This window comes from Mustela putorius, unplaced genomic scaffold (genome assembly GCF_011764305.1).
Source record: "Mustela putorius furo isolate JIRA1106 unplaced genomic scaffold, ASM1176430v1.1 tig00000196_pilon_pilon_pilon, whole genome shotgun sequence".
NCBI classification, from domain to species: Eukaryota; Metazoa; Chordata; class Mammalia; order Carnivora; family Mustelidae; genus Mustela; species Mustela putorius.
This window is the reverse complement of record NW_025421310.1, coordinates 12,748,363-12,886,922: the sequence shown is the minus strand read 5'-3', so window position 1 is coordinate 12,886,922 and position 138,560 is coordinate 12,748,363. Positions and strand designations below refer to the sequence as shown.

Here is a 138,560-nt window from a genome sequence, read left to right as displayed (position 1 = left end):
CCTGCCAAACCCTCTTCCTACTGCAGTCCCAACCATCTGATAGTAACTCTTAACTTCCCTCCCTCTCTCACACCACTGATCTTGTGACAAATGCCATTAATGCCAGCTTCCGTCTGTCCCCAATGCACAGTCACTTCTCACCTCCTCTGCTCTCCACACTCTGGTCCAGCCACCATTCCTCACTGGCTTCTCTCATCCTGGTCCCCACAGACCAGCCAGAGGGATCCTGTGGAGATGAAGTCCCCAGATAATAGCAAATGTTCGCAAGGAGGTGGCAAAATTGGAAGCGTCACACACTGGTGGTGGGAAGTAAAATGCTGCGGCCACTGTAGCAGTTGTTCTGCATTCATTCAGCAGAACAGTCTGACAGTTCTTCAAAAGGTTAAGGTCCCCATATGACCCAGCAATTCCACTCCTAGGAACCAACCTTTAAAAAACCCCGAAAACATACATCCACACAAAGATTTGTACATGAACGTTCATGGCACCATGATTCATAATAGCCCCCAAGTGGAAATGACCCAAATATCAACGGATGAGTGGAAAAACGAAATGTGGTCTGTCCAGACTGTGGGATAGCATTTGGCAGTAAAAAGAAACACAGTACTGACACATGCTGCCATGGGCTGAACTTTGAGAACATTGTGCTAAATCAAAGAAGTTGGTCCCAAAAGGCCATGTATTGCCTAATTCCATTGATATGAAATGTCCAGAATAGGCCAATATAAAGGGACAGAGAGAGAATCCGATGAGTGGTTTCCAGAAGCGGGGGGATAGTGGACGATGACAGCTACGGGAGCAAAATTTCTTAATCGGATGGAAATATTCACAACTGTGTGAAAATATGAAACACCGCTGAACGCTACACTTATATGGGTGAATTTTATGGTAGGTGAATTATATCTCAGTAGAGCTGTTAATCCTTTCACCTCCCTCCCTCCCCCCTCCCACTGGGAAAAACCCAAGTCCCTCTTGTGCTAAGAATTCTCCCATGTGGCCCACCTCCCTCAGAGTGAAAATCAAAATTGTCACCAAGGCCCATGACACCCCATGCAATGTGGTGAGCCCTACCATTTTCTGCCCACCACCCTGGCTCCTCTCACCACTGCTGTCCGTCCCCCCAAGACATTCACAAGCCTCCCTCCCCCACTCGTTCAGATCTCTGTTCAAATGCCATCTTCTCAATTAGACCATCCCCATCACTCCGCTCCCCCATCCCACCCAAGTCCCTCATATCTCAGCTCAGTTTTTTCCCCATAGTCCCTATCACCTTTAACAAATTATACAATTTATTTACTTATTAAGTCAATGGCCTTGCCCCTTCCCTAGCTCCCAACCTGGTAAGCAGTTCCTTTTGCACCCTTCTAGAAATAAAACATATAGCAAACAGGCTATATAGGCCAGTGCTTAAGAACATAGACTCGTAGGCAGCCTGAACTTAAATCTGGCTTTGCTACTTATTAACTTACTTGAGGCAAGTTATTTAACATCTCTGTGCCTCAGTTTCTCCACCTGTAAAATGGGCATAATAGTATCTATATATCTAATAAACTCTCAAGGTTCTGAGGATTAAGTGAGTCACCAAGAAGAGTCTGGCATGCAGTAAATGCTCAATTTATTGTTAACTGTTATTTTCTTTTGTTTTGTTTTTAAAAATGGGCTCCAGGGGCGCCTGGGTGGCTCAGTGGGTTAGGCCACTGCCTTCAGCTCAGGTCATGATCTCGGGGTCCTGGAATTGAGCCCCGCATCGGGCTCTCTGCTCAGTGGGGAGCCTGCTTCCCCCTCTCTCTCTGTCTGCCTCTCTGCCTGCTTGTGATCTCTCTGTCAAATAAATAAAATCCTTAAAAAAAAAAAATAGGCTCCATGTCTGATGTAGGACTTGAACTCACCACCCCGAGATTGAGTCATGTGTTTACCAACTGAGCCAGACAGGTATCCCGCTGTTACTGTTTTATTATTTTTAATGAGCAAGCACTAAAATCTTAAAAAAGAAGGATGGCCACCCATATATACTTCAACCATTTTGGCCACCAAGTAGCCTGTGTAGCCTTTGACAAGTCCCATCCCCTGAGTGTAGCTGCCTCTTTGATGGAATGGAGATGGGGCAAATATTCCCAAAGGCCTGACAAGCAATGGCTTTTCCTGGCAGACTTTCAAAACTGACTTTTATCTGTTGGTATTCCAAAAGAAATACGTGCTTATCCATACACACACACTACCCACCCACCTTCTAGAATGGAAATTCCACAGGAAGGACCTTTTTTTTTTTTTTTTTGGTTTTGTTCCTTTCTTCTTGTTCCTCACCACCTCCGTGGGCACAGGACATGCAGGTGAGCAGAGTAGGTCTGGTCTCTGCTCTTTCAGGGTTCAAAGCTACAGAGAGATGGACCCACCCATGTAAACACAAAGGTCAAGACAGAGTAAGTACCGTTCTTCAGACTGCGGAGTTGGGTGGAGGTTGGATCCCAACCTTAGCTCCCTCTTTCTTGCTGTGCGGCAGTTAGTAAAGGCCCCTCTCCAAACTTCTCCTTATGCACCCATGAAATCTGTGTGATTACTGAACTTATCCAATAGAAATATGGGCAAAGGGTGTGAACAGGCAACTCATAGAATTAAAAGTGGCCTAAAAGAGATACAAATGTGTTGCCTCATGGCAACGGGGAGAGAGACGTGGTAGTTAAAAGAGAACACAGTTTTCCCCCATAAGACTGGCAAAAATGTCTGGTGAACTGATGGAAAAATGGGCATCTCAGAAATTGCCTTTGGAAATGTCAGCTGAGGGCATGCTTAGTGGAAGGAAGTGTGGCAGTGTTGATTAAAAGATTTTAAATGGGGACGCCTGGGTGGCTCAGTTGGTTAAGCAGCTGCCTTCGGCTCAGGTCATGATCCCAGCCCCACATCGGGCTCCTTGCTCCGCGGGGAGCCTGCTTCTCCCTCTGACTCTGCCTTCCACTCTTGTCTGCCTGTGCTCGCTCTCCCTCTGAAAAGTAAATAAATAAAATCTTTAAAAAAAATAAAAATAAAAATAAAAAAGTTTTTAAATGAATATATTATAATGACCAAGCAATTCTATTTCTTAGAGTGGAGCCTCTGGAAATACACACATATAGGCACAGAGATAGGTACAAGGACATTACTGCTGCGAAGTCCCCAACAGCAAAAGAACTGGGAGAGCGGACAATCCCACAGTGGATGCTAAAGCAGCCATTGATAATACAGTGATGGGGGACCTGGCATCATTGATAGAGCACTCGACTCTTGATTCAGGGCTGTGAGTTCAGGCACCACACTAGGGGTAGAGATTACTTAAAAATGAAATCTTTAGGGACAGCTGGGTGTCTCAGTCAGTTAAGTGTCTGTCTTCACCTCCAGTCATGATCCCGGGGTTCTGGGATGGAGCCCCATGTCTGGCTCCTACTCAGCAGGAAGCCTGCTTCTCCCTCTCCTCTCAGCTCTTGCTCTCTCTTGCTATCTCTGTCTCTCTCTCTAATAAATAAATAAAATATTTTTAAAAAATAATAACACAGTAACAGAAAATATGTCATCTAAAATTAGATGAATGGACAAATTCCTAGAAGAATACAACTTAGTAAAACTGACACAGGAAGAAATAGAAAAGCTAAATAGTCCTGTAACCATCAAAGAAATCCAATTTTTTTTTTTAAGATTTTATTTATTTATTTGACAAACAGAGATCATAAGTAGGCAACAGGCAGGCGGAGAGGAGGAAGCAGGCTCCCTGCCAAGAAGAGAGCCCGATGTGGGGCTCAATCCCAGGACCCTGAGATCATGACCTGAGCCGAAGGCAGAGGCTTTAACCCACTGAGCCACCCAAGCGCCCCAATTTTTTTTTTTTTAAAAGAGGGAGAGATGGAACAGGAGCAGGGAGTGGGGGGAGGGGAAGAGGGGGAGGGGGAATCTTAAGCAGACTCCATGCCCAGTGTGGAGCCCAACAAGGGGCTCAATCTCACAACACTGAGATTATGACCCGAACTGAAATCAAGAGTCGGACACTTAATCAACTAAGCCACCAAGACATGCCTACAAAAATCCAACTCTTAACTGAAATCCTTCCCATAAAGAAATCTCTGGACACATGGGGTGCCTGGGTGGCTCAGTGGGTTAAAGCCTCTGCCTTCAGCTCAGGTCATGATCCCAGGGTTCTGGGATCGAGCCCCACATCGGATCTCTGCTCCGTGGGGAGCCTGCTTCCTCCTCTCTCTCTCTGCCTGCCTCTCTGCCTGCTTGTGACCTCTGACTGTCAAATAAATAAATAAAATCTTAAAAAAAAAAAATCTCCGGACACAGATGACTCAACACCACCAAAATAACAGTGATACACAAGGCAAATATATAGCTCAATTTATATGTGTGTGTATATACATATATATATATATATATATGTATATACACACACATATATATATAAATATGTATATGTATATAATAGTTATACATTTGTATAGTTACTTAGATTCATATATATTTGCAAATGTATAAAGGAAAACATGCAAGAATATGCAACAAACTAATTATGATAACTTCTGAAAGAAGGGATTTGGGGTTGTCCCTTTACCCGTATTTTTATGAAACCATGTTTATGCCCAAACACAACTCAATCAAAGATCAGATTCTTTATAGCCCATGACAGGAAAATTAGGTTGAGACCCACCCTGAGATCTGCCATCTGGTTCTGGACACTACTATATTCAAAGCAAACAGTAGTTGCACACTAAATGTTAGTCCAAAGGAAAACCATTTCTCTTATTTAACCACAGAAGAAGAGTCTACCACATATGTAACACTGTGCATTTATTTACAAAGAGGTTAGAGAAACACACAGAGTCTGGCCCCCCTGTGCACTGGGGAGTCACCATCGTCATAATAAATACAGTGATTTTTAAAAAAGAAAAAAAAATACTGGATTGGAACAGTTGAGGGTCTTCCTGGGCTCCCCACACTCCCTCTCAGCAGGGGAGAAAGGGGGCATGAGATAGAAGTCATCTTCCTTTCCTCTTCTACCTCTTAATCCTCCATAATTGTCCAGGGATAGAGGTGAAAAGTCTTTCTTTCCAGGTGTTACCACCTCCTACTTGACCCTCAAAACCCCAAAGTCAGTGCTCCTTCCTTTCCCAGGGCACTCTGCAGGCACCACCTGAGTTAGACACAGAGTCTCTGACCATGGTGCCAAGGGGATATCCTAAGAATCCAGGGACATGGACAGGGGGCACTTTGTGAATGGGGAGTGGGGGGAGGACACTGTATCTGGGCATGGAAAGGAGGAATAAGAGGGTTCAGTGACGGAAGCGAACGGGAACAAACGGACTAAGTGTCTAAACTAAAATGGGGAAATTCAAACTGAATTACCCCTTCTGCATACCATAGTACACCCATAGTACAGATGAGGAAAGTGAGGCCCAGACAAAGGGAACTTTCTTGCCCAAAGGCTGCAGAGCCAGCAGCTGAACTGGGTCAAACAGGGCTCCTCCCCCATTCCTCCCTATGGTGGAGGGGGAGCCTTTTCAACCAAGACTTGCAGTGAATGGGGGCAGTGAGGAAGGGTCTTTGGAAGCAGAGAAAATGGTGGTCTTTGGAAGGGAGGTATGGAAGGGTCAGTGATTGGGAGTGTGGTGGTGCAGAGGCCATGAAGGGGGAGCCCAAGCAAACTCCCAAACTCACACTGTAGTCATGACCTTGAGAGAACCCGAACGGAAACGCAGTATCTTTTTCTTGAGTGCGTGGGAAGCCTTGATCTTCACAAAGACTTTGGCGGGGCCCGCAGGCGCCCCTCCACCCGCACCACCCCCTGCCCCAGAGGCCGCGGTGGCTGCCACCAGCTGCTGCGGCCACACCAGACCACCGCTGCCGTCTGAGTCGCTGGATGCGGAGCTGAAGGCCGGCGACTCCCCCTCGCTGGCGCTCGATTCACTCTCCCCATAGCCGCCGCCCACAACACCTGCGGGACCCCGGCGTCCAAGCGGCCCCAGGCGCCCGGCCGAGCACTCCGAGTCGCTGCCCGCGCAGCCATAGAGAAGACGGCGCTGAGGAGCGGACGGGGATGGGCCGGGCACCGGGCCGCGGGCCGCGGGGGCTCGGGGACGGCCGCGGCGCCCGTCCGCAACGTCGATCTCGGCCGTGGAGCGCCAACGGCGGCAGGACCCCGCAGCCTGGGCCGCGAGCGTGGGCGCGGGGCCGCGGCGGGGCCGCGGCGGCCGAGGCTCTTCCCGTTCGGCCGTGGGGTACTTGGGGGGCCCGGGAGGAACCGCGGCCGCGCGGCCCAACAGGCTGGTCTCGGACTGGGAGCGCGCGGCCTTGCGAGCCCTGGGCGAGCCCCGGCGGCCCGAGGCCTCCGTCATGCGTCCGCGGCGGCCGGCGGCCCGGGGACGCTCCCGGGGTGGGGACTGCTCCACGCTGCGGCCGCGGGTTAGTGGGGGCGCTTTGCGGCGGGCCGCCCGGCCAGGGAGGCCACGGGTGGCGGCCTGCGCGCCCGGGATGTACTGTGCCTTCACCAGGCGCCCCTCGGCCGGGCTGTCGGGGGGCGAGGGAGCGGCGGGCGGCGCGGGGGGCTCGGGCGCCGTCTCCGACTCCCACTGCGAGGCCCAGGCGCGGCCTAGGGCGGCCGGGCTGGCGGGACGACCCCCCGCGCGCTCCACCGGGGGCTCGGGCGCGGGCCGCGCGCCTCCGGGGGGCGGGGACACGTCCGGCGGCCTCTGGCGCACGCTGTTCTGGCGCCGCGGGCCCCCGTCCGCGCCCCCGGGACTGGTCCGGGGCTGGCCCGCCCCCCGGCGGCGGCGTCTGCGCAGGAGCGCCGAGATGTAGCCGTCCAGGGGCCGCCCCGCCCCCGAGGCGTCCGGCGAGTCTGCGGGAGGCCGGCCGCAGGGCCGCGGGCTGCGCAGTGCCACGGCGTGCAATGGACTGGGCGTCAGGAAGGGCCCGGCGCGCGCCCGCCGCTCCGCGGAGGAGCAGGCCTCGGGGCCTGCAGAGCCCGCTGCCGTCGGGTAGGGCGCAGAGTATGATCGTGGCACGGCTGCCCGAGCGCTCACCGCCTCCGGAGCGCTGGGACTGGCGTCTCCTAGGGAGGGAGGCAAGAATAAAAAAAGGAAGAGAGTGGAGGGACCCTCGAAGTCCTTGCTGAAGGAGCCTAGGAGGGGCTAGTTGCCTACCCTGCCCTCCTTCACTGTCATCCAAAACCCTGCTCTCAGCTTTCCCGGCATATCAGGTTCATAACAAAATCGTCACAAGACCATGAAGGGTCTGTCCCGCCTCTGCCTCTCTGACCTTCATATCTAATCCCTGTCTTCTATAATTCTAGGTCTGGGGCTCTGCTGCCCTCTTGGAAGCACACGCCAGTCACGTTCCAGCCTCAGGGCCTTTGCACTTGCCATTCCCTGGAACACGCTTCCCTGAGGATATCTGCTTCGCTTACTTCAGGGCGCCACTCAAATGTCAGAGTCTCAGTGACACCCTCCCTAGCCATGTGTCCTAAAATTGCAACTTCCTCCCCAACTCAAAAGGGTATGCCCTCCCCAGCTCCCTTCCCTAACTTTCTTCTCTTCCTATATGTCTATATCTTATTTATCTTGTATATTATCTGTTTCTCCCACTGCAAAGTCAGCTTTATGAAAACAGGGATTTTTTTTTTCTTTCCCTCTGGGTATTCCTCGCCACTGAAACAAATCTAAGCTGGCACCTAGTAGGGGCTCCGAAACTGACTTGTATAAGTGAACAACAGGAGTTGCTGTTTACGTGGCTACCAAGTGCCAAGTCCAATGGTAGTGAGGGCTCAGGCTCATTGAGTATGAAGAACTTCCCTATGAGGCAGGTGCTGCTAATAATCCTATTTTAACAAAAGGAGAAACAGAGGCCCAGAAAGAAGCAACATGCTCAAAATCACATGAGAAGGAAGGGTCACAGCCAGAGTTTGAATCCAGGTCAGTCTGACTCAGAAGCTTGTGCTCAAAAGCATTCTTTTCCTGCCCATTCCCTGCCTCTCAGGGCCCCAACCCCACCCACCTTACCTAGGGACTTGGGCCTCTCGCTGGCGTAGATGCCTCGGGGTTCAGAGGGACCCAGGCGTCCATAGGAGCCAGATCCAGAGAAGCCACTGTCCCCACAGAAGGTAGAGGGGGGTGAGTCTGGACCTCCCGTGGAGCTGGGGTCTTCATAGAAGCCTGGATTCCAGGGAGTGGAGGAGAGACAATCAGGGGCCTGGATGGGGAAACCAGGGGTGGGGAAAGGAAGAGACCAAGAGGCAGAGACAGGGAAACCTGAGAGGTAGGGGGCAGTAGGAAAGATGGGGATGTCCCAGGCAGACCCTTCTCCCTCTACGCATGCTCACCTGAGCTGCGCCCGCTTTCCTGTTCCAGGCCCCCAGACTCCAGGCTCAGGTCTCCCAGCTGCTGGCCCAGGTCCCAGATGAGCCCAGGCAAGGCCTCCTGAGGGCATGGGGAGAGCAGGATAGTCAGAATATCCCCAATCCTCTGTCGTGTGCCCCCCTCCCCATATATCCCCCCGATAGGCAGAGCTTCACTTTGACAGTGAGGCTCTAATTTCAAAAGTCTAAAAGCAGTACCGAGGTCCCAGGATCACCCTCAAGATCTCTGTCCCTTCATCCCATTAGAAGTCCCAGCGATGGGGCACCTGGGTGGCTCAGTGGGTTAAAGCCTCTGCTTTCAGGTCGGGTCATGATCTCAGGGTCTTGGGATCGAGAATCCCACATGGGGCTCTCTGCTCAGCAGGGAGCCTGCTTCTCCCCGTCCCCTCTCTCTGCCTGACTCTCTGCCTACTAGTGATCTCTGTCTGTCAAATAAATAAAATCTTTAAAAAAAAAAAAAAGTCCCAGTGATTATCTAACTCAAGTCCTTCATGCTGCAGCTACATTAACCTTTCTTAGGTGGGATAAGCTTCAGAAGTTCCCATCCCTCACCCCCTCTCTGTCAGGTGTTTCCTCCATAACCCTCAACCCCTATCAGAACATTCCTCTTCGAGTCTCAGTTTACATGGTGTCACTGTAAGGGGAGTTTGCCCTCAAAATACCCAGGACCCAGCAGATCCCCTAGCCATTGGTCCACCTCCTCCCAGTCCTTGACTTTCTCTTCTCAGATGCTCCCATCATCTCCCTCTGCCCCTTATCATCAGCACAAAGTCCTTTTGTAAGTCTTCCTTAAGTCCTTCCCGCTGCAGACCGATTCTTTCCCTCATATGGATAAAACAGGCTGACCACAACTCGTAGAAGCCTTCGGTCCTTCCTCCAGGAAGAGCACCCTAGGAAGTCCTTCTGTGAGTCTAGCCCGTAGCATACTAGAGTAGCAAGCCCCAGCCCATTCCCTGGCCCCAGGGAACAACATCTTTCTCCCACCCTTGCTTCATTCCCACCCGGAAGCCTCCCCTGTCTGCCCCTGAACCTCATCCCCCTGAGAAAGTCCAGTTGAGTCTATCCTGGATCCTTCTTGCTGCAGAAAACGAGCATTTGTCAGGTGAGAATAAAGGAAGGTGAAAACCCTTTTAGGGGAGTGACAGTGACCAGGGACGGGTTGAGGGACTAAGATAACACAGATGGGGCTTCCAAGACGCTAGGACCTAACCCCATTTTGGAAAAACAGGGCCAGATCCAGGAAGAGTCGCACGTGGGTCTAGGGCGAAGCCAGAGGTGGCCACCACCACAGGCTGACGGTTGACCCTCAGACAAAAGCAGCTTGTCTGGACGGCGGGAGGGAGGGAAGGAGGGGGGAGGAGCCGGGAGGCCAGTCGCCCAGCCCTGCCTATTTAGGGCAGAAAGCCTGGCCGGATCCCCCCATCCCCCTTCGCAGACTCCCCCCTCCCTGCTTCCTACTCCTGTGGCTGCTCTCCTGGGCCCCTTGTCCTCCCCCTTCCCCCCACCCCAAGAACAGAAGCCCCCATCTGGGTTTGTTTATGGGAGGAAAGTCAACAAATCATTCCATGTTGGGCTCCTGCCCTGGGTGTGCAGAGATGCTCAGGGTGGCGTCATCTTGGAGCAGAACCCAGGAAAGCAGCCGGATTGTACACAATCAGGGGTGGCTAAGACCCCGGTGTCGGAGACCCCGGCCAGGTACCCCATGTCATGTCCCCCACTAATCACCCCCCCTCACTCTGCTCCAGCCACGCTCCCTGGATGACTATGCGGTGTTCCTACCTCAGTAAGGATGTGCTCCCCCTGCATTTCTTCCTGGCTGCCTCTCTGGCTTCATTCAGATCTTTCCTTACACAATCCCTCCCCTGACCGGTCTTTCCAAAATAGCTTCCCCATCATTTTGCACCCATTGACCTGTCCCCGCCCCCCCCCCCCCCCGCTTCCCTGCACCGTAGCAGTAATGACCTCTTGGCTCAAAAGCATGCATCAGGTCGTCATCGGGTCTGTCTCACTAAAAGTCATCCCTGGAAGGCAGAGATTTTAATCTGCTTTGTTCATGTCAGGATTCCCCCCCACCCACCCCTAGGGAACAGCACAGCGCCTGGAACAAAGCAGGTGCTCAGGAAATGTTTGGTGAAAATGAATGTACATAGCAGAATACTATATACCTGTCAAAATGGAAGGACACAATTTCTACACAGAATCATCACTAAGAGGGGGCACCTGGATGGCTCAGCGGGTAAAGCGTCTGCCTTTGGTTCAGGTCATGATCCTGGAGTCCCAGGATCGAGCCCCACATCGGGGTCCCTGCTCAGTGTGGAGTCTGCTTCTCCTTCTATCCCTTACCCTGCTTTCTCTTACTTGCCCTCTCTCTCTCTTTCTCTCAAATGAAGAAATAAAATCTTAAAAAAAAAAAAAAAAAGAATCATCACTAAGACACAGCATTGACAAGAAAAAGAAAAGTGTCGTGTATGAGTGGGAGTCAGATTTACCTGCAGGGCCTGGGTCCCACTTCTAGAGCTTCTGATTCCAGCCTGGAGCCCAAGAATCGGCATAACTTACAAGTTCCGAGGTGACACTGCTTAGCCCAGCAGCCACACTTTGAGACCCGCTGGCGTTATCTCTGGGACCACCCCAAGAGACTGGCAATGGCAAGAAGCAAAGCAAAACCCTACATTTCTTGGCAGGTAAGCTCTTCCTACAAGCAAATCCATTGGTCTAGAGGGACTCATGCCAACGTGACATTGGCGGTGATCTCCGAGGAGACCCTGTGTGACCTTGAGCAGGTTACTCCCCTCTCTGGGCCCTGGTCTCCTCGTCTGTAACATGGCCTCATTCAGCTCCCTCTCTTACGGTGTGTTGTGAGGATTATATGACTTAAAACAGCGGTTCCTTTTAAGCTCAATAATTGCTAGCTTTTATTCTTACACGAAAGCTATGAATTTCCAACCAGCAAAATATAAAGTCATGTTTTACTTGTGTAATTAAAAATAAACATAAAAGGATAGACTGGGAGGGGAGCTACGTTCTATGGGTCTAATTTCAGTTCCTGCTCTGTAGGGAAGAGCAGGGGTAAGGGGGACAAACCGGAGAGGCCTCCTCTTCCCCCACGCCTGGGTTCTCCAACACCACCCCAAGTCCCCACACTCCCACTGTGGGTAAGTTTGACCCCCTCCCTTCCGGGTGCAAAGTGATGACTCTTCAAATGACCTCGGTCTGAATCCTGCTCCCCATGTACCCACAATACCCCTCATGCCCATCCCCTTTTCTTTGCAAGCCCTTCTGCCAGCAGGCCTGTGGTCGTTCAGTTGGATAGGTTTAACGGGTGAAACCTTAGGTGAGGACCCCTGGAGACCCCGTGGCCTAAACTTTTCCAGACCTGTGTTCCCCACTGCTCACATGCCCCTAGTCTGTGTCCCGTTCTCTTTAGCGCGATTTGGAAGTCCTTCTTCAAGTCTAACTTAAGTCCTTCTTGCTGGAAGGGGACGCTTTTTCTTGGTGGAAGAGAATGGAACTCCCACACCCATCCAGGATTCTGACCTCTCTTCTCTGAGATACCCCCGGTCTTTACCTGCGTCCGGGCTACTCCTATTAGCAACGAATGGAGTCTGGCTTCAATCTTTCTGGCTTCAAAGGGAGTGTATTCCTTGGCAGGGGGTGCGGGGCGGGAGGGGTTAGCATCACAAGACAGAGGCTCGGGATCAGAGGAGGTACCCACACCCTCTTCTGAAGGACCCAGGAACCCCCAACCGCAGAGACGTTTATATTTAGCGCTTTTCTGTTCCTCCCTCCGCGCCGCTGCCTTCCTCCCGCTGCCTGCCACCGCCTCCTCCCTGACGCTGGGACGGAGCTTTGCCTGGAGAGTGTGGGGGAAAGAGCCCTCTCCACTACCACCTCCTGGGGGGCGGGGTAGACAGAGGGGCAGAGAAGGGGGGAGACTCAGCGGCAGGAATAGGGAAGCTGAAGGGCAGCGAGGGGAGACTGAGGCAGACTGAGGGACCGGAAGGAAGGACAAGGACACAGCTCGCCCATCCCCATGCTCTCTCCCTCTTCTTGTACGTACGGTGGGAGGTGCCTACCCAAGCCCAGCCAGCTTGGGGTGGGGTGTGGGGGGGAGCTGGTGAAGGCCCCCACAAGGCGTCTCTAACTTTGGGAGGGGGTGGGGCCTCCCACAGCTGTTTCTGCTTCCAGAGAAGAATGTGCAGGGTCTCACTCCCGGTCGGGGGAGGGGCTGTGCGTGCAGCCCCGGAGTCTGGCGTCAGTCCCCCTCCCCATTCTCCATCTGGGGAGGGGGCAGTGGAGGTCAGCAGCAGGGAGAGCCCCCTCCCCCGCTGCCCGGGCTCAGGTTTCCCCAAACGGGAAGCTCTGACCACACACAGGCTTGGGGATGGGATCTGCAGAGGGAGCCAGGGTCTGGGGCCTGGCAGGCTGGGGGGAGGGGAAGAGAGAGATAGGGACAGGGATGTGGGGCGGGAAGAGAGAGGGGTGCAGAAAGGCAAGAGAACGCCAGGGAGACGGAGACAGAGAGACCCAGAGAGACGGAGGATTAAGAAAGACAGAAACAGATGCTGAAAGTCAGAGATGTGGCAGTAGGGAGACAGAGTGAGAGAAATCCAGGAAGAGGTCGGGAAAAATCAAAGAATGACAGAGAAGGAGAGAGGGGTGGTGCTCTTGAAGTCATTCTGGAGACCTCTGCCTCTTTTTCTACCATTAGAACACTCAGGGAGTTCAGAAGCCAGACCCCCATGCTGCCTCGACCTGCCTCTTCTGGGGCTCACCAAGGCTGGGACCAGCTAGGAAAGGAGGGAAAGTGTCACCGCAGAGTAAAGATCATCGCGGACTGCAAGCTTCCTCCCAGCGGTGATCCCTCCCTCAGGAAGCCCAAGGATCCCCTCCCCCCACCCCGCCCCCTCCAGAGATCTCCAAGCACACCGGGACTTAGGGAAGATGGAGCCCTGGTGGCGGGGCCAGAGTGGGGCATGTTTGGATCCCAGCTGTGTGACCTTGGGTGAGTCGCTTGCCATCTCTGAGCCTCAGCTTCTTGCTCTGTAAAATGGGGACTATCACCCCTTTCTCCCCCAAGCTTCAAGAAGACAGCGCATGCCAAATACTCGGCCCAGGCTTGACACATACTTAGCGCCCAGAAGAATTTTCTTTGGGGAAGGGGCCTGTGCATTTCACGAGGCTCTAGCGGAAGCGATGCTGTCCCCCTTCCCCAGTTTGGGGGTGGGAAGGCCAGATCCCGCCCGGCGCCCATACTCCAGGGTCTCCAGTCCCACCCCCTGTCTTTTGCCCCTCCCCCACCGGAACGGGTGTCTGAGCATCCAACCGAGACGGACAGACAGACAGACACAGACGGGGGCGGAGGGATGGACGGACAGGCGGCCCCTCACCAGCTGCTCCTCCAGGGCCGCTGCGGCCCGGCGCGCTGCCGCCGCATCTTCGTCCTCATCGGCGTCCTCCTCGTCCTCGGCCTCGGCGCCCCCCATTCCGGGCTGGGCCAGCCGCAGCGCTTGCTGCACGCGGTACTCCTGCCTCTCCCGGAGCCAGTGCAACTCGCAGAGCCCGGCCAGGCTGCCCTCCAGCCAGCCCCGCAGCCGGCCCCGCTCGGGGCTCACCGGGAACGAGAAGGCCCGGATCATGGCTGCGGCCCCCCACCCCAGCCCGGCCGGGCCCCACGGCCACCCCTCTCCGGGTCCCACCTCCCCGCCCCAACAGCCCGCCTGCCCGCCCGCCCGCTGGCCCGGCTGTCACCGTCTCATCTGCATAGGCGCCCGCCCATTGGGCCGCCCACCCGCGCCTTATCTGCATGGCCACGCCCCCGGCGACAGAGCAACCGTCGCCTATTGGCTGGTACCCTCCCTTACGAAGATGCCCGGCGGTGCACCCGCGCCCCCCGACGCGACGCATGCTCGCAGCTTCCTACTCGCTTTGCTTCTGGGCGGCCTTGCCACGCCCCACCGCTTGCTGCCTTCGGGCTCCAGTCACGCCCCCCTCTCGCGTCACAATGAAACAAGTCCGCCCTTGCTCCAACGACATTGGCCCGTGCCTCCCCGATCCCGCAGCTGGTTCCGCCCCCTTGCGGGCGAGCTCTGGCTACCATTGGACTGTCCCGCGAAAGGAGAAGGGGTGATCTATAAATAGAGAATGGGTCCACGTGACAGTTTGGCAACCTTCCCTCTCCCCCCACCCCTAGCGACCCTGAGCTGCTGAGGGTGTGCGGGGGGCGGAAAAGGTTCTCGAGTCGAGCCCTGATTTTGCCTCCTCTTCCACGAAGGCTTCCCAGACACTCAGCTGTAAAACTAGAAGGCAGCCAAGAACGATAGCCTTCCATAAAATAATGCTTCTAAGCGGGACGGGCTTCATGGGCGTGTGACCAGCTTAGGAGGGGCCCGCGCTTGGTTTAATATTGGCTGACTCCTAAGAGTCAGATAGGTTATATCCCAAATTCTGGAATTATAAGACCAGCCTGGGTGGAAGATTCTATTATCCGACCAGAACAGAATCTGAGCGTCCTTTGTCTCCCAGATTGTGTGGGGGGCATTGCGTTCACCATTCTACGATTCCAGGAGCCTTTGTTCAACGTTCTAAGAGGCTTTGTTCTCAGCATTCTAAGATGCTCTGTTCTCGACGTTCTGTGGTCCTAAGAGTCTGAGCCTGACTTTGGTTTCCAAGGTTCCTTTCTGGCTCCCCAGGCTCCGCGAGCCGGGCTGGCGCCCCCTCAGGCGGCCAACGTGTGTCACTACGCCGAGTGTGTGTCCCTACAACCTTAGAGATCTAGCTCCAATAGTCATACCCATTTCTCAGACAGACCTTGACTCACTAATAGCCAGGTCCCAGATGATCACGTGAGAACTTTCCTCTTTTATGATCCCCTCTTTTATGGCACCAGGAGACATCTGGTCGTAAGCTGGAGAGGCAGTGATTATCATCGACTCTGGAACCAGACTGCTGGGGGGTGGGGGTGGGGCTGGTTTTGAAGGGATCCTCAGCCCCTGCAACTTTCTAGCTGTGTGACCTTGGGAAACTTGCTTAATCTCTGTGCCTCAGTGTCCCTATCTGTGTAATGGGGGTCATAATACTGTCTAACTTATCCCGTCATTCTGAGAACTGAGTGAGATATTTGCTCAGTGCTTTCCACGTATAAAGAACCACAGAAGGGACGCCTGGGTGGCTCAGTTGGTTGGACGACTGCCTTCGGCTCAGGTCATGATCCTGGAGTCCCGGGATCGAGTCCCGCATCGGGCTCCCAGCTCCATGGGGAGTCTGCTTCTCTCTCTGACCTTCTCCTCGTCCATGCTCTCTCTCACTGTCTCTCTCTCAAGTAAATAAATAAAATCTTTAAAAAAAAAAAAAAAAAAAAAAAAAGAACCACAGAAGGGTCTGTTAAATAAGTCCAAAATAATCCCGAGGAGAAAAATGAGCCTGGACTTTAAGTAGAGACAAATTATTCACTTCTCCTCTTGTTTAAGACAGACTAGATTGTCCTTAAACAGTCTTAATTTTCCGACAGTGGGGAGATGGTTGGGATTTCTGATAGGTGGATCTGGGGAGCTTGCTCTCCAACAAGATTTTCTTAGTAGTTCATGTCTGGGGTGATGTCAGGGTTGGTTTTTTTTTTTTTTTTGTTTTTGTTTTTTCCATCTCTGCTGTTCGTGCAGAGCTGCCTGAACCATCTCTTGCATAAAATGTTGGATCTAGAACGGATTTAGGTTTTGGTCACTGGGCATTCGCGGATGGGTATTCCTAGGAAGATAAATAAAAAGAGAATTATTACTGGGTGAATAAGAGAGTAACAACAGGATCAGAGGCCTGAGGGCAGCCAGTTGCCAGGGCTCCCAGAAGGAGGTACAGAGAGATGGTTGGTTGGTGGACTCAGAACAGTGGTTCTAATTCTGCAGGTTTCCTCGGTGGCCTCTTGATGTTCTTACTGATGATCATGATGTCTGAGCAGTCCCCGGAAATGAACATGCAGCAGGTGTTTCCAACCACAGGCTACAAGTCCTTCCCTTCGATGTCCCTAACCTGATACAAGAGTTGCCCAAACACGGTTGGAGGTGGTGTGGAATCCTCGGAGCTTACTGCTGAACATTTGGCTCCTTGTTCCAAGCCTCCTTTGAATGCTAATGAAAGGGGGGCTCAGGGTCATCCTGGTTCCTGTGTCTGGGTGGTGACTTCCAGTCTTCACAGGATGTACAGGTCTCTCATGTTTGGGGAGGGGAATTTGATGGGGGTTTGAGTCAAGAAATAGTGAAGTTTAGACATTGATAGAATGAAGGGGAATCAAGACCCTGAAAAGGACTTACAGGATTGGCAAGATAACAGAAGCCAGTCAGCTTCTGGTAAGTAGATGCCAGTCTGCAAATCTTTACCCATAAAATACACATCATTGGGGCAATCCCAAGACTCATGAAAATAATTGTCTAATTTATTTGAGGGGTCAGAAAATAAATGTTGTGGGTTTTGTTTTCGTTTTTTTGATTCAGGTTCCTGGTTTTTTGGTTGTTATTTATTTACTTTTGGTTGTTTTTTAAAACGTTGATTAAAGGCGGAAAACCAGGTGTGCCTGAGAGGCTCAGTCCGTTAAACTTCTGCCTTCAGCTCAGGTTGTGATCCTGGGGTCCTGGGATCGAGTCCTGTGTCATGCTCCCTGCTCAGGGGGTAGTATCTGCTTCTCTCCCTCTCAAATAAATAAAATCTTTTTTTAAAAAAGGGGGTGGCACCTGGGTGGCTCAGTGGATTAAAGCCTCTGCCTTCGGCTCAGGTCATGATACCCAGGGTCCTGGGATCCACCCCCGTATCTGGCTCTCTGCTCAGCGGGGAATCTGCTTCCTCCTCTCTCTGCCTGCTTCTCTGCCTATTTATGATCTGTCAAATAAATAAAATCTTTAAAAATATATATAAATAAATAAATAAAATTTTAAAAGGGTGGGGTGGGAACCAAGGAGAAGATGCGGGGATGGGGCTGGGACCATGAAATGAGTCACAAGACGGGTGATGCCACTGATACCAAGAGAAATTGTGAGCAGCACCGGTTGACTTGGGATTGGCAATATTTTGATAGCTGGAAGATCTGGGTGAGTTCAGTGAGGAGGTGGTTCCTGCCATTAGGGCTGTTACTGTGTCATTTACCACATGAAAGTTTCCGGAGACTGAGTCCCCTGCAGGGGCCGTTAGGGAAGTTGTGAAAGGAACACATAAATCCTGATTCACTAATGGTAGGGATAGGGAGAGTTTTGTTGTGACGATCAAGTGGTGATTTGGGAGCGGTCTTTGAGGGGACGATGCTCAGTCCATCTGCAACCATCCTGTTTCCAAATCAGGTCACATTCCGAGGAACTGGGGGATAAGATTTCAGCAAACTTTTTTTTTTTTTTTTTTTTTTTTTTTTTTTTTTGTGGGGGGAGACAGAATTGAACCCATAACAGGCCCAGAAACCACTGGAGTCACGTTTTAGTCTTGGGCGAAAGTGAAATTAACGATCGGATAAATTCATTCCATGGATAAAGTTAGCCTTCAGGTGCGAAGTCATGTCCTAGATGGCGTCCTTGTGATCTACGTGATTATAATCCTTCCCTAGATACTGTGTCCCTGTGAGCAAGGGCTTGGGATAGGTATTGCCAGAGAGTGAGTTCAGCAAGGGATCATCCACATTTTGGATTCAAGGGATATTGCAAGGGAAAAGCACGTCCTGCAAATTAGCCTTCAGCGTCCGGGAAAATTAAGCAGGGGCTTCAGTGAACCCTTGAGCCCACCTGTCCCCGTGTATTGTTGACTTTCCCAGGTGAAAACAAAAAGATGAACCAGACGTAGAGGGATATGAATGTGTAGAGGAGGTGTTAAAGTGGGGGGTGCTGGAAGGTAGAGAAAGGCCAGGACAGTGTGTGGAGTGGGAACTCTCGGGAACCTAGGTTTGACTATTTTATTTATGGCCTTCGGGTCTTGGACTAACCATATCCCCATGGTAGTCTGGAGTTCTAGATGGGCAAGGCAGGAGTGCTGCAAGGGCCAGGAGCTGGGATTAGGAGACCCCAGGTGATGGATGGAGGCACCTGAAGTCAGTTTCAGGAAGAGCAAGAAGTTTCCATTTCCACTTTGAGAGAGGGTCAGCCTCCAAGATGCGCCCTATGTGGTTGGGGCCCAAAGAGAATCCAAATGCGGGGCAGCTGTGTCTAGAATATGTGGGCTGAGGGAAAGGTTGATGGGGTTTTGGGGGGAGAGGGAGGGAGCAGGGGAGTAGGAAGGGTAAGGTGTTAGATGGATGAGAGCAGTCTGGGACTTCCAGACATAGGCTCTCTTGTGAACATGAAATCTTGACATTCTGGATTGAAAGAATAACCCTTCCTGAAAGATTTCATGGAGGATAAACCGTGCTGGGTAGTAAGGGGGCCTGTGAGTCACAGAGTGACTTAGACAAGCGTAAGCACATGGTGAACTGTGGGATTCATCATAATCATTGCTGTGTACTGGGGCAGGGGGAAAGGGGAGGGGGTGGATATTTATGGGGAGGGTGTGGCCCATGTCTAAAATGGGGCAGGATACCCAGTAATGGGGATAATCATTTCCCCCTGTGGCTTGAAGGGTATTTATAGGCACAGAGGAGAAAGCGTGCCAGGAGAGAATCCTTGGGGAGATGAAATCTTACCCCTCGAATTTAGTGTCCCTTTTCTTTACAGTCCCTACAAATGCCTCTGTCAAGATCAGGGTTGGCAGTATCTGATGGCCCTGATAGGATGGGCTTTTTCCATCCCTGAGTGTTTAAGTTGCGGGACCTTAAGTGACATTCTTGGCTTTGACTTCCTCTGCCATGGCATCCTAACGGTGTTGCACTGCCTCATGGGATTCTGCAGTCAAGGCATTTCCCAGCTGACGTCATGAGGTTTTTAAAGATTATTTTTTTTTGAAAGAGTTTATTTATTTTTGCACATGCGCGCATCAGCATGATGGAGGGAGGGGCAGAGGGAGAAGCAGACTGCCCACTGGGTGGGGAGCCCGCTGCGGGGCTCGATCCCAAGACCCTGGGATCATGACCTGAGCCAAAGGCAGACGCTTAACCCACTGAGTCACCCAGGGCACCTATGGCGTTTTGGTTTTAAGTTATCAATTATTCATTTAAGTCATCGCTACACCTAACGTGGAGCTAGAACTTACGATCCGGATATCCAGTCTCCTGCTCTCCCGACTGAGCCAGCCAGGAACCCCTACCATTATGTTTATGATCATATCTCTGACTTCCCGTCTCAGGGTGTTAACAAAACTGTTGGCCAAGATGGAAGCCGAGTGATTATTCAGGATCGGGCCCGGATAGTCGGTCCATACATTCCCTAGCTTGCCTTTGTCACTGGAGATGGAGTTGTCCCTCTGTTGCTTATCCTCTTGGATCTCAGACTAATCAGCATCAGCGGGAGAGGCATTCAGGATGCAGTCGGAGAGACTCCAGTATTTCCCAATATTATTAGCTCGAATTATGCCTTCAAGGCATTCTTGTTCATTTGGAGATCTTCACTGACTGAGGTTCTTCTTAGCTTTCTTAAAAAAAAAAAATATTTTATTTGCTTACTTGAGAGAGAGCAAGTGTAAGAGAAAGAGAGAGAGAGAAAGCACTGAGGCAGGGGGAGAAGCAGGCTCCCTGCTCAGCAGGGAGCCTGGTGCAGGGTTTGATCCCAGGACCCTGGGATCATGACCTGAGCTGAAGGCAGATGCTTAGCTGACTGAGCCACCCAGACACCTTTGAGCTTCTTTATTCAGAGCTGTAGATCTGGAGCCAACCCACAGATGGACTAGATGACATACAGCAGCAAGCCTCAGAGAGTAAGCTCCCTACACTGGCCTGTTTTTCCAGGCTTCAGGAAAGCCTTCATGGTGTGTAAGTCTGAGTGTTTTGAGAGACCTTGTTTAGGTGCACCCTCCAATCACTTGCCCTCAGCTGCAGGGTCACAAGTCTGGGTGACACTGAGGAGCTGGGGAACAGGAGGGCAGGGAGCAAAGGTGGAGAGATATTCGTTCTGCCTACAACCTCCAGGCCAGGATGAGGCTTGAGAAGTCAGCTCAGAAGACCCGCCTTCCTGACCCTCTGGCTCACTGGAGGATGCCCCCCTTCCTGGACTTGCCCACCCCAGCCCCTCCTACTCTGGGTGTCCCCAGCATCACCCAGGCCCCACCATAACAAATGGGTGAACCGGTCAATGCGCACATTTGGTGCATAGGGAAGTCATCCCATCAATTGAAAAGAAAACATTAAATATTGTGGATCGAGTTTCTGCTGTGTACCAGACCTGCGCTAATGGCATGTCGATATCAGTAGTTATGTTAGAGGTGACGCTACTGAGTGAAACAGGGGATCAAACAAGCCACGGGATTACTTTGCTCTAAATCTCCTTCCCTCCAGTCATGATCGTCCATCCATCTTCCCAGCCTGGCATCCTTCTTCCATCTCCGAACTCTTCTTTTCTCTTCCCTGTCCTTAGGCTACCCTTTGTGTCTTCCCCCTTCTAGTCCTCCCTCTAGATTTCCCACCCCAGTCAGTCCTCCTTCCGAAACTCCTCGGCCTTCAGCCTCCTCTCCCCGACCGCCAACCCTCTGCCATGCCCCCTCCCTCCTGCCTTCTTCTCAGACAGTCCTCCTTCCAGGGGAACTCTGTCTTGGGGAACAACAGACTCATGATAAGAGAGTGCAGTGTGGCCAGACACCGAGGCCATGGGGCCAGAGATGAGTTCGTTTTAATTGCTGGGGAATTCAGGTTGGAAATAACTACCCCTGACCCGCCAAGGACCCCCACTTCTCCCAGGGTGCGTCCCATCCGTTTGGGGCAGAAAGCTGCTTCTGTTTACAACAGTTCCTTGCTGAAATGGTGCAGAGGGCTGCTCTCCAGGGACCGGAGGACAGCAGCACGGGACAGCCAAGACGGGAGCATGGGGCCTCAGAGGACACTGATGCGCTCGGCCAGCCCCTGCATCTCATGGTCCTGCGGCAGGAGGGTCCCTTCGAAGTCCCCATCAGCGGGCAGCCCAGGCCCGGGCAGCGGGTGCTCTGCCACGAACTGCTCCCAGCGTGCGTCGTCACTCTCGTGCGTGATGTACCGCTCGCCCATCTTCCCCTCCAGCTCTCGGAGGTCCAGCCATGTCTGGTACTCCTGGGCCCGGGAGAACAGGGGTTAGCTTGCAGAGCAGGGCCCACAGAGGCTGAGTTGCGCCCCATGCTATATCCTCCTGAAGCTGACAGGCCCGGGATCAATGAAGGTGAAGCCACACCCTCTGCAACCTGCCCAGCCAATAGATATTCAGCTCCGCCTCCTTCCACAGCCCAGCCAGTAGGAGGCTCAGCCATGCTCGGAGCCACGGAAAATGCACCTGCAGCCTTCACTAGCTATAGAGCCAATAAGCCATCGGGTTCCACCCCTTCCTCCAACCCAGCCAATGAGACCTCCCTCCCCATCCTCTCTCAAGCCCCGCCCCCTGCATCACCTGTAACCAGGGGTGGCTGAGAGACTTGTCCACGCTGTAGCGCTTGCGCATCTTCACCTGCAGCAGGTTGTTGATGAGGTCAATGGCTGCGCGGGGAGGAGACGGACAGTTCAAGCCCGGCGCGGTAGAGGCTGCCCCTCCTGCAACAGGCCACTCCAGGCGACCTGCTACCATCCCGGCCTGCCTTCCACACTGGCCCAGGTAGCTTGGAAGCCTCACCTGCACCAATTGCTCACTCACCCATTTCCTCATCAAATTACCATTTTGTCCACCTATCCTCCGACACTGCACACACAAACTAGCTCCTAAGTGTCTTCACCAAGCCTCTCCCTCAGTTTCCCCATTCCTATGTCACCTCTGTAAGTTTTGTCATACAGAGGTATACACAGGTACACCTGTCTTATTCTTCACTTAGTGTTTTTCTTAAAGCCAGGGATGCCTTGGTGGCTCAGTTGGTTGGGCCACTGACTCTTGATTTCAGCTCAGGTCATAATTTCAGGGTTGTGGGATCGAGTCCTGCATGGGGCTCTGAGCTCAGCGTGGAGTCAGCTTGAGATTCTCTCTCCCCCTCTCCCTCTGCCCTTCTCCCTGCTCGCACATGCTCTCTCTCTCTAAAACAAATAAATAAATAAAATCTTTAAAATATTATTTTTTTCTTTAAGCCAAACCATTTGTCCAAGATAAACTGTGAAGAGGACAAGGCAAGTTAAAAAGCACCATGTATAGGACACTACCACCTGTATCAAAGGAGGAAATAAAAGAATATATGTCAAATGCACGTATTTAAAAGACTTTGAATAGCCAATGCCTTTGGGAAGAATGGCAAACAAAGGAGTGAGAGAGGATTTTCACTGCAGACCCTTCTGTATATTTCAGAATTTGAGCCATGTCACTATTTGTATATGTGCTGCCAAAGCGAGTACGAGCCATGTCACTATTTGATCAAAGCAAAAATCGATAACATTTGGCTATAGATCACTTCATTTTTTAAAAATTCATTTTCCGGGGCACCTGGGTGGCTCAGTGGGTTAAGCCTCTGCCTTCGGCTCAGGTCATGATATCAGGGTCCTGTGATTGAGCCCTGCATCGAGCTCTCTCTGCTTGGCAGGGAGCCTGCTTCCCCCTCTTTCTCTGCCTGACCCTCTGCCTACTTGTGATCTGTCTGTCAAATAAACAAATAAAATCTTTAAATAAAAAAATATTAAAAAAATAAAAATTCATTTTACCATTGAAAACCTTAAGGGGAACATGAATTTATTTATAATGGAAATATCATATCACCCCAGTCAATGAAAATCCAAAGATCACTTGCTATGTCCACAAAAATAAGATGAAAATAAGCATTATTAGAAGGCAGTCAGTCAGAGGGAGGGAAAAATAAAACAAGACAAAACCAGAGAGGGAGATAAACCACAAGAGACTCTTAATCTCAGGAAAAAAACCGAGGGTTCCTGGAATGGAGGGGGCTGGGAGGGATGGAGTGGCCGGGTGATGGACATTGGGGAGGGTATGTGTTATGGTGAGTGCTGTGAATTGTGTAAGCCTGATGAATCACAGACCTGTACCCCTGAAACAAATAATACATTATATCTTAATTTTAAAAAAGAAGAAGGTAGTCAGTGGTTTCCTACAGAGTCTCAGAGATAGACCTGTTCTTTAGGAAGAGGAAAATTAGCAAGTATCAGGCATTGGAGACAAGCCGACACTCAGGAGAGACTGTCTCCTTGATCAGAAGCCTTGAAGGACAAGGCCTCACTGTGTGAACCCCTCTAAGTATAGGCCTTGTCCACACGGCCACCCTCACACACGTCGGTCTGCACCAAATTCACTCTCCTACACCCGACACACTTTTACTGACACTTCTGAGCAGGTCCCAAAAGACAACGCTGAGGACCTCCAGTATTACTCCAGTACGAATGAATCCATTCTTACCACTTAGTGCTTACCTCTCTCCCGCCCACTGCTGTCACCTTTTCCTGCACTAACCCTCATGTCAATCCCCTCTCCACCTGCTCCACGAAGCCATATCCCTACAGGGCCTTTCCCTGCTCTATAACCTTCTCCCCACATGACCTCTTCTTTCCAACTGTTCCCCAACCCTGCCCTCCGCTGCCACTGCTCTTGCAAGGCTAACCGTTTCAGGGTCGTAACCCCAAAGATTCCAGGCCCCAGCCCATGCCTTGGGAGGAAGGCTCCGCCCCCTCCCCTGGCCACCCCCAGCTGTATGGCTTCCACAGGTCCAGTAGTCCCTCTCCTGGTCCCACCTTAGACAGACCAAACCTCGCTCAGCCCCCAAAGCACCAGGTGCCTGTCTCAGTCTTTCTGGAGTAATTCGTTTTCTGTGAACTAGGAACCAGGCCTGACCAGCTTCATACACATCCCTGAGTCCCTGCCCCAAGGTTCTAGGTTCAAGGTACCTCACCGTTTAAAGGACCGCCCTCCCTGCGGCCCCACCCACCATTAGGCTCCACCCCCACAGCCTAGACTTTCCAGGGCCCACCTCTCTATGGCCCCGCCCACTCCCCCCTTCTCCCGCCCCCGACCCACCTCCCGAGGAGATGCGGCTCCAGGGGCAGGCTGGGTACATGAAGGCGGCGTTCTGGATCTGGTCTTTGATGTCTTCGTCCTCGTTGAAGGGGAACGTGCCACTGAGGCTGACGTACATGATCACGCCCACCGACCACATGTCCAGCGAGCGGTTGTAGCCCTGGTTGAGCAGCACCTCGGGCGCCAGGTAGGCAGGGGTGCCCACCACCGAGCGCCGGAACGACTTCTCACCGATGATGCGCGCAAACCCGAAGTCACACAGCTTCACCTGCAGGGGGCGTGGGGTGGAGGGGCCGAAGGAGCATTGAGGGTGCACCTGCCCAGCAACGCACCCCCATGCCCTCTACAGCGTTTCAGAGAAAACCGAGCTTCGACTCTCACTAGTTGAGGAACCTGGGCAGTGACTTACTCTCTGTGCCTCAGTTTCCTCATCTGTATGAGGAGGAGGATCAAAACAGCACCTACCTCAAACGGTCGTCATGAGGATTACATGAGTTTCTCCATCTAAGGCTCAGGGGACCAGAAATGCCTCATAAGTCATGAGCGCTTAATATATGCCACCTGTTCCTGTATTTCCGCCACACTGAACAGGTCTCTTAACCATCTTGTGCCTCTATTTCCTCTTTTGCACAACGGAGATCCGAAAAATCCCTACCTTAAAGGGTGGTTGTATGGATTGAATGAATAAATACAGGGAAAGTGCTGGGAGCTCAGAATGAGCCTCACTGGTCTCAGGGCCGGGAGCTAACTTCTCCCAGCCACAGCGGCCTCATCTGTATCTCGGATGTTAATAGCAACTTCCTCTGGGGCTTCCCTGGGGATTAAATGAGATCCTGAGTGCAAACTGCGACCGTGATGGCCAGCAGTCAGTAACAGGTGGTCGGCCACTTTTCCCTTGATGGTGGAGGCAGTCTAGGGTCACAGACAGGCTTTGGAGCCAGCCACACCGGGGTTCAAGGTCCTGCTCACCTTCCTACCAAGTCCATAGGCAGCACCACCTCTGTGCCGCCATCTCTGTTCATATATGGTTCCTCCCTGGCTCAAAACTGTTCTGTGGCTCACTTTGGCTCTCCAAACCCTTGAAGCCCCTACCCTCAAAAACAGCCACACCCAACCACTGACTCAATGTGACAGCCATACCATATCCTGTCCTAAAATCCTTTTCAAAGATCCACCCTTTTCTCCAGATGTTATAATGGAATATTACTTGGCTGTTAAAAGAAATGGAAGGACTGATCAATGCTACAACATAAGTGAACTCTGAAAACATGAACTTAGATGAAAGAAGCCAGTCACAAAGGGCCACATATGCTATTACTGAATGTGCTGCTTATACGAAACACCCAGAATAGGCAAATCTACAGGACGTCAATTCATGGTCGGGATGAGGGGTGTTAAGTTTGGAGGATGATGTCTAAAGAGTACAAGGGTTTGTTTTTGGGGTGATGAGATGTTCTAAAACTGATTGTGGCGACAGTTGCACAATGCTGTGAATACTAAAAGCCGCTGAATTGTACACTTTACTTTTTAGTGTGGAGCCCAATGTGGGACTCGAACTCACAACTCTTGAGATCAAGACCTGAGTTGAGGTCAAGAGTCAGATGCTTAATGAACTGAGTCACCCAGGTGCCCCTGAACTGTATACTTTGAATCAGTGAATTATATGGTGTGTGAATTATATCTTAATAAAGTTGTTCCCAAAAAAGTACAGATCACCTCGCTACAAAGGGTCTTTGCCAGGGCTGTTCCCACTGCCTGGAATACTTGCCCATCCAAAAAATGGACTCCTACTCTTTCTTCAGAGTGGGTTTTTTTTTCTCTGACCGTCCAAATGGGCTTTAGAGTTACGTGAGCTCAGAGAACCATGTCACAGAACACAGTACAGATATAATTCTATTTTTGTGACAGCATGATCAACATTTGCTCTTGATCTGTGATCTGTGCTGACCAATATGGTGGCCACTGGTTCCCTGTGGCTACTGAGCACTCAAATGTGGCAAGACAAATTAGTTTTTATTTTATTTAATTTTCATTAATTTACATTTAAAAACTGATCCTATGTTCCATCCCAGGCTGCCACTAACAACTGAGCGACTTCCAGCAGAAAGAAACCATGAGGTTGATATAAGTTGTTTCCACAGCAATCTTAGTTGACTAAAATGAACCCCTGGCTTTTGAAATGAAAGGAACTCAGTGTTTGCAAAACACAGATCATAAAGCAAGAACTTTCCAGGACATGGAAGGGCTACATGAGAACCTGTAGCTATAGGTCCTTAAACACAGTAGGCACTCAATAAATTGTATCTGTTACAATTGTCACCCCTACTTACTCTGCTTCTGCCCCTGGGGGTGGGGGGAAGCATTCCCACCGCCCAATCCAAGGCTCATCAGAACTGTTTTCCTAACAGACCTACAGAAGAAGTTACCACTTGTCCCCTAATATCTGTTCTCTGCTCTCACCCATAATAATAAAAATCTTGAATGGAATGGACCACATGGCCACGCAGAATAAAAACTACATCTCCTGCCCTCCCTTGCAGCCAGCCACAACCACATGACCTTGTCCTGGCCAATGGGATACTAGAAGACATGCCTTGTAAACTTCCATAGGTTCAGAGAAGGAAGGGGGTGTGTCCATTTCCTCCACCTGTTTCTTTCCTCCTCCCCTCTACTATCTTATCACCTGATGGGGACTATCAAGAACCATGACGGTCTAGAACATCATAGAAAGGCCAGAACAAGCCATTCAGAGCCGAGTACCTGACTCTAAGAAACCGCTTTTTCAGCCTCGAAATGCTCATGCTGGACCCTACATGAGTGTGAAACCAGCGTCTGTTTTATTTAAGTCATTGTTATCTTGAGTCTCTGTGTCCAATTTTCCTGATTCATACAATCCCCACCCGCCTCCCAGGATTAGCTGCACTTCCCCAAATCAAGCTGCGGAACATGACTGACCTGAGGAAAGGGGTCGGCTGATGCCAGCAGCACGTTTTCCGGTTTCAAGTCACAGTGGACAATGTTCTTGAAGTGAAGGTGTCTCAGAGCCACCAGGATCTGAGGGGAGGAGATGGGGCTGGTAAGAAAGGTAGGAAGATACCTGCCCCAGATTCTGCCGCCAGCCCTCCAAACTCCATCCATGCCCTTCTCTGTACCCCTAAAGATATCCCCCAGGGCCAGGGGATGCATTGGAGCCCCAAAACCATGACACCTGAGATAGGAGTTGGATAATTCCAGAAAGACTAGACTGGAGCAGTGGGTTTGGGAAGAGACGGAGACCCTCAGGCATGTGGTAAGCTGTGGTGACCAAAAAGAGCTAGGAGTGAGGTTCCTGGCTGGCTCAGTCCACAGAGCTAGCAACTTGTGACCTCCTGGATCATGAGTTTGAGCCCAACCTTGGGCCTGGAGTTTACCCTAAAAGCTGGGGGCAGGGGTGGGCTATTGGTAAAGTAGCAGCCTTTAAGAAGGTACTATTGTGTGACTCCATTTTTTAAAAAGTACGTTTCATCCATTAAAATCTCTAAGATGAAACACTACAAATACCAACATGATCTACATTATATATCAAATGCAGTACTGGTTGGGGGTGGGGGGTGGGATTCTAGAGCAGGCCTGCCCAGGTGGAAAACGCAGCTCTACACTCACTAGCTCGTGGCCTCAGGCAAGCCACTTCAACTCTCTGGGTCTCAGTGTTCTCACCTGTAAAATGGGGGGGTGGGTAATAAAAGTACCCATCCTCAGGGGTCGCTGTGAAGTTTAAATGTGTTGGGGCATAGAAAGTGTTTAGGACAGTGTCCAGCACAGAGCAAACAGGACATTAGCTATTACTGTTGTTGGTACCTGTTACTCTCCTCGGGATGGCCTGTGGATAAACATATTCCTGTGCATGTTTCAGATAGAGCTTTTCCTGCTCTGTTAATTCAAGAGTGTTCTAGGGTGGCAAGGTGAGCTGATTTATGAATCAAAAAGCAAAAAATCTGGATACAATTTCAAGCTACTTTCTCTGGGGACACCATGATCTTCCTTGATTCTGTGTAATCCTCGGACTTCGGCCAGGGACACTGAGATCCAGTGTGTAGGTACCCCTTTTCTCCACTTCCTGTTTGTTGACCACCTCCCTCCCCCACTAGGACAGGAGGAGAACAAGGAGGGCTGGTTGGAAGCTAGACAGATCCGGGTTCAAATCTCAGCTAGACTGCCACCTAGCTGTGTGACCTTGGGCAGGACATGGACCCTTCCTCTACCTCAGTCTCCTCACCTTTAAAATGGGGGTGCTGGTAATACCTACCTCGGAGGGCAATTGTGAAGCATAAACAAGCCCATAAACAGGACTTGGGGTGGGGCAGACAAGAGGCGGAAGGCAGAAATCTGCAGAGAGAGAGAGAGAGGAGCAGAGGCAAAAAGGGAGGGAGTGATGGAAGACCAGAAAGAGAAATCAACCAGTTGCTGGAAGGCAGGCAGTTCCCTCTCCCCACCTTAAGTCTGGATGAGCTTGCCTCAGTGGGCTTCTCTCCTCCCCCCACAAGTCAACCTGATGAAGGCGCAGTGCTGGGGACAGTGAGGGGGCAGGACCTCCATAAAGGAAGCACAGCACAAGGGACTCTGCATCCAAGAGAACAAGTCCCAGAATCAGGTGAGGGACAAGCTAGATGGGAAGGCCTTTCTAGGAAGGCTGTAAAACCCAGAAGCTACAAAAGGCAACATTTAACAATGTAAAAGTTAAACTCTTGATGGCAAATAAAAGCCAGGAATGAAATGAAAAGGAAAACAAATGCTGGAATAAAAAAAAATTGAACAACACAAGTGACAAGGATCCAGTGTCCCTCATATACAAAGAGCTTTCACAATTCAACAAGAATAATCCAACTGAAAAATGGGCAATGGGAAAAAAAGCACAGGCCAATAAACATAGGGAAATACACTCAACCTCACCCATGATTTCTATTTTATTTTTTTCACCCATAATTTTTAAACTGCTAAACGAAGCCACATCTCCACCTGTAAGACTGCTTATTGTTTCACCCAGAGTTAGCTGCTGTTAAGAGCAGACCGAAGGGATTTTAGAGAACAGCTGGGCAGCGTGTTTAAAAAACTCCTAGAGCACATTTCCCTGGACTTAGGAGTCTATTGTCTGAAACGTGTTCTTTGGAAATTCTCCCACCAGAGCCCAGCAATGTGTGTGGACAGATATTCACCAGATGTTGTCTGTAATGGTGGAAAAGTGGTAACAACCTCTGTACTCAGCAATTACAGGATTTGGTGATATCCACCATGGGATCCAACTAAGAAAAAGAGGCAGCTCTGCTCACTACATATGGAAATAGAATAGCCTTCCAGAAGTACTTTTAAAGTGAAAAAGTAAAAAAAAAAAAGTTAAAAAAATAAATAAATAAAGTTAAGAAAGTAAGAGGCAGAATGACACACAGGTGAAACCAGTGATTTTGACCTTACTAGTTAAAAGCTCAGATCCTAGGGTCTGCTCCCACCAGCTGTGTGACCCTGGACAAGTTACTTAAAGTCTCTGAGCCTCGGTGTTTTCCCACTCAAAAATGGAATTGAGGGGCGCCTGGGTGGCTCAGTGGGTTAAGCCGCTGCCTTCGGCTCAGGTCATGATCTCAGGGTCCTGGGATCGAGTCCCACATCAGGCTCTCTGCTCAGCAGGGAGCCTGCTTCCCTCTCTCTCTCTCTCTGCCTGCCTCTCCATCTACTTGTGATTTCTCTGTCAAATAAATAAATAAAATCTTTAAAAAAAAATGGAATTGATCACAGCCACTACCACATGAGTTGCGATGCAGACACAATGAGTTAAAACATGGTTAGCATCCCCCTCCCCCACCCCACCAACTCTGGGAGATCACTGTCCAGTCCTGGGGCTATCTCGGTCACAGCTGTGTCCCCAGCACTGCTGGGAATAGAGCAGGGGAAGACCGAGAACTTGGCAAACCACCTAAGGAATGGATGAATGAGGTCCCCACAGAAAAGCCTCCCTCCCCTTCCCTTTTCCTACACGAATATAGTCAGGCCTTAGGGAACCTCATTCTATAAAGGAATAAAAATTATACAATCATCATTTCTGATTTTTCTATACTACTAATATAATTATCACTACTGCTCTCTCCTTACTGTTTTCTTATTTTCTATTGTTATTACTCTTATTACTCTACAATCTGTTCTATTATTACTCAATTATTTCGAAATTATCATTCTATTATTTTTTCTATTGTTATTATCACTATTTTTGATTATCCGCTAGGAGGACTCCTGCCAGTGTCTGCGGGAGCTGGGTTCAAGGCAGGTGGGGAGGCCAGTGGAGGCAGGCAGGGGGGTGGGGGGCAGGCGCACCTGGGTGATGAGGAACTTGGTGAGGCGCTCGGGGAGCCGGCCCTTCTCACTGGAGAGGATCATCTCCAGCATGTCCCCGTGCAGCTTCTCCATCACCACAAACACCTTCTCAGGTGTCTCAAACATGCAGTCCAGGTTCACGATCCCGGGGTGCCTCAGACTCTGGGGTAGGAGTGAGGAGGAGAGGATGGCAGTCAGGGTCCAGGTCGCCTGTGAACTTGGGATCCCAGAGATAAGCCACAGGAGCAGACAGACAACAAATGAGGAGGATGTCCCCGGAGGGTCAGCAGCTCCTTCCCCAAGGCTGGCTCTGGGGGAGGGGAAAGGAGCTTCAGACAGAACCACATCCCCACACCACCAGGTATCTAGAAGGATCTTCATGTCATAAAGCTCTGTTGAAGGTCCAGGATTTGGGGCGGGGGGGGGGGGGGGAGAGGGAGGGAGCAGAAGTATGGAACAACGGGATCTTTGTGCATCTCTATGTTGTAAATTCTCCTCCCTCTCCCCGGCACACCCTGCCTGGCCTAACCCCATTTCTACCCTCCAGGTCTCCACCCAACCTCCTCCCTGGGTTCTAGGCTATGGTCCTACCACTTTCCACCCACCCTCTGGTGGCAGCCTCAGAGATCTTCCTGAAGTACACACCCAGCCCTGTCCTTTCTTTGCTAAAAATCTTTCCCGGGCTCCCTAGTACCCTCAGGAGAAAATCCATAGGCCTCCTCCCTGGCCTCACCTCACACCACCTCCCAACACATAAACCATCTAGTAACCTCAAACTTCAAATTCCTAGAAGGGTTCATGTTCCCTCTTACCTCCAGACCTTTCTTTGCACAGGCTGGTCCCTTTGCTCAGAACACCTTTCTACCCCCTAAGTCTCAACATGCATGTTCTCTCCTCCAGGAAGCCTTCCCTGACCACCTCCAGCCTGGGTCAGTTGGCCTCTGAAAGGAGGAGGTGGGAAAGGAAGGTCCTTCCTAGGTGGGGCCTGAGCTGGGCCCCAGAGTCCGGTCACCTGCAGAATGGCCACTTCGTTCCGGAGCTGGCTCTCCTGCTTCGTGGGGAAACGCAGTTTGTCAATGACCTTTACTGCCACATCCCGGCCTGTCTTCCGGTGCTTTCCTGGGCAGGACATAGGGGAGACTGGGGATGAAGGGAGCAAGACCTTCCAGTCCTGGTAAGAGAGAACCTCGCCCCATCCCCCGCCAATGACAGAGACACATAGTTGAACAAAGGTAAGCAGAAAGCATCAAGATGGCTCTTTGGGGTGAGAGGCCTTGGGAATAAAGGTGGAATGAAGAAGGTAAAAGACAAGAGCTTCGAGGGAAATCTAACACATGGGAAACTAGATTTATGACCCATCAGAATCTAGGAACTAGCTCTGTGGCCAGAGTGCAGAATGCTCTCTCCTTTATTTATTATTTTTTTGAAGATTTTATTTGTTTATTTATTTGACTGGCAGAGATCACAAGTAGGTAGAGAAGCAGGCTGAGAGAGAGGGGGAAGCAGGCTCCCCACCGAGCAGAGAGCCCAATGCGGGGCTCGATCCCAGGACCCTGAGATCATGACTGAGAGGAAGGCAGAGGTGTAACCCACTGAGCTGCCCAGGCACTCCTGCTCTCTCCCTATTACGAATGGGAGAAAGCCCATTGGCTTTTCCCAGTGAGAATTGGAGAGGCTTGCAACCACCTGCCTGGAGGACCTAGCTTTCCAAGTCAACCAGAACAGGAAGTGAGCACACAGAAGGTCTGGAGCCCAGGAACCACCAGGACGCCCTCTGGATCAGCTCGGAAGCATCCGTACCTCCATAGACCACTCCAAACTGCCCGGAGCCCAGTACCTCATCCGGGAAGATCTGGTAGACGGTGGCAATGTCCTGCATGGTAGGGATGGGAAGGGTCAAGGGGGCAGATGGAGCTCTGGTGCTGAGGAGACTAGGGAGGGCAGCAGGCTGCATGGGAGGCATAGGCCATCCATGGGACCATGGGGTGTGGGCAGTGTCTCACCACGTTCTCTTGGATCTGGCTGTTAGACACGGAGATGCTCAGAGAAGCCTGTCCTGGGAAGAGGAGAGAGGGGGAGGTGAGGGGAGCCTGGGCTCAGGACTGTCTTCACCCATGACTCCAGAGGCAGCCTCTGGAGCCACACCACCCAGGTTCAAGAATGGGAATAATGACAGGTGCTTCCTCATAGGCCAGTGGGAGAAGTAAACGTGATGGGCTGACGGGACTGGAGAAGTGTCATGAACGATTTCACTGAGCACCGCACACCAAGATCTCAGGGCCAAGGGATGCACACTGATCCCATTTTACAGAGGAGGACACTGAGGCTCTCTCAGGAGGAAAGTCCAAATGGGTTCCAACATCTTCCCCCTTGAACTTGCCAACCCACTACCCAACCGGAGCCACACATTTCCAAGGTTCTGAGCCTTCCGCCGCTTGAACATCTGCCCCCTTCCCATTGCAGGCCTGGCCCCTCCTCCTCCCTGGTCTCTCTGGCCCTGTTCTGTTCTCTCCTATTCACTGCACAAACCTGGGTCTGTCCTTCCCCTGCTCCCCAGTGCCTCCAGGAGGAAGCCCAACCCCCTCCCATGGCCTCCCAGGTACTGGTCCCTCATTTGCCTCTTTGACTTCAACCACCACCTGCTGTGTGCCCTCCCGACAGCTGGCCTCCTTGCCGGGCCTCAGATACAGCCAAGTCCCCTCCTATCTCCTGCCTTTGTGCTTGCTGTTCCCTCTGCCAGTAACGTGCGTCCCTTCCGCTGGACTTAATTAAACCCTCCCCATTCAGTCTCAGCTCCAACTTTCCTCCTGGGGCCACATCGTGTTCTACATTACATCTGTCATTCATGCAGGGTGATCTATCACACTGGACTATGAGCTCCAGAAGGCAGGAGCCTGAGACTTTCTGATTATCTTCTACCTCTGCTTGAAATTCTTCCCTTCTGTAATCCCCTCTCTCAGCCCTCCTCGGCTTTCTGGTCTCAGCTCAGATGTTGCCGCATCCAGGAAGCCCTCCTGGATACCCAGGCTGGATCAGCTATCCCTTCTGAGCCCCCACAGCTTTCTGGTCCCCTGTCCCAGCCCCATCACTCTGGGTTGTCACTGCTTGGGGACAGGTCGGTCTCCCTTACTGGACTGTGAGCCCCGTGAGGACAGGTCCTGGGCTGTCTTGGTGACGACTATGTCCCCAGCACTGCCCAGCATAGGGTGGGCACAGAGAAGACACTCAGTAAATGCCTGAATGAAACAGCCTGAACTAACAACCTGGAGGAGTTGTCACCACCTGGGACAAGACTCAGAAAAGAGAAGTGACATGCCCAAGTCCACACATCAGGTCTAGGGCTTAATGGAGATTTGGACTTATGCCAGTTGAATCCAGAAGCCACATTCCCCACTGTGCCATTCCCGGCCTTCTCCCTGGTTCTTCCCTTCCCTGGGAGCCCACACAAGACATTCCAGACCCATGCTCTCAGGATCCGGGGCAGGTTGGGGGGAGGACTTACTGTGGGGTGTGTGGCCTGGGGCACTGGGTGCATCCTGGAGGATGACTGGCATCAGGGCCTGGCGGATGGCTGTTTCCCAGCCCCTGGCAGCCTCGGCCCCCTGCCCGCTGGGCCCCCCTGGGGCTCCACCAGGTGTCTCGCCCACAAAGTAGGTGACATTGGCAGTGACGATCTCAAAGCAGTGAGGGTTGGTGCCTGGTGGCACAAGGCTAAAGTTCTGGGCGGGCTCCACAGTGAGGATTTCTGACAGTGGAATTTCCTGGCAGGATACAAAACCAGCATCAGTGAGGATGCCAGGCAGACCCTGGGGCTCCCCACTTACTCAGAACAGCACACACAATCCAGTGGCAATGGGAAAGGGCCTGATTTGCGTATTTGCATAGAGTAGTCAGAAAAGGCCTCCTGGCAGATGTTAAATGAAGCAAGAGATCAGAAAGGTAAGAAGAGGCCAGCTGGTGGAGGATGGTGAAAACAGCATGTGCAAAGGCCCTGAGGTGGGAAAGGCTTGTGTTCAAAGAATATGCTCTATTCCCATTACATGGGTGGTACCTAGCACACAGGAGATTTGCCATGTTTGGTGAACAAATGAAGTTAGGCCATGAAGGGCCTCATGGGCCACAGAGAGGAGCCTGGGCTTTGTCTCCAGGGCCCTGGGGAGCCATGGAAGGGTTTAGAGCAAGGCAGGGGTAGATGTCTGGCTGTGCGTGGAGGGTGGACAGGAAAGGATGGGACTGAGACAGGAGACCAGAAAGGAGGCTGAGAGGGCCAGGTGGAGGGGAAGGGACAGGGAGAGAAAGGGCAGGGTCTGTGCAGAAGGAAAAGAGCATGCTTTGAAAAGTGCTGGAAGAGAAACTCGGGGGTGAGGGGGCAGGACACATTTGCAGAAGGGAGAGAAAAAAATTAAAGTAAGGAAAGAACGAAACAGGGACAGACTGACACACCTTATAAAGGCAGGGGACAGAGACGTGGTGGGCGTAGCATCTAAGGGTGGCCGAGAATAGGGGCAGGCTGAGAAGTCACCCTCTCCTCCACCCCGTGGGAAGCCGCTGCGAAGCAGGGAACCCCGAGGCATCCGAGTTTTATTTTAAGGGCAAAGGGAGTATTCTGATGGTTTTCTCAGCCTCTCTGGCTGCTATGTGGGACAAGGTTGTGGGGGAAGCGCAGAAGCTAGGCCCCAGAAGGAGACGGCCCAGAGCGCCCGGCGGCCATGACGGGTGGTGAGGAATAGGATAAATGATCCAGTATTTCATTATAAAGCAATAATGATAACAGCGAGCTCCACACAAGCCGGCCCTAAGCTAACTGCTTCGCGGAGGTGATCGCTGAATTAGGGCAGCGGCCCTGCGGTGAGTACTAGTCACTGAGGCCTTTTACAGGTGCCAGACGGGAGGGCAGAGAGGTCAGGTAAGCCGCCCCGGGTTCCCCAGCCAGAAAGTGGTGGGCCCAAGTGGGCCCATTTGCCGATGACATGCAAGCAGGCAAGCAACGGGGAGAGGAGTGGGAGGAGGAGGTCTGGGGGAGCTGGTGGCCGGAAGGCCCACCTTGTAGTATCTGTTGGTCGTGTTGTTCTGGAAGAGTGTGATGCACTTGCAGTCCAGGCGCCAATAGTGCCGCTTCCTCTGTTGGGAGAGGTGCTCCAGAAGGTGAGGTGGTCCGTCCTTGGCGCAGTCGGGGCTCCAGCTCTTCCCGGAGCCAAGCCCCGCCCCCAAGTCTAGCCCCGCCCCAGAATGCCCCACCCCTTCCGTCTCTCATCCCCGCCCTTCTAATTCTAGCTCCGTCCCCAGTAAGGCCCCGCCCATCTCTAACTGCAGCCCCACCCCGCCTCGTCCCTTTCTCAAATTAATCCCGCCCCTCCCGCCTTAGCTCACCCCACCTTGCCCCGCCCCATAACCCCTCTCCAACTTTAGGTCTGCCTCCAGCAAACCTGCCCCACCCCTATCTCCTATCTGCCCAGACCCCTCCACTATAAGCCCTCCCCACCTTTCATCCCAACTTCGCCCCACCTGGCCCTTACTTCACAACCCCACTTAATCACCTCTAGTTAGGCCTCTAGCCCGGGCCAGCACCCCCTGAGTCCATCCTCTAGAACCTGAGCCCTTCTCGGCCCTACTCCTAACTCCAGCTTCCCCGTTCTTGGTCTCACGCTTCCCCTGACACTGCCCTTAGCCCCGCGTCTTTCCCGACTTCTGCCCTACCCGTCCACTCTCCCTTAGAACCCATCCCTCTAATTCTAGCTCCGCTTCCAGATGGGCACCGCCTACCCCCCAACCCCACCCAGCCCCACCTCCTAAAGCGGAGTTTTCCCCGCCCCTAACCTTAGCTCCGCCCCACCTAGCCCCATCCCGCCCACTCACCAGCGTGTCCTTGTTACTGTAATGGACCACCCAACCCTCGCGTAGGGTGGTGCTAGATTTCCGCGTCGTGTGTCGCACCGACTGCACCACCCTCATTAGGGGGATGTACCCCAAGGAGCTGGGAGAGAGGGGGAGAGGAAGAGGCAAGAGGTTACAAGTGGAAAATACCCATTAGCACTAGGGGCCTCAGAGCGCATTTCTGGGCAGCCAGGAGTGGGGTTGTTTTTGGCCACACTTTTGTGATTTCCACATTTCCCATGAGGAAGGGGACGCTAGATAAGGTCACATTACAAGGCTGGGGTCCGAAGTCACGTGGCCTGGCAAATCACCTAACCTCTAAGGTACCTCTGTTTCTCCATCCAAAGGGGTTGCTGTAAGGGGTGAAAACCTTTCTTAGGAGTTTAGCACAATGCTTGGCATCCAGTGGTCCTCCCATAAGTGCTAATCAGTACTGAGCCCAGTGACTGTGGAGCCAGCTGTGTGACACTAGGCAAGTGACTCAACCTCTCTGTACCTCATTGCCCTTATCGGTGCACATGCTATTATTACAGAGAGGAAATAAACACTTAGAGAGATTCACAGACTTGCTCAACCACCTCTTGATCCCTGCACTAAACCAGGACTCAGGTGGCTCTGGCACTTCCCTTTGCCTCTCTGAGACTTGGTTTCCTCATCTGTGAAATAGGCTGCCTCTCCCAACACCCCCACCCCACCCAAGTCCATCAAGATCCAACTCTTACAGCCTCTTACTCTGTTACTAAACACTTCAGGAAAGACCTGGCAGAAAGGGAACTTGAACTTCCAGGCAGCTCGAGTCAGGTAGAATCAGTAAGAAACTCTCTGTAATTATTGTGACTTGCATATCCATCTTTCCTTCAGGGTGGTCTCCCATCCCCTTCCTCTGGCCCTCTCTGCTCCAGCCACACCAAACTCAGTGTCGTTTCTGGAACATGCTTGGCCCTACCACAGGGCCTTTGCACTTGCTGCTCTCTTTGCTTGGCAAGCTCTTCCACCAACTATCTTCCACATGTCTCCTTTCCTCTCCTTTCTCCCGGCCCTCCTTTAGATCTCTTCAAATGTCAACTTCTCAGAGAGGCCCCCTTTAATGGCCCTAAAACAATGTATCTTCATTCTCTGTTCCCCCCCCTTGCTTTATTTTTTTAAATGTATCTTTATTTTTATTTATTTTTTGAAAGCAGTCATCGGTACCTGATGCTATGGATGCATTTGTTTACTGCCTGTCTCTCCAGTTAAAGTGTTGGCTCTATGAGGCCAGAGAGTTTTCCTGGTTTGGTTCACAGCTGGGTGCTTGGAAGTCCTAGAACCCAGCCGGTGCTCAATAAGTGTCTATTGATGCACCATGGAAATGGCTCACCCTCCTCACATCAATGCCCCCTTGGCCTCATGGGGTGAAGTCTCAGCTCCTTTCTCTTAGTAATGACTGGCTGAAGCCAGTAAACTTCAATCTTCTAACCTAGGAGTAGGGGTGGTATTCCTTACAGTCCTTCTGAAAAGGATTTCATTCAAGGAATCGATGACAGCTTCAATCCACAGGTTACCCTCATTTACAAATGTCTTACTGTATTAGTACAATATACCAATAATAGTGTGTTAATATTATTCTAAAACATGCCAAAAGAGCGAAAACATCTAAAAGATGAGATTAAAAGTAAAGAGAAATGGGAAGGCAAATATTTGTCCCCATACTCCAGAATGGATCACCTCCCACCCTCCGCGCTTTGGGGACTCAAGAACAGAGTACTGGGGAGGATTCTCTTTCCATCTGCTCAGAGTTTACAACCCGGCAAGCACTTGACCTGCGTGATCTAAAGGAATTAGAAAATCGCCCTACAAGACAGGTCGCGTCATCGGCCCAGAGAACGTCATTCACTTCACCCTTAGGACAATCCGCAAAGGTAGGTCCTACTTTTATCCCCATCTTACTGACGAAGAAACTGAGGGCCCAGAGAGGTTAATCTCCTGCCTAATGTCATACAACAGATTCCCACGTTCTTACTCTTTGCTCTGTCACTTTGCAACAAGACTGTTTCTGGAAGGGCCTGCCAGCAGCTGATCCCAGAGACATCCTCGTGGGGGAGGAGCTAAGCAGCTGGGAGATGGGAAAGCAGGGAAGCAGAGGGTTTGACTACTGTTTGAATGACTGGATTAGCAGTTCCAAAAGAGAAATATACTCTAAATTAGAAATCCGCTTCTATGAAAGCTTTTCAAAAAATGTACATTTTGGGAGCGCCTGGCTGGCTCAGATAGTTAAGTGTCTGCCTTCAGCTCGGGTCATGATCACAGGGTCCTGGGCTGGAGCCCCACATTGGGCTCTCTGCTAGATGGGGAACCTGCTTTCCCCCCTCTCTCTGCCTGCCTCTGTCTACTTGTGATCTCTTTCTGTGTGTCAAATAAATAAATAAAATATTTTTTTTTAAAGATTTCATTTATTTATTTATTTGACAGAGAGAAATCACAAGTAGACGGAGAGGCAGGCAGAGAGAGAGAGGGAAGCAGGCCCCCCGCCGAGCAGAGAGCCCGACGCGGGACCCGACCCCAGGACCCCGAGACCACGACCCGAGCCGAAGGCAGCAGCCCAACCCACCGAGCCACCCAGGCGCCCAAATAAAATATTTTTTAAATGTACATTTTTTAGGAAAAAGGTATAATTTAAAAACAAAATGTGAGGGCGCCTGAGTGGCTCAGTGGTTAAGCCGCTGCCTTCGGCTCAGGTCATGATCTCAGGGTCCTGGGATCGAGTCCCGCATCGGGCTCTCTGCTCAGCAGGGAGCCTGCTTCCTCCTCTCTCTCTCTCTCTCTCTGCCTGCCTCTCTGCCTACTTGTGATTTCTCTCTGTCAAATAAATAAATAAAATCTTTAAAAAATAAATAAATAAATAAAAATAAAAAAAAATAAAAAAAAAAAATAAAAACAAAATGTGAGTGCCTGGAAAATTTACAGGGGACATCAAGCTATTGTAGAGATAGGACAGGCCTTTCCCGGAGGGTGCCCCAGGTACCTCTCAGCCTTGCCTCCCTCGCCTTCCTCCTCCTCACTGGCATGGAGGGCATTTTCTGAGTGGGAGCCCGGGATGATTCCCGAGTCGTCAGACTCGTCCATGAGGGAGCTCTTGTCAGCCTCGCTGAAATCGGTGGCCTCCTCCATCGGCACATCTAGCAGGATGAGGGCATCAGAGGAGCCTCTACCCAGTACCGCCACCACCCCCCTCCACTTCCCCGCTCACCCCACAGCCTCTCACCTCCATTGATGAGTGCTTCCCCTAAGCAGTCGTTAGGGACACGGGTGGCACAGCGCTTGTGACAGTTAAACTTGCAGTCTGGTATGACGACAGGGAGCAAGCAGACATGTAGGAGGGGAGAGAGACGTCACCTGTAAGGGTTGAACCTTGACTCCTAACCCCCAGGCCCAGAAGATTCTGCTTTTGCTGTTTTGGGGTCGGTTGTCTCTCTTTGAGTCTAGAACATTCGGGGTTGGGGAATCTCTTGCTGTTGGGGGCCGGTCTGTGCGTCATATATGTTTAGCGGTCATCCCTGACCTCTACCCACTAGATGCCACTAGCACATCCCTGTAAGATTCTATTTTTTTTCTAATTCTAGAGTTCTAAGATTCCAAATTTCAATGTCCGACTGTCTAGAACTTGACACATCTATGATTCTACAGTTCTAAGAGTCTAGACTGCTAAGATTCCTTTATGTCCAAGGTTTTAGGATTATCGGTAACTTAAACTCTAGATATCAGTGACTCTATAGTTCTACAATTCTGGACTTCAAACCATCCAGAATCTGATGATTCCAAGGTTCTAGGATTCCACACACCCAAGATTCTAGAATTTGACTCTTCCAATGAATTCTAGAATTGGACAGCTCTAAATTTTATGGATGTCAATGTCTGGTGTTCTAGAATTTGATAATCCAGAGCTCTATGTTCTGTGTGTCTAGGACTGTAGGATCCCATGGCCCTAAGGGTATATGATTCTAGATTTCTAAGGTTTACATTTGATGCTTCTAGGCTTCTACCATTCTCAAATCTGATGGTTCTAAAGTTCCAGTATTCTGAGAATCTATAATCTGGGAGTTCTAGGATCTCCAAGTCTAAGGTTCTGTGGTTCTTTTCATGGACCCCGATAATCCAGAATTCCTGAAGCCTATGGTTCTAGTTCTGTGGTTCCAGAATTCTCAAGTTCTACGGTTTAAGAATCCCATATGAAGTGGCTCATAGATCTAAATCTCTAAGGTTCTAGGATTCCAAAATTCCAAAGGTTCTAGAACACCAGGATTCAGGGCACTCTTCTCCTGAGGCTCTGGGCTCCTAAGGATCAAAATACTGGAATTCTTTTTCTTTCTTTCTTTCTTTCTTTCTTTTTTTTTTTTTTTTTTAAAGATTGTATTTTAAAGTCCTCTCCATACCCAGCATGGGTATGGAGAAATCACAAACCCAAGATTGAGAGTCTCAGGCCCCACCGACTGAGCCAGCCAGGCATCCCCAGAGTACTGGGAGTTTTAGTTCCTGCCACAAGCCCAGGTGAGAGAGGCCCCAGGTCCTCTGAGTATGTGTCTGTGCGGGCCTTCTGACCCCATCTGTCTCCCCCAGGGGGGTCCCGCTGACCTTTGCACTGCAGGCCCTGGCGAAAGAGACCCTTGAGGAGTTTCTTGCAAGCCTGGCAGACGGTGGGCCGCGTGTAGCTGTGGATGAGGAACGTGTGCGGGACCTTCACCTTGGAGAGCAGCATCTTGTCCAGCTCGATGGGGCGGCCCGTGTAGGAGGAGGCAGAAGAGGAGGAGGAAGAGGATGGGGGGCGGCGAGGCAGGAGTTCGGTGGTACTGCGGCTCTATGGTCAGCAGGAATGGAGGGAACATATTAGTGCGCGGCCCCATGCCTGGGCCCTGTCGTCCGACCCCAACCCCCCAACTCCCCGCCACTAGCCCGCCCGCTCCCCAGCCCCTCACCAGCTCATCAGCCATGCAGGGCAGGGACTCGGAGGTGCTGAGGCGCACAGAATGGCCACTGGCCAGAGACGTGGACGACAGGCGCCTCTTGCGTGCGCCACTGCAGTTGTTAGGGATGCTGAAGGCACAGCGCTTGTGGTAGTTCAGTCCGCAGCCTGCGGGGGGCGCCAGACGATCAGAGACATCCTTGCACCAGTCCTGGGCTCTAAAACTCCGCCCCGCCCGCTTCCCTTTCTGTAGATTAGGAATACAGCAGCCCTCTCAGGAGAGCCCCCTGCGAGCGCCACTAAAGCCAACGAAAAACTACAAAAACCCAAATCGGGTAGAACCACTACCGGACTAGAAGGTTCTGGACCAGTCCACCAGGCAAAGAACCACGAGCAGGTGAGGCCCTTGCTGAGGTCCCGGGGAATGTGGATTGGGGGGCAGTAGCAGAACGGAGGGACCACGGAACCAGCTGCACAAAGCAATAACTAGTTCTTCCTTATCTGTGTGTACACCAACTATTTGTGCTTTCTTCCTTCTATCTCCCATCATCTGACATAACATTTTTTTTTTTTAATATGTAACGCTTTAGGAATACATGTGTTATCTGTGCCCAGGGGCCATGCTATTATTCTCTGTATTGGCCCCATTTCAGTACATGTGCTGCCGAACGGAGCACTGTATTCGTATTTAAGTTACATGACATTATAAAAATAGAAATAAAAAAATTACAGGACATCGAAGGAAAAGAGTGAACAAGCATCATCTCCTGGGGAAAAGGGTTAGCATGTTTTCAGTTGTACTCAGGACAATTCTATTGAATCAGATGGAAATATGACTCTATTGTCATTTCTTCCTTAATTTATCATTAAAAAAAAAAAATCCAAAATCCTCTTCCATGAAAGAATCAGGCTCAGCTTGTTGTCTTCCTAGCAGGCTTCCTGAACACTTGCTCCCATACATCTCCAGAGATTCCAAATGATTCCAGGAAGGCTCCCTCTTCTGGAGTGAAGAATGTTCCTCCAGGCTTTGGAAGCTTCTTTGGGACTGCCTCATGGAGCCTATCTTCTGGCAGCCTGGCTGTCATAGGCTTTCCCAAAGGTGGTGGTATGAGAAGAGCTTTGGGATGGTCCACAACCTTTGCGAACAGGAAACACTTCCCAGCACTGGCCTTTGCTCCCTCGTGTGCTTCACAGGACTTCAAAATCTCATCTGTGACTCTCTGAGTATCAAGGCAGAGTCAAACTCGCATCGGAAGATGTTATGAAGGCATTAAGAACAGTCATTTGGGGGTGCCTGGGTGGCTCAGTGGGTTGGGCAACTGCCTTCAGCTCAGGTCATGATCCTGGAGTTCCGGGATGGAGTCCCATATCAGGCGCCCTGCTCAGCGGGGAGTCTGCTTCTCCCTCTGACCCTCCCCCTTCTCATCCCCTCTCTCTCAAATAAATAAAATCTTAAAAAAAAAAAAAAAGTCACTTGGGACTCCTTTGGAACCACATGAACGAGGGCCATCATCTGTGTGGCTGAACCAGTGAAATCCGTGCTAAGGGTGCCCGTTAAAATCGACAATGCCAGGGGCTTCTGGGTGGCTCTGTTGGTTGAGTATCTGGCTCTTGGTTTCAGCTCGGGTCATCTCAGGGTTGTGAGATGGAGCCCAGAGTGAGGCTCCTTGCTGAGCATGGAGCCTGCTTAAGATTCTCTCTCCCAAAGCGCCTGGGTGGCTCAGGGGGTTAAAGTCTGTGCCTTCAGCTCAGATCATGATCCCAGGGTCCTGGGATCGAGCCCCGCATCCGGCTCTCTGCTCAGTGGCGAGCCTGCTTCCCCTTCTCTCTCTGCCTGCCTCTCTGCCTACTTGTGATTTCTCTGACAAATAAATAAATAAAGTCTTAAAAAAAGATTCTCTCTCCCCCTCTCCCTCGGCTACTCCCCCCTTACCACTGCTTGTGCACGGGCATTCTCTCAAAACAAAAAAACACAAAACACCTCCCTTTTATGACACCAGGACTACACGTCAGGATGAAGGTTACAAATGTCAAGACACCAAGAGTTGGATGTGGTTTGCGCACGATGGCAGTACTGACAACAGCCTTGAACGTGCTGAATTGGTTTTCCACAGACCCAATGTGGCTATCATCCCTCGAGCCCTTAAATGCCACAGGTCTCTTTAGGGCTGCGGGGTAACAATCCTGGTCAATGCTGCAGGTCTTCTGGAACACAGGGTCCGTATGAGTGCCATTGCCGTGAAGCTGGAGATCCTTGGATGGTGGAACATTCAAGAATACACTTCTGATGGAGGTGTGGTCTTCGCAGAATGGATGGTCTTCATCAGGGAAGAGTGGACCTGCAGAACCTGACCTTTGGGCTTCACCTTGAGACACACCGGTGTGTTCCTTTATATTTTAAGTATGATCGAAGGACATGCGTGTGGGTGCTTGTTGTAGCTGAACATGTGTCCATCCCCCAAATTCATAAGTCAATGCCCTAACTGCCAATGTGACCGTATTAGACTTTAAGGAGGTAAATAAGGTTAAATGAGGCCTTAAAGGTGGGGCGCTGATCCAACGTGATCAGGGTCTTTATATAAGGGAGACACTTGAGAAACTATTGTCTCTCCTCACACCACGGGAGCGACACAGTGAGATGGCAGCCGTGTGCAAGCCAGAAAGAGGGTTCTAACCAGGAAACCACGCCCTGTCCGACTCGTGATCTTAAACTTTCCAAGCTCTGGAACCGTGAGTTCTAAATATGTGTTGTTTAAACCACTCAGCCTGTGGTATTTTGTTATGACAGGTCCTTGCACACTGAGGGGCCCAGTCAGTGAGGAGGGGACTCTGCTGGTCAGCTTTCTGTGTCAGCCCCAGTAATTCAGATGCTAATGTAGGGGTTGCTGTGAAGGTATTTTGTACGTGTGATTCAAGTGCACAATCAGATGACCTGAAGTGAGGGAGAGTATTCTAGTTAATCCGGGTGGGCCTGGTTCAATCAACTGAAACGTTAGAAAGCAGAGCTGAGATTTCCCAGATGAAGAAACTCTTCCCTGTCCAGCCTGCCCTTCCTGACGTGTTGCCCTATGGATTTCAGAGTTGCTGGGCCAGCCCCCACACTCCTGTAAGCGAATTCCTTCCAAATATCCCTTAATATTTACCTCCTACTGGCTGTTTCTCTGGTGATTCCTGTTACAGACTCCACCTTCTTCCCTAGGCACCGTCCCCTTCTCCTCCCCCAAGCTCTCTGCCCCCTTACCTCTCCCTGGGAGCTCTGCATCAGGCTCCACCTCCCGCAGCTGAGCCCCGCCCAATCCCCCACCCATCACTCAACCCCCGCCCCCAACTCCTCCCCAAAGCTGTGTCTCTGGGCCCTTACCGCTCTCTCCGAGCCACGCCCCCTATCCCTGAGCTCCACCCCACTCCGCCCCGCCCTCCTGACATTCCCCCCCTTCCCCACCCCCCCCCCGGCCCCGCCTCCAGCCCCTCTCCCCTCACCATCACACTTGAGGCCTTGGCGCACAAGACCGAAGAGCATCTCCCCGCAGTGATCGCAGAAGGCCGGCGCTCGGTAGGAGTGCACCGTGAGGGCGTGCGGGCGAATCTGGAAGTCCTCGAAGGTGGCCGAAGCTGCAGGCAGCAGGGAGGGGCGGATGGTTGAGCCGGAGCGGTGAGGGCTGTTCCTGGGTTTCTCACAGTCCTCCCCGCCGGGAGGTTTGATCTTGCCTGCCTTCATTTATGCGCATATTACATGGTACCCGAGTTTAAATCCCAGCGTCACCGCTGGGCAAGACACCTGTGCCGTGGACTGGGGAGTTGTTTAGTGGGTACAGAGTTTCAGTTCCGCAAGATGAAAACATTCGTGGAGACTGTTGCAGGACAACGTGAAGGTAATTAACACTACTGAACAGGAGCCTTAAAAATGGCTAAGATGGTACATTTTATGTTGTGTACATTTCACAATGAAACATTTTAAAATAAAATTTAAAAATACAGATGCCTGGGTCCCACCCTCACAGCTGCTGATCTGCTTGGTCTAGGATGGAGCTTGAGCGTCAAGAGAAAAATACCAAATCCCTATGTATCTCAGTTTTCTCATCTTTAAAATGGAAATACAACAAACACAGAGCATTGCCCTAGGTGTCAGGGACACCACACAGAACAAATTCCCTGCCTGGCCTCTAGTAAGGGAGGCAGCCAACCAAAATAAAGAAAATAAATATTCTTATTTAACAATCACCCAGGGGTGCCTTGGTGGCTTAGTTGGTTAGTCTGGTTTTAGCTCAGGTCATGATCCCTGGGATCCAACTCTACACTGGGTTCCCTGCTGGGCAGGGAGTCTGCTTCTCCCTCCCCCTCTGTCCCCTCCCCCTGCTGTGCTCTCTTGCTTGCTCTCTCCATCTCTCTGTCAAGTAAATAAATAAATCTTTAAAAAATATAGATATATATGTATATGTCTATGTGTGTGTGTGTGTGTGTGTATATATATATGTATATATATATATATCTCTTTTTTAAAAATCGCCCAACCTAGCAGTTACCTAGTGCCAGGCACTGCTCCAAGTACTTTAAAATACTAGTGAATTCAGTTCTCTCAAGAGCCCTGGAAGTACATTGTTTTACCCCCATTTTCCAGATGAGAAGATTATAGCACAGAAAGGTGAAGCAACTTGCCCAAGGTCACACAGCTAGCAAGCTGTGGAACTTGAAATCGAATCTGAGCCAGTGTGGCTCCAAAGTTCATGCTTTCAGTACTGCATTTACTGCCTCTTGGAAATGTTTAAGTAATAAAATATACAGCATATGTCTACTATAATCAAATAAAAAAAAACTGTCAAGCAGCTGTTTCTTATCTCAATAACGGGACGAATATTTACAGAGAACCAACATAAACTGGGTACTCTGGAAGACAAAGCCCGGCTGAAACACTTGCATGGTCTTATCTGATGTTCTTAGTTTCTATACGTGTCATTTTACATGTTTCCCTAGGGTAAAATTATATATTTATATATATTTGCACATTATGCATATACTATGCATATAAGTATACATATTTGCACAATTTGTATATTTGTATATAATGTAAATTATATATTAGTATTATATACTATATTATCTATTATATATTAATATACTATAACATATATAACATGTTATATATATTATGTAATATATGTTATGTATCATTATATATCATACTATATATTACATGTCATTATATTATACAGTATATATGTATTATATATTTATTTAATGTAAATACATATAATTTTATTATTTATTTATATATTATATTTATTATATATTTACATTATATAAATATATGATATTAAAACATATGATGTAAATGATATAAATATTTGCCCATTATATATATAAGTATATGCAATATATATATTCCAGAAATAAAGTACAACTCCAAAAAAAAAATACATACAGCAGACTAGAAGTCAATAAGTGCTTAGGAGAAAAATTAAGCAGAGAAGGGAAAGTGGGAAGGTACAAGATGTACAATTTTAGAAGGTGGCTGAGGAGGGCCCCCTTCAGTTGTTGTTAGGGCAAAAGCCTGAAGGAGGCGAGGGTATGAGCCATGTAGGTTTCCAGGAAAGAACATGCCCAGTATCATAATAGTAGTCTCTACAGATTCTTTCTTCAGGGCTAAATGCATTATTATATGGAAAGCTTTTAAGACAGAGTTCTTGGGGCGCCTGGGTGGCTCAGTGGGTTAAGCCTCTGTCTTCAGCTCAGGTCATGATCTCAGGGTCCTGGGATCAAGCCCCACATCTGACTCCCTGCTCAGCGGGGAGCCTGCTTCCCCCATTCTCTCTCTCTGCCTACCTCTCTGCCTGCTTGTGATCTCTCTCTCTCTGACAAATAAATAAAATCTTAAAACAACAAAAAAAAGGGGTGCCTGGGTGGTTCAGTGGGTTAAAGCCTCTGCCTTCAGCTCAGGTCATTATCTCAGGGTCCTGGGATTGAGCCAAGCATCTGGCTCTCTGCTCAGTGGGGGGCCCATTTCCTCTCCTCTCTCTGCCTGCCTCTCTGCCTACTTGAGATCTCTGTCTGTCAAATAAATAAAATCTTAAAAAGAAGAAGAAGAAGAAGAAGAAGACAGTGCTCTTTATTTCTTATCTTATTATTTTTTTAAGATATTATTTTTAAGTCATCTCTACACCCAGCGTGGGGCCGAAACCCACAAGCCTTGACATCCAGAGTTCCATGCTCTACTGACTAAGCCAGTGAGGTGCCCCATATTTTTTTTTAATTTTTAAAATTTATTTTTATTTTATTTAATTTAGTAACGGTTTTATCTATTTATTTGTCAGAAAGAGAGATAGGGCACAAGCAGGGGGAGTGGCCAGCAGAGGCAGAGGGAGAAGCTAGCTACCCGCTGAGCAGGGAGTCCAATGTGGGACTCGATCCCAGAACCCTGGGATCACGACCCCAGCCAAAGGCAGATACGTAACCAAATGAGTCACCCAGGACTCCATAATTTTTTTTTTTAAATTTTAAACAATGCTCTTTAAACAGAGCACATAGGGGTGCCAGGGTGGCTCAGTGGGTTAAAGCCTCTGCCTTCAGCTCAGGTCATCATCCCAGAGTCCTGGGATCGAGTCCCACATTGGGCTCTCTGCTCCGCGAGGAACCTGCATCCCGCCCACCCCCTCCCCCCGCCTGCCTTTCTGCCTGCTTGTGATCTCTGTCTGTCAGATAAATAAATAAAGCAGGGCTAGTGGGTTCCAAGCCCATAGAGCACATAGAAAGTCCTCAATAAATATTGGCTTTTATTTTTCAAGTTTCATTTTTGCACTAAGTCTCATCCTCTTTCCTACCCTCCCCACCCCACCCCCAAATTTCAGTCTAATATTGAGCTATTGTCCTTGTTATCGTGCACAAGAAAGGGGTTGTGCCCTTCTATGTGCCAAGCACTGCTTACACAGGGTAAAGCTATGAACACTCCGCTCTCAGTGGGCTGACATTCTTTTGGGGAGACAGACAGGAAACACATACACACACACAGAAGGCAATTTCAGACACTGGAGGAAATGGCATTGAAGCTCAGATCCAACTAGCAAGAAGGAACTAGCTACGAGAAGAGGCGGGGAGGGAGGCACTGAGAACTAGTCCACACACCTGGAGATGGGAGGAAGCTCAGTTTGTTCAAGGGACAGAGAACAGACAACCATGGCAGGAACAAAGAAAGTTAGGGGGACAGTGTAACAGGTGAATTCAGGGAACTGGCAGGGGCCAGATCATGGGCAGCCATTTAAGGCCATATTGAGGAGTTTGCATTTTATCCCCAGGGTAATGGGGAGCCATGGGAGGATTCTGAGCAGTGAAGTGTCGTGATCTGACTTGTGAGCTACGGTAATAGGTAACAGTCTAGGCAGGAGGTGACCGCTGCCGGGACCAGAGGAGGCAGTAAGAAACAGATTCAGGAGGTATCTTAAAGGTGAGACTAATTGGTTTGATGCAGATCAAGGGAAAGGGTGAGAGAAAAGGAGGAGTCACCAGGATGTCCCCAGGACAGGTGGCAAGAGCACCTGAGTGAATGCTGATGGAAGAAAGGAGGACAAAATCAAGATTTCTGCCTTGGACAAACCATCTCTGAGCTGCCTAGAGCTGCCAAGGAAAAGTGTCGGGGACAAGCTATAGGACCAAGATTTGGATGTAGCAGAGGGGGAGACCAAGATGAATGAAAATCCAAGAGTAGCCAGCCTATGGGAGAGGATTTAAAACCTAAGTTAAGGTCACGAGGGCTATAAACGCAAACTTCAAATTGTCATCCATCCATTCAACCCATTTTACTGAGCATTGCGCATGCAAGGACTGGGGGAGGAGACACAGCCAAGAATAAGGCAGGTAGTTCCCACCCCTCACCCTTCTAGAAGCACCCTAGGCTCTCTACTCCTCTGCAGTGCCAAGAGCTTCTCATCTCTAAAATGAGCCTGGCCAGTGGGTGACTAGATTCTGGCTGAAAACACACGTTCCCGGGCTTTCTCTGACCTTGCAGAGTCTCATTTCCTTTAGCATTTCAGCGGGAAGGACCAACGGGCATCAGAACATTTCAAACTCTGTATCAAAGTATAACATACATCTAGAAAAAGACGTATCCCCAGTGCCTGGTTCAGTGACCGGTCACACTGTACACACTGTGTCACCAACACCCTGATAAGTGGCAGTTTAAATCAGTCCCCAGCAATCTCCCTTGTGCCCCCCAGGTGATGGTGGTACCCTTCCCGACCCCTGCTGCGAAGGCTCCGCCTTCCTCGCTCCTAACTGTATCCCTCTCTGGACTTCATAAAAGGAATTAGACAATATGTAGTCTGATGTGTAGGAAATGCCTTTCCGCGTTAGTTTTTGTGAGATTCACCCACGTGGCTGGACATGGCCTGCGTTCAGTGCTGTGCGAATTTCACGGTGCGTACACGCCATATTCATGGTGCGCACACGCAACATATTTACCCATTCCCGGGCGGTAGCTTGTCAAAGCTCCATGCGTGACTCTAATTTGCGACCAGGGCTTGGAACCCACTAGCCCTGACTTTAAGAAGCATGTTTCTGGACCCACGTCTCCTCTCCCGGCACCATTAGTCCCGCCCCCCACTAGAGGCGGCGCCCCCCAGGCGGCCCCTGGCTCACCCGACAGCACCACCTCCACCAGGTCGCCCTCCTGGATGTCTCCAACCGAGCGCACCAGCTGCAAGAGGTTGGCCGACGTGGGGTCATGTTTGAAGAGAAGGATCTTGTCGTAAAGGCCATAGAAGCCACACTCGGGGAACTGAGGGGCGGGAGAGAGAGGTGGTGACGGGAAGGCTCAGAGCTGCTCAGCGGCAGCGGTCTGGAACACTCCCAGGGCAGGGCCCACAGTTTCCCCCGGAAACAGAGACCCCGCAGCCCTGCGTTTCCTGCCTGCTCCCTCCCAAGGGCAGCTCGAGAGAGCGAGTGAGTGAGCGGGAGGGCATGGTGCCAGGGCCCCAGGTGTGCTGGGAGCGAGCGCCCATGGAGTTTGGTGGCTGGACCGGGAAACTAGAGTGGCAGGGAGAGTGGCTCTGGGAGCGTGAGCACCTAGAATTTTCCGTGGGGGTGGGAGGTTAAGTGAACACCCCCTCCTTTAAGCCCCCACCCCAGCTTCCTTCCTGGATCTATAGTCCTTGTAACCTGGTTCCAGGCCCAGCACTGGGGTGGGGCCAGTTGGAAGAAGGGGATTTAGGACTCCTGGGGGGGGGGGCAGGGAGGCATTGAAGGCTAGGACTCAAGGGAGATGGAGGTAAGAAGGGTGCCCCCCACCCAATGTCCAAAGGACCCAGGTGTCCCTAGTTGGGGCTGGGGGGGGCAGGAAGTGAAACCCTGTAGAACAGAAAGTGAAACTGCCCAGGTGGAGCCGCGGGAAGGACGGAAAGGGGCCCCGCCACACCTGGACAGAAGACAGAAAACAAAACTGGGGTGAGGCCTGAGGAAGGAGGCCCAAGTTTGGGCACCGGACAAATTACACCCAGGGGGCAGTCAGGCCTCTACCCCACCCCCATCTGTCTTTCCAAAGAGCAGGCTGAGTTGGGTGTGACAAGTGGACCTCTGGGCTTGGGGGCTTGGTGGAGGACCAAGGAAGCCCCATATTGTTCTTGTCTGCCGGGAGAGGGTCCACAGCTCACAGGGACTGCCTGGGTCTTGACTGCCTTGGTGGTGGTGGTGGTGGGATCTGTATCTAAGCTTCAGTTTCCCTGTCTATAAAATGGGGGAGTTGGCACAGTTCCCCCATGTTTCTCTGAAGCCCAAAGAATTCATTTCTAGGGTTCTGAGAAGATGCTGGAATTTGAACATTTTGGGATTCTAACATGCTCACATGCTATAGGATACGGATATCTTAGGTTCCGGTGCATTATCATGACGTTTCAGGATTTCAACAACCTAGATCAGGAGCAATCTGGTATTTTCATGTCCTAGGACTCTAATAAACTGGGGTTCATTTGAATGTCTTACTATTAAAGGATTTCAACAACCCACCATTCCAAAATTCTAACACTTTAACATTCTAGGATTCCAACAATCCAGGAATCTAATATTCTATCATTTTAATGTTTGAGGATTCCAACAACCTAGAATCTAATGTTGGAACACTCAGAGGAGTTCGATTACCTAGCAGTGGCCTATCCGAACAATCTAGAATTCTAATTCTATTAGTCTAACATTTGATTGTTTTAGTATTCCAACAACCTAGGATCCTAATGTTTGGACAATTTGTTTGTCTTTGTCTTTTTTTTTTTAAGCAAGCTTTATGCCTAACATGGGGGTGGAATTCATGACCCTGAGATCAAGAGTCCCATGTTCCACTGACTGAGGCAGCCAGGTGCCCCCGGACACTTTGATATCAGAGGAGTTCGATTACCTAGCAGTGGCATAGTCGAATAATCTAGAATTGTAATATTCAACATTTTTAAAGTGTAGAATTCCAACAATAGGAAAGCCCACTCTCCTAACTTTCAACATTCTAGAATGCAGGCACTGAGTTCCACCTGGTTTCTCCTTGCCATGATCCCCAGTTTCCCACCCTGGTGTCCAAAACTAAGAGTAGGGTGGGGTTGGGGAAGGTGGGTTTTAATAGGCCAGCATCAGACCTGAGGGGTGGGGACACTGTGATTAGGAGAGGGGACAGAGTCCCCAGAGTCTCTGGGGGTTCCAAAGAGGTGCCTGCCTCTTGACACACATCTCTGGCCTGGGGGAGGGTAGAGATTGGACTCGGAGACCTCACTTGCCCCTGGCAGCTGTGGCAGGCACCCACACCCACACATGTCACCCGATAGCCATGGCCAGGGCGGCTTCAATTTCTACTGTTTCCACCAAATGGGAAGTCGGGGTGGGCTTGAATGGAGAGGTCCCCCATCTGCCCCCCTCCCCGACCTGTCCCTTCCTGCTCACTTCCACACCTAGCTGGCCCCTCCCTTCCTCCCTGCTGGCTGCAGAAAACAATAACACGCAGGGACACGCAATTTGGGGAGGCCTTTGGAGCACCCCGCCCCTGCCCAGGCCTCCCTCCAACGGGTAGTTGGGTCAGGAGCCAACTGGAGGCTAAACGCCCCATCCCCATCCCCCCAGTCGCCCAAGGCTTAATCCTCCTTTTCTCCCCTTCCTCTATGCCAAGCTCCTGGCCACCTCTGCCGGCACCCCCACCCCCTCCGGACCTCTCCCCAAGCCAGTTGGGAGGAACCCTGCGCTCTCACCTTCTGGTCCACGATGGAGCAAGCCAGCTGCTTCACATGGGCCAGCTCAGAGGCGGTGGGGAGCAGCACAAACTCGCGGGTCAGGCCGATCTGGATGTGGAAGGAGACCCCGGAGCTCGGAGCTGGGACCTGGGCCAGTTGCGGTGGCGGCGACTGCAACTCCAAGCCGCCGGGGGGCGGAGGAGACCCCGGCCCGGGAGAGCCTGGGAGCCCGGCGAGATGGGAAGGGGAGGCGGCCATGGGTGGGTCGGGGGGAGGTCCCGGGACTGGTTTCCCGGCGCCCACCCGGGATGCGGCTGAAGGAGCCCGGGGAAGCCGGGTCACTGGATCCGAGGGAGCCCGTAATCTGGTGGTGGAAGCGCGGGGATTCCGGGGATACGAGAAAAGAAACCTAGCAGGTTGAGGGCGCTCGAGGATGGCGAGACCCTGGGAAATTAAAGAAAGGCAATCCTGTGGGTCAAACGCCCGGGAATCATAAAGGAGAAATCTAATGGTTTGAGGGACCCAGCGCTTGAGAGATTCCAAGAAATCAAGAAAATCCAGTAGGTCGGGATCTCAGGGATCAGGAGAGCCCAGGATCCAAAAGCCCCTTGGGGAGAGAAAGCCTTGAGAAGGCAGCAGGGGGAATCCCACAATCCAGTGGCTCTAAGACGAGAATCCAATTAAGAAGGGGACCCGAGGGATTCATCAGACCTTGGGGGTGGAGGACAGGAGTCTCTGAGTCGGTGATCGAGTAGATCCCAAGGATCCGACGGGCCCGGGGATAGGCAGATATCCCGAGGGCCGGGCTGCTAAGCAGGGAATCTCACGGGTCTCAGAAGTTGGAGAAAAATTCGGTCGGGGGCCGCAGAGAAGGGGGCATTGCCGGCGGCGGAGCGGGGGCGGGGAGAGGGAGGGTCGCCCGGCGCTGGGCGCCGGTGGCTCTTTTTCCCCCCTCCAAAGTTTAACTCTGCGGCTGCGGCCCAGAAGGAAGTGTCTGGAGCTATGGCGCAGTCGGCCAATCCGCGCGGGCCTCGGTGACGTTGGAGAGGGGCGGAGCCTGGTGGGGGCCGGGGGCGGAAGGGGAGGGCGGGCCCGTCACCTCGGAGTCGGGGGCGTCACCAGCCCCGCCCGGGTCCGGGTGTCTGGGGTGCGAGGTACCCGGTAGGGATCCGGGACTGATTCCTTCCCCCAACACACCCAGGTCTGGAAAGTTAACTATTCCCTGAGCTGGAGAGGAGGGGCGAGCCACCGGTCGCGGGGCTGGGGCTGAGGAGGGGCCTGGCCCTTTAAGGTAGGGGACCGTCTAGGCTAGCCTGGTCTGCATCCGGCGCCCACCGCAGGGGAAAAGGTGGGAAACCAGTGTCAGGTCCAGCCCGCTTTGCGACCTCTGGGTTCAGCCTGTCTCTTCGCAGAGCGTCGTCCTCCCCACTCCCCTACCCTGCGCAGGGGAGGCAGTACTGTAGGTGCTGTGATGTAGCCCATTACACGGGTGGGAAGACAGCGACCTCCTGATGGGCGGGAAGGACCTTGCCTCCCGTCTCTGGCAGCCTTGACGAGGTGCTCGAAGGCAACTGGAGGGGCCGGGGCTGGGTTATCTGCGCAGGGCCGCTCAGACACAGGGCCGGTGGGGCAGGGGTGCCGTTTCCTTCAGTGAGCTCCCCACTCTGCCCCAGGCCTCAGAAGAGTGAAGAGCCACAGACCTGGGGGGTTGGGGGTGTTAGCTGAAAGGGTCCCCAGGGAGGACAGCACACCCATCCCACCTTCTAGATAATTGGTTGTTGGCGGGGGGCAGTGTGCACGTGTCTGACTGTGGCTTTAGGTAGGTGGTTTCCCCTCTCTGGTCCGGTTTCTTAGATAGGACAGTGACAGGACTGTGCCCAGACGGTCTTTTGGGATTAATGAGATGGTGGCACAGGGCTTAAGTTCAGTAGGCGGTGGCCACCACAGAACCCTTTAGACATAAAGGGGTGGGCACCTCAAGCTCTCAGGTGTTTAGGAGGCCGTTCGTTCAGTCATCCAGCCAGCCAGTACTGAATGCCGACCTACTACTATGTGAGGTGCTAGGCTTGGGCTAAAACAGCTCTTCAGCACGTTCAGGAGCCCCTCAGGCTGGATTTCTCCTCCCACCTAATAATGAGAGAGCGGCTGCCGTTTAGTTTACATTCAGGAAACTGAACCCCCTAGGGACAAAATGACTTGTCCAAGATCACCATGAGAGCTGCTGCCAGGCCCACCCCCTTCACTGAGAGATCAAGGCCTGGCTTTGAGCTTCAAAGGCATTCTGGCAGAGACAGGCCACCTGCCCGCCTGGGTTCCCTGCTAGTGTGGGATAGGGGCCTAGAGAGGAGCCCCCCCTTCCCGCTAAAGGGCTGCTGGGGGCAGCTGAGGTCGGTACAGTAGTGACTCTGCCACCACATCCGGGGGCTGGCGGGGGCTGGGGAAGGAAGTCTGAGGCTGGAGTGAAAACCCAAACCACCACCTGGGGAAGATGCTCAGAGCTCAGAAGGATGAGGGGGGAGTGGGGCCACGTGGAGCTTGTAGCTAGGCTCCTATCAGTGTTCACCTGATGGCCATCTGGCCACCTGCGTCCTTCTTCAAATGTTCCCAGGGCCCTGAGAGGGGCCAGGTCCTATTCTGGGCCCAGGGGCACAGCCCCTGGCAACCCAGAGGGTGGGCATTGGCATCAGGCCCGTTGTAGAGGATGCTGAAGCCCCAAGATGTGCAGAGGGAGCCCCACGGGACTGGCTACGGATTCTGATGACCCGCTGGGGGCCCTGAGTGGCGCCTCCCCATCTCGTCTTCTGTAACTTGTGTTCCTGATCCTCACTTCCTGAGGTTGTTGTGAGGATCCAGTGAAGCAGCGTGTGAGGAACTGAGCACAGGCTCTGGCTCCTGTTAGTGCGGAACTGACCTGGTGGAGGGTAGGGGCTCATCAAGGCACCAGCAGCTAGGGACTGGGTACCTCCATAGCCGGTGCCTTTGCAGCCACTCCCCAAAGGGTAGAGGCATGCTGGGGTGCGGGTCTCGGGGTCTCCAGTCCCCACTCCATATGAGATGAGGCTCCATGGAAGCCCAGGCCCACATGGGGAGAGAAGGGAAGGTGGGGGGTGAAGTGCTTGGGGCTAGCTAGCCCTTGGGCCTCCTACCACCCATCATATGGGGGGGGCGGGTGGGGGGAAGGGGAAGGCCTTGATCTGTCACCTCACATCATCTGCTTGTCAGGGCTCTGTCCCCAGGCTGCTTCTGAGGCCCCTGGGGAGGGAGTACTTAGGAACAGAAAGGAGGGGCACGGGAGATTCGGTCCTGTGCCCCATTTCCGGGCCTCCACCCACACCCTGCCCAAACTCTGGGCCCCTCTCTTCCCGCCCCCCACCCTACCACAAAACCCCAGCCCACCATATCCCCTCCGTGAGCTCCACCCAGCCCAGGCAGAGCTCCAGACTCATCTCCCAAAGTCCCGGCCCCCTCAGTCCCCTGACAGTCAGCGCCACCACCCATCTTACTCCAAAGGGTTTATTGAGACGACTCTCACATCCAAGTCCAGGGCACGGGGGATGGGGGCTTATAAACAGGAACCTGGAAGGGGGCGCGAGGGCCCAGGGTGGAACCCAAAAAAGAGTGAAATAAATAGAGGAAGAAAGTGGAGGGCCAGGAGAGGAGACAGACTATCACACAGTGATAACGACATGGGGGTGGGGGGCAGGGCTCCATTAACATCCCATTTATTTATACAGATATACAGGGAGTTGTGGGGGACCCGGGGGCCCCCTCCAGCCTCCATGCCCCAAGAAGGGGCAAGAGAAGGCCATCTGTCCCCATGGGTGACCCCATGGGGGCTAGGGGGCTGCCTCTGGAAGAGTGCTGGGAGCGGTGGGGGAGGTAGGAGTAGGCGCCTCCCCTGAGGGCATCACCTATTCCCCAGGCAGTTACTGGCCCTGGAGGCGCTGGGTAGTGTCTGGAAAGCTGTGTTAAGGGAACTGGAGGGGAGGGTGGGAGACTGGGAGTACTTCTGGGGTGGGCCAGGCTGGGCACTCCCCCTGAGGACAGCCCAGGGTCCAGCCAGCTTCCATGGCTTCCCAGGGTACCCAGAGTAGTGGCACCTGGGGCTCCTTCAAGCACAGCTCCCACTCAGGTCTGGGAAGATGGAGAAGGGGAGTCGGGGGTTCAAAGAGAGAACCTGGCACCTTCTGGCATCTTGGAAAAGTTGATCCCCCAGGACACCCAGCCTTGGCTGTGCTACACCCGAGACGGCAGCTCTGATACCAGGACTGGGCGTCAGGGCACAGAGAGGAAACTCCCTGAGGCCATCCTGGAGGGGGATTCCTGAAGGAGGCTGCTCCCCAGGCTGGATGCTTGGGGAAGGACAGGCCGTGGGGGATGGCCTCCTGGGGAAAGGGCCGTTAGCACCACCAGGTTCCCAGGCAGGCGGGAAGAGGCCGGGCCTCCAGGGAGGCTGGGAGTCTCCTGAGGTAGAGAGAAGGAAGGCAGGCTGGAGCGTGATGCCCCAGGTACCAGAGCTCAGGCCGCCTTGGCTACCCCCCACGATGCCCAGGGGCTGCTACCTCGATGATTCGCACAAGGTGCCTCAGCCACCACCCTGGGACACAGAACCCTTTAGAAGGGCCAAGCGAAGGGACACATGTGAGGTCCCACTTGGGGTGAGGAGGCGGGGGGTTTCTACCCACCCAGGCCGAGCCTCCCTCCTGTCCCACCCCTCACCTCAACGCCACCTGCCCGGCCCCTTCCCCAGCCAGTGCGGCGGCCAGGGCGGGGCCAGGCGGGCATCACACGAAGACCTTGGCCAGGGCGTCGGCGCCGGCGCTGGCGATGAGGGCCTTGCTGGGGTGGCAGGCGACAGCGTGGATGGCCTCCTCGTGCTTCTTGCGGTGGGCTGTGATCTCTTGCACGCATGTTTTGTTGTCCAGGCTCCACAGGCGCAGGGAACAGTCGTGGCCTGCGCAGGTGCGGGAGCAGAAAGGGCTGTCCCCCGACACGTACCCTGGCTCCTCTGACCCTCAGCCTCTGGACGGACCAGCCTCTTCTCCAGCCATCTTTGGATGCCCACCCCGCCATCCACCCATCCGGTGGCCGAGCATTCACTGGGCATCTGTGTACTCAGCCCTGGGGGGCACAGTGAATGTACCAGGCCAACCAGGCCAAGCTCCCTGCCCTGGGGCTGCTGACATGCCAGTGTGGCAGGGAGGAAACGAGACAGCAGAACGAATCCTGCAGGGGCTCAGCAGTGCTGTGGGCCCTGGTCAGTGTGATGACAGAATGGCCAAGGGGGTATCGGGAGGAAGAGCCTGGGAGACAGCGGGTGGGCCAAGGGAAGGTTCTGAGGACTGGCGAGAGGTGGGTACGGCTGGCAGAGCCCAAGTAGGAGCACTGGGCCGGTGGGGGAGGGGGGTGGTCCGAGAGTGGGGAGCAGACAGGACTGGGCCTTGATGCATGAGCTATCTACGGACATGGCCTGACTCAGGTGTTAGAAAGACTGGGCCGGCTGTGGTAGAGGCTGGCTCTGTTTGTCCCTCACAGAGGGGCCCTGGGCCTTGTCCCAAAGCTTCTCCTTCCTGGACTCGATCTCACTGACCACCTCTTCTACCATCAGCTGCTACTATCACAGGACAGATGGAGAACAGGCCACAATGGGTCCCCATCCCGTGTGCTCACTCGTCACCTCCCACAGGCTCTGTCGGCGGGGACCAGAGGCGAGTGGCAGGAGGCCCCTTGCCCATGGCTTCCCTGATGAGCCGAGCACAAGCTTCAGCTCCCTGGGCAGCTACAGCCCCTTCTCCATCTGCCCACGTGCCACCCCATCCTTCTGGGGCCTGGCTGCACAGGAGTTGGGCTTCTGCGCCCGCATCCACACACAGCACATGCTGCCGAATGCTAAGGACCCCGTGAGGACCAAGACCCAGACCCCAACTTCACTCCTGCACCCAAGTCACTACGCTGTAACCAAAGTCTGTCCCTTTTGTGACACGTCCACACGGCAGGCACGACACCCCCACCCAAGAGGGTTACCTGCGTGAACCGAGATGCAGGCAAACGCCTCCAGGAGGCTCTGCGTGCAGGATGCTTTGCTGAGAGGCCCCCTGCCCCCGCTCCCCCACCTCAGGGAGCCCTGGAGCAACCCTCCGTGACCATTGCCCAAGTCTCCTTCTCTTCCGCTCCCACACACCCTCTCCTTAGGAGCCCCGAGGGTCCCGACTTACTTCCCGACATCAGGAACACACCATTGGGGTCCACGGCCAGGCAGGTGACCGCGTCCAGGTGGGCAACCATGGAGTGCACAGATTTCCCTGGGGAGGAAGGGTGGGTGGCAGGTTACTGTCCCTTGCCACCTTGCCTGGGAAGGCAGAGGCCCAGTTTGGATGCCGAGAGCCTGCCACGTGGGCAGTCCCCCCAGGGGCATGAGGGAGCGGGGGTCAGGAAGGCGGGGCCTCACCTGTCCGGCTGTCCAGGAAGCGGATGCCTCTGTCATCATGGGCGGTGATGGTGAGGGGCTGGTTCGGGTGACTCACCACCTGGTTGATCTGGGTTGGGCCTAGAAGGCAAGAAGGGAAGAACATGGGAGAAATTAGGGAGACCAGGACAAAGACAAGAGGAGAACCACGGTCCACAGCCATGCCCCCCGCCCGGCGCTCTCCTGCTTGGGACCACAGTGCTTCATCTGCAAGACGCGCACCACGCCCTCCCAGGGGTGGCAAAGGATAGGGAACAGCCACCCACACAGGCCACCCACTCCTCCAAGACGCCTGACAGGTAAGTCCCTGATGATCTCTCTTCCCTTGGCCTTCCTGAGAGCCCCGTGCTGGCCACAGTGGTGGCAGCTGGGGCTTTTCTCCTTCCCACCCAGATCCCCTGAAGCAGGTATGGAAACCATCCTCTGCTCACTGGATGTCGGGTCACCAAAGCCACAGGAGGGACTGAGGCCCTGCGGGCACTCAGACACCAGCCCTGGGCACTTGGGCCCCTCTTACCGCTGCTCCCCCGGGATTCCAGCGAGAGGAGGGCACTGCCAGCCTCCAGGTCATACAAGACGGTGTCGCCAGAGCGGAAGGATGCCACAATGTGGGCAGGCTCGGTGCTGGTGAAGGCCACTGAGGTGGGGATCCCATGATCTGAGGACAGAGGGAAGGGAAGGCTGCTTAACAGACCCGGTCCTGCCCTGGGGCTACAGGACAGGACTTGGGAAGCCTGTGCCCTCATGCTCCTGTTGGGGCCTCCAACTCTACAAGGCTCCTCCATGAGGTGTTGGCGTCCCTCCAGGCCTGTTCCCACCACTCACCGCTGGCTGTGAGGAAGGTACAGAGACAGGCTGGGCTGCTGCTGGGATCCCAGATACGGATGGTGCCGTCGGCAGAGCAGGAGGCCAGGCGCTGGGAGGCAGGACTGAAGGCTAGGCCCCATACAGCATCCCCATGGCCCTCCAGGACATGGCTCAGCACGCTTGGGTCTAGGCACACCGAAGGGAGGAAACAAGCCATGTCAGGGCCGCCAGCCCCTACCTAACCAGCTCTAGCACAACTCTACTGAGAACCAGGTGACTGGGCTGGGGACCCCCCATTCGCCCAGCTTCGTCCCCAGCTTCCTCATGGCCTTGAGCCATCTCCACAGGAACCTGCCCAGCCAGCTGCTCATACTCTGACCACTGGTGGTTCTGAAAAAATCTGAGGGCTCCAAAAGCAACCCAGAATGGAAGCTCAGAGGGCAGGGATGCCCCCTGTTTATTGCCAACCCCACAGGACCCACGAAACAGGCGCTTGGTACGTGATTCTCAGTTAAGGGGAGAAGGGACAATGGTAGCTCTGGGGTCCCCAGACCCTTTGCAGTTTGGACCCTCTGAGTTGGACTGGCCATGCTCCTTGCAGCCCTCCCCAACCCCCCTAACCACCCCCCTGGCCCGGCCCCAGGCACAAGCCCTGCCTCCCTGGTCACTCAAGTCCGCACGGGCCGCTCTGTTCAGGCCCCACCGACCCCCAGTGTGGGGCAGCTTGCCTGGCCCAGAGCGCATACTCCCTGGGACTGACCCCCTGACCTTTCACAGGGTGGGGACTGTTTTTGAGGAAAACAGCGTAAGATCCTCAAGGGGAGATACAGACCTTTAAACTCCACCTGACAAAATGCCACACAGCCGTGTGTGTCATTAAGAGAGTTATCGAAAGAACCATCACCAGGGACGGGACAGACACTGAACAGAAACGAGGGTGGTCACTTCTGCACTTAGCTGTTAAAGGTATACCAAGGATCGTGCAGACTCCCTACAGCCCCACCCAACTAACTTCCCCTCTCCCTGCTCGACTTCTCGATGCCAACTCCCTGCGCTCAGCCCCCAGAAGGCACCGCCAGAGCCCGCCGTGCATGGGCTGGGTAGCTCACCCCCCAGGTCCCCTGGAAGGCAGTCCCCCCAGGCCATCTCTTTCCTGCCTCAGCCTGTCCGACCCCCATCACGAAATAAACACTCTGCTCCATGCTACCCTGGGTTGGGGCACACGGTCAGGCACAGGGGGATGCAGGGGGAATGCAGGGGCTCCCATGGACACAGTGAGCAGGTGGGTGGAGGGAGCTGTCCTCACCGTAACCATCGTAGGGGTCCATGTTGAGGTCTGGAATCTTCCAGCTGTGGATGCGGGCGTCCGCCCCCCCACTGTAGCAGCACTCACTGTTGCTGCCCATGGCCACTGCCAACACAGGGCCCCTGCAGGACGCACAGGTGGTGGAGGGGCGATGAAACACTCAATCTCACCCCTCCCCAGGCCCCCTGCATGGGACCTTCAAGCCTTATGCCAGATTTTTCCAGGATGGCCAAAAGGAATTCAGCATCTGGGGCTTTGGTTGTCCTCCCCCCAGGCCTGCCTTCCCCCATCTCCTCAGTCCCGTTTCCAACTCCAAAGGCTAGGCTGAGAACCAGCTATGGGGCACCTCAGTCTGCAGAGCACCAGGAGCAATGGGGTGCGTGTGCAGAGGGCCCCCTTGAGGTAGCAGTGGGCAGGCCAGGGGCCAAACTCCCTTCAGGGGCACTGCCCTACCTGTGAGCCCGGAAGGCATGGATAGGTTCCACATCGAGTGCAGCGTTCCTGCGGGAGGAAGCCCAGCGTCACCAAGAGCCCCTCCTCACCCTGAACCCAGATCCCCCTCCCAGCCCTCGGTTGCACCCTCACTTCTTGGCTGTGACAGCCTTTTGCAGGTTCCACAGCTTGAGCGTGCCGTCCTCAGAGGCAGTGAGCAAGGCAGACTGGCTGTGGTGGAAAGCCAGGGAGCGCACGCCATCGTAGTGTGAGCGGAGAGTGAATTTGGGGTTCCACGTCTTCTTAAAGGCATCTTTGCTGTCAGAGAGCTGGGCCAAGGGGGGGAGCTACCTCAGTGCCCCCGCATTCCCGCAGACACAGACTGGCATCCAGGATGTCAAATCAGCCAGAGCCCCGTGGAGCACCCCCAAATAGCCTCCAGCCCCGGGCTCCCCGCCTGCAGCCCCCCTCGCTCACTGAGTCCTACAGAGTGCAGGCACAAGCTGCTTTCGGGGCAGTCAGCTCAGAGGGGGCTCAGGGAAGACTGTCAGATCGCCCCCCAGTGCCCGGGACTATAAACTCCGAGCAGCGCTAGGAATTAAAAACGGACCGGGAAGAGGTGCCCAAGCAGCCTGGCTGGCTCTGTGGCCATCAGTGAGGCTTTCCTGAGAAGACACCAAAGGAGCAGGCCTTAACCAGATCAGGCGAGTTGACTGAGGAAGGACACCGCGTGTGCCAAGTCCCCGCAGCTGCCGGCGCGGGTCTGGAGCCTGAGAGGAGGCCCGGGTCACAGAGAGCAAGGAAGCGAGTGGCCAGAGCTGAGGCCAGAGCTGCGTCCGGGAACCTGCATCTCACCCCGAGGGAAACAGGGAGCCTAGGAGGGTTTAGAGCAGGGAAAAGATGCGGACCGGGGAAGATGTGGGTGGCTGAGGAAGGCTAAGGGGTCGAGAAAAGCCTCTCAGGGAAAGAGAAGGGCACGCAGAGCACATGCTGGGGAGTGGAAATGGGGACAGGTCCACACAGTGGGAGGAGAATGGGGAGCAGAACCAGTGACCTGCGGGGGAGGGGTGCGTGTGTGTGCCAGAGACACTGCCCAGGCCCTGGTGGACAGTGGTGGACTCTCTGGGGGGGAACCCAGGGGCAACCAGCTGGCAAAGAGGACGAGCAGAATGTCAGGAGAGACTCGGTGTCCTATTCACACCTGACCAACCCCTTCACGTGGACTCCACCCCCCACGGTCCCCACTTGTGCCGTCACCCCTGAGCCTCCGCCGCTGTGCGGGTATGCCCTCACGGGCACACCCCTGCCCAAAGCCTGCACCCTGGAAGCCCGCCTTCCGGGCATCCCACAGCCGTGCCCCAACCTTGCTGGGGTCACCAAGTATTCAAGATCTGGCTAAGGGCTGTGGCAGCTGTTCTGCCACGGGGAAACACACACGCGCACCTGACGCACAGAATCCCAGATGGCCAGAGGGCCCGCTGCGAGTGCTGGGCTCCGAACACTTGGCCCTGACACCTCCTTCCTGGCCCTTCTGCCCACCAGCCCCGCTCGCACCTGCTCTTGCGGTTTCTGGCTGCACAAGTCAGCTCAGTGCCCACCGCCCCCCCCCAACAGACCATCTTCCCTGCGCTGTGCCGCCCCACGGTCCCCTTCCTCAGATGCTGCCCCCTCGCTCTGCACTGAGCCCGTGGGGGGCCTGGACGCCAGACGCACATAAGCCGGGGTGGAAGGGTGCAGCACCTGCAGGAGCCGGGCACCAGGTCCCGCACCTCAGGAACCCCCTCAAGCCCTGCACCCCCCGGCCACGTCCACAACTCCTGGTAAACCAGGGCGAGCTGCCGAATGACCTCACAGCACCCTCCCACAAGGGGGCCAAGCGCAGGCAGGGCACCCAGTCAGAGCTCAGCGAGAGCAGGCATGATGCGGGACGCCCAGTGAGGACCCGCGGGGGGCGGGGGGACCCAAGAACTTACATCACAGCTGAGGTCGTTGTCGTTGGTAACGGTGAGATCTGCCAAGTCCCCCAGGCTCACCTCCCCGCCCCCGATAGTGTCCATGATGAAAACGTCTGAGGAGAAGCCAAAGGAACCTGGTAGGGGTAGGGGAGGGAGGGGGCAGAGAGGGGCAGGGAGAGAGAGAGAAAGACAGAAAGAGGCAGAAAGGGAGATAAGCAAGAAGTCAGAGAGACAGGGAGAGCACAAGATCAAGAATCACAGCTGGAAAGAAAGAGACAGGGAGAGACAGACGGACAGACAGGGCAGGACAGACGAGAAAAGGGAGACAGACAGACAGACGAACTTTTGCGACAGGGAGGCTGCAGACTAGAGGCCAGGCTCTGACCCTGAGGCCACAGAAGCTCTGGGCTTAGCTCTGCAGCCCCCCCTCTGCCGTGGGCCCCAGGGGACCGGGCTTTGGGGAGGGGCCTCTTACCTTCGTGTGGCCGGGGCTGGGGTGTGCCAGGAGGGGGACCAGTCACTTTAGGGGGCAGCCCATCTACATCCCGAAGGTCGGCCAAAATGCCCTGGAGTTTGACCCGCCGGCTTTCTGGGGGAACAAAAGCAAAGGGCTGGAGTTGCCCACTAACCCACCCAGCCACCAGCCTCCCCTCCTGCAAATGTGGGGCAGCCAGGAAGGGCGAATCCCACAGAGGGCTCAAGGTGGGAGTGGGGGATGGGCGGAGACGACAGACTGAGCTGGGGCTACTGTCAGTCCCAGCATGGCAGGAGCCTCAAGTCCCTAGCCATCCTACGTGACCACTGAGGGCCTCACAGCTCAGAGTCACGGGGCAGGAGGAAGGTGCGGCCCTGCCCTGTCTGCCTCTCCCCACAGGGTCCTCATCCTCTTCCTCCCTGCAGGCCACCAAGGACTAGCCACTCTCAGGGAGGGCTGGAGGCCCCACTCCAGGAAAAGCTGGGCTGCTGCACCCCTGCAGGGATTTTCCAGGGAAGGGGTGAGGGCCTGGCCACCACGGTATGGGCCTCCTGCTCTCCTGGGCCAGCCTCCTCTCAGGAAGCGTATCCGTCCGGTGGAGACTCCGGAGCAGGAAGCAGCTGCCTCGCCCGGTGAGGAAGGCTGGCCAGGAAACCCGCCGCTTACCCAGCTCGTGGTGGGTCCCCTCTCCAGTGCACCGTCGAGGGTCCGGGGAGCCCTCCCCCTCCTCTCCTGAGCCCAAGAAATCAAACTCATTGATGGCGTCTTCAGAGTCATCCTCCTCATCCTCGTCCTCCATCTCAGGCACCAGGGCCTTGGAGGGCAGCTGCGCATGGAAAAAGCCAGACAGGTCAGGAGGCTCTGGCTGGGAGCCTGAGCCCAACGGGTTTCCAGGGCAGAGAAGCCAGGGCTCCCGGCCTTGGCTTTGCCCTGCTCAGAACCGTCCTGCACCAGGGGCGGCCCTGCTTCCCTTCTCCCAGAGCGCCCCCCCCCCACAGGGCCCCCCTCAGTACACTCAGGGCTGCCGTGCTCCCCCTGCTGGGCGCCTTCAGAGGCAGCTCCTTGCCAGCCCCAGCGCTAGGAACCCATCCTCCCGTGTGCCTCGATGTGTGCACTGGGACCCCCGCTCAGACTTGGGGTTTTGGGGCATCATGGCACCCGCACTTCCCCACATGGATGCCTTTCACGCACAGCCTTCCACAGTGACATGTTCTGCCTGATGTCACCACATCGTACACAAAGGGCCACCCAGGAGCTGTGTTCTCAGAACCTCAGAGACTGCAGAAAATGGCTTAAGGGAACCCCAGAATTCTCACTAACAGTTTCGAATGCTGACTTCTGCTTCAAGTGTTGGCTTATGAACATACCCCCTCCCTACACTGGGGCTCTGTCCACCCCCGCCTCAAACGCTGCCTCTTCAGGGGAAGCTTGTCTCTCCTCAGCGTTCCCTAACTGGACCGAGGCCCGGGCACCCCCAGGACCAGCCACACTCAGACCACAAGCTCCTCGAGGGCGTGGCTCACCCTCCCACAGGCTCAGCAGTCCAAGCCAGGACTGCAGTCAAAACCGCTCAGGCATCCAGAGGCCAGCCTCTGTGGGAGGACAGGAGGGAGAGGGACAGGACACAGTGACCTGCCCTTCCTTCCCCGTGGAAGAGCCGGGGTCCAGGTTCAGCCAGCATGCCCGGAGAGGCAATGGGGGCTTCGGGCTCAAGAGGAGCACGGCAGCGTAACAGGCGTCCTCCCGGGTCCACAAGACAGGGTTCCTGAGTACCCCTGTTCTGCCCGCTGTGCCCGGCTCGGCTCACGCTGCCATCCCTGAGCACTCGGTGCAGCCAGACCCAGCATAGCAAAGGGCTTTCTGGGCATGAGTTCATGTTAATTAAATCTTTAACAACCCAGAGGCAAGGGTTCCGAAACTGCAGCTCAGACAGAATCACATGCCCAAAGTGCCAGACCAACGGCCACTCTCGCAGGCCTTTTGAATCTGCCTGATCACTGCAGGTCTGCGGGTGAGAGGGGGCCTGGGGGGCCTTGGGACCCCTGCACAATAAGCCACCCCACTGGGCCGGCGGGACAAGAACGGTGACAGTCAAAGGCCTAAGGGAGCACGGAAAGCCAGCGATCATCTCCACTGGGAGGAGCAGAGAGGAGCGGGCAGGCTTCCCAGATGAGGATGAGGTAAGGACTGAGAAAGGAGTGAAAATCCCAACAGGGGTGGGAAGGAGCAGGAACAGGGGTAGAGGCCCAGACTCAGCACCATCCCGACTTTCCCATAACCCAGCTCTAGCACGCTGGCTCTGTGTGTTCCCTGAGCACCCATACCAGGCGGGACCCTGTGCCACTGGGGACACTGGAGACAAGGCTGGTCCCACACAGCCATGGGGCACCAGGCAGGGTAGACCCAGAGTGGTCTGGGTGAGAGGTCAGAGAGGGCTGCCTGGAGGAGGGGTGCTATGGTGAGGCGGAAGGAGGCAGGGAGGGGTTCTGATGGGAAGGCCACACACAGGGTCCCTGCATGGGCATGCCGCTGGCCACAAGCTCCGCCAAGCCAGGGACTGGACCTCTGTCTCCACGTTGCTGCTGGTGGCTCAGGGCTAGACCCACAAGGCCCAAACTGACACTTATTGGCCAGAGCAGCCTAGGCCATGCCTCAGGCTAGTGGCACTGAACAGCAGCAGCACGGTGGCTCGGGAAGCTGAGAAGCAGGGGTGAAGCACAGTGGAAGCCATTACCGTGAAGCCACGCCGCTTAGATCTGCACTCTACCCTGCAGGGTGGCCCTGGGCTTAGGTCCTGACACAAGAGCAGACAGGACACTCGCGCCTACAAAGTCCCCATGGGACCCCCATCCTGGCCCCAGACTGAACCCAGGGCCCCACCACATGCATTCTGGGTGCTGGGGAGAGAAGAGCAAGGAAACCCCCCAGTCGCTGCCTGGCAGAGCTCGCGGTCTACTGAGGGAGAAGACAGAGAGCTACAGCCACCCCAACAATATCTCAACGCAACAGTGATGAGGCTAGGCCAAGGGAGCACGCTGTGAGAGGGCAGCGCATGGCCAGCCCAGGCTGGAAGGTCCAGGCCTCTGGGGAACGTGTGAGCTGAAGAGAGGACGGGAGAAGATGGGTGGGGAGGGACAGGCGGGCCCTGACACAGCATTGAGGCAGGGGCTTGGCCGAGAGGGGCCAGGGACCCTGGGAAGGTACAGAGTCAGGCCACACAGACCGGGCCATGAAGGGAGCCCAGAGAGCACCCTCAGGGGCAACTCTGTGCCCCCGGAGGGCAGAGGGGAGGGGGCGCACCTTCACGCGCGGCTTCCTGTGCTGTGTGCCGTCCAGCTCATCGTCCTCGTCGCTGTCCTCGTCCTCGCAGTTCTGCAGGAAGGGGATCTGCTCCAGCACCGAGCCACTCATGCGCTCTTTGCCATCTTTGCTGGCCGCATTCCTGCCCACGACATGGGGGCAGAGGGGGGCATTAGTCCCACTAGGTGACAAAGTTCAGATGGGAGGGTGCCGAGGGGCCATGGCCAGAGCCTGGACTCCACTCTTAAGAGGGCTGAGTCCACTGTGACCCCACAGGAGCCTGGACCCCAATCACACAGGGGGCACAGGTCCCAGCCTCCTCCTGACACACACTCACCCCAACAAGAACACCCTCGCTCGGACCCCACACCGGGCCCCTCCTTCCTGGGCTCTGAGGCCCGGAGCACGAGCCCCGGCCTGACCATGCATCCGTGGGCACGTGCTGAGCCAGTGCTGAGTCAGGAGAGCAGCCGAGAAAGCACCACTGACTCGACAGCCCACTTTCCCACGGCCCGGGCAAACCCCGGCGCAGGTCAGACAAGTGGCAGACACGCCCGGCGGGAAAGAGGAACTGGTCACTTCGCAAATGCTTGCGCCCCTACTGCCAGCCTCGCCGTCAATGAGCCTGTCCCCTCCTAACTGACAGATGGCCTCCCGTTTTCACTTCTGGCCGACTGTCCAATGCCTCCAACCGTATGACAAATCTTAGCAAAGGACATATCTGACAAACCTGAGTCCAGGGTAGAAACGCAGGTGCAATTCGAAGTTCAGATAAATGAAACATCTCTTTCTTGCCACTAGGTCGGTCCTCTAGACGGTTCTTGCCAACTGCTCACGGTCACTGCTCGGAGGACAGATCTCTCCGGTGTTCCCTCCCCAGCCACCGTGCGCACAGCCTCCTGGCGGAGCACGTATGCTCAGGTGCCCCCCACTCCCCAATCCTGGCTGTGCCCACTCAGCCTCCTGTGCTATGCCTCCAGCTTTCAGATCCCACCTGCACACTGGTGAACTGGAGGGGAGTTCGGACTGCAGCGCTCCCCCCACGCCCCCCGGTCGAGCTCCAGGCTGGCGGCTCATCACTTGTTCTGGGGGTGACCCAGCACCACAAACCACCTGCCCCCGACAGGCCCCTTGCTATTCCTTCCACCCCTCACCCTCCCCACTGTAATCAACGCCACTCCTGTTGCTTGGACCAAACCCCAGAGCCACCCCCTCGCTTCCTTCCTTTCCCCCACATCCATTTCTTTAAAAAGCAGACCTGCGGAGAGGCCCTCCGCCACTCACATCCACCACGTCTCGCAGACACAGGAGGCTCCCGCTCTGGCCCCAGGGACCCTCCTTCTCCAAGCCAACCAGCACATCGGACTGTGTCACACCCCTGCTCAAAACCACGGGCTTCCCACAACTCGTAGACTCCAAACTGCCTATCGCGGCCGCTCCAGCCCCAATTTGATCTGACTCCCGAGATTTCAACCTCACCACAGACCACAAGCCCCATGTGCTCACTCGCTGTGGGCTCCTAAATGTGCCAAGTAGAACCCTAACAATCATCACTCCTTCTGCCTAGAATATTCTCCTTCTAATACTTGTGTGGCCTCCTCTCCCCTTTCCTGTGGTTCTCGGCCCACTGTCACCTCCATGAAGAATGCCCCTCACCATTGCCCATGTCCCTGTCCTTCCTCCTTTCCACCTTTCCCTGCAGCACTGAACATCAGCAATCGTTAAATGACTTGTTTTGACGAGTAACAACTACGGAAAAGAGAAGGAACAAGGAAAAGTCCCTGGGCCGGCGGCCATGCATTTTGGCTCCCCACTGGACCCCAGCGCACTACCCAGAGCCAACCTCCATGTGCTGAGACACTCCATGTGCTAAGCAGTGTAAGGCCTAAGCCTCCGGAGGGGGGCTGGGCTGGGCATGAGCTGCGGCATGATATGGGCATGAACACGATGCCATGGGAGAGGACACGCAGGGGGACCCAGAACAGGATCCAAGGATCCCACAGCGAAGGGACTGAGGGCTCTGGAACAAACCAGCCCACAGTACGCTTCAGGAAGGAAGTGGCCACCGCAGCACCCGGGAGCACTGCTGACTTTATGACACTGACCATCACCAGGAGGAGGGGCAACAGAGGACCGGGCCTGTCAGGACGCACCAAGCGCTCACCTCTTGATCTGCTCTTCTATCTGTTTCACCAGCAGTGACTCCCCACCGCTGAGCCCCCCAGGACCTGGCGTGGCCCTGGGCCCCCCTTCGCTGGGCTCCACGGCCCCGTTGAGCTCCAACGAGCGGCCCAGAAGGGAGCGCACGCGTTTGGAGCGCATGTCCAGGATGGTGTCCGTGTAGCCCACCTCTTCCAGGTACCTGCAGGGAGACAGAACCAGGGCAGCTCGGGTGTCTCCTGGTTTCTTTATATCAGATAGGGGCTGAGGCAAACAGGGACAGGCTTTTTGGAGAAGCAATTTAAGACTACATGCCTGTGTTTTAAATAAGCACCCCAGGCCCCAATGCGTCACTTTCAAGTCTATTTCCAGGGTAAACCTTTACATACAGGCACAATGCGGTCACACAGATGCTAGTGGGGATGCCGTACGGAAAAGCCAAGACACAGGAGCCACGCTACATGCCCACTGCGGACGACTGTGGCCGCAAATGACTGATGGGGACACGAAGCAGAAAATAACAGAGGCACAGGGCCAAGATGGCCACAATAAGCAGCTTAACAAAAATCCTAAGTTATGAGAGCCACACAATTCATGTTTGTTTAAAAAACTAAAAAAAAATTAAAAAAAACGAGTTAACGTGTGTACAAGTACAGGCCACACGCAAACACATATTTGAAACGTGCCCCCCATGAGGCCTGGAAAGATACATACTCGGTGCACCAGCAGTGACCTTGGACCTTTGGAATAAGGGATTAGAGACGTAAGAGCGACCTTTACAGTTCACTCTACTCGCTTCTACAAATGAGCATTTATTACTTTCACAATTTCAAACAATGAAAGCTAGCTGGGACAGGTCTAAAAGTTACAAACAGGGAAAAAAAATTAATTATGGATATCCGGCCCTTCAGAAGCCTTTTACATTTACCATGACCTGGTCCCTTTGGGACCCCTGAACCCACCTCTCACAGGCTGGAGCACACCTGCCCTCACCTGCTGTGTCACCCCGTGTGCCTGCCTGGGGCCGAGGAGAGGCAGGGGAACACGGTGGTGAAGAGCTTGGGCTCTGAGGGCCAAGTGCCCGAGGTCACATCTCAGACCCCCTCACTTACCAGCTGTGTCATCTCCTGCCAGCACACGCCCTCCCTGCCTTTCTGTGTTGGGGGGAATACTGCCGCGTGGGAATTTCCACCAGGCATCAATGCACGTACGCAGCAGTAACAGGCACCCCGGCAAGTGCTGCCTATAGAACCGTTCCATCGTTAAGGCTGGCACACACCGTCAGCTAGCAAGCTTCCGGACACTTGGCTTAGGGAAAGCGGGGATAGGGACAAACAACCTTCCTGGTGCTTGTCATGCTATGGAAGCATCTTCAATGGGATGATGTCTGAGCAGTGACTGGCTATGGAAGGTGACGGTCATCCATGGGACAGACGACCCCATAGCTCTTACGATGATGCAACCTAACTAAATTATGTGGAAGGACGTCCACAGCACTTTGAGAAAACAAGGCAGTAGAAGACACAGAGAAACACGCACCTGCTTTTATAAAACACACACACAGCCCCCCCAGAGTCGCCAAAATGTTTACAGGGGCATGAGATTCCTTGGGTGGTGGAATTATGAGTGATTTTCTTTGTGTTTCCCAATAACTCTTGCATTCTCTAAAACACATGGATCTCTTTAATAGTAAAACGTAACACCTTTTTTTTTTTTTAAAGTGAGTGATATCTGGGGTCACTTCCCAAGAGTAGAGAGCCCCCCCACCCCCCAGCCCCCACCCTGCCTCCTGTAGCAAGTGTGCCCTCCCTCCCAGGCTGGGCTCCACCCACAGTGTGACCAACAGGGGTCCTGACAGTCCACAGTCCCACCCCGAGGGGGGACAGGAAGGGCTGCAGAGTCTTCAGGCTTATCTCCAGCCAAACACGTCCCTCTCCCTGCCCCACCCCAGCACCCCTGTCCTGCACACTCACTGTCGGAGAAGCTGCCGCCCCTCCTTCCACACCAGCGGGCTGTTCTCCAGGGTGACCGACTCCACAGGGCCATTGGAGACTGCAGAGTGGAGACAAAGGAGGCAAGCTGTCTTCGGGGAGCGCTGGGTACCCATCACCTCCTTCACCTTCCTCCCCTTCAAACCCTCCTCCTCAGTCACTGTCACACGTCCTGCCGAGTCCCTTCCTGAGGGCATGTGAAACCTACCCTCACCCCTCCACGCCCTCTACTCTCCTGAAGTCATTCCCCAAACCACCCCCCAGCCTTCCTTCAGATCCCACCAGCTTATGTTACTCTGCCACACGGGGAGCTGGCCCCGTTCTGAGAGCGCAGGCAGAGCGGACTCTATGCTTCGAGACAGGCTCTGCCGCTCACCAGCTGTGTGACCTTGAGCAAGGTGGTTTACCTCTCTGAGCCTCAGCTTCCCCTTCCGAGAAGAACAGTTAATAACAGCAGCACCTAGCATTTAGGATTCTTGCGAGGATTAAATGAGATCATCTGTTCATTTTAGTCATGAGCTACTTACTGGGCATTTACCAGGCACCTGGCTGGGTGCCTGAGCTACAAAGAGCCCTGCCCTCGCGGGACTCCCATCCTGGTGGGAGGGGTCTGATATGAAGAACAACATCCCTGTTAACCCAGCCCTGAAGGCCTTGATGGGTCGCCAGTCCCTCACCTCCACTGTCCTGCACCGTGTTCCAGCCACACCCAGTAACTCCCCATCCCCTAACACACCACCCTCTTTCCTGTTGCCACGCTTCTGTACACGTGTCCCTCTACCTGGAACACCTGCTCTACCCACTTGTTGATGAACAAGGAGCTTAGAATGTTAGGGACAGTGTCCATCTGTGTCAGAGGGACAGCAGACAGGACTGGCCTTCTTCATCACTATCTAGCCCCCTCCCCACTCAGGGGCCCTACAGAGCAGCCCATGCAGGGGGCACTGAGAGTGAAGTTCACGCCCTCCCCAGCTCCCAGGTCAAGACTGCATTCTGTGGAGCACAGTACAAAGAGGTGGCCCAACTTGGCACGGCGCCACCACACTGAGCTTGGTCTGGTGGGGTGGGCCAGATGGGCAGGTCTGGGGGTGGGCACCTTGTTCTGCCGGTTCTGATTTCTTCTCCCCTGGGTTCAGGTCCGTCCCAAACTTCAATTTATGGTATTTGGCCCTAGAAGAGCAGATGATTAATGATGACAGACGCAGAGGAATAGACAGGGCCAGCCCTCAAATCAGGGGTCCCAGATCCCAGGGCCTCCCACAGTCCGCTCCCTGACCGCTAAAGATGAGCCGACCCCCACCCCCCAACCCCCACCTTTAGGAAGCCACCGTGGTGGTAGACGCACCACACACAGCATTATGCAGAACCCACTCTTCGAAGTCTGGCAGTCTGGGGTGCGACCCCAGCTCCATAAGTCCCAGAAGAAGTCCTCCCCCTCTGGAAGCTTCCCCTGTCCCCATGAGGGGACTGGGAGGGGTCAGTGAGGCAATGAGTCTTCCGTGGGGCCATCAATGCTATGAATGTTGTTACTAGTGCCGATCCTGAACTCCATCTACCGTGTCTTGTTCTGTTCCCCTGTGCTAGAACCACAGAGTACTGGGTGACGGGGAACGGAACGCCGGTTTCCAAACCTCCCCAGGCTGGAAGGCACTGCAGGCGGCCTCCGGAGCCTCCTGCCTGGGACTGACCTGGGGTGGCAGGGCTCACCTTTCCTGCTTCAGCGCGTATTCCAACATCTTGATCCGCCGCACCAGGTCCGTCTTGAGATTCTCTTGCCCTTTCCGTTCTCCCTGGAGGAAAGCCACCTGAGCCTGGGGGGGACAGAAGGGAACAGGAAGACAGCAGGGCTCAAGCTCACTGACGCGTGTCCCTCGCTCACGCAAGGACAATCAGCTCCAGCCCCCACCCCCACAATGACATGCAGCGGCCACTTCTTCAGGCGTGAACACCCTGAGCCAGGGTTCAATGGAGCAGCGACAGGGCATGCTGGATCTGTTTCCAGAGTCCCCTGCCATGTGACCCACCATGAAAGAGCTGAGGAGGAGTCCTTAACCCTTGACATTAAAATGGGTAACTTGGACCCTGCCTTTTGGGGAGAAGTCAGATAGGGGATGAAAGTGGGGGATGGAGGCACGAAGAGCTCCAGGCTCCTTCTCCCCCACCCCGAGGCAGGTGCTGTCCCCTAGGTTGCTGGTGGAGGTGGTGTCTCACTATTTCTACCAGAGCATCTGTCTCTGGGAGGCGTAGGAAGCTACTTCGGGAGCTTAGGGACAAGAGTGGGTGGCTCAGCTCAGCTCCCGCTCCAATGCAAAAGCTTTACCACCCAACCCCCACCGCGGGGACCAAGCGTCCCACTGGAGTCTGCCCAGGGTGAGCAAGACATGCCACAGACATGACCCAGGGCCCCTGCCAACCACTTCACACCGTCTGCTGGCATGGGCTACCCCAGTCTGCTCTGGTCCATCAACAGGTCTTTTGGAGACACTGGGCCAACGGCCTTCGAGGCAGGATCCTGGCCCCTGACCATGTTCCAGAAGTCCTGTGCCAAAGCCCTGAGAGCAGGGCTCAACCCTGGCTTCTCCCCAAGTGCTCCACTGTTACAGGCTGGGACAGCCTGAGCTCCAGGCCGGGCTCGGCCACTTACTTGCTGCATGATCTGAGGCAGGTCATCGGCCTTCTCTGAGCCTCCATTTCCCCTTCTAGAAAATGGGGCTCACGAGAGTGCCTGCCCCTCATGTGTTAAGTTCTTCTCAGTCCGAGGCCTAGCACAGAAGAAGGGCTAATAAATGCCAGCTCCTACCTCTCCGCATGTTTCTTCTCCCTGTCTGTTCTTCCACAACACTGAAACAGGCCCAGTTCTTTTAAGACCCAAGCCCCATCCAGCAGAGATGTCCGTGGCAGGCAGGCCTCCTGCCCCCACAGGCAGCTGCATCTTCCTGGAGCCAATCCCCAAATACCACATGCTCACTGGCGAACTTCGGTAACTCTACCAGAAGCCCCGGGTCTGGCCACAGACCCCTTTTCCAGGCCGTGCCCATTTTCAGAGCCCGGCTCCAGGACTGCAAGTTTTCCGCAGCCTCTCAGATGCACACCTGCACTCTCTCCCTCTCCTTGAGGCTCGAAGGGCCCAGAGGACCTACCTCCCCTGTAGACTTGGGAGCGTGGCACAGCTCTGTGCCTACAAGCCTCCTATGGCCTCGGCCCTGCTCTAGGGACCAGATCTCTCCCTCGGTTGGCTGAGAACTGAGCACGTGCTAATTAATGCCTGCCTCTGGCCGGGAACTCGGGAAACGGGCACTCACATACCTCTGGTGGGGGTCATACATCGATGCACCCTTCCTGGAGGGCAGTTCCGTCACATCTATAGAAATATTAAACACACACTCCCTTTGCCCTGACAGATCCACTTCCAGGGACGTAGCCTACAGGCATAAGTGCAACGTGAGCTTCCTTCCAGAAAATAAAAAGGAGCATCCCTGCCTCAATGTAAGACAAAAGTATCATGCACCCATTCACTTACAACACCAATATTTACTAAGCCCCAGCTCTGTATCAGGTACAGGTGCAGACAGAGGATACAGCACTCAGGACAGACTGCATTTTCCAGAGAGGGGTGTAGGACAAATAATGAACAGATCATTATATGTCACCAGGTATGGCGTTGGGGTGGGGGAGGGGCCCAATCTGTCCTTTGTGGGAATGGACTTTTTCCCCCTTCTGAACACCGTTTTCTCTCTACACTTTAAATCAACACATACACGCATAAATACCTAAGGCCAGACAGGCAGACTCACATGTGGTCACCACCTTAGCAGTCTGATTTTCTGTCCCTTGTGTATCATCTCACTCACCCAAAGCCACCCTGTCCAGTCCCTTTAGAAGGTGGGGGTAGAGGTGGAGAAGAAAAGGTCAATCACCAAACAGAAGCCCCAAGTTTCTACCTCCTCACTGTCCTCGCTACCCTCTGGGGCTTCCATAGTGAGCCCTGTACTTCCCAAGCACCGGAACAACCTGCTGAACACCCACGTTCATTCAACATCCCGCACTGGTGACTGCCTAGACAGCCCGATCCCGCATGAGCCACTGGAGAGTCACGGAGAAGACGACTGGTTCCTGGCCTCAGAGCTCTCAGTGCAGTGTGGAAACAGGCAGGAGCATCCACAACCAACAAACCATGTGACTGGGCACTGCGAGGGAACAAAGGGTATTATGGGAGGAGAACACCCAACCTGCTCCTGGAGGTAAGAAGCACAGCTCAGCCAAGACCTGAAGGCTGTTAGAAGTTGGCCAGGGAGGGGCACCTGCCTGGCTCAGTGGGTTAAGCCTCTGCCTTTGGCTCAGGTTGCTGGAATTTTCGGGTCATGATCAGGTCATGATCTCAGGGTCCTAGGATCGAGCCCCGCATCAAGCTCTCTGCTCAGCAGGGAGTCTGCTTCCCCGGCCCCCCTGCCTGCTTGTGATCTCTTCTCTGCCAAATAAATAAATAAATAAAATCTTAAAAAAAAAAAAAAAAAAGAAGAAGAAGTTGGCCAGGGGAGTAGCATGTGCTGCAGGCAGAGGACAGAGACAAGAGCTACATGGCAGACTTACGGAACGCTAAGAAGGCCAGTACAGCCACATGAGAATGTGTAACAGGGTTAGCGAGGAAAGGCAGAGAGGCTTCTCGGGGTGTAGGACAAATAATGAACAGATCACTATACGTCACCAGGTATGGCGAGAAGGACCGAGAAAGGACCACAGACCAAGTAGGAGTTTGAAAGTTGTCCTCAGAGCATAGGGGAAGCCGCGGAAAGGTTTTAAGCAAAGGAGAGATGTAGTCAGTGCATGTTCCAGGGACAATTGCAGCTATACTGCCGAGAACTGATGGCTGGGGGGTTGCTAAAGTCCAGTCCAGGAGGCAGTCCCGGAAATCCCAGGGAGAACTGACAGTGGCCCAGACCAGGAAGGGGGGCTGGGTTAGTGGATTTGCAGTAATAAGGAGGCAGGACTGATAAGACAGGTGACTCAATCTGTGGGGAGAAGAAAGAGAAGGCAGGAACACACCAGGCCCTCAGACTTGCTGGGCCTGGCCCCTTAATCTCCCTGCTATCACCACAGCAAGCCCCGATCTCCCTTCTAATTATGGTGCGGGAACCTGACTCAGCCGGCTCTGCTCTGTTGTCCCCTTTCCAGCTCCCCTGGCAAAGGGAGAAATGAAAATCAGAAACATGTGGCTCAAGTGAACCAACTGGGAGGAATCCCACAGAGAGGGGAAGTGTTGGCGGCCAGTTCCTCCTACCTCCGAAAATGCCAGCAGCCGGCGCTGCCTCATCTCTGAGTGCAATGGTGGGCTGGCAGGTAAGCCCAGGATCTGGAAGTTCTCCACCCACCATATCCACCCACCACCACTCCCCGGGGCCAGAATGTTAGAACACACACACCCCGGGGGGACTGTGCCCAGACGCAGCTGCGGCCTCCCTGCGGCTGCTCCCTCTCTACAGCCAGGAAGCACTGGAAAGGCTTCCCGAGGACCCAAAGGGTCTCAGTCCTCCCAGGCGCAGACGGATGCCTCTCCCTATCTTACTGTGGACCCTTCCGTCCTGGCCGCCAGTCCTGTGTGTTTCTCTTCGGGACCACCCAGCCCTGTATCTCCTACGCTCCTTCTCCAGCGGCTCCTGGCAGGGATTCCTGCCCCCCAAATCCCTCAGAGCCCCTGGGGAGGCTGGCAGTAAGGGAGGGACCGGCCCCACACCTGCTCTGCCCCCACCTCGCTCCCTACATCCCCCATCACTGCTTCTCCAGGAATGTCCAGTTGAGATTCCCCTGAGAGGGTCCCCCATCCTTGGGGAGCTCCCCTCCCCAAAAGGGCCTCCAATCTATAAACTATATAGGGTTTGCGCGTGACCTTTCATGTTTATCCTGTGTTGTTTTACCTTAAACGTATAGCGTGCATATCTTTGAAATCAGAAATATATATGACCTTAATTTACGTTTTCATTAAAATATCTTATGCTTACATCCAAATAATCACGGGGCTTCAAGCAGAGCCACACAATCGAATTACTCCCCTAGGGTGCGAGTGTGCCCAGTTCTCTGCAGGCTCTCGTGCAGACCAGCCGCCTCTGTTAGCCTCAAAGCTTCTGAAGGGCAGAAACCTCTCTGCCTGCTTCTCAGAATCTCCCATCCCACAAAGTCCTGCTTATTGTCGATGGCATCTGAGCCACCTCCTTGCTCTGATATCTGGGTACCTCCTGGCAGGACCTCATGAGGGGCTGCCTTCCCTGCCACGCCACGCCACGCCCTCACCCAGCGCACCACCGGCGCAACATGTCCTGTGCCAGGAGCAGCCGGACTCAGCCATCTGGAGAAGACACATTCAGGGTTCCTCGCAAAGGTCTGACACGGGCCAAGCCTGCAAGGATCTCACAAGAGGAGTCACACCTCTGTTAAGCGGTGAGTGTTCAAACAGAGGTGTGTCAAATGAGGTGCCCCGGAAGGGGGTGTGTGGAACCGTGGGGGCACCCTGCACCGACCTCCGTTTCATGAGCACAGCTGTTCTACCCTCCCGCCCCCCCAGGCCGCTTTACACTCACAGGGGAATATACAGACGTTCACTGCAGCCATTTCTGACAGGGGTGGAGGGGGGCAGGGAGGGGAGTCTGGAAAGAAGCTTAAAGTCTGTCACCAAGGGTCAACCAAGGGAGCTGCGGTATAAACATCCAGGGGAGTATAGTTATCAAAATAGTACAAAAGCGGGACACCTGGGTGGCTCAGTTGGTTAAGCAGCTGCCTTCGGCTCAGGTCATGATCCCAGCGTCCTGGGATCGAATCCCACATCGGGCTCCTTGCTCGGCAGGGAGCCTGCTTCTCCCTCTGCCTCTGCTGCCACTCTGTCTGCCTGTGCTCGCTTGTTCTCCCTCTCTCTCTGATAAATAAATAAAATCTTAAAAAAAAAAAATAGTACGAAAGCTCTCGGTGCCGACAGGAAAGGAACGCCAAGACACAGGTATGTGAAAGAAGTTGCAACATGATTTGTATGTGACCTCATGTTTTACACACACAGAGCTGAACCCCTTTTCTAGCAGGAACGGTTGCAGAGATGAGCAGAAAAAGGACGGAGGGGTGGCTTTCTCTTTTCACTCATATATACATAAAGACACAGACACACAGACACACACACACACACACCTGTGAGACCTCTGTGTTCTTACTAATGTGACAGGACAAAAGGAAACAGCAGTACACAGTAAGTGATGCTGCAGCCGAGACCGGGAGAGCCTAAGCAGGCACTCTCCGCAAGCTCCTCTTTAACTCCAAGAAGAGCCACTGGGTGAGGGCAAAAACACACAGCTCTTCTCTTTTCAATCTCAAGGACAACAAGGTGGTACGGTGAGTGCTGTAGGGGGCACTGGTGTGAAATCCCAGAGACCCAGGATTCCATCCCAGTTTTGCTGACGACTGCTTACATGATCCTGAGGAGGCCACCAGGCTACATGTTCCTCGTCTGCACTGGGCAGTAAGGAGGTACAGAGAATGGGCTTCTAAAAGCCCACAGACCAGCCCTGCCGCTCACAGGCTGGGATCCTAGCTCAGTCCCAGCCTGACTCTCCCTCAGAGCCTCCCTTTCCTCTCGGACTCTTTGAGTTCTGCCTTCGGCTCAGGTCATGGTCTCAGGGTCCTGGGATCAAGCCCCGCATCGGGCTCTCTGCTCAGCAGGGAACCTGCTTCCCCCCTCTCTCTCTGCCTGCCTCTCTGCCTACTTGTATCATTCTCTGTCAAATAAATAAAATCTTAAAAAAAAAAAAAAAAAAAACAAGGGACAGGGACAAGGAAGAGGACCACCTCGCTCCCAGAATGTTGCAAGAATGAAATGATACCATGTATCTAAAGTGCTACACACAGTGCCTGGCACCTCCTTTGTGTCCAAACGAACAGCAGCTGCCAGCGTTACTGCTGAGTGAGGGCAAGGACACCTGCCCGGTCTCCATAATGGGGTCCTGGGATCAAGCGAGATGGATGCTGGGAAAGAGCGCCAGAAACAGAGTTGAACACAAAAGTGAGGGGTGCTTATGTAAGGATTCCTCTCCCACCTCAAAGCCAACTCTCATCTACTACACAGCTAAGATCCCTATTTTTGGAGGGGGGAGAAATGTAGAATGCTCTCTTCATTCATCCTGTGGACAAAACTCTAATCAGTTCTTTATATGGGGTCCCCATATCAACTGGACAGGAAACCATGAACCAGAAGGGGAAAACTGGGCTGCTAAAAGTAGATACTGGCTTCTGCTAATTATATCCCAGCTCAGGAACCCTCAGTCCTGATGGCCCATCCATGGATCCCCTCAAATCCTCCCAGCTCTGATGCCCCATCCTCCAGACACTCGGCAAACAGACCCACACTTCTCAAGGTCACGAAACCAAGCCCAAACCCAGCCCAACTCCTCAGGCTCTAATAAACATCATCCCAGGGCACACTCCTCTCCCACGCTACTCCACAAACCATGGGGTCCTTTCCCAGAAACTTCCACAAACACATTCTCCTCCCAGAATCCTTCTGAAATGCTTCTTCAATGCTGTTTGCCTGCTCCGCAAAACCCTCTCCCTGCCACCCTCCAGGAACATCCCTCCAAGTCCTCCTGTCCCAGGTCCCTTTATCTCCATGTTGGACGCCACAGCACTACAGGGTTCTCCACCTGACATCCTCTAAACACCTCCCATCTCAAGACCATAGCCTGCCCCCCCACCCCCTCCGCACCACTCCTCCACACCCCCCAAACTGCAGTTTCGGCTCTGCAGCTCTTCCATACAGGCTCCTAGAGCAAGTCCTGGCCCTGTCCACGCTTCCACCCCCGGGACACCCCACCCTACACCCGATAGCCACACATGCCGGCCTCCCCAAAGTTTCCTCTTAGAGGAGAGGGCATACATCTTCCTCCTGGGAACCCGCCCCCGCCCTCTTCTCATCCCGAGTCCTCATATAACAGCCATCTTTCAATCCCCCCCACCTCCTTACCCCGTCCAAACGCTCCGAAACACACCCGGTCCCAGGCTCCCTGACTTCCTCTCTCCACTCAGGCCAGTTCCCCGCTCGACTCACTCTCGCTCTCGGCGGCTCCCAAGTTTCCCCGACGCCCCCCCTCTCCCACCCGAAGCCCATCAGGTTCCACCTCCAACCCTCACCTGGTCTGGGACGGGGTTGGGAGGCCAGCGGTACCTTTCAGGCTTTTGCTCACTCCCAACAAGAGCCCCCCCACCCCGAGTCCTCCCACCACTCTCTGCTGAGTTCTCCTGGGCTCCCTTCAGGGCCCGAGGTCCTCTCCAGGGAACCCGTCTGCCGGTCCGCTCACTCCCACTCCAGCTCCTAGCCGGTTCCGCTCCCCTGCGCCCCTCCTCTCGGCCGGCCCCGGTCGGACTCTCCAGCCCCGGGGTCTTCCTCCCACCTCCAGCCGCCGGGTGCCCTCAGGACCCCCCTCGGACGGCCCCTCACTCCGTCTCCGGGCCGGTCGCGGTCCCCTCCCGCCCCCCCGGCCGTCCCGGCGGCCATTGCTCCAAGATGGCGGCGGCGGCGGCGGCGGGTGAGGCCGGGCCGGGCCGGGCGGGGGGTCGGGGGTCCCGGGGCGGCGCTCACCTGCAACTCGGCGCGCTCGGCCTCCCAGCGTGCCTTCTCCGCTTCGAAGCGCGCCCACTCGTGCTGGATAAAGTGCAGGATCCCGGGCAGGCTCAGGGGCTCAGGCCCCGCCGTAGGCCCGGGGCTGCCTCCGCCGCCACCTCCCTTACCAGCCGGGCCGGGCCCCGGGGCAGGGGCAGCGGGCGGGGCCGCCCCCGTCGGGCCGGGGCCCGCGCCGGAGCCCAGCGGGCGGCAGGAGGAGGCGGCGGCGGCGACCGCGGCTGCCGCTCGCTCCTCCATCATGGAGGCCCCGGGGCCGGCCCGCGCGCCCGCTGTGCCTCGCGCGCCTGCGCGGCCGTACCAACGGCACCCCCCCCACACACCGCCCCGCACCGCCCGCGCGCGCGCTCGGCGGGGGCCGGGGGGGGGCGGATGATGGGAACGAGGCCGTGCGCGCGCCTCGCCCACCCGGGTCGACCCCAAAAGCGCGCGCGCGCCTGCGGGTGGGCGGGAAGGGGCGGGGCGGAGACACGCGCCCCGAGGAGGGCTAACCGAGACCCAGGCGGAGCGCTGGGGTCGCGCCTGGGAAGAGCGGGACTTTGGGAGGAGCCGCTTTCTGCCCCTCTTCCTGCTTCGCCCCAAAGAAAAATACTAACTCCCTCCAGACCCAAATGTCACTCTCCTTGACACTGTTCCTCCGAGAGAAAGGGCGACCACCAGGGGTGGTCTCAGCAACGGCCCCATCCTCTCCCGTTTCCTGGCCCAGGTCGGTAGTCAGGGTAACCCTTTCCCAGCCTGGAACCCTCCCTCTTTGTGGTTATGGAGCCCCAAACCTCTCCTGTCCCTGCACCAGGAGGAGGTTGCTAAGGTAACTTAAGTCCCTCGTGGTCCTTCTGCCCCAACCTTCATCTGGTTACTATGGCAACCTCACCTAGCACTCAGGTAGAAAGGACCCCAGCCCCAAGGACACTGATTGCTGAGAGAACATCTCTTTCCCAACCCCTCCTCCTAGCCACCCAGCTGGCATTACCATGGTAACCATTCCCCCACCTTTCTCATCGTGGGAGGTCCATGGACCAAGCCAACCAGGTGTTTTTATTTAGAGAAGATGCTCTGCTGAGGAGCCGTTGCTATGGTTACAGGGCCTGGACCAGGAGGTAGAAACAGGCAAGGCCAACCCCTGGTTGCTATGGTAACCAGGGACATACAAGGATAGTGCCCTTTCCCGGCCTTTCCCGGGTCCCTAAAAACCAGGCCCACGAAGATAGGGGACAATTTTAAGATTGTGTCTCAGGATGGAGTGGGTCTAGGGAAGGGGTTTTTACAGTAATGGCTTTGGTCACTTCTAACCCCACCTTTCTGGGCACATATATAAGAAGGGATGGTTTTAGGCTGCTGGGATAACTGACATCCTTCCCACCCATTCCTGAGATACCCCAGGTGGGGCCCGAGCTCATGGAACTTCAAAGAGAAAGGATTCTCTGACCTTCTCATTGCCACTTTTGCAGACAAGGTGAAATCGTACTCTGCTATGCAAAATTGGCTGATTTGGGGTTTTCTGGTTCTCGTTCCCTCAGCAGTGCAGCTGAACTGGGCTGGAGCCGCCCACCCCGAGCTCCCGCAGCAACCTAGGAGGTAAGAAGTTCCTGAGTGTCACCAATGCTGCTGTGGAAACTGCCCTTCCCCCCGTATCACTCATTTTCTTTGCCTGTCACATTCCCATTCCACAGATGGGGCAGCCGAGGCTCAGTCCAGAGCAGAGCTCAGGCCAGGTGAACCTAGGCCAAAAGGGAACCTGAGTCTACTTACATTGTTTTCTGGGGAATGGAGAGACAAAGTCTCAGCTTGACTGTCCTCTCCTCCCTGGACCACCTTTTCTCTCTCATACCCCCTGCCGGTTTCCTGACCCATCTGTAAGTTCTGTGTGTGGTTTTTGTCTTCCCATCTCTGGAGGGCCTGCCAAGTGACTGCTTCGATCTTTCCCTGTTCCCAGAACACGGTCTGGCGCAGAGAGTCCTCACTAGGTATCTTGTCTGTTGAGTTAATGGGTGAATTAATTCAGTAATTTGCCATATTCAGCTTTGAAAAACACCTGTCAGGTTGGGGCTGCAGAATGCTCAGTGAAGGTGGACAGTAAGCTAGGCAGTCTTGAGTGGACCTAAGAGAGAGCAGAGCTTCCTGGTTGAAAACATGACTCTGGAGCCAGGGTTGTGGGTCAAATCCTGAGTCCACCATTTCCCAGCTGTGTGACCTTGAATGAGTGCCTTCACTTCTCTGTGCTGCTTTGTCCTCATTTTTTAAATGTAATCAGAACATAAAAACGAAACAAGGTAATTTAAGTGCTTAGAAAAGGATCTGGCCCTATGGTGAGCAGCTAGAATTGTTGATACTATCATCATACTGCGATTCAGAGAAACACAGACATTCAGACCTTCAGAACCATCGTTTAAAACCCTTTGCCTCGATAAAGGAGTTTTGAGCCCTTATAGTTGGGGAAGCCAAGACCAACCGCGTCAGGGTACTAGGTGATTCCTTGCTCTTTCTTCTCTGGTCCCCTGCCCTGCTGGTCTGGCTGCCACACCCACTGGTCTCCGAGGCCCTGATTTCTGTCCTCTGTCCTGCCGGGCTCCTCGTGGCCCAGAGGCAGTCAGATGGAACATGCCGAGCACCAGGGCCTGGGAGGTAGAGACCGGGGTTTTCCCTCCATCCTTTCTGTCCCTGAGCTACAGTTTCCCCATCTGAACACCCAGAGTCAGTCGTTTGTGCCACACACATTTATTGAGCACCTAGTGCGTGCTGGGCACTGAGCTGTGCCCTGAGCGCACAGCAGGCAACAAAAGAGTAAGTCAAATCTACGAGCTAACAACTAGGGGAGAAAAACGCAGGGATGAGGCACAGGAAATACGTGGATGATAGGGAGATAGGTTTTGAAAGAGAGTAGCCAAAGAAAGGGCTTCCTGGACAGGTAACATCAGAGCAGAGATGCAAGGGTCACGAGGGAGGATCCATGCAGATGCCTTGGGGACAGCGTCCAGACAGAGGGCATCGCCAGTGCTTTGGCTGCTGTGCCCTGGGAGAATTTGAAGACTAGTGTTTGGCCAGCATGGCTGGAGCTGACAGTGGGAGAGACTGGGACCACATGGGGCCTTATGGGCCCGGGTGAAGACTTTGGCTTTTCCTTTGAGTTGTAAGCCACAGAAGGTTCGAGCAGGTGCAGGACAGAATCTAATTTGAGTTTTCACACGATCCCTCTGGGTGCCAAGTGGGGAACAGCCGTGGGGAGATAGGGGAATGAGGGCAGAGAAGGAAAAGGGTCTCTACAGAGTCTTTAGAAGATTCTAGAACCATCAGTGGTCTCTCCGGGGCTTCTGCGTACATAAGCTCTAAGAGTCTAAGGTTTTTAAGACCTTGAAGATTCTATGATTCCAAAGGTTCCCCCCATCACCCCCGCCATGCCCGCCTGCCTGCACAGTAATGTGAGGTCAGGGTTGTTGTCTGTTGCTGTGTGCTGTGTGTCTGCTGCTGGGTCCCCAATGCCTAGAACAGTGCCAGGAGTATTGTAGGAGTTCCACAGAGAGGGAAAAACTGAAGGAAGGAAGAATCAATCTAAGGTCCAGATGGTGATTCCAAGGTTTTAAAGATTAAGAAGTTGCTCTTAAAGTGCAACTCAGATTCTTAAATGCCAACCGAGCTGGGTCACAGGAGGGCAGGCAGGCCTGGGATGGGTGAAGAGGGGGAGGAGGGCATTCCTGGTAGGAAAGAGAGGGGAGAGAGGAGGCAGGAAGACCCGGGGCCTTGAGCCACAGTACAATTTGGCTTCAGGAGCCTGAGGCCTTATAGACTCTGAGAACCCTGACCTGGGGGATCAGTTTTCCATCAAGTGCACTTTCAGTGCCCACCTGTGTGCCGGGAACACAGAGATGACTGAAGAAGCCCTGGCTTTACCCTCCCAGGTCTCAGTCTCGTGGAGCAGACACACCCATCACTGGATGGTTCCCAGCAGAATGCGCAGAGCTGGGATGGGGAGCCCAGAGCCTTCAAGATTATCGCCCAGCTTGGGGTTCAGGGAGGGCTTCCTGCAGGAGGAGGCATCAGAGCTGAGGCCTAAAAGCGGAGGCAGGAGTTCTGCAGGGGAAAAGAGGCATGGGGAGAAGGGGTGTTCGAGAAGAGCATCTTCTAAGCAGAAAGAACAGAATATACAAAGGCATCTGTGGGAGGAAAAGTCCAAGGTGGCTTAGGCCGAGTTTGGCACATGGCAGGAGGTGGAACTGGACTGGTGCACCAGCAAGAGACCCAGGGTCCTCCCAGGCCTGGTGGGATGTTATAAGAAACTGAAACTTTTTCCTCAGGGTACTGGGTAGCCATGGCAGGTGCTGAGCAGGGAAGGAGAGGTCAGGTTTGTGCTTTATGAAGATCCCTCTGGCTACCATGAGCAGCCGACTTGGTCGGGAGACCAGGGGAGGCTGAGCAGGGATCTGGGTGGACCAGGATTGAAGGCGAGATTGGCTGGGTCTCTGATGTCCCCCTTTATTGGAGGAGTAGAACCCTCCGGAAATCCTTCATGGAGAAACTTTTGAGTATTTGCTCAGAGCCCAACACCTCCTGTGCTGGAGACCAGCGGGAGCTTGGCGTTGCGTTGGGGAACTGGGAGACAGCGCCCTCTGGAGGTTGCTTAGGAGTGCAGCAGGTGAATTCAGGGCCGGGGTGTGTCCTCCGGTCCACAGTCGCTTATCAGAAGAGGCTTAAAAAAAAAAATCATTATTTTATTTTTATCTTTTAATTTCTTATTTGATAGGATGTGGCATTCAAAGTATTTATATTTTTTAATTTCAGGTTTTTAGTTCAATTCTAGTTAGTTAACACATGATAAAATTGCCTTGTTTTTTGTTTTTTTAATTAGTGGTCAAGATTAAAAATTGGGATAGTTGTGATTTAAGAAAACACTTCTAGCTTCTCTTGCAAAACCAAAACGACCTGGCTGACCAGTGGGAAGGAGACAGCCAGATGGTCCAGGGTTTGAGGAAGTGAAAAGAGGACAGTGGGGGAGGGGCTTGGTGGGCCAATGCTGAGGCCAGCATCTTCGTTCCTCCCCTCCCCCCACCCACCCACCCCCACCCCAGCCAGAGTGTGAGAGGACAGGAGAGACAGATGGGGGAGGGGGGGGCTTCCTGGAGGAGGGAATGGTGGAGCAGAAGGTGCGGGGCCTGGAAATGGAGTGGGACATTTGTAACTGAATCCAAACCTGAATGAGAAGTTGCCAAAGAAAAGGATAAAGATTAGATGCAGTTGAACAAGGAAGGAGGGAGGGCGAATCATTTGGTAAAAACCTTGCTAAGCACCAGGCTCTGTGCTGGGGGGGGAACTAGGGACCCAGCAGTGACTGAAACAAGCTCAGAACCTGCCCAGTGGGAGGATACAGACCTGTTCCCACGCAGTAATAGCACAGAGTGGTGGGCTGGGGTGGGAGAAGCCAAGGAGCTGAGGGACCCCAGAGGGGTTGGATGGAAGGTCGGAGAGCGCTTCCTGGAGGAGGGGAAGTCAGAGCTGAAACCAAATAGAGAAAGAGCTGGGATAGAAGGGCAGCACTAGCGATGGGGGTGTTGAGGGGTAGGAGGCTTCTGGCAACCGCCTCCAGCCTCCCCTTTCGTTCCCCCCTCCCCAGGATGCCCCGGAAGCCCAGCTAGGGCCCGACTTTGGCCCCATGCGTCTCACCCGCTGCCAGGCTGCCCTGGCAGCCGCCATCACCCTCAACCTCCTGGTCCTCTTCTATGTCTCATGGCTGCAGCACCAGCCCAGGAACTCCCGGGCCCGGAGTCCCCGCCGTGGAGTGGCTGCCGGCCCCCGTGTCACCATCCTGGTGCGGGAGTTCGAGGCCTTTGACAACGCGGTGCCTGAGCTGGTGGACTCCTTCTTGCAACAAGACGCCGCCCAGCCCGTGGTGGTGGCCGCGGACACACTCCCCTACCCGCCCCTGGCCCTTCCCCGGGTTCCCAACGTTCGCCTGGCGCTGCTCCAGCCGGCCCTGGACCGGCCCGCCGCGGCCTCGCGCCCCGAGACCTACGTGACCACCGAGTTCGTGGCCCTCGTGCCTGACGGGGCGAGGGCTGAGGCTCCGGGTCAACTGGAGCGCATGGTGGAGGTGCTCCGGGCAGGAGGGGCACGCCTGGTGGCCGCCCCTGTCGCCTCAGCAAACCCTGCCCGGTGCCTGGCCCTGAACGTCAGCCTGCGGGAGTGGACTGCCCGCTACGGCCCCGCGCCCTCCGCGCCCCGCTGTGACGCCCTGGACGGAGACGCGGTGGTGCTCCTGCGCGCCCGCGACCTCTTCAACCTGTCGGCTCCTCTGGCCCGGCCGCTGGGCACCGGCCTCTTCCTGCAGACGGCCTTGCGGGGCTGGGCGGTGCAGCTACTCGACCTGCCGTTCGGCGTGGCGCGCCAGCCACCCCTGGCCACGGCCCACGCGCGCTGGAAGGCAGAGCGCGAGGGGCGCGCGCGGCGGGCAGCACTGCTGCGCTCGCTGGGCATCCGCCTGGTAAGCGGGGAGGGCGGGCGCCTCGAGTGGTTCGGTTGCAGCAAGGAAACCCCGCGCTGCTTCGGGACGGTGGTGGGTGACACACCGGCCTACCTCTATGAGGAGCGCTGGACGCCCCCGTGCTGCCTGCGCGCTCTGCGGGAGACCGCCCGCTATGTGGTGGGCGTGCTGGAGGCGGCCGGTGTGCGGTACTGGCTGGAGGGCGGCTCGCTGCTCGGGGCCGCCCGCCACGGGGACATCATCCCGTGGGACTACGATGTGGACCTGGGCATCTACCTGGAGGACGTGGGCAACTGCGAGCAGCTGCGGGGGGCTGAGGCGGGCTCCGTGGTGGACGAGCGTGGCTTCGTGTGGGAGAAGGCCGTAGAGGGCGACTTCTTCCGTGTGCAGTACAGTGAGAGCAACCATCTGCACGTGGACCTTTGGCCCTTCTACCCCCGCAATGGAGTCATGACCAAGGACACATGGCTGGATCACCGGCAAGATGTCGAGTTCCCTGAACACTTCCTGCAGCCTCTCGTGCCCCTGTCCTTTGCTGGCTTCGTGGCGCAAGCACCTAACAACTACCGTCGCTTCCTGGAGCTCAAGTTCGGCCCCGGGGTCATCGAGAACCCAGAGTACCCCAACCCGTCCCTCCTGCGTTTGGCAGGAAGTGGCTGAAGTTCCTACGTCCGCCCCGGGGGGGTCTGGAGAAAACTCGGGCCGGGGAGTGGGGAGTGGGGGCTGGGGGGGACCTGGCCTTGGCTATGGTGCTGCTGGCATTTGGTGGGCGGGTCGGGGATGCGGAGCTGCGGGGCAAGGCCCAGCACCGTCCTACACTTGGAAGACATGCCCCGACCAAGATTTCCGAGAGCTTGGGTTTATTTGGAGCACAGACAGTTTTGTAAAGAGGAAAATGTGTACGTTCTGCGCCCGGACTGCCGCGATTATAACCCCAGCTCTGCCACTTCCTAATTAGGCGGGCCGGGTGAGTGTCCAGTTTCTCCAGGATTCAGGGAGTGTCCTCGCAGCGTCCCAAAAGCCCACAGGACGCTTGGTTGCTGGAGCTGATTCCGCCACGAGAGGGCGCCTCTGTCCTAGTCTGGGGTCCAAGGCCCAGTCAAGCACCTAACAACTACCCTTCCCGGAGCTTCCCTAACTTGAACCTTTTGGTCTCTCCAATCCCCTGTATCTGGCGGGACAGGATGACTGTCTCCCTTCTTCCAGAATGTGACCTCCTGGCCTCCTGCGAGCGCCCTGTGAATTGCATGCTGCTCTTAACCACATCTTGCAGAGGAGGAAACGGGTTCAGCCTTGACCTGCCGCAGTGGGTAACCAAGCTCTGGATGCCAGAGCCACTCCACATTAACTGCGTTACCTCCCGTTTCAGCGCTCCGCACCTGGTAGCCCACTTGCGCGGCGGGATGAACAGCAATCAGAGCTCGAGTTACTCAGCTCATATGGTGTGCGCGGCATCCTTCTCAGTGCTGGATGCGGAGAGACTGCTCCATCTCTCACCTCAACCCTCTGAGGCCACACTGAGACCAGAATGGCAGAGTCGCCCAAGGTCAGACAGCTTAGAAAGCAACAGACCAGGGACTTGAACCCCAGCGGTCAGGCTGGAGCGCACACTGAATTTGGCTGCTGTGCCCCCTCTCTAGTTATGCTACATAAGAGGGGGGTCCCCAGGAGTCTGCATCCCTTAGCTGGTGAAGCCATGGTGGCCTTCCTCCTATGCTCATGCACCCAAGATTAAATGCCATTTGAGCAAGTATCCCGAATATACTTATTTATAAATTATATACAGGTACTTCTATCGTTCTGTATTTTAGTAATAAGGCTTAAATTATTCCATTTTTAAAAAAGCAAAGAGGGTTTTGTTTACGTGGCTCATCTTAGTGACTTGTCCCATTTGGAACCACAGGCTCTGAGGCAGGAGAGGCCTGGGGTCAAAACCCAGCTCTGCCTCTTTCTCCCACTGGGAGTTTAGGCCACCATGACTCTGCCTCTCCCAACCTCTGCTCTGTGCCTGGGAAATGCAGGTGGTGAACGTTCCCCCCACGGGGGTGCTGTGAGCCACTTGAGTGGTAAAGGCTCAGGAATCAAGGCTGTGTGTGGCTCCTGGCCAACTTTACTTGTGATCTTAGGCAAGTCCCTTGACTTGCCACTTCCCCAAGTCCAGGGAGGCAGGGACTTGCCTGTGGGGGATGGGCAAGATTGCCCAATCGGGAAGCCGGAGGGGTGGGGGGGAGGAAGAAGATGATCAATGCAAATCTGGTCCCATCTCAAATGTGGCTCAGACATCCAAAGTCTGACTTCTTAGATCACAGCCTCTGTTTTTAGCCACTGAACCTGCAAAGAGTTCCCAGAGACTGTTGGGTTTCCACGGAACATTCTGGAAACATAAGGGGATGATTTAGGTTATCAGCGTGATCAGGTGATGCTTTTGACTCGGGAAGTGTAGCCCAGGGGTGGAGAGGTCATAATAGACAGGACCTCTCCACAGGGTAAAGCACTGGCCCTTGTCACATACAGTTTTGAAAGCCCCTTTGGACATTCCTGAAGGGAGTGCGATGTTCAAAATCTTATGCAACTGGTACGGTGATACAAATTAATATATATGTCAATATATGCATCACAATGTGTAAATATTTCTTTTTTCTTCTCTGAAGGATGGAAACGATTTGTATATACATATTTCTTTGAATTGTTTGCCAAGAACATGAGCTGAAACTCAGATCATTGTTAAATCATGCAATGATTTTGTTTTATTTAGAAACACTTAGAAATTGTTGGTGCAGTTTCTTGATTGATATGATATATATATATATATTCATTTATTTAATTACTTTATTTATTAGATAAAAATATATATAAAATAACACTGGCTAGCTGTGATTTGATAAGAGAACCACATCAAGTGCTTCTGGCAACTTCCCATTAAACTGAGTACCATTAGGTGACTTGAGGTCTCAACAGATCAAGAATTGCTCTTGGGGCGCCTGGGTGGCTTGGTGGGTTAAAGTCTCTGCCTTCAGCTCAGGTCGTGATCTCGGGGTCCTGGGATAGAGCCCCACATCGGGCTGTCTGCTTACCAGGGAGCCTGCTTCCCCATCTCTCTCTCTGCCTGCTTCTCTTGTGATCTCTGTCTGTAAAATAAATAAATAAAAATCTTTAAAAAGAAAAAAGAATTTCTCTTAGCACCATCCATAGTGTTTTGGTGTTTTCTCCTCTATTCCTTGTTCCTGAATGAACAACAATGTACACTAAAAACTTTTGTAACCTTGGGGCACCTGGGAGGCTCAGTTGGTTAAGCGTCTGCCTTTGGCCCAGGTCACAATCCTGGAGTCTGGGGATCGAGTCCAGCATCGGGCTCCCTGCTTGGCAGGAAGTCTGCTTCTCCTTCTGAACTTAGCCCCTCTCATGCACTCTCGCTTTCTTGCAAATAAATAAATAAAATCTTCCCAAAAAACCCTAGTTTTGTAGCCTTTATAATCCTGCCTGACAGCTTTGTGTATTCAGTATTTTTATTCTCAACTAGGTAAATAATATGAGGGGAAACCTATTGTAGCAATTAACTTGAATTAACAAGTTTATATTAGGATACATATCACTGAATTTCAGCGCTCACTCATTGACTCTTGTATGATTAACCAGCCAGAATGGAAGCTTTTCAGTATTGTAAAAACCAGCACTTCAGATTAGTGCACGTTAACTGAATTTTAGCCTCACTTGGAAAAACCTGCTTAAGAATTATCCAAGCCCCAGGGGCACCCGGCTGGCTTAGTCGGAAAGAACATGCGACTCTTGATCTCAGGGTCGGGAGTTTAAGCCCTGCTTTGGAGGTGGAGGTTACTAAAAACTAACTAAATAAATAAACTTTAAAAAATGAATAACATCAAATCACGTGCAGGTAGGTCATAGTATCCATGACCTTCACGTCAGCAGAGCCAAGAGGATTTTCCCAGAGCTGACACTCAAGCCAACACAGGCGCTGGTGTGGCCATGATGGTGGTTAAAACATGACAATATTACGTTGTAGATTACTGGTCTGTTGGTAAACAGTCATCACCATGAATGCCTCTGTGGGGTCTCCCTGAACTTCTCCCCCTGCCCCAACTCCCCATCAGGGAAGAAGGAAGTTACATGTCCCCACTGCTGTTGGGAGGAACTGCTCCCTTTAACCAAGCAGTAAATATTTGTGTGTCCTCCCTGGGCATTACAAAAAGATTTCCATAGCAATGGGAGATCGATGGTAGACAACCCACCCGTGTACAGACACACCGTCTATACGAGAGCCCCAAACCAGAACCCGTCTGGTATCCATTCCACGGGAATGGAGCCACAAACTGCTGCGCCCAGAGAGTGGCGTACTCGTCTATGATTAAAAACAAAAAGGAATAAACTGATAAGTGCACAAACGTAGCAAAATCTCAAAGGTATTATGCTAGAGAATCAGGACACAAAAAAGCAACCTGCTATAGGATTCCACTAATGGGAAATTCTAGGCGAGACAAACTAATCCTTGGCGATCCCAAAGCTGCTCAGAGGTTGCCTGGGCCTGGGGGCTGATCAGTGGTTGCCTGGGCTGGGGACGGAGGGAGGAACAAAATGCGAAGGAGCACCAGGCTATCTGGGGTGGTAGCAGTATCGTGTATCTTGATCGCGGTGGTTTTCACTAACTATGCATCTGTCAATTTTATCCAAATACTTACTTTAATGGATGTGGTTTATTGTATGCGAAGTATATCTTAATAAGGTTGAGCCCCCACCCAAAAAAAAGCGGATTGGGAGAAGGAATCCAACAGGCCAAGAAACATTGTTGCGAGGTTTCGAAAGACAAAGCGGTCCTTGGGCTCTCTGCTCAGCAGGGAGCCTGCTTCCTCCTCTCTCTCTCTGCCTGCCTCTATGCCTACTTGTGATCTCTCTCTGTCAAATAAATAAAATCTTTAAAAAAAAAAAAAAAGCGGTCCTTACTCTGAGCTTGAGAGCCCCCCTTCCTGTTACTTTTGAGTCTAGAATGAAAAGTCCAGACCCAATGCAGGGCTAGCGTGAGGACTCCGTCCCAAGCCAGGCTCCTTCGAAGGAGCAAAAGGGGTGTCCCCAAGACAGGGGTGGGTGGAGCCACAGAGAGAGGGAGAGGTAGGTGGGAGCAGGGCCCCAGAGGATGTCCGTCCAGGTGCTTTTCCTTCTGTTCTATGTAACCTTTGCCAGTAACCTTGGAGTAAGGCATAACAGAGCCACTGTCACCAGAGGGGGAGACTCCGCCATGCTTACACTAGGCGACAGAGCTGGCAGGCAGCAGAAACAGGATCTCGACCAGGTGACAGTCTCTTCTAGCCAGGCGGCTCTGTAGCTGCAGCCCGATCCATCCATTCTGCAAATATTTATTTTTTAAAGATCTTATTTATTTGAGAGAGAGAGAGAATGAGAAGGGAAAGGAGCAGAGGCAGAGGGAGAAGCAGACTCCCCGCCATGCAGGGAGCCGGACACAGGACTCAATCCCAGGATTCCGGGACCATGACCAGAGCCAGACACTGAGCCACCCAGGCTCCCTCTGCAAATATTTATTGAGTGTCTATGTACCAAGCACCATGCTGCACTCTGGGCAGACCGTGGTGGATAGGACAAAGGTGGCTGCCTCGTGGAGTGCCCATCCTAGTGGGGTCCAGGTGTGGGAGCCCCTGTCCACACTCAGGAGGCTTGAAATGGTTCCAGACTTTTTTTTTTTTTGACAGAGATCACAAGTAGGCAGAGAGGCAGGCAGAGAAAGAGGAGGAAGCAGGCTCCCCACTGAGCACAGAGCCCGATGTGGGGCTCGATCCCAGGCTCCTGGGATCACGACCTGAGCTGAAGGTAGAGGCTTTAACCCACTGAGCCACCCAGGGTTCCAGACTTTTTAAATGACCCAGATCAGCATCTTAGGCAAGTTAGTGGCATGTACCGAGCAAATCTTGAAAATGGAATAGAAAAATGGGGAAATTGGAACTTAGGCTAGTTATGGATTCCTTGTATGTACATATATCGTAAATATAAGAAATGCACTATATTACACACATGTGCATGAATCTCTTTAAACAGGCATCCTTCATAATCTAAATCTGATCCATTCCCCCAAAAGCATTAAAGTGAAAATCTGAAGATAACTATTTTAAGTGGGGACAATAATGCACTCCCAGCTCCTTCCAACAACCCCAACCAATTTCCCCAAATACCATTAAAACTCTTAAAACACTCTTATAACCACCCAAGGATTTTGGCATAATGGAAAGCATGGAAAATGCTAATTACTTCATTATTCAACACTTAATGAACTCATTAGTGGTTATGTTTGTATGCAATGCACAACGATTTTGCACCAAATCAAATATGAATTATATTTTTCTTTCACCCTGCAACGATCATGAGATGTAACTAAATAAACAACAACCAAAAAAAATGCTAAAGATACTCAAGATACCATCTGTAATTGGACTCAGATTGGTGGTGCCTCCAGGTACCTGGGCAGGAGCCTAGTAGGGCCCTGGGAAGGGGAAGATAATGATCAGTAACATGTAACATGTCTCAGCAAGGTACAAAGCGGGTCAGAGGTACAAGGATCGTTAGAGCCTGTAAGGCTCCAATGGTACCATCCACATCCTGGACTCAAATAGGACTTAAAAAGAGTTGTGCGGCGGCAATTTTATTCGAACGGCAAATTCGGGGTTTAAAAGAAGGGAGGGGATATATCCCTACTGGCACTGTTTGGATAGTGAGAGTTCCAAGTATCAAGGAACACCCGCATTCCTTTGTTGGTTACACTGGAAAATCAATTTCTTCCCAGGAGTCGCCCGAAGTTTCTTAGCTGGAAGATGGGTCTACACAGGCTAAAATGCACACATCTTGGGACACCCGGGTGGCTCAGTTGGTTAGACGACTGCCTTCGGCTCAGGTCATGATCCCGGAGTCCCAGGATAAGAGTCCTGCATGGGGCTCCCAGCTCCCTGGGGAGTCGGCTTCTCCCTCTGACCTTCTCCTCGCTCATGCTCTCTCTCACTGTCTCTCTCTCAAATAAATAAATAAAATCTTTAAAACAAAATAAAATGCACACATCTTAAGTTCACAGGGGAATTTTTCCAATGTATAGGTCTGTGTAAGCAACACCAGTCTCAAGATACGGGACGGTTACCAGATCGTGAAGTTTCCCTGGGTCCCTTTCCAGTCACAAAGTCACACTCATAGGTCATCACTGTTTGGATTTCTCTCACTATAGACCGGTTTAGCCTGTTCCAGACCCTCACAGAAATGGAACCAGGTTGCATGAATGGTTTCCAGCTTCTTCCACTCCAAATGTTATCCGTGGAATGCATCCAAGAGTGGCTGTCCATCACAGAACGATTGTACTGATCTATCAACTTGTACATTTCAAATTTTGGGCACTTACAGGGAGAGCGGCTGAAGACATTTGTGTCCTGGAGACTTTGGGGGGACAGTTTTTTTCTCTTTGGTTTAAGTGGAACTCCTGAGCTGTTGGTAAATGCACATATGTTGACTTGATAACAAACATCTGATAAGAAATGCTTGACAACTTTATTGCTCAAAAAGGCCCTTTAGAGTGACAGCAGTCATTGTTCTTGGTCTCCCCTCCCCGGCGGGGTCCCATGGAGTGTTTCTGTTACTGTGGAGGGAACAGAGGGCCTGGGGACAGGGTGGGATGTACCATAGAGTCACAACACACACACACACACACACACACACACACAGAGCTACCAAAATAGCCAGTAACCCACTGAACATTCATCCTCTTGAAGAGGGCAGAAGTCCACGTGACAACCGGTGCCTGGAGATGGGGAGCCCAGAAGACATTTACACTATTTCTCCAACTTGTTTCCCAGCCATGGGTGGGAACACAAATCGAGGACTGGGGAAGCTTTGGGAAGAAACACACACATACCCATATATCCCGGCACTGAGGCCTCCCAGATCTGATGCCGGGTCGGGGGGCGGGAGGAGCGCCTAGGGCCCCCGGATCCCCCAACGTGCAGACAGATCCTCCAAAGCCCTAGTTCATAATCCCGATGTCCAGAGCCGCGCCCATCAGGGCAGGGAATGCCCCTATGGGGCTTACATAACTGATTCTTTCTCGCAGGGGTCCGTGTCCCCAGCAGGTCCAGAGCGGCGTTTGAGGAGAGGGTCCCCCTCCTCGGTGGGAGCGGGCAGCGGACACAGGGGCATCTCGCTCTTCACTTGGATCAACTCTGGCACCGAGCTCCGTAACTCCGAGCGATCCACGTAATTTTGGAGGAGTCCCGCCCCAAAGGCATCGCCTTCCACGTTGAGGACAGTACAGGACCGGTCTCTGAAGGGGCAGGAGTGACAGGGAAGTGAGTGGGAGAGCCAAGGGTAGGGCCCAACCACCCGGTTTTTCCCTCCAAAGCCTAGAGTCCCCATAGCACCCTCCTTTGTGGAACCCTGCTCTCCTCCTAGACCCAGGTCATCCCTCCATCTTCTCAGGACCCAAATTATCCCTTCCTCCTAGAACCTCAAAGACCTTTTCATCCAGAGTCCAAGCAGCCCCCTACCTCTCTTCTTTCCCATGGAATCCCAAGGTATTCCCACACTTTCTCTGCCTCAGAACCCCAAAGATCTCCTCCCTCCATCCTCCCAGGAGCCCAGATGATTCTTCTTCCAAAAAAATCACACGGGGGCACCTGCATGGATCAGTAGGTTAAAGCCTCTGCCTTCAGCTCAGGTCATGATCCCAGAGTCCTGGGATTGAGCCCCATATCGGGCTCTCTGCTCAGCGGGGAGCCTGCTTCCCTTCCTCTCTCTCTGCCTGCCTCTCTGCCTACTTATAACCTCTGTCAAATAAATAAAATCTTTAAAAAAAAAAAAAATCACACAATTTGCTCCTCCTGGAACTTCAAAAAGTCACCTCTTCCTTCTCTCTCTCTCTCTTTTTTTTTAAGATTTTATTTATTTATTTGACAGACAGAGATCATAATCAGGCAGAGAGGCAGACAGGGGCGGGGTGGAGGGGAGCAGGCTCCCTGCTGAGCAGAGAGCCCGATGTGGGGCTCAATCCCAGGACCCTGAGATCATGACCTGAGCCAAAGGCAGAAGCTTAACCCACTGAGCCACCCAGGTACCCCATCCCCTTCCTTCTCTTGGGGCCTCAGAAGACCCATCTACCTCTCCTCTTCCCCCTGATAGACTACTTTCTCACTGAGGCTTTTCTACTTATAATCTTAGATATCTCTTTTCACTTCCTCTTTATACTTTGTGTGTGTGTGTACATCCCATTTTAGAAAATTGAGCTATAATTCATATACCATAAAACTCACCCTTTTTAAAAAATAATTTGAGAGAGAAGCAGCGGTGGGGGAGGGGTAGAGGGAAAGGGAGAATCAGACCTCCCACCAAGCAGGGACTTAATCCCAGGACCCCAAGATCATGACCGGAGGTGAAGGCAGGCACTTAACTGACCGAGCCACCCAAGCGTCCCCAAACTCACCTTTCAAAAGTATACAATTCAGGGGAACCTGGATGGTCAAGAGTCTGACTCCTGATTTTGGCTCGGGCCATGATCTTAGGATTATGAGATCGAGCCCTGCATCAGGCTCCACACCTGGCATGGAGCCTACTTAGGATTCTTTCTCTCCCTCTGCCCCTCTTTGCCCCCTCCCTCACCCATGCACATGCTCTCTCTCTCTCTTAAAAAAATAAAAGTAGGGGTGCCTGGGTGGCTCAGTTGGTTAAGCAGCTGCCTTCGGCTCAGGTCATGATCCCAGCGTCCTGGGATCGAGTCCCACATCGGGCTCCTTGCTCGGCAGGGAGCCTGCTTCTCCCTCTGCCTCTGTCTGCCATTCTGTCTGCCTGTGCTCGCTCGCTCTCCCTCTCTCTCTCTGACAAATAAATAAAATCTTAAAAATAAAATAAAATAAAATAAAAGTACACAACCCAGTACTTTTCAGTATATTCAGTATATTGTACAACCTTTGCTGCTATTTAATTCCAGGACATTTTCATTGCTCTAAAAGGACACCCCCACACCCACCAAGCACTTATCCCCCAGCCCCCCACAACTGCTAATCTATGGTCTATAAAAGTGCTTATTCTGGCCATTGCATTGAAATGGAATCACAGACACCTAGGTGGCTCTGTTGGTTAAGCCTCTGCCTTCTGCTCAGGTCATGATCCCGAGGTCCTGGAATCGAGTCCCACATCATGCTCCCTGCTCAGCGGGGAGCCTGCTTTTGTCTCTGCCTCTGCCTGCCACTCTGCCTGCCTGTGCTCTCACATGCTCTCTCTCCCTCTCTGACAAATAAATAAATAAAATCTCTCTCTTTTTTTTTAAGATTTTATTTATTTGACAGAGAGAGAGATCACAAGTAGGCAGAGAGTCAGGCAGAGAGGGGGGGGGGGGAGCAGGCTCCCTGATGAGCAGAGAGAGCCCCATGCAGGTCTTGATTCCAGGACCGAGATCATGACCTGAGCCAAAGGCAGCAGCTTAATCCACTGAGCCACCCAGGTGCCCCAATAAATAAAATCTTTAAATAAAACCTTTAAAAATAAAAATCTAAAAGAAATAAAATCTTTTTTTAAAAAGTTATTCACTATGTGGTCCTTTGTATTCTCCCTTCTTTTACTTAGCGTGAGATTTTCAAGGGTCCCACATGCTAGCCTGTACAAATTTGTGGATGCTTCATTCAGTTTCACTGCTGAATGAAATTCCATTCTTACAGATATAGGACATTTTAGGTAACCTGAAGCCCCAAACCCACACTTACACTAGCCAGTCCACAGCCAGGATCAAGGAGATGTCCTGGACGGGCAGGTTGACCGCCTCCAGGATGATGGCCAGAGTGAGGACACCCCCGGCAGGAATGCCCGCAGCACCCACGCTGGACGCCGTGGCGGTGACTCTGGGGGAAGAAAGCGGAGGTCAGGGACGGGGGCCCGGGAAGCCTGAGGAGCTGGCTTCCTCCAGCCCATGTCGGTTCTCGGGGGAAGGGTCAGATGGGCCGGAAGTCCCGGCCGCAGCCACCCCACACTCACAGGATAGTGATGATCTTCACAAAGTCCAGGGATCGCTGGTTCAGCTGTGCAATGAACACCGCGGCCACACACTGGAAGAGCGCCGCACCATCCATGTTGACCGTGGCACCGATAGGGAGGATGAAGCGACTGATGTGCTTGGCCACGCCGTTCCTCTCCTCCACACACTTCATCATCAGTGGCAGCGTGGCGGAGCTGAGGGGAGGAGCTGCGGTCAGTGCGTGCCCCACCCCCTGCCGAAGCCCCACCCAGTCTACCGTCCCATGGGCCAATCAGCGCACTGCAGGCTCCGCCCACCAGCCTAGACCACCCACCCCTACCCTATCCTCACCAGCCCTCCATGCTCTACTCTTCCAGAGCCAGAGGAGCCTGGGATCCTGCAGAGTGCCAGGATTCCAAAGCATAGGAGTCCTGGACCCCCTGGGAGAGTACAGACTGCTATCCTTCAAAATACACACAAAAATTCAAACCTAAATGCCTCGGAGCTCACTGACCCCCACTCCCTCCCTGCTCCACCAATAACAGATCCTGTCTAAGAATTGCTTTTCTGTCAGCAACGCTGCTGGGGAGAGAAGGCCGGGTTCTGAGGGTACAGGTGGACAAAACACCTAGAAGGGAGTGGAAAGGGCTCCTAAGGGATTAGATCCAGGGTGGAGCGCATCGCCCCCCAGGGCCAGGTCTTGTGGAGGAGGAGTGGTTCTCAGGAAGGAAAAAAGAAGAAATCTCTAAGACAGGGGTTTACTAACAGGGAAGGTGGGGGGTATCCCAGAACCTTACAAGCAACTCACAAAGTATGTCCCCTACACCCAGATCCAGTGTCTCTAAATACAAAATTTCAAGGGTGGGGCACCTGGGTGGCTCAGTGGGTTGAGTCTATGCCTTCGGCTCAGGTCATGATCTCAGGGTCCTGGGATGGAGCCCCATATCGGGGTCTCTGCTCAGCAGGGAGCCTGCTTCCCCCTCTCTCTGCCTGCCTCCTCTCTGCCTACTTGTGATCTCTCTCTCTGTCAAATAAATAAATAAAATCTTTAAAACAAATTTTTTTTCAAGGGTCTCCAGACAGCTGATGCCTACCGCAGGCCCCTTAAGCTTAGAAATCCTGCATGAGTCTCCCCTGAGGCCATACCTAGAAGAGGTCCCGAAGGCAGTGGCCAGCGCTGTCACGATGCCCCACAGGAAGCGGTAGGGATTTTTGCGGGTGAAGAAGAAGTAGATGAGGGGCAGCACCAGGAGCCCGTGGATGGCGTGGCCCAGCAGACAGCACAGGATGTATTTGCCGAGACTGGCGAACAGCATCCCCACATCCTCCATCTCCACGATCTTGCCAGCCACCAGGAACAAGATGCCCACAGGGGCATACCTAAGCACCCAGGAGACAGATTGCGGCCTCTGACCATGTGTCCATGGAAGCACCAGGCTTTGGGCTCAGTACATAGCCTGACCGCAGCCTCCCTTGTGGGCAGGAAACACCTAGAGCAGCGTGTGCCAAAGTTTGGGCACCTTGCCTGCCATCCTCGAAGCTCTTTCCCCTTGCAGATAGGACAGCAGGGAGATAAAGAAGCCTGGGGGTTTCTAAAGCCACTTGGAGTTGAATCACTAACCAGATTCGGACTTGACCCGTGGCCCCCCAAGTGAATAATTTACATGTTCTGTGTTTGTAGGTTACAGTACCTTTGGTGATTTAAACCAATACAATCTCTCACCGCATCATGAAAATTAAAAAGTCTGTAGCTCGTGTCTTAGTAACAACACCCAGACACGAAGCATTTATCTTGGGTTGAGCCCTGGAACACAATGGAATCTACCACAATGCCACACAAGCTCCTATTTTAGTCCTCCATGGCCATAGTTGAATTAAATCTAACAGGTTGGTAGGGGCACCTAGGCGGCTCAGTCAGTTAAGCATTTGCCTTTGGCTCAGATCATGATCCTGGGGTCCTGGGATCGAGCCCTGAGTCAGGCTCCCTGCTCAGTGGGAAGCCAGCTTCTCTCTCTCCCACTCCGTCTGCTTGTGTTCCCTCTCCAGCTTTCTCTCTCTGTCAAATAATTAAAATCTTAAAAAAAGAATTTAATAGGTTTGTAAACAGGTACATTAAGGCTACTGGCCTCATAGGTATGTTGGGGAAATGGGGTGCCACGGGAAGTGCCTTGAAAGCTCTTTGTATAGAGTAAGTGATCCATAAACTTCTGCTGGAGCTATTATCACCCTCTCCTGGAGTGACAGTCCCAGAGGGGCTCGTGCCTCCCAGCCAGGAGGCCTCCCCCAAGACTGCCTTCCCAGTTTGATCCCTGTGGCTAGTTGTTGCCCAAAGCCTTTCCCCTCTTTGGTTAACAGAAGAAAGGCCCCATTGCCCAGTGGGGCCACGGGTTAAGTCCAAATCTGGCTCAGCTAGGTTTGGCCAAATGCCCAAGCTCCGGCCAGTGGGAGGTGCCCAGAAGTTAAACAAGGACATGCTTGATAAATATTAGCTGATATTCTTTATTGTGGCCATGCTATAGGTCAGGCTTTGTCCCAAGAAGTTTACACTCATTTGTGTCTGATACTGTCAGTCCCATTTTCCAGATGGGGAAACTGAGGCAGAATGCGGTAAGTCACTTGTGATAGGGCGCACAGATGGGAAGTCATAATGATAATGATCATTGCTAAGAGTAGCTCAGGAGGTACTGGGCATTTAAAACACTTCATAAGTGCTTGACCTAGACCTCCTATTACTCATTCCCTCTTCATGGTAACGCGGACATTGGATCCCGTTCAAATCTCTGCAGCAGAGATGCATTCACTAAGCTATGGCCACAGCCCAGCTGGCGTCAGTCTCAGCTCCCAGGGAATACAGGACTGTCCTCATCTTAGAATGAAGACACTGAAGCACAGGAAGGGTAGGTCACTCACCCAAAGTCACAACCAGGGGATGGGCAACACTGGGATGTGAATCCAGGCCGTCTGGCTCCACTGAGCAGAGAAATGCGAGGGCTGCCCCGTCCCACGTCCCCCACCCCCCTGCCATCACCTACCACATGATCCAGGAGACCAGCACCATGGTGGCGTCATTAAAGGAGTTGAAGAAGCGGATGAGGAGCTCCCCCTCGGGTCCCAGCTTCCGCAGGGCCACACCAAAGACAATGGCAAAGACCACCAGGCCCAGGATGTTCATACTCTCCACCTCTGTACCAACAGGCACCTTGGGGTAAGGAACAAATTGGGACAGGAGGATGCTCAGTTAACTTGCACAGTCACTAATGGCCCTGCTGGGACCCAACGTGGATGAAACAGCTCTTGGAGCTCATTTGTCCCTTCCTCCCAAGGCTCACAGTCCAGGTCCAGGAGACCTCCCAGGTCACCGGGGACCACCCAGAGTGACTGGAAGAGGGGAAACCCAGGAGAATGTCAGAACTGAGTGGGGATGTCGGCTTGGTAGGTGGCGTGGCAGGGGAATCAAGGAGGGCTTCATGGAGGAAGAGGCTGAGCTCTGGAGAACAGGAGGATTAACCAGGTAAAGAGACATAGTAGAAGATTCTGGAGAGGGGAAACAATGTGCAATAGTCTGGAAATGAGAGCCCCATGGGCATTCAAAGAACGGAAGGAAAGCCACTGGGGCTGGAATAGGCCGGCCAGAGTCCAAACACAAGGCTGGGTGGGTGGCTAGGTAGAAGCCTGAGCTCGCAGCATCTCACGGACTGTGGCGAGGAGGCTGGGCTTTCTTCTGAGGGCACTAGGGAGCAGAAAGGAGCTCTGGGTAAGAGGGAAACAGGTCAGGTTTGTGCTTTGGGGAAAGACTACTTTGTGCCAGGCTGAGGGGAGGGGGAAGGGGGGAACCAGGGGGCAGACTAGAGAGGGGGCCAGGGTGGGTTGGGGACAGAGAGAAGCCTGCACCAGGGAGGGAGAAGAAAGGAGCAAAAATGGAGAGACCAGAAAAAACAGAAATTGGGCAGCGGCGGCAGAGTATAAAGCAAATACCACCAAATGTCGGAAGATGCCAGAGGTGGGCAAGCAAAAGCTGGGTTGGAACAAAAGAGAAAAACCCCATGAATGGGCGGAGGGATGGGTCCCCTTCTCTCACCTTCACCTTGGTCCCGTTGATGCTTCGTGTGTCATAGGAGGTACTGTACTGCAGGTAGGGGTGGGCAAGGTCAGTATCAATGCCAAGGAGGCCCCACCCCACCCCATCCTGGCACTAACAGTGCTCCAAGCCGGCCCTAACCACCCCCTCAATGCAACCCCACCGAGGTGGCATTTTCCTACCATGTGCCCATTTTCCAGAGGTGGAAACCGAGGCAAGGAGAGGAAAAGGCACTTGCCCAGGATTACACACCTAGAATTAGAACCCCAAAGGGGCTCAGAACCCATATTCTCCTTCTTCGATGAGGGGCATGGATGGGTTTCACAGGCCACCCACGAACTCTCCAAGAGCATTCAACAATTCGTGAATGCGCGTGCTTTTCCAAGAAACCACCCGAAAGCAGGTGCCCAGGGGCTACCGCTGGCTGTGTCCCTCCCCGCCTGCCCCCCACCCCTCGGGACATAGCCCCAAGGACTCACTGAGCGGAAGGCTGCGGACACCAGGTTGGAGGGGAAGATATTTCTGCAGAAACAGACACGGAGGGCGGTAGGTTATTAAATACCCCAGGAGGAGCATGGGGGGGGCGGGGGTCTGGGGGGGCTGCCTTGGCCTCATGGGAGCAAAGAAACTTGGAGGCCCCAGGGGCACCCAGCTGTGGTCCCCACCCATGCCTCAGGCTGGGTGTGGTCAGGCAGAGCTGGGCCCTGGCCCGCTTGCTTGTCCAGGGGGTGGGAAGTCTGAGCTGGCCTCCAAGGGCCCCCGAAGCCTGGCCTGCTAGGCTCGACCAGCCCCGAGGGATTGTGGACTGGAGGTGAGGAATGCTGGCTTCCCAGAGCAGGCTGGGGCAGGGTCACCCTGTGCCTCAGCTCCACCCCAAGCAGCAAACTTAATACCCAGGGCATCTTGCATCAGCCACTTCCTCCCTCAAGGCTCAGGCTTTGGTGCCCGGGCTGAGTGGGTGACAGGGTATGGGGAAGATCTGGGTGTGTGGGAAGGAGGTTAGTGAGAGAGAGTGACAAGGGATGGCTGTGTGTGTCATGAATGTCTGTCTGGGCAGCAGCTTGCACTAGGGTTTAGAGCATGTCAGGGGGTGAGACAAGGCCTCTTGTGTCTCAGAGTGGGACAAAAATTCCAGCAAATGTGTCTACTGTAGTACCTACAGTGCTTGACATAAATCCTCTCACTCACTTATTTATTTTATTTTTTAAAGTAGGCTCTCTGTGGGCCACCTGGGTGGCTCAGTCGGTTAAGTACATCTGTCTTCAGCTCAGCTCTGGTCATGATTCTGGAATGGTCATGATCCTAGAGTTGCAGGATTGAGTCCCCCATGGGGCTCCCTGCTCAGCAGGTAGTCCGCTTCTCCCTCTGCCCCTCACCCCGCCTGTGCGCTCTCTCTCTCTCTCTCACTCTGTCTCCTTCTCAAATAAATAAATAATTAAAATATTTTTTAAAAAAATAAATAAGTAGGTTCCCCACCCACCATGGAGCCCAGCTCAGGGCTTGAACTCACGACCCTGGGATCAACACCTGAGCTGAGATCAAGAGTCAGACACTACCAACTGAGCCGCCCAGGCGCGCCTAAATCCACTCATTGGATCCTCACAACAGCCTTCTGACCCCCATTTTATAGAGGAGGGAACCAAGGCACAGAAAGGGAAAGAAACCTGCCTTGGCTAGGAACCCAGGCAGCTGGCTGTGTAGTTCTAGCCACGCCACCCCCCCATTCTGGCGTCCTCCCTCACCAATGATGTTTCTCAAGTGTTGGGATCGGGTTGGGGGGGTGCAGGTTAGTGGTCAGATCTGTGGGACGGTGTTGGTGCGTATGGGCTCTTGAGCACAGATGTCTGGCAACACTCAATGTATTGGAGAGATCAGTGGCATCCGTGAGCGGCTGTGTCGAGGGAGGCTAGTTCCTCTGTGTGCGTGAGGACACGTGTGACAACTGGTATAAGGCCATGTGTCAGTGTGAGAGGCCGCAGCTGTGGCTGAGCGCCTGTGTCCAGCTGTGTGCCAATTGTCTATAAAGCCGTGTGGCTCCGAGATGTTCTAGCAGCCTCCGGAGCTGGCCGACTGCCAGTTCCGTCTATTTTGACACACTGGGGCAGCAGCGTGGACACATCAATAGCCTCCGAGTGGGCGTGCCCATTGGCCAGAAGGCCTGTACCCACCCAGGCCAGGCAGGGCTGGGTCAGGACCCCGCTAATCTCCCCCAGCCAGGAGGCACCCGCCCACTACAACTTCTAGACATCAAGCCTGCCCCCACATCTCTCACCCCAGCCGACACGGATCTCCCAAGCGGCTGGGAGAACCCAGTTCCGTGACTCATCATTTCCTCCTGTCACTTCCAGGAAGTCCCCCAACCAGCCTGGAGACCCTGAATCAGCAGGTCCCAAAGGCAACCCAGGAGTCTGCCCTCCTCAAAATGGGGAGAAAGAGTCGGCTGGCTTTCTAACTGGCCCCTTTCTGAGCAACCCCGTGGAGGTTTGGGGGCGGGACAGGTGGAGAGAGAGCCCAGACGGGCTCCCCAGACAGGAGGAAATGGAATGGAAAGTCCTCGGAGGTGGCAGGGTTTAGCAGGAACATATAAAAGAGAAGCTGCCAGGGCCCAGTTGAACTAGGCGGGGAAGGGAGGCTGAGAAAAGAGCCTGGTTATGTCCGGGTGACACGTAGTGTGGGGAGCCCTGGGGCTGGAGGTCATTCACATCTCCTCAGGGTCTCCCATGGACTCCTTACCCAGGGGTTACAAGCCCTCTGACTCTGGACTCAAATCCTGATCCAGAAGCCCCATCCTGAGGCCCTTAGCAGCCCCAAACCCCCTTCCAAGTCCCTCCGCCAGACCCTCTTAGGTCCCCTCCCTCCCCACACAGTCCCCAAGCATTACTCGTTTTTTCCCTCTCTAAGACGTCCTTGCCTATCAACCTTCTTGTAGGGTCCCCGCTTACGTCTCCAGGCACCCACATCAGAAGCCTCCTTCCCGGGGGTCTGTCCTCTCCCGCTGTACCCTGACCCTCCAGAGGCCACCCACCATCACCACCCCACACCATCCGGTCCTGTCTTCCCCCAGGCCCCCCCGGGATGCCCTCTCCTGTTCACGTGGCCAATCCCGCCATCCCTAACATGCGTTCCCTCCCCACATAGCCGGGCACCCCCCTTCCTCCCCCTCCCGCCCAACCCCTACTCCACCGGGCGGGCGGGGTCTGACCTCACGAGATCCAGGAACGAATCGAGGACTTCCTTGCTGGGGGCCTCTTCTACAGCGCCCTCGGTCCCGACCGAAGCGTTGATGGCGGCGAAGGCGGCGCCCGGCCGCAGGGCCAGCGCCAAGCCCACGCCGAGCGCGGACGCCAGCAGCGTGGTGACCAGGAAAAAGAGCAGGGCCCAGGCGCCCAGGCGGCCGAGCGCGCTCGAGTCCAGGCTGGCGGCGCCGCCGATCAGGCTGCACACCACCAACGGCAGGATGATCATCTTCAGCAGGCGCAGCAGCAGCTCGCCCGGGAAGGCGAAGGCCGCCAGGCGCTCGGGGCCCAGAGCTTGAGCGCCGCCGGCCCCCGAAACCCCCAGACCCAGCGCCACTCCAGCCACCACGGCCACCACGGTCAGCAGCACCAGCAGGTTGGCGCGAAGGCAGCGGCGCACCCGGTCCCGGGAACGGCAGCATCCGCCTCCCGTCGCGCCCGGGTCCTCTATGGGGACCAACGTCGGGGCACCGTTCGCGGTGGGCTCAGCCGCCGCGAAACCCTTGGCGTCTCCCCGAGGCGGATCGGCCACCATGATGAACGCCCCGGAGTTCCTTAGCGCTGGAAGCTGGGCGCGCTTGGGACTCCTTCCTGGGACGCGGACGTTCCTTAGAACCGAGAAGTTTTATAACACAGCCTGGAGGCTGGAACTTTGGAAAGTTCCCCGGAGTTGGGAATTCACGCGCCTTGGTTCTTAGAGTACACGAGATCCCCAAGCTGGGTGCGGAGGCTCTTCTGCTCTCCCAGATTGTGTCTGGAGCCCGAAATCTGGGAGCGCTGGGCTCCTTCGGCCCTAGGGATGGGAATATCAGGCTGGGACCCGGGGTCCTTGGCTCTGGAAGGCTGAAGGCGTCCAAGAGGCAGAGGTCCTCAAGAGGCCATGTCCTGGTAGCACATATCCGGGAGGCAGGGATCCGGGGTGCAGGGGTCCTGGAAACGGAGGCTGGGGAGCTGAATCTGGGGGGCGGAAGACAGAGCTCCGGGAAGAGGGGAGCCAGGTTTTTGCGTCCGGGAGAGTAAATCCAGACGCCTGGGTGCGGAAGGCGGCGGTCCGGGTCCTCGGGAAGTAACGGCGACGGATCCCGATGAAAACTCTCGGGCGCGCCGCGTGGCTCTGAGCCCACCGGCGGAAGCTTCCAGGATTAAGGGCAGGGGCGAGGCTTGAGAAGGCGGGGAGCGAAAGGCGGGCGCCGATTGGCTGAGTCGCGCTCGGAGCCCTCCTGCGGGCGAGAGGTGGGGCTGAGGCCAGAGTCAGGCCAAGTCACCCTTAGAAGGCAGACTAAGAGAGTCTGACTATACCTAGGGGCGGGGTCACCGGAGGGGCGGGGGCGGGGCCCGGCGGGGGCGGGGCGTTGAAGGGAAACTTTTTTTCCCGCCAAAGGAATCCGGACGTGGCTGGGGGCCGTTAACCTGCAATGGTTCTCGGGCCTGAAGATCTCTAGGAAAGTGCAAGTGAGCCGCAGGTGGTTCAAAACCCAGCCTGCAACGCCTCTAGCCTGAATTCGGTCTTTTGTCGCCTCTGTCTCTCTCGGAACTCAGATTCTTCTAATGTAAAATGCAGATTATTAAAGCTCACCCCACACATAATTGATGTAAGGTTTAAGTTACATGGAATTATTTATTTTAATAATGTTAATAACTTAAAAAAAAATGTTCCAGGGGCGTCTGGCTGGCTCAGTCTGTGGAGAGTGTGACTCTTGATCTCGGAGTTGTAGGTTGAAGCCCATGTTGGTTGTAGAAATTACTTAAAGATAAAATCTAGGGGTGCCTGGGTGGCTCAGTCGGCTAAACACTTGCCTTTAGCTCACTCAGGTCATGATGCCGGAGTTCCAGGATCCCGCCTGCACGGGGCTCCCTGCTCAGTGGAGAGCCTACTTCTCCTTCTGCCCCTTGCCTAGCTATTCCTTGCTCACTCGCTCTCTTCCTCAAATAAACAAATAAAATATTTTTAAAATAAGTAAATAGGGGCGTCTGGGTGGCTCAATGGGTTAAAGCCTCTGCCTTCAGATCGGGTGATCCCAGGGTTCTGGGATGGAGCCTGTCATCAGGCTCTCTGCTCAGCAGGGAGCCTGCTACCCACCCCCCTGCCTGCCTCTCTGCTTACCTGTGATCTGTCAAATAAGTAAATAAAATCTTAAAAAGTTAAAATAAAATGAAATAAATAAATAATAAAAACAATTAAAAAAAAATAAATGTTTCAGTTCAGAACCCGACACATCAATAACAGCAGTTCTTAGATGGGGATTGTAATCCGCTTACCCGTTGGTATGTCATTCACAATTCACCAAGTTAAAAATTAGAATTCGGTGTAAGAACTGTTCTAATGATTTTACAAATGCTTTCCCCAAGTATTTCCCCATAGGGATGTTTTAAAGTGGGTGCCGCACCCAGCATGGAGTCCAATGCAAGACTTGAACTCAGGACTCTGAGATCCAGACCTGAGCTGAGATCAAGAGTCTGTCGCTTAACGGGCTCAGCCACCCAAGCGCCCCGGTTTTTATTTTCCTCTTAAGGTAAAATGCACATACGGGAATCTTCATAACTCCTTGGTGAGGTGGGTCCCACTATTATACCCATTCTTCCAATGAGTAAAACTGGGGATCAGAGTCTGAGGAAGTCACGTGCCTTGAGGCCACACTTGAGGAGGCTGGAAGTTGCATGCTTGCCTCCCAAGTTCCTAACCCACCCTACTGGGTTGCCTCCCTAAATTCCTTCTTTGTCATTCAGTCCTTTCCAGTGAATCAGTCACCATTCCCTACTCCTCCTCCCGGAGGGATTGAAATCCTTATTCTTTGCGGGGACTGGGTGGCACAGCCGGCTGAGCATCTGACTCTTGGTTTCCACTCGGGTCATGATCTCGGGGTCGTGAGATTGAGCCGCACCTCCGGCTCTACACTCTGTGCGGAGTCTGCTCAAGATTCTCTCTCCCTCTGGTCCTCCCACTCATGCTCCATCTCCCTCTCTTTAAAATAAGTAAATAAATCTTAAAAAAGAGAAAAAAAGAAATCCCAAATCCTCCCCCAGCTGCTCTGTTCTCGGAAGACATTTCAGACATCAGCATTTGCTCAAAGTTGGTAGATACTGATAACCTCAGAAGCTTCCTCCTACAGCAGCTGCTGGGGCCTCAGGCAAGTCACAACCTCTGTGAGCCTCTGTCTCTACCCCTGTAAAATGGGAAGAAGAAGAGCAGATCCCAACTTCCAGGGTGTTGTGAGGATCAGAGATCATATGTTTAGAGCATTTAGACAGTGCAGGTCAGCCCTTTAAAAGGTTACCCAGGGGGCACCCAGGTGGCTTAATTGGTTAAGCCTCTGCCTTCGGCTCAGGTCATGATCTCCGGGTCCTGGGATCGAGCCCCACATTGGGCTCTCTGCTCAGTCGGAAACCTGCTTCTCCCTATCTCCCCCGACTCCTACGTGCTCTTTCTCTCTCTCTCATATAAATAAATAAAATATTTTTAAAAAAATAAGTAAAAAGTTACCCAGTACTATTCCTGTAATCACTGTTATTATTATTATTGGAGAACATGGTTTGGGCTCGGACCAGCTCTGGGGACTGCTGGGTCCTGGTAGTGAGCTCTCTGTCCTGGTCACTGCCAGCCCCAGCCCCAGAGGCACATGGAAAGGAGCCTGGAGAACTTTTGGTGACATCCTGGAGGATCTCAGGCATTGACACCAGGCAACCTGAGTTTGCCCAAGCTCTGAAGACGAGTCACCCATGCACACCGGAATGTGGTGTGGTCCTCCTCCGGGTGTCTCTCCCACACTCTCCCCTCCCAAGTCCTCCCTCCTCAACTACTTACTTCAGGAAGCCCCCGCCCTCATCTCGCCCTTGTAAGCTGAGTCTTATTCATTTACCAAACTCCCACCCAGCTCTCCTGTGCTTGGTTGTGGGCTAGAGAGTGTGGGCACTAAAGCTACATGGACACAGGTTCGAATCCTGACTCCACCACTTACCAGCTGAGTATCGGTTTTCTCATTTGTCCCGAAGCCAACGTTAAGCATAAATTCGAGCGTGCACACAGTGACGGTCGATACAAAACCTGAGGGGCCAGTTCCTGAGCACTTGATTTGCTCTACCAATATTCCTTGAGATCTTTCCTCAGGGCCAAGGGCTGTTCATTGTGTAGGGATTCAGCAGTGAGGAAAAAAAGAAAAGGAAAAAGGAAGGAAGGAAGGAAGGCAAACTCCTTGTCAGCATTCTATCGAGAGAAGACAGGGAAATAAACTTCATATACCAGAGGGTAAGTTCTGGAAAAAGATGAAACACTGTATGGCAGAGAGATGGAGTGGTCAGGATGGGCCACTCTGAGGCAGTGACATTTGCAGCAGGACCTGTAAGACAAGAAGGAGTCTTCACTATGGAAAGAACATTCTAGGGTAAAGAAAGGGCAGGTGCAAAGCCCTGAGGCGGCCGGAGAAGAGGCTTCCACCTTGTCTGAAATGCTGTCAAGACGTTATCTTATCTCCACTAATCCTTGAGACTTCACACTCTGCTTTCCCCGATTTGGAAGCAGCTGGGGACACAAGATGTGTTGTGGCCCCAACCCTCTACCTGGGCAAGGAATTCAAACTCAGGTGTCTCGGACCCCAGCCTGTGCCCTCCACCCCTATTGGAAGCCACGGCTACCCCTGCAGTTGGCTCCTCCCCAAACAGAGGCATTTCTTTCAAGGGACCAGCATCTCTTCTGAACTCAGTGTTTGACCCTGTGATGGGCGGTACCAGGGGACGGATACATTCCTGGCCCTTTCCTCTGCGGACTCAGGACTCAGGGTACAATGAGGGAGACCACCCATCCCCAGAAGGGGATGACACAGAGTGAGCAGAGCAGGGATGGGAAGCCCAGAAAGGATGCTTAACCTAACCTGGAGGTCAGGGAGGGCTTCCTGGAGGAGGGGACATCTCAACTGGGATAGCAAAAGGTTGCACCAAGCCCAGGGAGGGAGTATTTCAGGCAAAGGGACCTGTACATGCAAAGCCCCAGAGCTGAGAAGAGCCCAGAACGTGCCCAAGCATGGATCTAACTTGGTCACCCCGCCCTCTAAATGGCTTCCTTGGGGATAAAGTCCAAATTCTTCAGCTGGGCATCTGTCTATCCAGTAACTCCTTCCTTCAATCAGTCAACAAACCATGTCCACGGAAGACAACACAGAGACACGTCCAATAGAATGAGACGGATGTGGAACTGGGTGGAGGGCAGGTTTCAGTAACAAAGCAGGTGTCAAGAAATATTGTTAAAGGGGAACACACAAGGTACAGGAGGCGAGAAGCAGCACAGCACACCCTGTAATCTGCGGGGAAACAGATACGGACCAGCCTCTCTATCAGACTCTCTCTGTAAGAATCCACAGAAGAGCTCTCTCTCTCTGTCTCTCTCAAATAAATAAATAAAAATCTTAAATTAAAAAAAAAAATCTAGAGCGCCTGGGTGGCTCAGTGGGTTAAGCCGCTGCCTTCGGCTCGGGTCATGATCTCAGGGTCCTGGGATCGAGTCCCGCATTGGGCTCTCTGCTCAGTAGGGAGCCTGCTTCCCTCTCTCTCTCTCTCTGCCTGCCTCTCCATCTACTTGTGATTTCTCTCTGTCAAATAAATAAATAAAATCTTTAAAAAAAAAAAATCTATAGGAGGTGCTCGAAGTGGTGGCTTTCAGAAAGAAAAGCGTGGCTTTGAGGTTCAACGAGAGCCCCGTGGTTTGCTCAGCTGTGAGGCAGAGATGATAGTGTCTGGACTCAGAGTTCCTCTTGTGGGGCGGGCGGGGGGATGAACCAAGTTCACGGGTATGAAGTGCTTTGGTTGGTAGCTAGCGAACTGCAGCCTCATGGTATTTTAAGCCGTGAAGGCTTCTTGAGATCAACATTTTATCTAAGGTGTAAGTTAAAAAGACAAAGACGCAGAGACCCACAGGCTGGTGCTCCTTCCCTCTCTCTATTCCCCTCGCCCCTCCCCCCAGAAGTGTTCATGCTTTGGGGCCTCTGGGAGAAGGGAGCCTTGAGAGGCAGCAGGTGGGACCGGACAGCTGGGTTTCAGGTGCCCTGCCAGCAGGTGGAGAGGCTGGGGGCAGGGAAGTTTCTAGCAGCAGCCCCCCCCCCCATAATCAGGGCCTTGGGTATGGAGAAGTGGCCCAGGCTTGTTGGGCAACACCGGCCTAGGGCAGCCTTCACATGGCTGCCGCTCTCACATTTCAAGTGCAAGTGTGCCAGATGGGAAGACAAGTTGGAGGGAGGAGTCTCTGAGACTTAGGGGAGCCCAGAACTTTCGGGAAGTGTGGGGTGGGTCTGGGCCAAGACGGGAAGGTTTGAGGGTCCGGTCCAGGATTGGCCAGTAGCGTCCCACCCCCTTCCCTCCTCCAGCTTTGGCTTTGAGAGCAAAGTATACCAACTAGTCTCAGCTGGCATTCCTCCTGCTCAGCCAAACCTCCTACCCAGATTCGAATTTCATCGTTGGAAAAGAAAAGGCCTGGGGCTCTTGGAAGGAGGTGAGAGGGGCCAGGAGGTGGTTGGGCTGAGCAGTGTGGAATCTGGACTGCACAGAGCACAGAGAACCCTCTTGACATCACTTTGCCATCTGTGAAATGGGTATTGTTTGGAATGGTATCCTCCATGAGAGGACCGGGTATTGGAGAGCAGGAGGAACTGAGTTAACTTCAGGGCATCAAGCCTTCTCCATCAGACCTGTGATCAGGAGCTCCCAGAGGACGCAGCCTCTGCTCCTCCCTCAGATTTGCCTTCATGTGTTCCACAAACTTTTTCTGAGCACCTACGGGGTCCCTGGCCTTTACTGAGGGGCACGGGGGTCCCGGCAGTGACAGAGACAGGCGTAGCTCCTGTCCTCCTGAGCTCATAGTCCAGTGGGGGAGACAGACTGTGACAACCCCCAAGTGCTAGGAAAAGAGGAGCCCAGGGGAGAAGCCTAGCCTGGGAAGGGGAGCTGAGGAAGGTTTCCTGGGAAAGGGGACATCTGAGCTGAGTTTTGAAGGTTGTCAGAGCTAACCAGCGAAGCGAAAAAGGACCTGGACATGGACGGAGGATGCAGTAAGGGCAAAAATCTGGACATACGGAATTTGTGAGACCAAGAGTGGCTCCGTTGGTGAGAGGAAGAAGTTCAAACTGGAAAGTACCAGGAAATGAAGCTGGGGGTGCCTGGGTGTCTCAGTGGGTTAAGCCTCTGCCTTGTCTTAGGTCATGATCTCAGGGTCCTGGGATTGAGCCCTGCATTGGGCTCTCTTTTCAGCAGGGAGCCTGCTCCCCCCGCCCTCTGCCTGCCCCTTCGCCTACTTGTGATCACTCTCTCTGCCAAATAAATAAATAAAATCTTAAAAAAAGAAAAAAAAGAAAAGAAAAGAAAAGAAAGGAAGGAAGGAAGCTGGAGCGATACATGGGAAGAGCACACGACTCTTGATCTTGGGGTCGAGTTCGAGCCCCATGTTGGGTGTAGCGATTACATAAAAATAAAAATCTTCAGGGGCATCTAGGTGGCTCAGCAAGGTAAGCACCCAGCGTTTAATCTTGGCTCAGGTCTTGTGATTATTGTTTCGTGGCTTTTTGCTTTATCTGTGTGTGCACACCTGTACAGACACACGCTGTGTTGCAAATCAAACCCGCCTTCTGTTACCCATCGAGCGTCTTAAATTTGATACCCTTTGGAAAACACTGGTCTGTGGAGCCCTACCCGGTCTGCTGCTCCCTGACCTTTGCAGCTGGTCCCTCCCCCCATCTTTTTCTCACACAACCCTCTCTTTGCTTAACCCATTTTCAGATTCTGACTCAGGGATCCCCTGAGTCTTCTAGAACTATCCAGGCTGGGTCAGGTGTCCCTCTAAGGCTCCTCCAGCTCCCGCCCACCCTGGCTGGTCACTGTCTGGGGATGGGTCTGTTCCCCTCCATTGGGCTGGGAGTTGGGGGGGGTCGTCTTGACCCCCGCTGAGTCCCCAGTGTTGCCCTGTACCTGGCCCAGTAGGGACTCTGGGAATGCACATTGATTCCTTCCAAAGCAGGAAGGAGAGGAGGACACAGGACACTTGGGTATGTCAGAGCCAAAAGCCCCCGGGGGTTGGGGGGGGGCTTCAGGCATTGAGATCTGCTGGGAAGCTGCCACCTGGGGCCTTGGAGAAGGGCCCAGACCTTCCCTTCCAATCTTTCTAATTATTTATTTAAGGGCTGGCTTGTCTGGGCTGCTCAGCTTCGCCTCCCTCAGCTGTAGGACATCAGGTCCCTACGGCTTGTGGTACAGGAGTAACTCAGGTTTCTGGGCCTTGAGGCCCAGAGCAGGGGTGTCAGGCGCTGTCCTCCCCCACTCTCCCCAGATGCCTTCAAGATCCTGGGAGCCCTTTCCACCCCCCACCCCCGCCCTGCGCAGCCACCACTCCAGGCCCTGCTCTGCAGACCCCACAGCTGCCTCAGGGCCTGGGGGACCTGGGTAAAGGACATTTGATGCGTCTAGGGAGTCAGGATAGAGTAATGGTCAAGGGTGCTGGGGAGTAGGAGCAGAGAGATGCGCCCTCCCTTTTCTTAGTTGACCTTTTACCCACCCCCAGATGGCAGGAGAATTCAATAAAACCTGGGACAGAAGGCCCTGCAAGGCAGGGATCTTGGCAATGTCATAAGAGACAAGTTGGGACGCCTGGGTGGATCAGTCGGTTAAGCAATCTGCCTTTGGCTCAGGTCATGATCTCGGGGTCCTGGGATGGGGGGGGGGGTCCCAGCTCAGCAGGAAGCCTGCTTCTTTTTCCCTCTGCCTCTCCCCCAGCTTGTGCTCTCTCTCTCTCAAATAAATAAATAAATTTTTTTAAAAAAATTAAAAAAAAAAAAGATGAGTATATGGGGGGTGAGTATTACCATGAGTATTAACTTTCCCGGTCATACCAGGGGTGTGTGTGTAGGGGTAGGGGGGTGGGGCTCCAAAGGCACCCGGCCTTGTCAGGAGCCGGTTCAGAGGGTAAATGATCACACGGGCTGCTTAGGGTGACTGTGTGGGCATCGCCTCTGAAGGCCACCAACCTGAAGGACCCGAGCACTGTGAATCTGGAGAAACTGCAGCCCCCAGGCCATCTGAGGCTAGGGAAGCCCTTGAGTGTCAAGTCATCCCCTCCCCCACACCACCCACACCTGTGGAGCCCGCTGGATCCCAGGAGAAATGTCCCAAGAGCCACCCTTTGCTTCTGAGGGGAGTGTGAGGCCAGCGACCTGGCTTGGAGGGGGGTGAGGATGTGCATTTGAGCCTGAGATGACCGGGCATCTGAGTTAATCTGAGTGCTGATTAACAGACCCTGGGCAAAGTCCCTCTGGGGAGACTGCGGAGAGGGGGCAGCTGCTGTGGGGGTGCAGCTGGAAGAGCACGGGGGAAGTTGCCACCTGGGGCTCAAGTAATACTTGGGAACACACCGGAGGGTGCGTCAGAGACCCTTGGGTCCGACCCGCTCTTGTTACAGATGAGGAAACCGAGGCACGAGTTTCCACAGCAACTCACTGAAGGAACCAGAGGAGAAGCTGTGAGTGCGGATGGGGATGGGGTATGAGGCCAGGAAGAGGGGAGAGCACTCAGAAAAAGAGAAGCCAGAGAAGGACGTCAAGACACATTCCAGGGGCGCCTGGGTGGCTCAGTGGGTTAAGCTGCTGCTTTTGGCTCAGGTCATGATCTCAGGGTCCTGGGATCGAGTCCCGCATTGGGCTCTCTGTTCAGCAGGGAGCCTGCTTCCCTCTCTCTCTCTCTCTGCCTACCTCTCCATCTACTTGTGATTTCTCTCTGTCAAATAAATAAATAAAATCTTAAAAAGAAAAAAAAGACACATTCCATCCATTTTTTCCCCCAAAGTACATTTTTTAACTTTAAAAAAAAAAAGATTTTATTTATTTATTTGACAGAGAGAGAGAGAGGGGGCAGGCACAAGCAGGGGGAGTGACAGGCAACGGAGACAGGAGAAGCAGGCTTCCTGCTGAGCAGGGTGCCTGACTGGGGTTGGGGGGAGAGCTTGGGACTTGAGCCCAAGAGATGAGGGAGCAGAAGGCAAGAGGACAAAGCAGAAGTTGACCCCCTGCAACCTCCCATTCCCTTCCCCCTCCCCACTCCTGGGTGGGCTGTGTGTGACATTCTTCCAGGAAGCGCCCAGCTGTCTTAATGGTAATGCCTTGCTAAAGAGGAAAACAACCCTAACTTGACAATGGCCAAGGCCAGGCCTCTAGGTATCTTGTAGGTCCTCTTTAACATATGAAAATTCTTTTGAAACCTTCCCTGTCCTTACTTCCCCCAACCCCCAAGCCTATAATGGGCCCCTCCTCCTGTCCCCGGTGCAGCAGCTCCTCTGCCCAGGGATCCTGTCCCCTGCCCTTTAATAAAAACCACCATTTTGCACCAAAAACGTCTCAAGAATTCTTTCTTGGTCATCAGCTTTGGACCTCACCGCCCCCCCAAAACCTCCCCTATATTCCAAAACCCCAACACCAGGACCCTGGGATCACGACCTGAGCTGAGGGTAGCCGCTCAACCAACTTGAGCCCCCCAGGAGCCCCCGAAATTGCATTTTAAAAAATCATGTTTGAGGTGAAATTGACATAACATGAAAATGAATCCTTTTAAAACATCTTAAATCAGTGGCCTTTTGTACAATGCCATGTGACCACCACGTCTGTCTAGTTCCAAAACATTTTTATCACCACCCCCCATCCCAAGGAAAGAAATCCCGTGCGCATTAAAGCTGGGACTCCCATCCCCTCCCCCAGGGGCCGGCCACCACAAATGAGCTTTCAGTCTATGGATTTGTCTCTACTAGACACAGTTCGTGTCAATGGAATCCCACATTACGTACGGGATTGCCGTGGTTTGAGTGCTTGTGTCTCCCCTCCCCAAAATTTATATGTTGAAATCTACCCCCTACCAGGTAGTGCTATTAGGAGGTGGGGCCTTTGGGAGGAGAGTCAATCACAGGGTGGAGCCCTCGGGATTGGTATCAGTGCCCTTGTAAAAGGCTCCAGAGAGCGCCCTCACTCCTCCCACTTTGCCAGGGTACAAGTCCTGCGGGGCTGACCCCCTGATCTCCCACGTCCAGCCCCCAGCACTGCAAGGAATACGGATTTGGCAACCCAAGAGACCAGGACGATGACCTCTTGCATTTGATTTCTTTCCATTAGCAATCACCTCGTATTTTGATGTAATTAGGCCAAATATTGAACACTTACCAAATCCTGATTGCTGCTTCCAGCTCGATACACAAGTCTGGACTCGTTTGAGGTTCTCCACAAGCCTGCCACTCTCCTGTTACCGCCATCATTTCTCAGTCCGGGGAACAGAGGTTCAGAGAGGTAGCCAGACCCAGGTCACACAGCTGGTAAGCAACCAGAAGAGCCAGGATTTCTTTTTCTTTCTTCCTTAATTTGTGTGTGTGTGTGTGTATTTTTTTTTTTTTTTTTAAGATTTTACTCATTTATTTGACAGACAGAGATCACAAGTAGGCCGAGAGGCAGGCAGAGAGAGAGAGGAGGGGGAAGCAGGCACCCTGCCAAGCAGAGAGCCCAACTCAGGGCTCATGACCTGAGCCACCCAGGCGCCTCTCTTAATTTAGATTTGATTTTATTGTATTTTTAGCATCTTCAGCTTCACTACTTCATGCTGTGGTTAAAATATACATCTCAGGATGTTGACCATTTTTTTTTTTTTTAAGATTTTATTTATTTGACACACAGAGAGATCACAGGTAGGCAGAGAGGGAGGGGGAAGCAGACTTCTTGCTGAGCAGAGAGCCCGTTGTGGGGCTTGATCCCAGGACCCTGAGATCATGACCTGAGCCGAAGGCAGAGGCTTAATCCACTGAGCCACCCAGGCGCCCCAAGATGTTGGCCATTTTAATCATTTTATTTATTTTTTGAATTTAAAATTTTTTTTCATTTAATTTTTTTAAAAGATTCTATTTTTTCATTTGAGAGAGAAAGCACGAGAGGGGAAAGGTCAGAGAGAAGCAGACTCCCTATTGCGCAGGGAACCAGATGCTGAACTCAATCCTGAGACTCCAGGATCATGACCTGAGGGGAAGGCAGTCTCCCAACCAACTGAGACACTTAGGCGCCCCATATTTTAAAAAAATTTTTAAAGATTTTATTTATTTATTTTAGAGAGCGTAGTGGGGGAGGGGCAAATGAAGAGGGAAAATCTCAAGCAGTTGCCCTATGCTGAGCTCAGAGCCAGAGGCAGGGCTCCAGCCTAGGACCCTAAGATCACTACCTGAGCTGAAACCAAGAGTCAGATGCTTGACCGACTGCACCACCCAGGCTCCCTTATTTTAATCATCCTTTTTAGGTTAATTTACTTATTTGAGAGAGAGAGCCAAAGAGAGCACAAGCAGGGAGAGAAGCAGAGGGAGAAGCAGGCTTCCCACCAATCAGGGAGACCAGTACGGGGCTCAATCCCAGGATCCTGGGATCCTGACCTGAGTCCAAGGCAGACGCTTATATCAACTGAGTCACCCAGGCACCCCTATTTTAATCATTCTAAAGAGTGTGATCCAGGGACATTGAAGACATTCACACTGACTATCAGCACTACCTAGTTTCAAACATGTTTTCATCGTGCCAAAGCCCAGAGGCAGGATTTGAACACAGATTTTCTACCTCTGGAGCCGAAGCAGCTTTTCCCACTCTGCCTCTCAACAGAGGAATTCAGCAAGTGGCAAGGACTTGTCCCTTTCTTCACAGTTTGGCCTGCAGAGTGTTACGTAACTACTGGGCTGTTTACCAGGCCCCTCCAGGATCTGGGTTCTAGCTCCGGTTCCCACCCGCACTGCGGCAGGCTCTTTCTCCACCTGGAACCTTACCTCCCCCTCCAGCTTATTGCCTCCCGTGACCAGGGGAGGATGCAGAGAGAGTCTCTAAAGGCCAAGTCTGCCAGAGGGTGCCTGCATGAAAGAGAATGGAGCTGATGGGCCTCGTGGCATTGTTCAAACTCCTAGACCCAGCTCTGCCTGAAGGCAGCCAACTGGATGGTTTTTCACTCTGATGAACTCATCAATTCCAATGTTGCTGGAGACGGCTAAAGGAAGGATTTCGGAGCCGAACTGGGGTGCCTGGGTGGCTTAGTGGGTTAAAGCCCCTGCCTTTGGCTCAGGTCATGATCCCAGGGTTCTAGGATCGAGCCCCACATCGGGATCTCTGCTCAGCGGGCAGCCTGCTTCTTCCTTTCTCTCTTTCTCTCTGCCTGCCTCTCAGCCTACTTGTGATCTCTGTTTATCAAATAAATAAATAAATAAATAAAATCTTAAAAAAAAAAAGAAAGAAAGAAAGAAAGAAAAGGAGCCAAAGTGATCCAGTGGGAGTTAGTCTGGCGGTCAGGCTCTGGGAGTAATTTCCCCAAGAAGGGAAAAGTAGGAGGAAGCAAGAGTGGGCAGGGACAAGGCCCATTTCAGGGGACAGACAGCAGATTATCAAGGGGTCAGGTTAGGGCCATGACTCAACCTCCCAGTCTCCAGACAAAGGGATGACCTGACTTTGAAGGACCTGGACCTCTGGAGAATCAGCGGGAGGTGGGGGGGGATGATGGGGGGCATCAAAGAGTTTAAGTGGCAGAATGACACAGCCAAGTTCACGGTTTTTATTTATTTATTTTAAAGAATTTATTTATTTATTTGACACAGAGAGGGAGCACAAGCAGGAGGAGCAGGGAGCCCCACGTGGGCCTTGATCCCAGGGCCCCCTCTCTCCTACCATGACCCCACCTGAAGACAGACACTCAACCGCCTGAGCCGCCCAGGCGACCCCAAGGTTACGGTCCTTACAGGAAGTCTTTGCACTCTGACCCATTTGCCAGTGGGTGTGGAAATGGGCACAGCCTTCGTGGAGAGAACTTAGGCAACAATCATTAAGGTTATGACTCCCACACCTTTTGCTTTGTTCAAAGAACACAGAAGTTCTTTGGGGTTTTATTACACGGCTGTGGTCACATGCTGGAAATCACTGATGTTGTTTGTGCCAGCAAAATACGGGAAACCTGCTTTTCTCCATTAGGAGGAGGACAGTAGAATACCTACCATCCCATCCACGCAAGGGAACCCTACCCAGCTTTAGGGGGGAGGGGAGCCAAATCTCTATGCATTACAACCATGTTGGTGAATGCTTCACCACCAGCTCTTTGTGGGAAGAAACAGCCCTGAGTTGTCAGGGTCGATGGGTTACCTACTCCCACCATTGCACATTTCAAGCCACTGGTTGACATTGCTGAATTGTGACATCGTTGAATGCAGAATTCAGAAAAAAAAAGAAAAGAAACAGCCCACTGGTAGGTTGTGTTTCTACCAGGTAGACACAGTAGGTAGGTGTAGGGAGCCCCTGGAGCAGAGACAGCAGTTAAAATGTAGTACAATCATTAGGAAGTGGTAAATGTTGACTACTTATTATCTTTGTGTTTCATACCATTTATTTCTCTGTAAATGTATATAATTTAATTTTTGGTAATAGCTGTGTGTGACAACTGGCTTGCAAAATTCCCGAAAGTTTAGCCATCGGCTTTCCCGAATCACTACACGCCGGTCCCAGCACACCACTGAGACATCTCAGAGACATTTCCCAGAGGAGAAAGCAAAAGTCAACTTGAGGACACGTCCTCTGAGAGCAAATCTTGGCCCCGCTTGTCTCTTGCATTCCTCTTCCGCTTTGCAGCTCCTTCCTGGATCTAGAACACTTCAGACTCACTCTGACCTCAGGGCCTTTGCACTTGCTATTCCGCCTGCTGTTTGCACCCATGTTCCCAGACAGCCATGTGACTCACTTCCTTACCTTCTTTGGGCCTTTGCTCAAACATTCCCCTTTACTGGGGCCTTCTCTGACTGTTTTGTAAAAAAAAAAAATAGAAACCTGCTTCCCCAATATTCTGCCTTCTTTGCCTGCCTTATTTTTTGTTATTGTTTTTACGATTTCTTAAAATTTATTATCAGAGAGATAGAGAGCACAAGCAGGGAGAGCAGCAGGCAGAGAGAGAAGCAGGCTTCCCACTGAGCAAGGAGTCCGATGTGGGACTTGATCCCAGGACCCTGGGATCATGACCCAAGCCAAAGGCAGACGCTTAACCAACTAAGCCACCCAGACATCCCACCTGCTTTATGTCTTATCAAAAGCACTTACCGTGCCATTTCACCTACTGTATAAGGTCAAAATGTACTTAGTTCATTTATCTACTGTCTCCCCCCACTAGAATGTCATCTCCAAGAAGGCTGAGAATTTTGTCTATTTTCTTTGCTGCTGTATCCCCCAGTGCCCAGAACAGTGCCCAACCACAGTAAGTGCTCAATAAACATGTGTTGAATAAATGAATGTACTCTTTTTTTTTTTTTAAGTAGGCTTTACACCCAATGTGGGGCTTGAACTCACAATCCTGAGATCAAGAGTTGCACGCTCCACGGGCTGAGTCGACCAGGCGTCCCTAACTGTACTTAAATTGGAAAAAAAAAGAAAGAAAGAAAGAAGAAAAAGGTACAAACCTGAAAAGCACTTTGCCATCTGCGCTTACATGTGACAGACTATCTCTGGAGAAAACCCAAGAAACTGGTGGGGCCCTGGGGAGGACAGGGGGACGGGAGAAGGGAAGGCTCTCACTGAGTCCTCTCCTGTACTTTTAGAAATCTCTGCCATGTGCCCTTAATTACCTATTAACATTTTTCAAGTGTTCTATAAAAAGGACTGCCCAGGTCTGCTGTGGGGAGCAGGGCTGGAGGAGGCTGAGGCAGTGACCCGAGAGCAAGGACTGGCCAGGGCTGCCAAGCCATCGTAGCCGGTTCCAGAAGGTCCCGCCATGGAATGTTCTGCACGAAGCCCTTAGAGGCTCTGGGAGGCGAGGCCTGTCCCTCAGACCCAGCCCTCTGGCCTGGTCTCACCCAGCCACCCACGGGGTCTCCCAAAAAGGCACCTTTGGCCACCTCCAGCCCTACACAAAAGGGTCATGATATGGTCTGGGCTGTGCAGCGAACCAAAGCTCTGGACGCTTCCTACCCAGTCTAGAAGGTTAGGAGCAGACTCACCTCCCTCCCCCCTCCCCTGTATCGCTCCCTCTCTAACTTCCCTCCCTCCTCAGTCCTCTGCTCTTTCTTCCAGCCACAAACAACCTCCCCCTGGGGGCCTCTGAAACACCAGCTTCCTCTCTGCTCATGCTGTTCCCTCTCCCTTCTCCCACCTCTTCACCAGACTGAGATTTATTCCAGAGATATTGGCTCCTTCCTTCACATGACAAAGGTTTGACATCCATCAATTTTGAGGGGCTGAGGAGGGTGCCTGCCAGGGATTAGGGAGCCAGAACTGAGGACAGGGGGCATCCTAGGTGACCAGGCAGAAAATAAAGGAGACAACAGAAAGTACAAATGGGACTTTTTTTTTTTTTTTTTTTAAGTTCAATGCTGCAAGAATAACTGGCCTACGGTCTGACTGAGAAGGAGCCCTCCAGGTGAGGAAGGGAGAAGAGAAAATCAGGCAGAAGGAACAGCAAGTACAATGGCTCAGAGGCTTGGAAATGAGCTCCAAGAATTCGAGAATCAGAAAGAAGGCCAGCACAGCAGGATTTAAGGGGATGAGGGAAGGTGTCATCAGATGCTGCCGAAAAGATAAGTGTCTGTGTGTTGTAGACTGTAAGGAGCTTGGTACCCCCTCCTCCAGGAAGCCCTCTTTGACTGCCTCAAGTGCCTCCCCTCCTAACCCTGTTCACTCTAGGGTTGTCACTCTCTAGTCACTGGCCCAACTCCTGCAATGCCCTGTGAGGACAGGGCCGGCCGGTCACCACTGTGTCCCCAACACTGCCCAGCACATGGCCGGGTACACAGCAGATACTTGGTACATGCCTTAGAAAGCTCTTCTTCTCTGCCTCCCTGACTCCCCTCAGCCTCACCCCTTCCTGACTCTGCCCTGCATTCCTGAGCTCTCCATATGGCTACTTTCTTTCATCCCATCCTCAAAAGCTCCGCTGGGGAGGATTCCCAGCTCCAGTCCCTCTCATGCTGCAGGCCCAGAGGTGAAGGCTCTGAAGTGGTCAGATCAAACACTTCCAGGGCTGGGCTTGGGCCGGGCCAGCGTGAGGAGGCTCAGAGGAGAGGGAGGTTCCCAGGCGTGGGTGTTCCGAGGGAGGAGAAGGAAGGGGGGATGGGCAGGGCACGCCTCCATCATCATGACATGACTGTCAGTTGCTCATTCATTTTGTGCCAGATGTTGGGCTAATCTTTTTTTATTTTTTATTTTTTAATTTATTTGACAGATAGACAGCAAGAGAGGGAACACAAGCAGGGGGAGGGGGAGAGGGAGAAGCAGGCTTCCTGCAGAGCGGGGAGCCCAACATGGGGCTCCATCCCAGGACCCTGGGATCATGACCGGAGCTAAAGACAGACACTTAACAATTGAGCCACCCAGGCGCCCCAGGCTAATCTTTAAAAATAATGTAATGTATTGGGGCACCTGGGTGGCTCAGTGGGTTAAAGCCTCCGCCTTAGGCTCAGGTCATGATCCCAGGGTCCTGGGATCCAGCCCCGCACTGGGCTCTCTGCTCGGCGGGGAGCCTGCTTCCTCCTCTCTCTCTGCCTGCCTCTCTGCCTATTTGTGATCTCTGTCTGTCAAATAAATAAAATCTTAAAACTAATAATAATAATAATACAATGTATTAATTTAAGTGGGTAAGATGTAGTCAGAATGCATGAATCAGAAGACTCAAAAGGCCTGTAGGGAAAATAAGTATTTCTATTTTGCAGTTTTGTTTTTACAGATTTATTTATTTGAGAGTGGGGGAAAGGCAGAGGGAGGGAGAGAGAATCTCAAGCAGATTCCCTGCTGAGTGTGGAGCCCAGTGGGGGACTCGATCTCATGACCCTGAGATCATAACCTGAGCTGCAATCAAGTGTCGGACTCTTAACCAACTGAGCCACCCAGATGCCCCTCTATTTTACAATTTTCAAAGGGTTGAAGACAGCACCTGTCATGTTGGGTGTGGGTAGCTCCCATTTTTAAACAATGTGTTTCTGCTACCCACCCAGTTCCTCCTCCTGAAGGCAGCTCTTATTACCAGTTTCATTTGAGATATTTGTTTTTTAAAGATTTTATTTATTTATTTGACAGACAGAGATCACAAGCAGGCAGAGAGGCAGGCAGAGGGTTGGGGGGGAAGCAGGCTCCTTGCTGAGCAGAAGCCCGATGCGGGGCTCCATCCCAGGACCCTGGGACCATGACCTGAGTCGAAGGCAGAGGCTTTAACCCACTGAGCCACCCAGGTGCTGCTCACTTGAGATACTTGTTTAAAAAAAATATTCACTAGGCACCTACTATGTGCCAGGCATGGTTGTAAGGACTAAGGCTATACGGGTCCAGAGGGGGCTGGAGAGACTCAGTATGTTTTATAGGAAGGTCAAAGAAGATCAAACAGCTGTCTTGTGTGCTGGTAGACACAAGAGTCCTAGGTGTCAGAGGAGTCCTAGGTGTCAGAGGAGAAACAGAGGAGAGAGATGAGAATGGCTGGAATGTTGTCCATCCTGAGGCAAGACCGGAAGGTCTCCAGGCTTAAGAGTGTAGCCCATCACCAGCAAGAAAGGTGTGTTTTCCCATGCAGCCACAACAATCTCTCCCATCCTGTATGCTCTCACAGTGTGACCTTGACGTTCCTCCCACTGAGTGTGTTCTGTGCGAGGGTGTGTTCCCTCCCCCTTGAACCTGGGCGAAACCTTGCGGCTGTGTGAACCCATGAAGCACAGAGGAGGGGAGGCTGCCAAGGCTCATGGTCAAGTGCCAGGCACTTCCCACCTGCTTTTAGGGCATTCGCTCTTGGAACCCAGCCACCATGGTCTGAGGCAGGCCAAGTAGCCCACCCAGAGAGGTCCCATGAAGGTACTCTGGCTGAGGTCCCAGCCAGCAACTGCCACCACCAGCTGCTAAACAGGAGTGACAACTCCTCCAGCTGATTCCAGCTAGTAGATGGGAGTCGTACCCCTCCCCGCTCCCCCACAGAGGCTCCCATTCTGCAACTCTCACCAGTGGAGGCCCCAGACATCAGGGAGCAGAGACAAGCTGTCCTTGCTGTGCTTCATTCAAATGCCTGCCCTACAGAATCCATGGAATACAGGGGTGTTGAACGGTGCTAAGCTTGGGGGTTGTTGGTTACGCAGCAGTGGTGGATAACTGGTATACCAAGGAATAGGAGGAAAGAGGTAGATGGTAGTAGGAGTCTGCAGAAGTTTTCTTCTAGTGGGTTCTCTTCTCTCAGTGACATAGGAAGAAAAGTCCCTGCTGAGAGTAGGCAAGAAGGGAGGAGAGGTAGGAGTTTGCATTGTCTAGGAAACAGCTCGAGTCCATCCACGAATGAACGCATAAACCAATTGTGGTATATCCACACAATGGAACATTCTTCGGGCTTCATCCTTCCATGCCTCCATAAAGCTGGTGTGAATGTCCCAGGGGATGCTCTCAGAGTCCAGGAGCATGAAGAGTGTCATCAGGAGAGGCACCTGCCAAGTTCTTATTAGGCCATGCTCCAGAGTCATTTTCCAGTTTCTAATTGCGATGATGAAGCTTGATTACACGGAAATCACTGGTGATCATGGAGCTGCGGAAATTGCTGCAAAACTTACAGACCCATCTCATTAGTTTGGTTTCATCGCACTGATAACCGCAGCTGGCATCGCGGACCCAAAGGAAGTAGAACAAAAACACGCAGGAAGGAAGATTCTGGCAGCTTTTTCCTCGACATGGAATACTTACATACAAATAAAATACCTCAATGGGGGAAAAAATGAAATGAAATTCTGACCCACACTATGACATGAAGGAACCTGGAAAACATTATGCTAAGTGAAAGAAGTGAGACACAGAGGATAAGTATTGTAGGGTCCCATGTCTATGAGCTATCCAGAACAGACAAATCAGTAGAGACCAAAAGATAGTGGGGATAGTTGCATAACATGCTGAACGTGCTTAAAGACTGAATTGGGGGCGCCTGGGTGGTTCAGTGGGTTGGGCCTCTGCCTTTGGCTCAGGTCATGATCTCAGGGTCCTGGGATCAAGCCCTGCATTGGGCTCTCTGCTCAGCGAGGAGCCTACTACCTCCTCTCTCTGACTTCTTGTGATCTCTGTCAAGTAAATAAATAAAATCTTTAAAAAAAAAAAAAAGACTGAATTTAACACTTTTCAATGGTTAAAATGATAATTTTGTTATGCTTTTTTTTTTTTTTTTAAGTTCTGTCCCCAACATGGGGCTTGAACTCACGATCTGGAGATTAAAAGTTGCATGCTCTGGGCACCTGGGTGGCTCAGTGGGTTAAGCCCCTGCTTTTGGGGCTCATGATCCCAGAATCCTGGGATCGAGCCCCACATTGGGCTCTCTGCTCGTCAGGGAGCCTGCTTCCTCCTCTCTCTCTGCCTGCCTCTCTGCCTACTTGTGATCTCTGTCAAATAAATAAATAAGATCCAAAAAAAAAAAATTTAGGTTTTGAAAGAGCAAAGGGGCTAGGGCTCAGCCAGCCAATTTCTAGACAACGTTAGTGCCACCTTGAGGTCCAAGGTGCTGAAGTTAACATGAGACCTGGCTTCGTGGTTCCAGATTTTTCTCCAGCCACTCAGCAGAGCGGTTGCAGCCCAGATGAGGCAAACAGCTCGGTGTCTTCCTAGGAGACCAGTGAATGAGAGGGAGCAAGGGAGGCGAGGGCAGGGGACACAGGCTCTCAGCTGGGTGACGGCTGAGTGGTCATGAGGGGCCCAAGACAGCATCACGCAGTTGGACTAATGGAATGGAGGTCCTGGTGGGACTGAAGGAGCTGGGACACCAGGCGCAATGAGAGGGAAAAGTCCAAATGGGGTGCTGGCGTGGGCTGCTAGAAGTTCGAAACAGTGGAGGAAGCATGTGGTTGTCTGTAGTGACAGGTGTCTGCTCTGGCCACAGGACAGAGGGAGGGACGAAGGGCAGCTGGAAGGCAAGGTCTGGAGGGGGAGAGGTCAAGGCACTGAGGAGCCAGCCCACTGGAACAGCCATCTCTGCATTTTGAAACGTACAAGGGGCACCTGGGGGGGCTCAGTCATTAAGCATTGGATCCCTGATCTGGGGAGAGGAGGAGGAAGCCATGGGGGTGGGGGTGTGCAGTGGAAGTAGGGGTGTCTGTAGTCATCAGGAAAAACATTTGCAATATTTGCTCTCTCAACAAATATTTACGGAGGGCCCACTCAGTGCCAGGGACTGTGCTAGCACCAGGGGCATAGTGGTAAATGAAATGGAATCCCAGTCTTCTTGGGGCAGGCATTCTCGTCGTAGGAGGGAGCAGATAACGAATAGACCAGCAGAACAGAGAACAGTGCTGTCCAACAGAAACAGAGCGGGAGCCCCATAGGTCATTACTTTTCTAGTAGCCACATTAAAAAAAAAAAAAGGCAAAATGAACGTTCATAATATTACTAAGGTAATCCAGGTAGGTAGAATAATGGCTCCCAAAGATGCCCACATCTTAGTTCTCTGGACCCATAACTATGTTAACTTACACACCAAGGGAGTCTACAGATGCAGCTACAGTGAGCTCAAGATGGGAAGATTATCCTGGATCATCCTGGGGGTGGGGAGGGGTCTACTGTAATCACGGGTCCTAATAAGGGAAAGGGAAGGCAGGAAAAACAGAGAGAGGGGGAGATCTGATGACATCAGCAGAGGTTGGCGTGAGGCAAAGGGGGTCAAGAACCAAGGAACGTGAGCAGCTTCTGGAGGCTGGAAAAAGCAAGGCAACAGATTTATCCCAAGAGTATTCAGAAGGAACACGGCTTGATTTTAGCCCTATAAGGATTTATAGGATTCTAGCCCTATAAGACTCATTTCAGACCTCCGGAATTGTAAGATAACAAATTTGTCTTCTGTTGAACCACCGAGCTGGGCGGGATTTGTTACAGCAGCAGTAAGGAACTAAGGTACTCATTAAGCCAAAATGTTATCATTCAACATGTATTCAACATAGAAATTATGGTGATATTTGGCCTTCTTTTTCTTTTTCATATCATGTCATCACAGTCCAATGTGTATCCGGTACCTACAGTACATCTAAAGTTGGATTTGACATTTCCTTTTTTCTTTTTTTTTAAGATTTTATTTATTTGACACAGAGAGAGAGAGAGTACAAACAGGGAGCAGCAAGGAAAGGGTGAGGTAGGCTCGCTTTGAGCAGAGAGCCTGATGTGGGCCTCCATCCCCAGATCCTAGGATCATAACCCAAGCCGAAGGCAGAAGCTTAGCCCACGGAGCCACCCAGGTGCCCCCATAGACCCTGTTTTACAGATGGTCAAACCAAGGCTCAAAAAAATAAAGCTGCTTAGCCAAGTTTATTCATTATGGTTCGATCTACTTCTAGTGGGATTTCATGTTGGAATTGGACCAGACGATTCTGGAGTTCCTGGAGATGGACAGGTGTCTGAGAATGGTCATTACTAAAGAGAGGAATGAGGGCTGACTGGATTTACCAGATAGGAAAGCCAGCTGCAGAGCTATAATAATCAAAGCAGTGGGGTTCCAGCAAAGGAATGGACAAGATGGGGAAAGAGAATTGAGTGGCCACGAGTGAATCCCAGCTGCACAGGAATTTAATCAATGGCAAAGGTGGGAAATCTGTGCAGTGAGATAACAAGAGTTTAACAAGTGGTTTTGACACACAGGTGAAGGGAATTGTACCTCTGTTGCACATGGCATTTTTCTTTTTAAGATTTTATTTATTTATTTGAGATAGAGAGTGTGAGGCAGGAGTAGGAAGAGAAGAAGAAGAGGGACAGGCAGACCATGCACTGGGTGCAGAGCCTGACTCAGGGCTCCATCTCACAACCCTGAGATCGAAACCTGAGTCGAAATCAAGAGTCGGACACTCACCACCTGAGCTGTCCAGATGCCCCTATTGCACATGACCTTAAAAGATTGGATCCAGGGGCACCTGAGTGGCTCAGGGGCTTAAGCCTCTGCCTTCAGCTCAGGTCATGATCTCAGGGTCCTGGGATCGAGCCCCACATCGGACTCTCTGCTCGGCAGGGAGCCTGCTTCCCCCTCTCCCTTTGCCTGCCTCTCTGCCTATTTGTGATCTCTCTCTGTGTCAAATAAATACATTTCTTAAAAATTAAAAAAAAAAAAAAAAGATTGGATCCAGGAGTGTCTGAGTGACTCAGTGGGTTAAGCCTCTGCCTTTGGCTCAGGTCATCGTCTCAGGGTCCTGGGATCGAGCCCTGCATCGGGTTCTCTGCTTGGCGGGGAGACTGCTTCCCCCCGCCCCCACCTACCCGCCTCTCTGCCTACTTGTGATCTCTGTCAAATAAATAAATAAAATATTTAAATAAATAAATAAATAAATCTTAAAAAAGAAAGCGTTTGGTTCCAGAAAAATCAAAGATGTAAATATAAAAATTGCCAAGAGTTGGGACGCCTGGGTGGCTCAGTTGGTAGGGCATGTGCCTTCCTCTCAGGTCATGGTCCCAGTGTCCTGGGATCAAGTCACGTATTGGGCTACTTCCTTGGTGGGAAGCCTGCTTCTCCCTTTGCCCCTCCCCCTGTTTGTGCCCTCTCTCTATCTCTCTGACAAATAAATAAATAAAATCTTTAAAAAAAAAGCAACAGTAGGGGGGCGCCTGGGTGGCTCACTGGATTAAAGCCTCTGTCTTTGGCTCAGGTCATGATCTCAGGGTCCTGGGATTGAGCCCCGCAGCAAGCTCTCTGCTCGGTGGTAGGGAGTCTGCTTCCTCCCCTCTCTCTGCCTGCCTCTCTGCCTACTTGTGATCTCTCTCTATATCAAATAAATAAAATCTTTAAAAATTAATAAATAAATTTTTAAAAATGCAACAGTAAAACCATACAAGAAAATACAGGTTACAACTATGGGGGGGGCAGGAGGAGTACATTTTAAGATGGGAAACTCAGACATTAATAGAAAAGACAGACATATTTGACATTAAAACCAAAAAACATTTGTGTGGCAAGGAAACAACAAAACATAAACAAGGCCTACAGGCAGATGACAAATGGGGAGCGATTACTTGCAATGCCGACAACGTATAAAGGTTTAACATAAGTAATAAGTATTTGCAAACCAATAAGACAAACACTCCAGAAGAAACATGGACAAAGGGTTTGAATAGATAATTTGCAGAGCGGTAAAACGAACAGGCTAATAACATATATGAAAAGATATGAGAAGTCTCCTTCCTTTACACCCCCTAAATGGTACGAATTTCAGAGGGGTGTACACGTGCTGCTGGGTGTGGTCTATGGGAAAGGGCACGTTCCTCTATCACTGAAGGCAATGAGAATTGTGACAACCTTTTTGAAAGGGAATCTGGCAGCATCTATCACAATCTATAATCTATGTCCATTGAAAGAAATGCATCTTTGCTCTTGACTCCACAACCCTATTGCATCCCCTAGAAATAGTCTCCAGGGTGAACTAAAGGCATGGATGGGTAGGTTCTCACTGCGGGACTGGAGTAGCAAGAAGCTGGAAATCAGAGATGAAAAACTATCTTTGGGTTGAAAAAGTGGTGACTCATCTACTTTGTGAACTCTTTTCTTTTTCTTTTTTTTCTTTTTTAAGACTTTATTTATTTATTTGACAGACAGAGAGAGAGAGAGTACAAGCAAGCAGAGAAGCAGGCAGAGAGAGAGGAGGAAGCAGGCTCCCCACTGAGCAGAGAGCCCAATGTGGGGCTCGATCCCAGGATCCTGGGACCATGACCCGACCTGAAGGCAGAGGCTTTAACCCACTGAGCCACCCAGGCGCCCCGTGAACTCTTTTCTTTTTTAAGATTTTATTTGTGGGGCGCCTGGGTGGCTCAGTGGGTTAAAGCCTCTGCCTTTGGCTCGGGTCATAATCCCGGGGTCCTGGGATCAAACCCCACATCGGGCTCTCTGCAGAGAGCCTGCTTCCTCCTTTCTCTCTCTGCCTGCCTCTCTGCTTATTTGTGATCTCTCTCTGTCAAATAAATAAATTAAAAAAAAAAAAAGATTTTATTTGTGCATTTATTTGGGGGGGGCGCGTGCGTGTGCCCCCAAGGGCAGGGGTGGGGGCAGAAGGAAGGGAGAGGGAGACAGAACCTCTAGCAGACTCCACACTGAGCACGGAGTCCACTGCGGGGCTCGATCTCACCACCCGGAGACCATGACCCGAAGATCCCGACCTGAGCTGTAACCAAGTGTCAGAGGCTTAAATGACTGAGCCACCCGGGCGCCTCCACTTTATAAATGCTTCAGACAGCCATCCCAAAAGGCAAGCCAGGATCCATTCTAGAGGGCTTCCTCCAGGGCTCCTGGACTTTAGCTCCATAGGACTATCTCCAGGGAGTGTTTAAAAATTCCAAACTTCAGGCCACACCCTAGAGCAGCCAAACCAGAGACCCCCCCTCCGGAACCAAGGGATCAGTATTTTGTAAAGCTCCCGTAAGGAAAGCCAAGGGCCAGCCAGAATGAAACCACTGTCTTAGAGGGATTTCCCACCGCATAAAGCAGAGAAGGGAGATGCTGAGCTGTGAGTAGAGTGAGCCCCAAGGAAAAACAGTCCGTTGTGTATTGGTTTATTTATTTCTGAAGATTTTATGTTTAGGGGCGCCTGGGTGGCTCAATGGATTAAAGCCTCTGCCTTCGGCTCAGGTCCTAGGATCGAGCCCTGCCTGGAGCTCTCTGCTTGGCAGGAAGCTTGCTTCCCTTCCTTCCCTTCCTTTCTCTCTGCCTGCCTCTCTGCTTAATTGTGATCTCTGTCTGTCAAATAAATAAATAAAATCTTAAAAAAGAGAGAGAGATTTTATTTTTAGTAATGTCCACACCCAATGTGGGGCTGGAACCTGCAAGCCCGAAATCAAGAGTCACCCATTCCTCCCAAGAAACCAGTCAGGTGTCACTGTATTGGTTTAAGCTACATGCCAGGCCCTCTTGGAAGCGTGTTATCCCCATAACAACTCAATGATGTGGGTCTGTAATTATCCCCATTTTACAGATGGGAAAACTGAGTCACAGAGCAGTTCAGGCACCTGCCCAAAGCCACAGGATATTAAGGAGCAGAGCTGGGATTGGAACCTAGGCCATGCGGCTCCAAAAGCCATGTTATGCTCTTAACTGCTAAACTTTATGTACGTATATCTGTATTCAAATATATATTCCTACTTCATGTATGGAGTATTCCTCTGTGTATATTTCTATAACTCCAGTCTTCCTATATTTTCTATATACAGTATTCACAAATATTCTATATACTTGTGTGTATTACTATAATATAGTTTTCCTATATATAATATTCCTGTCAGTTCTTATAAAAACAATGCTCGTATGTATTCTTTTTTTAAACCAAACTTATTTAGTCATTTTAAATTTTTAAAAATATTTTACTTATTTATTTATTTGTCAGAGAGAGAGAGAGAGAAAGCACAAGCAAGGGAAGTAACAGGCAGAGAGAGAGGCAGGCTCCCCACTGAGCAGGGAACCCCATGCGGGACTCGATCCCAGGGCCCTGGGATCATGACCTGAGCAGAAGGCAGACACTTAACGACTGAACCACCCAGGCACCCCTAGTTACTTATTTTTGAGTTTTCTTTATTTAAGTAATCTCTCCACCCAACATGGAGCATGTGACTCTTAATCTCAAGGTTGTGGGTTCAAGCCCCACACTGGGTAGGAGGGTATTTTTTAAAAAACTTTGTAAAGGATCCAGATGAACTCTGAGATTAAGAGGTACTAGAGAACATTCTGGAAGGATCCTGAACACAGACACTTCTGCCCCTGTCGAACTGGGATGAGGCACCGTCCAAGAAGGTAGATGGGTTTACCAACCCTGAAGCCTATCAAAGCTTGTCATTTAAGAATTTTGTTTTAATAGAGGGGTGCCTGAGTGGCTCGGTGCATTAAGCGTCTGCCTTCAGCTCAGGTCACGATCCCAGGGTCCCTGGATTGAGCCCCACGTCATCACTGGGAAATAAAGTGCTTGGCAAAACCATCTTGCCCCTTGGGAAAGAGAAGCCTCCAAAACTTAAGTTAAGCTTCAAGGGCAGCCTCAGGCCATATTTCAAACAAAATAGAAATCTTTCAGAAGATACGCCTACGGATCCATAGAAAAGGAACAATTAAACTTTCAGCTAAAAATAACCAAAACCACAGGAAAATGTCATTACTTTTTTTTAAGAGTTTTTAATTTCTAAATAATCCCTTCATCCAAGGTGGGGCTCCAACTCACAACCTCTGAGTTCAAGAGTCAGGTGCTCTGACTGACTGAGCCAGCCAGGCGCTCCAATTTTGTTACTATTTTAAACTCCATACAGTGCTCTACTAATATTGAAATTACCCATTTCTCCCAGATAATGAAAATGAATTCATAATTTCAGTCATGAGATTACTGTCGGCTTTCTTTTTCCAAATCCTCAGTATAAAATTTTCAAGTATGTTCATTGTGATTAAAAAGGGAAAACTGGGGGCACCTGGGTGGCTCAGTGGGTTAAAGCCTCTGCCTTCGGCTCAGGTCATGATCCCAGGGTCCTGGGATCAAGCCCCGCGTCCCGCATCGGGCTCTCTGCTCCGCAGGGAGCCTGCTTCCTCCTCTCTCTGCCTGCCTCTCTGCCTACTTGTGATCTCTCTCTCTGTCAAATAAATAAATAAAATCTTAAAAAAAAAAAAAAGGGAAACTGGATGGGGCGCCTGGGTGGCTCAGTCGTTAAGCGCCTCAGGTCATGGTCTCCGGGTCCTGGGATCGAGCCCCGCATCCGGGCTCCTTGCTCAGCAGGAAGCCTGCTTCTCCCTCTCCCTCTGTCTGCTTACTTGTAATCTCTATCTCTCTGTCAAATAAATGAATAAAATCTCTTTAAAAAATTAAAATATAAAAAGGGAAAATTGGAGCGCCTGGCCGGCTCAGTCAGCAAGAGCACGCGACTCTTCATCTCAGAGTCATGAGTTCAAGCCTCATACTGGGCATGGAGCCTACTTGAAAAATAATAATAATAATAAATTAAAAGGGAAAACTAGCTGATGTAAAATTCGTTTAAGTTAAAATAGGAAATGGGGCGCCTGGCTGGCTCAGTCCTTGGAGAGTGCAACTCTTGATCTCAGGGTCGTGAGTTTGAGCCCCACGTGGGGTGTAGAGATTTCTTAAAAATAAAATCTTTCAAACAAGAAAAAGAAGATGGGAAAGTAAACTGGGGAAAGAAAATAATGGTTCTTAAAGAGCTTTTGTCTCCAGCAGTTTTCCCCCAACACACACTCACACTCATGCTCACAGACACACTCCCTGGAGATGGGGGGGGGTCACTCTTTCTGGTGACCAGCTCTATCCCAAGGCTATGTAGGGACCCCACACTAAGTCACTCCATTAGCACAAACTCAGGGGTGATCAAGAGGGGCTACTTTTTTTTTTTTTAAGATTTTATTTATTTATTTGACAGACAGATCACAAGTAGGCAGAGAGGCTGGCAGAGAGAGAGGAGGAAGCAGGCTCCCCGCTGAGCAGAGAGTCCGATGCGGGGCTTGATCCCAGGACCCTGAGATCAGGACCCGAGCCGAAGGCAGAAGCTTTAACCCCCTGAGCTACCCAGGCGCCCCAAGAGGGGCTCCTTATGAAAAGCAAAGAGGGGCAGTTCTGAGTGTAGGCTGGACTCAGGAAGTCCCCTGCAAGGACCAGAATATACCAGAACTAAAAGAACATCACTTTTGAGATTGGGTTATAAAAAGATTTCGCTTTCCACCTTGGGTTCTCATCCTCTCCCTCATCAGGGGCTCTGGATGAATCCAGCTGCCATGTGTTAAAAGACAAACGAAAGCATATTAAACAGTTTAAAGTTTTGTCTGAGCAAAAACCAATGCCACTGGGGAGTACCCCGCCAGAAGGGGTTAGGCACCCGCTCCAGGGACAGGAGGCAGGGAAGGACTTTTGCAGAGAAGACCGGGAAGCAATGCAAGGAAATTACCTGGTGGGCTGCAGCTGGGTGTTCACCTTATTTGGAGAAGCTGGCTCTGACTAGTTGTCCTTAGGGTTCCCGGTCTATAGCTTGAGGCTTAGGGCTGGGTTGGCTCACTTAGGCTGCGAAGGTGTTAGAGCCCCTCCAGTCTAATGGCCTCCTTGTTTGATTAAAGGGACACACGTCATGAGAACCTCAGGAGAAGGCCAGAGGCCCAGCCAACAGCCACGAAGGAACTGAGCCCTCCTACCCTTAATCACCTGGGTGAACTTGGAAGCAGACGCTCCACCTCCAGCGCAGTCTTCGAATGGTGGTCCCAGCAAACAGCCCAATTACCACCTCAAGACCGACCCTAAGATGCTCTTGGATTTCTTACCCCCCAGAAATTATGTGAGATCAATGTTTATTGGTTCCCCGGCACCCGGGTACATCCAGTCCGTTAAGCGTCGGACTCTTGGCATCAGCTAAGGTCTTGATCTCAGGGTTGTGAGTTCAAGCCCTGCATTGGGCTCCAAGTTAGGCCAAAAAAAAAAAAAAAAAAAGTTGTTTTAGGGCGCCTGGGTGGCTCAGTGGGTTAAGCCGCTGCCTTCGGCTCAGGTCATGATCTCAGGGTCCTGGGATCTAGTCCCACATCGGGCTCTCTGCTCAGCAGGGAGCCTGCTTCCTCCTCTCACTCTCTATCTGCCTGCCTCTCTGCCTACTTGTGATCTCTGTCTGTCAAATAAATAAAATCTTTTTTTTAAAAAAAGTTGTTTTAAATTGCTAGATTTGGGGGTAATTTGTGATGCAGCAGCAGATAACGAATACCTACCTGCATAAAAGTTTATTTAGAGAAGCAAACTTTCTATAGCTCCCCAGTACCTTGGGACAAAGCTCATGCCTGATTCCCTATCCTCCCCATTGACCTTTCCAGCCTTGCCTGTTCCCACATCCTCTGTGCTTTCTGAAGTACATCGGAAAAGCCAGACTTAGAGGCACACCGCCTGGGTGTGAATTCCCCTGTGACCAGTGAGAGTCTGCGCTGTGCGAGTAGCGGTCTCGGTCCTTGCATTCCCAATATTTACCTCGAGCATCTGCGTTCAGCCAGAAAGAAAGCAGCACGCACAAAGTGGTTTATTAAAGCAAAAGTACACCCGCAAGCTGGGAGCGCCAGCATGTGCGGCCAGGTGGAACCGGCCCCTGGGTTGCTTTGGGACTGGATCTTACCAGGTTTCTCCCGGCTGGGAGGAACGGGGACTTAAAAGCTGGGTGGTCTCCGACGGAGGCTGCGCCCAATCCTTTGGGAAACTCCTCCCACAGGTTGGGAGGGGGATGTTGTGACCCCCCGAGGAGTGTCCTTGAACCGTACGCGCCGCCGAGCTCCAAGGGGCGGGGCCGTACCGCTAGGTAAATGCATTATAACGAGTTTAGGGGTTACCCCGGGGCAACAGTGGCCGCGGAGAGTGCTAGTTCTGCACCTGTGGCTCCCGATCTGTTGGCCGCAAGGTCCTGGAAGGCACAAGGTCAAGATAGTGTACCCTCTTTATCACGGTCGGGGTCTCCAGTTCCTGTCTCTGTCATTCCCCTTCAAGGACGTGAGACTCTGCCTTCCGGCATTCCTTCCAAGGGTCCCCTCTAGCTCCTTCTACCTAAGAGATCCACGGCTTACAGTGGTGTGACGTTGGCAGAGTCATTTGCCCTTCCCCGTGTCTCCTATAAATCAGGGCCTCCCCACGGCGTGATGGGACTGGAAGGTTGCGTCATAGGGTAACGGTGAGGAGTGAATGAGCTGGCAAAGTGCTTAGAAGGCCTGGGACACAGATGCTTTTTTAAGTCTTTGCTATTATTGTTCCCATAATACTCTAGCCACAGAAATACTCTATTTTCCCTGGGGACTGGACTGGACTGTCCCCAGTACCTTGGGACAAAGCTCATGCCTGATTCCCTATCCTCCCCATTGACCTTTCCTTCACTTGTCCTTTTCTTCCTGACCTTTGCACATTTGCATTCTGGAGCCCTTGCCTTACCCCCTCTTCTTTCGTACTTGTGGTAATTCATCCTTTTTAGCTCAGATTCCCCTCCTCCAGGAAGCCTTCTATGATTTCTCCCTCCAGGACAGGTCCCACGCCCACTCTGGGATCCCCCAGCCTCCCCGGATCCCCTCTCCCTGTCCTGCCCCAGTCTGGGTCATCTCTGTTCAGAAATGGGTCTATCTCCACCCCCCGGACCGTGAGCCCCCATGAGGGCAGGGCTGGAAGTATCTTGGTCCCTTCTAAGTCCCCAGCACCACCCAGCACAGCTTAGGGCCACAAGTACTCAGAAGTGTTTCTTGAGAAAATAAGTCTCCAAAATCAGGGTATATGGGTATGTGTGTGGTCTGGTGATAACAAAGCTGTTTTCAGTAGTACAGGACAATGTGTTATTTTTTTATCACCAAAATACTGATATCTTTGTCCTCTGATTTTTTTTTTTTTTTTTTTAGTTATGTGTCATTAGAATCGTTTGGATCATTTTTCCTGAGCTCGCACCCAGAGAGTTACAGGCTCCTTCATGATTTCATATGAAACCAGGCTCACTTGTTCAGAAAGCTTTCTCCCTCACTGCTGAAAACCTTACAGGTATCTTCTTGGTGAAGAGTACCTCCTCTCCTTGCTCACCAGGGGGCTGAGCTTTTCCGTCTGTTTTTGTTTTTTTTTTTTTTTTTTTATTTTAAACAATTTTTTATGAGAGAGAGAGAGCATGATGGGGGAGGCAGAGGGAGAGGCAGGAGCAGACTGCTAGGCTGGATCCCAGGACGCCCGGGATTACAACCTGAGCCTGAGCCACCCAGACATACCCTTCTATTTTTTTTTTTAAGATTTTATTTATTTATTGAACAGAGAGAGAGAGAGAGATCACAAGTAGGCAGAGAGGCAGGCAGAGAGAGAGGGGGAAGCAGGCTTCCCGATGAGCAGAGAGCCTGATGCGGGGCTCGATCCCAGGACCCTGGGATCATGACCTGAGGTGAAGGCAGAGGCTTTAACCCACTGAGCCACCCAGGTGCTCCACACCCTTCTATTTTTTTTTAATTAAACTTTTTATCCTGAGATAATTATAGATGCACATTGCAGTTTTAAGAAATAATGCAGAAAGATCTTGTGTGCCTTTTACTCAGTTTCCTCTGGTCGAAACACGTTATAAAACTATGGTACAATTGATTCTCTTCATTCGCCAAGTGATGTTCTATAAAGTTACCGCAAATGCTGAGTTAGCGAACACTGAACCACCACTGGGGGGGGAGGGAACGTACAGGGTTAGGTGCTGACAGCTTCTGATTACAACATGTTCATGGAACCATTAATATGTAACTTTGTTTCATGTGTGTTTCTGCTTAAAAATACTTTACATAATATCCCATTGTTGATTCCCTCACACTGAACTCAGGCCAACAGTGCTATGAGCATGAAGCATCTCACGCCCACGTAAAAATCTTACCTGACTTTTTTTTTTTTTAAGATTTTATTTCTTTATCATGTGGTAGAGAGGCAGGCAGAGAGAGAGAGGGAAGCAGGCTCTCCGCCGAGCAGAGAGTCCGATGCGGGGCTCGATCCCAGGACCCTGAGATCATGACCTGAGCTGAAGGCAGAGGCTTAACCCACTGAGCCACCCAGACGCCCCTTACCTGACTATTTTAATTTAATTTATTT

General features: G+C 52.8%; 5 protein-coding genes and 1 non-coding gene across 14 annotated transcripts; 1 reads left to right on the top strand and 5 right to left on the bottom strand.

The window, feature by feature from the left end:
* Positions 1–4,795: 4,795 nt before the first annotated feature.
* Positions 4,796–14,310, bottom strand: DACT3 (dishevelled binding antagonist of beta catenin 3). 2 transcript variants are annotated; one of them, XM_045077140.1, is made up of 4 exons: positions 13,765–14,310; positions 8,339–8,435; positions 8,019–8,171; positions 4,796–7,072 (listed from the first exon to the last, which is right to left on the bottom strand). In XM_045077140.1, the coding sequence occupies exons 1-4, from the start codon at positions 14,011–14,013 to the stop codon at positions 5,676–5,678; spliced, it is 1,896 nt and encodes a 631-aa protein (XP_044933075.1). In that variant the 5' UTR covers positions 14,014–14,310; the 3' UTR covers positions 4,796–5,675. The 2 variants fall into 2 exon arrangements, with proteins under 2 accessions (XP_044933075.1, XP_044933076.1); XM_045077141.1 differs by lacking the exon at positions 13,765–14,310 and adding an exon at positions 10,154–10,270.
* A 6,762-nt stretch (positions 14,311–21,072) lies between these two features.
* Positions 21,073–53,727, bottom strand: PRKD2 (protein kinase D2). Of its 3 annotated transcripts, none has more exons than XM_004767517.3 (19): positions 53,425–53,727; positions 52,732–53,157; positions 50,156–50,294; positions 45,011–45,142; positions 41,544–41,698; positions 41,203–41,425; positions 39,836–39,913; positions 39,596–39,749; positions 36,577–36,694; positions 35,764–35,841; positions 34,223–34,481; positions 32,724–32,776; positions 32,521–32,593; positions 31,733–31,839; positions 30,721–30,882; positions 27,337–27,435; positions 24,382–24,649; positions 21,835–21,920; positions 21,073–21,503 (listed from the first exon to the last, which is right to left on the bottom strand). In XM_004767517.3, the coding sequence occupies exons 2-19, from the start codon at positions 52,969–52,971 to the stop codon at positions 21,291–21,293; spliced, it is 2,637 nt and encodes an 878-aa protein (XP_004767574.1). In that variant the 5' UTR covers positions 52,972–53,157; positions 53,425–53,727; the 3' UTR covers positions 21,073–21,290. The 3 variants fall into 3 exon arrangements, with proteins under 3 accessions (XP_004767574.1, XP_004767575.1, XP_004767573.1); XM_004767518.3 differs by having other exon boundaries at positions 52,732–52,821; positions 53,425–53,726; XM_004767516.3 differs by having other exon boundaries at positions 52,732–53,567.
* LOC123391294 lies at positions 42,101–42,207 on the bottom strand. The gene has a single exon (XR_006605918.1). It is a non-coding gene; the product is annotated as a U6 spliceosomal RNA (small nuclear RNA).
* Positions 53,728–56,212: 2,485 nt separating the features above from the next.
* On the bottom strand, positions 56,213–81,537 carry STRN4 (striatin 4). 3 transcript variants are annotated; one of them, XM_045077136.1, is made up of 19 exons: positions 81,213–81,346; positions 74,250–74,367; positions 73,313–73,416; positions 72,702–72,775; positions 71,588–71,666; positions 69,619–69,816; positions 67,455–67,596; positions 64,821–64,980; positions 64,155–64,268; positions 63,698–63,813; positions 61,878–62,053; positions 61,746–61,793; positions 61,293–61,414; positions 60,005–60,172; positions 59,697–59,837; positions 59,162–59,260; positions 58,929–59,015; positions 57,433–57,667; positions 56,213–57,177 (listed from the first exon to the last, which is right to left on the bottom strand). In XM_045077136.1, exons 2-18 carry the CDS (start codon positions 74,256–74,258, stop codon positions 57,498–57,500), a joined length of 2,007 nt encoding a protein of 668 aa, XP_044933071.1. In that variant the 5' UTR covers positions 74,259–74,367; positions 81,213–81,346; the 3' UTR covers positions 56,213–57,177; positions 57,433–57,497. The 3 variants fall into 3 exon arrangements, with proteins under 3 accessions (XP_044933071.1, XP_044933069.1, XP_044933070.1); XM_045077134.1 differs by lacking the exon at positions 74,250–74,367 and having other exon boundaries at positions 81,213–81,537; XM_045077135.1 differs by lacking the exon at positions 74,250–74,367 and having other exon boundaries at positions 63,698–63,792; positions 81,213–81,536.
* On the top strand, positions 81,110–89,473 carry LOC101672499 (fukutin related protein). Of its 4 annotated transcripts, none has more exons than XM_045077137.1 (3): positions 81,110–81,159; positions 82,769–82,826; positions 86,854–89,473. In XM_045077137.1, exon 3 carries the CDS (start codon positions 86,893–86,895, stop codon positions 88,378–88,380), a length of 1,488 nt encoding a protein of 495 aa, XP_044933072.1. In that variant the 5' UTR covers positions 81,110–81,159; positions 82,769–82,826; positions 86,854–86,892; the 3' UTR covers positions 88,381–89,473. The 4 variants fall into 4 exon arrangements, with proteins under 4 accessions (XP_044933072.1, XP_044933073.1, XP_044933074.1 ...); XM_045077138.1 differs by having other exon boundaries at positions 81,142–81,159; positions 82,700–82,826; XM_045077139.1 differs by lacking the exon at positions 81,110–81,159 and adding an exon at positions 81,661–81,957.
* Positions 89,474–95,244: 5,771 nt separating this feature from the next.
* SLC1A5 (solute carrier family 1 member 5) lies at positions 95,245–107,164 on the bottom strand. The gene is made up of 8 exons (XM_004767510.3): positions 105,997–107,164; positions 103,274–103,316; positions 102,795–102,842; positions 101,749–101,915; positions 99,863–100,096; positions 98,737–98,931; positions 98,469–98,603; positions 95,245–96,037 (listed from the first exon to the last, which is right to left on the bottom strand). The coding sequence occupies exons 1-8, from the start codon at positions 106,563–106,565 to the stop codon at positions 95,803–95,805; spliced, it is 1,626 nt and encodes a 541-aa protein (XP_004767567.1). The 5' UTR covers positions 106,566–107,164; the 3' UTR covers positions 95,245–95,802.
* Between the last annotated feature and the right edge of the window lie 31,396 nt (positions 107,165–138,560).

Excerpts from the sequence above, each read along its gene's own strand:
- DACT3 (XM_045077140.1), bottom strand. The coding sequence starts at position 14,013 with ATGATCCGGGCCTTCTCGTTCCCGGTGAGCCCCGAGCGGGGCCGGCTG. Across the intron at positions 8,436-13,764 it reads CGGCCCTGGAGGAGCAGCTG|GAGGCCTTGCCTGGGCTCAT; the intron begins GTGAGGGGCCGC and ends CCATGCCCTCAG. Across the intron at positions 8,172-8,338 it reads GGAAAGCGGGCGCAGCTCAG|GCTTCTATGAAGACCCCAGC; the intron begins GTGAGCATGCGT and ends CCTGGAATCCAG.
- PRKD2 (XM_004767517.3), bottom strand. The coding sequence starts at position 52,971 with ATGGCCGCCTCCCCTTCCCATCTCGCCGGGCTCCCAGGCTCTCCCGGG. Across the intron at positions 34,482-35,763 it reads CGACCAACAGATACTACAAG|GAAATTCCACTGTCAGAAAT; the intron begins GTGGGCCTTCCG and ends GTATCCTGCCAG. Across the intron at positions 21,921-24,381 it reads GAGCCGCATCTCCTCGGGAG|CCATTGACCTCATCAACAAC; the intron begins GTGGGTCGGGGG and ends CTCCCCGCGCAG.
- STRN4 (XM_045077134.1), bottom strand. The coding sequence starts at position 81,494 with ATGATGGAGGAGCGAGCGGCAGCCGCGGTCGCCGCCGCCGCCTCCTCC. Across the intron at positions 73,417-81,212 it reads CCGAGCGCGCCGAGTTGCAG|GCTCAGGTGGCTTTCCTCCA; the intron begins GTGAGCGCCGCC and ends TGTCCCCCCCAG. Across the intron at positions 60,173-61,292 it reads GGACCCCTACGATGGTTACG|ACCCAAGCGTGCTGAGCCAT; the intron begins GTGAGGACAGCT and ends CGGTGTGCCTAG.
- LOC101672499 (XM_045077137.1), top strand. The coding sequence starts at position 86,893 with ATGCGTCTCACCCGCTGCCAGGCTGCCCTGGCAGCCGCCATCACCCTC.
- SLC1A5 (XM_004767510.3), bottom strand. The coding sequence starts at position 106,565 with ATGGTGGCCGATCCGCCTCGGGGAGACGCCAAGGGTTTCGCGGCGGCT. Across the intron at positions 101,916-102,794 it reads TCAACGGGACCAAGGTGAAG|GTGCCTGTTGGTACAGAGGT; the intron begins GTGAGAGAAGGG and ends CCTTACCCCAAG. Across the intron at positions 98,932-99,862 it reads GCCTTCGGGACCTCTTCTAG|CTCCGCCACGCTGCCACTGA; the intron begins GTATGGCCTCAG and ends TCCTCCCCTCAG.